The 109701-nt window shown below is 41.0% G+C and overlaps 2 protein-coding genes and 2 pseudogenes across 12 annotated transcripts in view; 2 read left to right on the forward strand and 2 right to left on the reverse strand.

Annotated features, from left to right (window-relative positions):
* The window catches only part of SDC1 (syndecan 1), a 21671-nt gene extending 17906 nt beyond the window's left edge, over positions 1-3765 (reverse strand). The window contains exon 1 of the mRNA XM_079792716.1: positions 3420-3765. Within this exon, the coding sequence (XP_079648842.1) occupies positions 3420-3485 (66 nt within the window). The 5' untranslated portion in view covers positions 3486-3765. The remainder of the gene's footprint in view (positions 1-3419) is intronic.
* Positions 3766-15364: 11599 nt separating this feature from the next.
* Positions 15365-87524, reverse strand: PUM2 (pumilio RNA binding family member 2; the record flags this gene model as incomplete). Of its 9 annotated transcripts, none has more annotated exons than XM_079792484.1 (21): positions 15365-18946; positions 21334-21526; positions 22084-22205; positions 22455-22580; positions 23253-23390; positions 24901-25035; positions 27648-27777; positions 29873-30140; positions 41628-41864; positions 45882-46172; positions 46287-46430; positions 50311-50440; positions 52022-52164; positions 54832-54957; positions 56230-56323; positions 56568-56838; positions 60134-60303; positions 60874-61061; positions 64573-64681; positions 71165-71233; positions 87383-87524. In XM_079792484.1, 20 exons carry the CDS (start codon positions 71213-71215, stop codon positions 18815-18817), a joined length of 3198 nt encoding a protein of 1065 aa, XP_079648610.1. In that variant the 3' UTR covers positions 15365-18814. The 9 variants fall into 9 exon arrangements, with proteins under 9 accessions (XP_079648610.1, XP_079648611.1, XP_079648609.1 ...); XM_079792485.1 differs by lacking the exon at positions 87383-87524 and adding an exon at positions 86909-87049; XM_079792486.1 differs by having other exon boundaries at positions 15366-18946; positions 24907-25035.
* On the forward strand, positions 46438-50304 carry LOC307112104 (charged multivesicular body protein 2b-like; annotated as a pseudogene). Its single transcript has one exon. The product of its transcript is annotated as a charged multivesicular body protein 2b-like (transcript).
* Positions 80687-85720, forward strand: LOC307111582 (bublin coiled-coil protein-like; annotated as a pseudogene). Its single transcript has 2 exons — positions 80687-80702; positions 82755-85720. The product of its transcript is annotated as a bublin coiled-coil protein-like (transcript).
* Positions 87525-109701: the final 22177 nt, after the last annotated feature.

Below are 109701 nucleotides of genomic sequence, written 5' to 3' on the forward strand. Positions count from 1 at the left end.
ACTTAAACACACCCATGTCGCTTTCGGCTGCTCCCAGACAGAGATGGAAGAGTTGGGGGACAAAATGTGGCAACCTGGGGGCACCCGGGCACAGGGGCCAAGCACTCTTCTTCGGAGCTCCATGAGCCCAGGAGACGTAAGATCACCTGACCCAGTGGCAGCAGTGAGGACCCTAGCATCCAGAGGGTCCATGATGGTTAGCGTTCTTCGGTTAGCAAAGGAAGGGAAGTAAATAGTCCAGGAAGCCCTGCTCAGAGAAAGAACACTTTTGAAGGTCCCATGGCTTCTTAGCTCCCTGAGAAAGCCCTGAATACTTCAGTCCCAAGGGATTTCAGAACCCCAGATTCTGCTGCAAGAGAAAAGGATTCCTCTCTGAAAGACTCCAAAATCCAAGCTTCTCACTAATTCTTTCCAGACCCCTCTCCCCTCCCACCCCCTCCCCGCCGATCTGGGTTAATGAGGTTTTATTGGAACCCACCATGAGCCACAGGTAGAGACTTACACCGGCTCCACCCTCGCCCCGGAGCCGAAGCCAGGGGTGACATCACCTCTGGAAGGCTGCGCGCCTGGCAGAAGCAGCGAGCACCGCCCCCACCCCACCCACTCGGCCCGGCCGCGGGGAAGTGTCTCTACTAGCCCCCATAATTAAGGCAAAAAGGAATTCTATGCCTTTCAAGAAAGAGAAGAGGGGACGCGAGAAAAAACAGCAAATAACCATTCGAGAACAAGCCATTTTCCTTGCGTGGCAGAAACAAAAGACCACAGAAACCTTTAGAGACAAACCTGTTCCCTTCTCCCGGGAGTGGCTCGGAGCAGCCTCCCCTCGCCCATTCAAAGGCAGCACACCCTGCCTCACCAGGCCCCAGGGGAGAGCTGACCTGCTTCCCACTGGGACCCAAGTGAACCCCGAGACACAGATCTATCTGTGTGACCTATGTATGAACATCGTCTCCCCTGTTGGGCAAACCCCGCCGCCTCTTTTCTCTCAGGAAACGGGGAGAGGTGAGCTCTGCGAAGGCGTTGGATGGCACCTTAGACACCCCCTTTTACCCAAACCTGGAGAGGAAGCGGGCAGGGCTGGGCAAGAGAACACAAACTAAACTTTAGTTAAAAGAGAGAGAGAGAAAGACCTGAGCTCCAAGCCACAGCCTTCCCTCAAAGCTTAGGGCTTTCAGTCTCAGGTCTCAGCTCCACCACCGCCACCAGGAAGCCCTCCCACCACCTCAGCTCTAAGGAGCCTCCCTCCCTCCCTCCGTTCCCCCTTGAGACTCAACTAGCCCCTGGGCCCTGTGTCTCCGTAATGTGTCCAAGTTTCTAGGCAAGAAAAAAAAAATAAATGCCCCACACTGCAGCCTCTTGCCCCTTCCCCACACACGAGAACTCTGAGCCCCGTGGTCCCCAGAGACTCTCAAATCCCATCTGCTTCCCTGTGAACGGTCACTCTGGGATCCAAGCGGGGATCTGCAGCCATCACATCTGCATTGACACGCCAGCCTCGCCCAAGGTAGTCAAAGCCACCACGGCCTCCGCCCCCCCCCCCCCCCCCATTCTGGCTGGAGAAAGGTGGAGAACCCCCATCTCAGCATCCCTGCGGAGGCCCCACCTCGGGCCTGGAGACAGTGGAGCAGCCAGGTAAGGCCAGGTGGGCCCGGGAGGGAAGCCCAGCACCCCACTCTCTTCTCCAGAATGGCCACTGCGATTCAGGAGGAAAGCTGAGGCCCACAGAGGCCGGCCAAGGAGAAGACAGACGTCAAATTCTTAAACCTGAAAGCCGGGGCAGCACTGAAGACCCTGCGCAGAAATCCTATCTGTCGCCATGGCTCCCCAAATAGGGTACCCCCCACCACCACCCCCCACGCACACACACAGCCCATCAGTAAGACAAGAGGCACCAGGGACCTTCGCCTGGAGTTCCAAATGCTCCCAAGCACCACAGTCACCTGGGAAGCAGGAGGGCACCTCCCCTGGACCAGGCCCTGGAACATGCCCCAAGCCCTCCCTAACTGGGGGCTGTGACTCTCGGGGCCGGGCCTTACAGAGGGCAGCGTGGCCGGGACGAGTCCAGATCCCACGTTCCAAGTGAAGGGCCCACCCCCGCCGAGGCTCCTTCCCAGCCCACGTGCCTCCCTGTGCCCAGCCGGGAAGTCGAGCCCTCCAGATGTGGTGGCGAGAGGCGGCCACTTCCGGAAGGGGGAGCGCCCCTCGCTCCGCACCTCCCCGCCCTCCGCAGCCCGGAGGGAGGGAGGGCCGGCCCGGCGCCCCCGGTGTGGGCTGGGGGCGGCCGCGGGCAGAGGCAACCGGCGCTGACACCTGGCGGCGGCCGGGGTCCCAGCCCCGGGCAGGGCCGGCGCTGCGGGGCGGTTCCCAGGAAAGGGTTTCAGGGGCCGAGAACAAAGCGCCCCCGATTGGGGAAGGCGGGCTAGCGGCCGGCGGCCAGGGCGGGAGACCCCTTTCGGGGGACCCTCGGGATCCTCTTTGTCGGCCAGGCTCCTCTCTCGGGGAGACCCAGCCCTCGTCAATGGTGGATGCCGGAGTCCTACCCGAAGGCCTCCCCAGCCTCGGGCTCCACATCCGTCCCTCTTTCCCCCAGCTCCACGGGGCGGGCCGAGGGACCCGCCTTCCCTCCCAGCGCGCGGCCCCAGCACAAAGCCGGGCCGGGGGAGGGGAAGGGCCGGGCCGGGTCCCCGCGCTCCGAAGCCGTGCGCCACCCCGCCGTCCCCAGCGCGGGCGCGCGCCCCTCGCGGGCGGCACAACTTCGGCCCAGAAGTTGGTCCCCGCGGCTCCCCAGCGCTTCGGGGCCAACTTCCCGGCACCTCCGCGGCCGGCTCGGCCCGGCTCCCCGCCGACGGCCGACGGCAAGCGGCCCGCAGCCCGGCCCCCGCTCCCGGGCCGACGCGCCCGCCTGCTCCCGCGGGGCTCCGCTGCGCCCGAACTTGCCTCCGCCCAAGGGGCCGGCGCCCGGTCTCGGCGGGTCCGGTTTGAATTAGGGTCTGCGGGAGGGGCGCGTGGCCGCGGTCCCTGCCTCCTCCCGGGTCACCGGTGGGCTGCCCGGCCACCGCGGCGCCTGGGGTGACGGGTTGGGAGCCGGTGACCCCGGGTGCCGCCGCAGGCTGGCGGGCTCCGGCGCCTGTTTTACATAATTGAGCGGGGGGGACGCGGGGGAGCCGGGGGGCCGGTGCAGGCTGCGTTCCGCGGGGCGCTCCAGCCCCGAACCCGGAGCGGCGGAACCCACCCGGCGCCCACCGACGGCGGAGGCGACTGGGGCGGGAGCCCGGGTTTCGGGGTTCACCGTCGCCGGGCTAGCGCGGGAAGAAGCTAAGTCCAAGGTTCCCCTCCCCCTCCACGTGCCGCCGCCGGCATCGGCGGGTCTGCCAGCCCGGCTTCCCGCCGCCCCCCAGCCCGGCCGCGGCCGCACTCACCGGGAGGACCGGCTGCAGGCGCAGCGCCAGCGCGCACAGCGAGAGCCAGAGCGCCGCGCGCCTCATGCTGCCCGGGCCGGCGGGGGCGCGGCGGGCTGCGCGGGTCGGGGCGGCGCGGGCGGCGCGGGGCTCGGGCCGGCTCCGCCGAGTGCGCGGCGCTCGGCTCCCTCGGGCGATGCCCCGCGTGCGGCTGTCCGGGGCGAGGCGTGCGGGGCCGCCGGCTGCAGTCCGCTCTCTCGGCTCGGATTCCTCCCGACTCAGCTCGGCTCGCGCCCGCCCCTCTCCCGCCGAGCTCCGCCTTAGAATAAACCCACAGGCCCGGAGCCGCTGCAAAAAACTAGACCCCCACCCCCAGCTCGCCAGGTCTCCGGGCCGGCCCCAGTCCCCACCCCCGGACCCCGCCCCCTGAGCCACCCAGCCCGGCCCCTTGGACCGCCCCACCCCGGAGCCGGGCCCCGCCCCCGCCCGCACCGCTGGGGTAGAGCCTCGCCGGGCTCCCGAGCCGTGGGCCTTGCGGGCAGGGGTTCCTGCGTCTCAGCTCCGCTGCTCTCGGGTGGTGGGGACCCGAGCTCACCCCCTTCCGCCCCGGCCCAGGGCACTGGGGGCGCCGTCCGGGAGGGGGCGGGAGGGAGCTAGTTGGTCCGCGACTGCGGGCGCCGGTCTGCAGCGCCCTCTGGGCGGACACGGAGCGCCCTCCAGGTGTGCTGGGCCCCCAGGTCCCTGAGGGAGCACTTCGGGCCGCTGTGCTGGATCCCGAGTGAGGGGGCCTTCAACCGAGGGGTCCCTCCCGCCCTTCTCCGACCGCAGGTGGGCTCCCCGCGCCCTCCCTCCCCAGCGCAGGTTCCCCCAGGTGCTTGCGTTCTGCCTGCACTTAACACGTTGGAAGCTCAGGAGGGGTAGTGAGAAAAGGAAAAAAAATAAGGAGTTTTCAGATCTTCCTATGGAAGACAGTGCCCTCTCTCGTGATCCTCGGAGCTAAAAGGAAAATAAACGGCTTGGTGTCCAGGGGATCGCCTCTGGCCTGCTGCAGAGGCACCTGTGGAGCTCCGGGTCTTCGTGGTTCCCTGAGCTGGGCCTCAGTGTCTCCATCACCCATCCGGCACCTCCGTGCAGAAGGCCATGGAAGGCCTGCGGGCGGAGGGCAAAGGGCCTGGAGAGAAGCGGCAGAGCCGCCCGGCCCTGCCTGCAATCTGTAAGGAGGGGAAGTGGTGCCAAATGACAGGAGGAGAAATGGTGCCAAATGACCTCCGGACCCGAACCTGGAGGCCACAGACGGTATCTTCCCCACCCAGCCCTCCAGGCAGCCTCTGCAGCCCGGACGGGGAACCACGGGCTCCTGAGGCTTCTTGGCCGCTCAGGCAGTCTCTCTCCAGTGTTTCTCTTTACGGAGTAAACATTCCTGGGTTATGCGGTTGGGGACAACTGGCCGGAGTCCCTGGATTCTCCCCACCCTCCCAGCAGCTTCCTGCATCCCCCTCTCAAGCCAAGCTCCTTCATCTGAGCACTAACAGCCAGGCCCCCCAAACAGCACTCCGCCCTGTTTTGCCCCTGCTCCTGAAAACCTGTTGGGCCTCAGGCAGCTCTCCCTTTTGGGGTCTCAGCTTCCCCTCTGTGTCCATGGGGGATGATAGATCCTCATCAGGGTTCTTGGGACCTGATGAGAGTCCCGGGTGCCTCCGTCTCTCAGGTCATCCGGCATCAGGGCGGCAGCAGGCTGGGCCCCTCCGCAGCTCAGGGAGTCCTGCTGGGTGAGAAAGTCCTATTGACAGAAAGCTCTGAGTGTCCCCAGGGGCCGGCTCCACAGTCTGGTTAGCTCTCTTGTCTTTTTAACCCAATGTGGAGGAAATATTGGTCAGTTTGGAATCTGGTCTTTCTCGACTGCACAAAATAAACAAAACTGGAGTCGGGAGGGTGTGATGGCGTTTTTTTGTATTGTAGAAATGACCAGTTTATTGTTTCTTTCAGAATAGATTTGCCCCAGATCCATGTGTATTCCTTTGGGCCAATTAGGAAGAGGCGGGGCCCCAAGGGTGACACATATACAGAGACGGGAAGCAGAGGGTCAGGGCTCGCCTGGACCCAGCTGACCCCTGGCCTGCTGTGATCATCCAACACATCGCGCGGAAGCCACGCGCCCCCCGCCGCCCTCCGCGCGGGCAGCACAACACTGTCTTTAAGTCCTACGTGTAGTGTGCACAGACTACATGGATGTACTATGAAAGGACATTTTCCTAGGGGAGGAAAACGGGATGGGGGCAGCGAGGAGAGCATTTAAGTTTATTATGTATTCCTAAATGCTTATGAGAACATATACCTTATCTAATGTTTTAAATTGGAAGTTATTTTCTGAATCAGTGAAGATGTTTTCAACCTCAAGTAACAGCTCCCATTCAAACTGTTTGAGTAATAGGGCAGTTATTGCGCCCGGCCAGTGTGGCTCAGTGGTTGAGCATTGACCCATTAAACCAGGAGGTCATGGTTTGATTCCCAGTCAGGGCATATGCCCCGGTTGAGGGCTCCATCCCCAGTGGGGGGCATGCAGTGATCAGTGATTCTCTCTCATCAGTGTTTCTGTGTCTGTATCCCTCTCCCTTCCTCTAAAATCAATAAAAACACGTTGTTAAAAATAGGACAATCATTGCATGTACCTGTCCCTGCATTATCCACTATACAACCCAAACCTCCACCGCACTGGAACAGAAGGCCCTGCCACCCTTCAGCTCTGCCCCCCCCGTGTTGCTCCATCCTCAGAGTGGTGGCAAGATGGGGCATTGTTTCCAGGCATCGCAGCTAACAGAGTCATGTCCACAAACAAGGCCACCTTCTCCTAGTGTTTTCCTTAGGAATAAGGAAATAGTCCCCTGAAGGTCACCCCCATACACACACACACACTCACACACACACACACACACACACACACACACACCACACTTCTTTTCCCACCTCACTGGCCTGAAGTGGGTCCCATGCCTTCATGAAGCCATCGCTAGGAAGCAGATCTTCAGTACCAGTGTGGGTGTAGATTAACCTTCTTGGATATGGGGAAGCCACTGCCACGGCCATTCAGTACTTGGACTTCTTAAAGAGTATGAGATGCATGTGAGGGCATTCTGCTTCAAGATGATACAAAACACACAAAAAATGGAATTATCACATGACCTAGCAATTCCACTTCTGGGCATACACCCCAAAGAATTAAAAGCAGGGACTGAACAGGTATTTGCACACCCGTGCTTATAGCAGCACTATTCACAATAGCCCGAAAGGTGGAAGCAATCCAAAAGTCCACTGACGAATGGATAAACAAAATGTGGTAAATACACACAATGGGGTATTATTCAGTCCTCAAAGGAAGGACATCCTGTCACACGCTACAGCCCCTGTGAACCTGGAAGACTTGAAGCTAAGTGAAATAAGCCAGTCACCAAAGGACCAATACTTGATGATTCCACGTATATAGAGCAGTCAAGTTCAGAGGCAGGAAACAGAAAGGTGGCTGCCAGGGATTGGAAGAAGGTGGAGGGGGCGGGGCACGAGGCATTCTTTTTTTTAATGGATATGGAGTTTTATTTTGGGAAGACAAAGAAAGTTCTGGAGATGGATGGTGGTGGTTTTTGCACAACAATATGAATGTACTTAATGCCACTGAACTGTACACTTAAATGGTTAAAATGGTAAATTTTATGCTATGTATAATTTACAAAAAATGCAAAAAAACAACAACCCTCAATTGCTAAAAAGTAAAATAATGAACACCTGTGCAACTACCACCCAGTTCATCAATTCTTAACATGATGCCTTTTTCTTTTCTTTCTTTATGAAATGAAACATTACAGATTCAACTGAGTTTCCTCAGTTCGTGTTTTGAGGTGTGTCCATGTTGACACATGTGGCTCTGGGTCATTTATCTTAATTGCTGTATTATAATTCATTGCATGCACATGCCGTGCTTTATGAATCCCTGGACATTTGCCTGTTTCCAGCTTTTCAAAGCTACACGCAACGCTCCAGCCAATGCCGAACCTTTGTCCTGGGTGCGCGTGAGCCTTTCTCCAGAAGCAGCCGGAGCTCTGGGGTTTCAGGAATAAATAGCGGCACCTTTCTTAGGCGCTGCTCAAGTGCAGTGGTCGGCAAACTCATTAGTCAACAGAGCCAAATACCAACAGCACAACGATTGAAATTTCTTTGGAGAGCCAAATTTTTTAAACTTAAACTTCTCCTAACGCCACTTCTTCAAAATAGACTCGCCCAGGCCGTGGTATTTTGTGGAAGAGCCACACTCAAGGGGCCAAAGAGCCGCAGGTGGCTCGCGAGCCGCAGTTTGCCGACCACGGCTCTAGCGATTTCTCTAAACACACTGCTTTCCAAAGGGCTTCTAGCAATCTGCACCCCCAGCAAGAGTTGTGAGAGCTCCCGTTTCTCTCCATCCTCCGTAGGACTTGGCATTTATTGGGCCTTTTCTGTGTGCCTGCCTGACGCAGGTAACGTGATACCTCATTGTCCCTGGGTTTTGAATGGCCCTCCCTTTATGAAACATTTTGCTGGACGGAGCCTTTTGTTGCTGACTGCTCGCCCGGGCACTCCTGGCGGCTTCCCACATCTGTTTTCCTCCCTTTTCCAATAAAAGCACTGCCGAATGTCAGCTGGCCGCAGGGCCACTGGAAATACAGACTACCTTCCCGCCTCTCTTACAGCTCCATGCAGCCACGTGATCAGGGTTGAGCGCAGCAGGGGTGTGTGTCTGTACCTTCGGGGAAGTGTCAGAGGAAGGAGGCACGCCTGTCTCCGTGCCTTCTCTCTTTCCTCCTGGCCGCAATGCAGATGTGATGGCTGTAGCTGGAGCAGTCATCGTGGACCCTGAGGCGAACTTGGGGACAGAGGCCATGCATGACAGAGGAACAGGCTAGAAGGAGCGAGGGTCCCTGGCCCAGGAAGCGCTACGCCAGCCCTGGGCTGCCCACCCAGACATGCACACGATGGAGAAATAGACCTCTGCTTTGCTTCCCTGGCGTCCTGGATTTTCTATCCCTTGCCAGCGAACCTAACCCTAACAATACACTCTCAATCCCGCCTTCTGCACGTGACCGACAGGGTGCCGGGAGGAGAGAGGTCTTTGCAGATGCCATCAGTAAAGGCCTGTAGGCCCTGGCCGCGTAGCTCCGTGGGTTGGAGCATCGTCCCGATACACCAAGGTGGCGGGTTCTATCTCTGATCAGGGCACATGCAAGAATCAAACAACGAATGCATAAGTAAGTGGAACAACAAGCCGATGTTTCTCTCTCTTACCCTTCCTCGCTCTCTCTCAAATCAATTTTAAAAATTTAAATAAATTAGCCCTAACTGGTTTGGCTCAGTGGATAGAGCGTCGGCCTGAGGACTGAAGGGTCCCAGGTTCGATTCCGGTCAAGGGCATGCACCCTAGTTGCCGGCACATCCCCAGTAGGGGGCGTGCGGAGGCAGCTGATCGATGTTTCTCTCTCATCGATATTTCTAACTCTCTATCCCTCTCCCTTCCTCTCTGTAAAAAAATCAATAAAATGTATTTTAAATTTTTAAAAATAAATTAATAAACACCCAGGGGACCCAGCCAGTTTCCCAGTCCTGGACTGCCTGTTAAATTCTGGATTTGACTCAAGACACCTAACAACCTCTGTACCCAAAAGCAGTGGAGACAAGAGGGCCTTGTTTGAGGAAGGAGGTGTTTTCAGAGTCTCCTCGGGGCCACTGTCTCGGGGTGAAGGCTCCATGGCCCCGACCTCCGTGGGGCTCTCTGGAAGCCCCTGTCCCACCCTACTGTGGGTGAGCTGGTGTCCACTGTGAGACGTGGAGAACTAAGGACTGTGGGACGTTTGTTGCTTTTTAAGCAACTAACATGTTTGTTCTTACGGATGTTAACTGCTCTGCTTTCTCTTGCACGCGCGGGTGGCTCTGAAACCACAGGTGAAGGGGTTCTTTTGCGTGGACTTGACAGCCTGTTCCTCACTTCCCGTCCTCACCCGCTGCTTCGCCCCCCCAACCCTCTCCCCCTGCCCCCTGCCACCCTGCCCTCCTTCACTGTGTCCATTTCTCATGAATAGTTTCCCACGCCTTCTCAGTTGCCTCTAATATTTGCTAGAATGTCAGCAGGGGAGAGGAAGAAGGAATAGATCACTGGAATTTACTAGTACACGTCCAAAGGGGAAAATTCACCTCCCCAAAGTGGTCCTGTTGGGAGACTGATGCTGCCCATCCCATCAGCTCAGGATAGCTGCCTCCTCCTCCTCCTCCCCCTCCCCCCTCCCCCTCCTCCCCCTTCTCCTTCTCTCCTTCCTTCTCCTCCTCCTCCTCCTCCTCCTTCTCCTTCTCCTTCCCCTCCTCCCCCCTCCCCCTTCCCCTCCCCCACCCTCCTCCTCCTTCTTCTTTTTGAGGCGGGTGGAGCATATTGCTTGGGTAAATGTGTCCAGAGCCACAGTGACGCCCAGCTCCAGGAAGCAACACCCCCAGGCCTTCCAGGTGAATGGGATTCCTGGAATTGTGCTCTCGGAGTGCGAGTGCGCATCTGCTGGCACCCAGCCTGAACGGGGGCCCTGGAAGGGGCCCTGCAGCAGCCTGACAGCTACCGGAGGACCTGCTGGGCCCAGCCCGGATGCTGGAGATCCACAAATGAGAACATAAGATTCTCAAGTCCGAGGAGGTCGCTCTCTTTGGAGAGAGACATATAAACAGTCATTATAACACAAAGAAGTGCCTGTCACACCAGCCTGTATTCCCGGCAGCCGAAGAGATTCAGAATACAAAGAAAACCTTCCAGAAGATTCCAGGGAGAGGGAGAAGCCATCAGAACTTGTGCTCAGATGAAGGAAGAGGACCTGGGCCGTGGATCAGTTTCCCGTGGCTGCTGAAACAAGTTACTGACTACAAATTTGGTAGCTTAACATGTGGATGAAAAGGGGCCACATACTAAACCTGACAAGCTCACAGGAGGCCTGCGTGGTGGCCTTACAAACTCAGAGACCAAAAGCACCCACATAGCACCGTCTGCACATTCAAATTCCTAACTAAAGGCAGGTCACGACTGGTAGTCACATCCTGGGCTTGTAGCTTCCTTGACAAAGGTCAGTCTTTCCCTTAAGTATGTCTGTCTACTGTCTTTTTGCATCTAAGATAACATGCCTTTGACATGTTAGAGCACCCCTCAGGGCACACCCACACACAGAGCAGGAGACCACACAATCCCTCATTGTTACCGTATTCCCCCCAATACCATCTCCACGTGCTGCAAATGGCAGTTATTAACCCTCCGCACTCACCAATATGAAAGTGCGTCTCTCCGTTTTACTTTTTAGCCAGTCCTAGAGATTTCCCCGCGTTGCCTTCTCCCACCCCCTTAATCTACCACCGATTAATGCCATGTAACCCTTCTTACGTCTCCTCGTTGGACTCTTAACATATAAAATAAGCTGCAAAACTGCCATTTCCAGGAGCATTTTCTCAATCCTGGCAGTTTTCAGCTTGGCTCACATTAACTCAGGAAAATTCTCTACAGGTTTGGACGTTTCTTACAGCAACAAAAATAACATGGTTTTATTCCCTTACTGCCTGGAAGCCTGAAATCCCAAATCAGTTTTACTGGGTCGAAACCAATGTATCAGCCGGCCTGCACTCCCTCCAGAGGCTCTCAAGGAGAATCTGTTCCTTACCTCTCCCACCTTCCGGTGGCTGCCAGCATGCCTTGGCTTGTGGTGGCATCACACGTACCTTAAGCGCCAACATCTTCAATCTCTTTCTGCTTCGTCTTCACATCGCCTTCTCTTCTCTGTGATAAAAACTCCCTCTTATGCTCTAAACGGTTTATCTCAGTGGATAGAGCATCGGCCTGCGGACTGAAGGGTCCCAGGTTTGATTCCGGTCAAGGGCATGTACCTTGGTTGCAGGCACATTCCCAGTAGGAGGTGTGCAGGAGGCAGCTGATCAATGTTTCTCTGTCATGTTTCTCTCTCATCGATGTTTCTAACTCTCTATCCCTCTCCCTTCCTCTCTGTAAAAAATCAATAAAATAAAATTAAAAAAAAACCTCCCTCTTATAAGGATACAGATGATTGCATTTAGAACCCACGTGGATAATCCAGGATAACCTCCCCATCTAAAGATGCTTAACTGAATCACATCTGCAAATCTGCAAAGACCCCTCTCCCTCCACTTTTATTTATTTATTTTGCTATGGAAGGTAACATACACAAGTCCCAGGCATTGGGACATGGCTATTTTGGGAAGCATTATTTAGCCAACCACCAGCAGATAGAGTAGGGCGAGGTCATGCCAGGTGGGAAACCCAGCGAAGAACGGGTAAGGAAGCAAGAATGTTCAGAATGTCCAGGAACCTGAGGGAGTGTGAGTGGCCTGGACAGGCCAGAGCACAGGCCCTTAGGCTAGAGCGGGGTCACATGGAGACAGCCTGTGTCGCTTTGCGTGCCACCGGTGGGCGGGCCTAGGCCAGAGGAGTCACTGAGCTTTCAGAGCTGAGGGACTCGATGACAAGTGGCACGTGTTAGGGCGGAAGACTGCAGGTGGGCACATAGGCAGGCAGCAGAGAGAAAGGACCAAGCCTGCCTCGAGGGGTGGCAGTGACGATGGGGAAGGGGCAGGAATGAAGATGATGGAAGAGGCAGAATGCGATAAGGCTCGGGGATGGATGAGGGAGGGGAAGTGTGAGATTTTGAAAACCAGTGGTAGTTGTCTTTCCATCTGGTTGATGTTAACAGAGAGGCCAAATGCAGGGTGCAGTGGCTGCGAGGACGTAGACAGCGCTGGGCGCTGAAGTCTTTCGTTAGCTCCCCCTGTGGCTCCTGACTCAGTTCTGGGTCATCTCCAGAGCAACCTTTGTTGGAGGCTTGGACCGGAAGCTCCCCTGAAGGTAGGTGTGCCAGTGCCAGCCACACCCTCCCAGGTGTCATCTGGCTGATTCACCCTGAGCCACTTCCTAGGGTGGGGTGGGGCTTGCCACAAACCCCCACTCCCCCCTTTCCTGGTCCTCCTGCCCTGACCTGGTGTTTGAGAAGCTTCGGGCTGGCTGTGACTCAGCCCCCTGCTGGGAAGAAGTGCTGATTCCTTGCTCTTAGGGCAGGAAAGCTGCAGGCCAGTTCTTTCTCACCCACTTACCCTCGCAGCTAGCAATCGTGGGCACTTTCCTCTTGCAAATTCTTAGTGGCTAATTTAGCTGTGTGACCTTGAGCAAGTAACTTAACCTCTCTGTGCTTTAATTTGTTCCTCTATGAATTGGAGAAATGCTAAGTGCCTACCTCAGATAGTTGTTGTGAGGATTAAATAAGCACCGTGAAGGGCTCGTACGGTACCTGGCACACAGGAAAGTGCTGCCTGAACATTCGTGATGTTGAAGATGTGTCCGTGGGGCTGGGAGAGGCAGACACACGTGGGTTTGAACCTTAGTTTTACAATCCTCTCCCCACACAACCTGGGGAAAGTCCCTGAAACATTCTGAATGCAGATTAAGTGAAATAATGCACGTTACCTGGCATCAGACCAGGGAAATAGAAATAATTCTTAGAGAAGTTAGGCAATCTCAAGCCCCCAGGGGAGACTTTGGAGTGGGTTCCGAAGGGATTGCTGAGCTTACAGTAGCCAGGCTATAGAAGGCATGATGCTATGTAGGAGCAGGTACCTGTGTGTGGGACACACACACACACACACACACACACACACACACACACACACAGATGAGCTTTACCTCCAGCCTCAGGATACCTATGCAAACTCACTCCTCAGCTGATTCCATCCCTGCATTCCATCACGGAGACTATTGGGCAGAGGCTGCACACGGGTAGCCCCCAGCTCTGCATTTGGCCTGTAGACGTTTGCTCTCACTGTGCTTAAAGGGAGACTTTTGCCGGGCCATGCGGGCTCAGTGGTTGAAGGTCAACCCATGTACCAAAAGGTCCCCGGTTCGATTCCCAGTCAGGGCACATTGCTCGGGTTTCTGGGCTTGATCCCCAGCAGAGAGCATGCAGCAGGCAGCCAATTGTGTTGATGCATCGATGCTTCTCTCTCTCCCTCTCCCTTCCTCTCTCTCTCAAACCAGTAACATTTCTTTTTTTAAAAGGAGATTTCCATAAGGGAATTGCACATAATCCAGCTTTCTAAATTTCCCCACTTGGCTCTCACTATGGCTCAAGGCAGACACCCACCAGGGATCCACGGCGGTTCTTTAATCAGCAAAACCCTGATTTGTTGGCAGATCTCTCTTTCCTAAAGCACAACCACACAACCAAGGGCTCTCACTGCTCAGCGGAAATAACGCAGGGGCTGGCTGTGAGGAATGGCGGAAACCAAGCGATGTCCTGACCCAGTCTGACTTCCACAACATTGCAGCAGCTGCTGGGTCTCTATGCTCTTCCAGTGGCGCAGGTGTGTGTGTGTGTGTGTGTGTGTATCTCCACCACGCAGCTTTTGATTTGTCATCTCCATTCTAGCAGCCGTATACCTCTGAGCAGAGCTACTATTACTTATATTAGAACAACAAAGCACACATTAAAATGCTGTAAAATTAATCATATCTTCAATAGTTTTCCTACTGAGTCAGTGATTTTTCTGCAACTTTAATCAAGAGCTTGTTTGCAGAAACATAAAAGCACTCCAAACCAAATGTTTTGAGGCGGTTATGTAGGCAAATTTAAAAAAAAACACTTTTTGTTAACTCACTACGGCCGGAGTCAGAGTCCTCACTGGCCCTGTGTGTCACGCACTCTCATTTAACCCTCACAATTTTAGGAGGTGGGTATCATTTCCCTTTCCTACACCACCAGGAAACCAAGGCTTAAGAGATAAACTGTTTGCCTAATGATGTAAAAGCGAAAGGGTTTGGAACCCGGGCATTCTAATTCCAGAGTCCAAACTGATGCATTACACCCTGATGTCCAACAAAATTTCAACTAATGTTAGTCTAGCAAATTCCTCAATTACCAAGTAGAATACAGGGCAACTTCATTTGGCTTAAGATACTGGTAAATAACTAGGAAAAATTTTTCTATTACTGTAACGTAAAAGTGAGAAATTGTCTACAGAACTTGGAGGTAGTAAAGTTCAACAAAAATTTTAAGCTTGTATGATCTACTAGAGGCTCGGTGCACAAAATTAATGCACTGGGGGAGGGGTATGTTCCCTCAGCCCGGCCTGCGCCCTCTCGCAGTCTGGGAACCCTTGGGGGATGTCCGGGGAGCGGGCCTAAGCCATCAGTTGGACATCCTTAGCGTTGCTGCGGAGGCGGGAGAGGCTCCCGCCACCGCCGCTGTGCTTGCCAGCCGTGAACTTGGCTTCTGGCTGAGCAGCGCTCCACGTGGGAGCGCACTGACCACCAGGGGGCAGCTCCTGCGTTAAGCGTCTGTCCCCTGGTGGTCAGTGCATGTCATAGCGATGTCAATTTGCATATTAGCCTTTTATTATATAGGACTAGAGGCCTGATGCATGAAATTCGTGCAAGAGTAGGCCTCGCTTGCCCTGGCTGCCAGCACTGGTCTCCCTCTGGCACCCGGGACCCGGGCTTCCCTCGCAGCCCCGGCTTTGTCCAGAAGGACGTCCAGTCTAATTAGCATATTATGCTTTTATTATAGTGTAGCTGTTAGGTTCTTAGCATCAAGTATCCCCTCAGATCCAATGTTCTGTGGGCAGTCAGGATATTATTCCTCCTTTACAGGTAACTTCAAGGCCTAGAGGGTTGTTTGCCCACATTCCTCAGGGCCCAACTTAGGCCTGCCTCCCTCCTTGGGAGCACCGGATGCCACAGAACTCCATTCCTTCTCACCTGTTTTCACAGACGAATTTACTGAAAGTCAGGGCACCAGCTCCCCCTCAGATATGTTAGTCGGGTCCTCCTAAGTTAGGTAAGTACGGTAGACAGTGAATACTGCTCCTTAGGGGTTTCTCTGCCCTCCCCCTAAACCTTTCTGAGAAACCAGTCATGAGGGCAAGAATACCACGCTTAGGTTACTAAGCGAGAGTGGGAGGATGTTATTATTGACTTCCTTTAGAGAATCTTAATTTCATCACTACAAAGTGGGGTGGGTCAACAATTTCAGAAGGGTTGATTTCAGCTCAGAATAAGAGCCAAATCAAGGTAACATGAAAACTGAGGATAAACAATGCGTACAATGAAAATTCCCTTTTAGTTTTATGTAATCTCCATTTTGGATGCTATCAAATTATGTGTAGTTTTTATAGCTATAGCAGGGACATGAAATGGGAAATAGTATTAGCATTAGTTGTGAATTAGGTTCTAGGTATCTTTATATATTCTCAATTCTTAAGATCAATGAGGATTTAGAACTAGTACTAGGGTAAAGCACTGAACTTTGATGAGTTTACAGACCCAAAGTGTATAAACACTCTATGTAACTGGACAGAAATCCTGAAATTGATCAAAATCCTGATTGATACCATCAGAGGATCAGTGGCTCCTGACTGGTGGCCATGCAATAAAAATATTTTTTGTTTTCCTTAAGTCAGAGCAAACTTGAACGGGCAATCTGAATTAAACTGAGGTACGAAGGGGTATTTATCTAGAGAAAAACACAAGACCAGATTTATTTCATACAATGTTATTCACACATTTTTCATTTTCTAATTTATACATAATATACAAAGAAGTGAAGATAACATTATTTCATATGAACCAATAAGAGCCAGGACTTAAGACAAACTGGTCCAGAAACAATCCATGTTGAAAGGAGACACTCCAGAGTAAAGCCTAAGAGGCTCTGCCCAGTTAAGTTCCTTTATTGTGAAATGCCATTTTCAGATTTTATCCAAACTCCATGCCAACTTTTATTAAAAGTGAAATCACAGGTGGGTACCCAAAATGGCAGACCGTAACATGTCTACAATGACACATCTTTTTCTAGAATAGGCCTCGAAGTACTGGGACGATTAGGTTGTCAAGACACAGGGGACCATCAGGACCCCAGAAGAGGGCTGCTTCCCAGTGTGCTCTTCTCTAGGACTTGCCCAATTTGCAGAGGTAACTGCCTGTGCCAACAGAGGCTACGGATAAAGGGAAATCAGGAATTCAACTGTGCAAATCCAAGAAAGTCACTACCAATCTTCAACAAGGACAACTTGGATCCTAAAACCATGAGCTGATTGATACTGGGAACAAAAATTGGACGTGGGGCCAACACACTAAGGCTGGCAACACCAAGGCGGGAAGGTGGGAGAGCAGCTTCGCAGGGGAAGCACTGCCACTGTGACTGGGACATGATGAACCAGGGTGACTCTGAGAAGTGACAGTGACAAGTGGTTGGATTTAATGGCCTCAGCATGGAATGTTGGGTTAAAAAAACCAGAGCAACTCAAATAAAATATGAAAAAGTATGCCTGGCACCCCAAACCTCATGCCATTATTTTTGGGTTCATGATATGAGCAGCTAAGTGATAAAAACCTTTATATTCAATATTGTGCTCAGAAGATTGCTTTTCTTCTGCAGACTTCCTAGTAAAAATCCCTTACATGTTCAATCTAGAGAGATAGCATGGTTCATTAGTTTTCAGCACTAAACATAAGTGGGTCAACATAAATGTTTTATACAAAATACTGACTTCAACAAAATACAAAGCACTTTCTTTATCTTTCAGAAACTGAATATACAAAGCAAGTTTTTTTCCAAAATATTTTCATAGGCAAAGGATTAAAAACGATTTTAATTATACACATATGGTCACAATTTTGCCTTAAAAAGATTGTTGGGAAATGTACATAAGGCCGCTTGTAAATGTACATCATGTTACTGTTATGTCTTATGTCCAGAGAAAAAAATGTTATCATACAGATTTGCTCTTACTTGGGAATAGGCTATCCAAAAATACAGTACTCTTCTGTACAAAGAAAAAAGTCACATCACATTTAATAAGATGGAAAAAGCATTGGCCTCCATGTTAACCAAATATCTCAGTCCAATACTTTCTATTATGCACAATACCCTGACTTCTTGAAAGGGATCCAAATCCTAGCATGTCCATATTAACTATTGTTATAAAACAAAATGTTTCTCATAATAAAAAGAAAGTTGGTTCATACTTCTGAAATCATATAAAGATAAAAAATTTTTAAAAAATCACTCTTGATTTGGAGAAATAAATTTACATTATACAACACTATATGCCAGGTCAAAGAGGGCAGGGACATAAATGTACACTAAAATGCAAATGTTTCCCAAAGAGATAAAACAAATTCCATTTACAGCATGATGGTTTACAAATGTACACCTGTACAACCAAGGAAAGCATTACTACTAAATTAGCAAGGCTTTTATAATAAACACTGAAACAAGATTTGCTTTTCCAAATTGTAACTTACCATCTATTACTACACACACAATGCATATATTTATAGGAAGCAAAAAAGGCTATCTGAATATGTAATCATGCTTAAATGTTGAGCTATCAAATTCACTTTTCAGTGGCCCCTCTTCACCTCTATCTGGTTCCTACTTTCTGAAATCTACTATGAAAAAGCAAAATAAAGCTCAACACTTCCTCAACATGTCCTTGTAATTCTATAAGCAAAACAATATACAAATTTCCACTCTTTTTCATTGCAAACCAAACCGAAAAGTTAAAATGGGACTTAACTTTCTGTTTAGTGCACTTAACTGGATGGAAGTGTCACCATGATTTTTTTTTCTATCTCTTACAACAATTACATATGTTAAGTATATACAATACTTCTGTACATTGCCAGAGACATTTTAGGGCAGTATTTGATTAAAACCACATCCACTGTAAATAATGTTAAGTTCTTTTCATCTCAAATCATTTAATTCTTATCTTACTTGCTGAATTTTATTTGCATGATTGATTGTGAATTACCAAAATACAACTTAACTTTTTAAAAATATGAATAATATTTATGTAGTTGATTGTTAATCTGTTATAAAAGGCTTCACACAAAGGACAAAAAAAAAAAAAGACTATATTTCTATATACATCTCTATAAACCTGTTGTGCTATGGGGTCCATAGACCTACCAGACTGCAAGCCAGTTTATTAAAAGAATACTGTACTTTTTCCTTTAAAAACTATTTTTGTGGCTTTACAAGGTAAAAATTTACAAAATATGTGACAGCTTTTTTTGATACAGTTACATCATATACAGGCATTCTGTGCTTTGCCAGCAATCCAATCTGATAGGTCTCCACTAAGGGCGAAATATCATTTATAATTCACCACTCCCACCCCCCAAATATACACAAGAACCTTAAAAAATTTACAAATGGATGAATAAAGTCAATAAATAGTTTTGCTTTAAAAAAAATTTTGAAGATTCATAGTTGAGTTGTGTTTTGATAATTCACAAAAGAAACGTTCTTTTCACGTGGTTATGGTTACATTATCTTCTTTCTCTTTTTCGTTTATAGCATTCCATTTGGTGGTCCTCCAATAGGCCCTAGATCTGGGCTATTTTTCAAATAGTATTTTTCCAACTTGGCCAGTATATGTTTCCCGTATGTGTATTTGCGCAAAGTAGTAATGTGAGGTCGAATCTGAAAAACAAATACTCTGCTTAGGATATGTTCTTTTAGTTTCTGATTTCTTAAAAAAGTGCCCCATATCCGAGTAATTTAGAATAATTGGGATTTTCAAAGAATAGCAGAGGGGCTCCAAGCACAGCAGGAGAGTATCTCTAGTGAACTACCACAGTCTATGAAGGCAGAATCTTATAACTTGAGACAGCTGGACAAAAATTCAATACAAAATAAAGCAGAAAACATAAACGTGGTCAGATTTGTGATGGCTAATACATTTAAGATGTCCAATATCTTACTAATAGGTTTGAAAATATAAATGAAAGAAATCATAACATTATCTTCCCATTTAGATCGGCAAGAACTTTATAAATAATTGGTAGTTATGAGATAATGTAAAACAGGTACCCTTTTCATATACTGACTAAATAGATGTGCAAACTGAGAGCAACTTGGCAGTACCTATTAAAATGTAAAATGTTTACAAAGCTTTACCTGCAATTCCACTCTAAATATTTTCCTTACAAAAACATTTATGCAAAGACATTCATATAAAGCACTGCTGATTACAGTTAAAATATTAGAAATTGCCCGGATAGCTTTGACCTATGAACCAGGTCTCCGTTCAATTCCCAGTCAAGGCACATGCCCAGGTTTTGGGCTCGTACAATAGGGGGCATGAAGGAGGCAGCCGATCAATGATTTTCTTTCATCATTGATATTTCTCTCTCTCTCTCTCTCTCTCTCTCTCTCTCTCTCTCTGAAACCAATAAAAAATACATTTATAAAACGGTAGAAAATTAATACATCAGCTGAAAAATTTTAAAAATCAGAAGGCCAAAAATACTTTTATGATCATACAAGATCATTTTCTCTTTAATATAAGGAGGAATCCAAAGAGATTATGTATGTTGTTCCATTTTTTAAATGACTAAATTTAGAAAAAGATCAAGAGTTTTTAAGTATTATTTCCTCCAGTGTTCTTTTTAATAGATTTTTCTATGGAACTTAATGATGTCTTTACAAAATTATTAGATTCTAGGAAGATAGAGAGAAAAAACAACCTGATTTAAAACAATTAAACAAACATAAACTCTGTCTCTGGAAATTATGTTATTGAGAAAATCTAATTAGATTTTAAAAGTTGATGTAAAATGGCAAATCAAGTATGCCGAAATAAGATGGGGAAGGGAAGAACAATGCTGAAGGTAGCTAAATAGATAAGAAATGAATTTGATTTTATTGAGCACATCACCTTAAGAATTTAATAAAGGGTACACCATACTAACCTAAAATCAGGGTATCATTTCATTCCACTACCCCACTAGTTATAACATATATTAGTGGCCCGGTGCACGAAACTCGTGCACAGGGGGGTGGGGGTGGGGTTTTTTCCCCTCAGCGCAGCCTGCACCCTCTCCAATTGGACATCCCTCTTGCAATCTAGGACCACTGGTTCCTAACCGCTCACCTGCCTGCCTGCCTGATCGTCCCTAACTGCCTCTGCCTGCCGGCCTGATCGCCCCTAACTGCACTCCCCTGCCGGCCTGATCTCGCCCCCAACTGCCCTCCCCTGCCAGTCTGATCTTGCCCCCAACTGCTCTCCTCTGCTGGCCTGATCGTCCCTAACTGCCTCTGCCTGCCTGATCTCGCCCCCAACTGCCCTGCCTCAGCCCCCACCACCATGGCTTTGTCCGGAAGGAATTCCGACGTCTGGAAGATGGCCTGTCGACCCGGTCTAATTAGCATATTACCCTTTTAGTATAGATTATATAGGATAGGATTGCTTAATGGGGGGAGGGGGGAAAAGGCCTTTTTCAACAGGAGATGTTCTTGGCAGACAAAAATACGTAATCCCTATATCTGGACTGAGAGCCAGCCATATGCACTATACTGCCAAAATGGTCATTAAAAAATTGAACCGCTTTCTTACACTGTACACCAAACAGTTGTTGTCCTTAAAACCCCTCCTCAGCCCCCACCTTAGATTCTGCCTTTGCAGTTCACCCAGATTTGGTTCTGATTGGTCGGTTTCTATGCCAGTCAGAGTCTCCGGGCCTATCTCTAGGCCTGATCAGAGAGGCAGGGCTGATCACGGAGGCCCGGAGATAAAGAGAGGCGCAGCTGCTGGTCAGGCCGGGAGAGAGAGAGGCAAGGGCTGATTAACAGCTGCCACGGAGGCTACGAATCAGACACTGCTTCTCTCTCCAGGCCTCTTCTCTGGGCCTGATCTGCAGCCTCCTCGGACTGCAGGACTGACTTCTGGTCCGTTGAGGCTTCAGTCGTTATGGACTCTGGGTTTTTATAGATTAGGATAAGGAAATTTAAAACCTAGGGAAATTAGATGCATAGCCTAAAGCCACACAAATTGAATCAACTGTTTTCAATGCTATTAAATGTATTACCTTGTGCATGATTATCTTTCTCTGAGCAGGTTCAGCCATATCAATCATCTTCTGAATCACATAATTGGCATACTGGTCCTTCATCATGGTGTATAAGGCACTGTGAGGACCGTCATTCTGGCAGCAAACTTCATCAATCAGTAAAGCTCTCTCAGCACGGGAGGCATGAGTAACACACTTTTCTACTACATTGCTGAAAATTAAAGCACATACACAAAAAACTATATTGTTACTCTTTTCTTTTAGCAAAATTTCCTTGACTTTTGAAGAATTTGCTCAATACACTGGAAGACAGAAGAATCAAGATGGGAATCTTTTATAATTCTCTTACAATTACTTTTAAAACAGATAGATATCATAGAAGGACACATATTGGACTTCCACAAGTTTAATTATGGGCCTCTTAAAATCATAATTAAATTGTAATTAATATTATAATTTTAAAATGGGGAAATAGGTTATTAATAAGGTTTGAGACTTTCACAAACATGCACTAAATAAATTTGCATTTACTCAGAGGTCTTGGGGACATAATTTTCTAAGTACAGATTTCAAATATAGGATATGTGGGCAAACTAATTTGTCATGTAGATTCTTTAAGAATAAAAGCAATGTTCTGCATGTGCTTTTTGACTCTACTAAAGAAAAGATTATATTTCAATGTTACATTCTATATGCATTTCTGTGCTTACTAATAAAAGCCAAAGAGTTGAAAGAACAGATCCTTAGAATTAGAAAATAATGCAATACCTGGCAAATTTGTGTTGACTCAGGGCTAAGACCTTTCCTCTGATTTCGGAAACAATTTTGCTCTTGTCTTCAGGTCGACCATGTTCCAGTACATGCTGAATAACGTAATTGCCATACTGATCCTAAGTAAAGACATTTAAAAATTATTTTAAGTCATTCCTTAAGAATAATGATTATTCTTTAAAAAGATATTAACCATTTTTCTAAAAAAAAAAAAAAAACACCCCCAAAACAGTTGTATGTAGTCAGAATATACTAGCTTTTGTCTGTGTGTCTACAGTGTATTAATTTAAGAAAATTATTATATCTTAAAAAAAATAAATAACCATTTAAATATATATATAAACATTTCATATTATGAGGGAGCTTACCTGGACCAACTGCTCTGTGTGTTGGTGGAGTTCTTCTAAGATAGGCAAGGTTTGTTCTGCAGTGCAGTGTTCTAGGATGCGCTGGATTACTCTGCATCCATAAGGATGAGTTGAAAGTACAAACACCTTAAAAAAAATGGGAAGAATTAAAATTTCCATTCTCTGACACGCTGAATTAATTTAAATAAAATGGTGGGGAATTCACATTTAATACATCATCAAATTTGTTGATATTTCCCCATTATAATACATATTTAATTTAAAAATTATGTGATTTTCAAATTGCATTAATCCATGGGGTGCTCAATTTAAGTGTTAACAGATATTTTGATTAAAAGGAATCTAAACAGAAGATGAAAAACATGTAAAAATGAGAAGAAATGTATTGTGGGGTGAGGACAGTGCACACTGTAATTAGAAACTATTAATTACAATGTATTTGTTACTAATTAACATTTGTCTTTTATTATATAGTTTTAAGTTTTCCTAACTCTTCTCCCAAGAAATTTGTAAAAAAATTGGTGTACAATCCTAACAGAGGTTATCTTATCTTCTTAAAGTAATGTAATTAAACTCATTTCTATTTCTCAGCTTCAAAAAAACGAAGGTATTGACAGAGGCAGAAATTAGGTAACAGAGGCAGAAATTAGTGTACATTCACTATTTTGTCTCCTATTTTTTATATGCAAGTACTGGGTATTATCTTGTGACTTATGAAAGATGTATTAACACTCAAAATCTAAAATAATGCCCCACTAACTAGGCTAACTAGGTAGAAGCCAAAAAAAAAAATCTTACTTGTCCTTTGAAAGCATCAATGATGAATTGTAGTGACTGTGGCTGAACACATTCAATACATTTTTGTACAACATGGTTCCCATTCTGATCTTTCACACATTTGAGTACATGACCATCTAGCTCCTTTACCATTTCACTCTGCAGAAGAGAAGATGACGTTTAAATAACTGCCTCATCAAACATAACAGGATTACAAATATTGAAATGAGAACAAAAGTATAATCAAAATTTTGTTTGCAATTTTTTTTCATATCCAAGTTTAACCCTCCCCAACAATGTATAATTTGCAGAAGCCAATTAAGGTGAAAATTACTAAAAAATTTTGCAAGATTATAGTTTGAATTATACCAGCTGAAATATAACCTAGTGATGAACTGGCCATATTTAAACTACTATCTTCACTGTGTACATCTTCTATTCATCTTTCTCAGCTGACAACTAAAGAACTCATTCAGAACTTTTTCCTCTGCTTAGCACTTCTCTTCCCCAAAATAATTATTTTAAATGACTGCATGAGTCCAGCAGCATGGCTCAGTGATTGTCATGGCTCAATTCCTCGTTAGGGTACATGCCCAGGTTGCGGGCTTGATCCCCAGTAGGGGATGTGCAGATGATTCTCACTGTTGATGTTTTGATCTCTCCCTCCCTCTCCTTTCCTCTCTGAAATCAATTAAAAATAAAAAATAAAAAAAATTAAATAAATATATATATATTTAAATATATTTTATTGATTTTTATAGAGAGGAAGGGAGGAATAGAGTTAGAAACATCGATGAGAGAGAAACATCGATCAGCTGCCTCCTGCACACCCCCTACTGGGGATGTGCCTGCAACCAAGGTACATACATGCCCATGATCGGAATCAAACCCGGGACCCTTCAGTCCACAGGCCGACCGACGCTCTATCCACTGAGCCAAACCGGTTAGGGCAATAAAAATATATTAAAAAAAAAAAAAAAAGAATCCAAAAACACTACCATTATTCATTAACTGGTTCATGTAAAACTTACTCCCAAGAGCTTTATATTTTTAAATATTAAAGAAACTTAAAATAACTTTAAAGTATCTATACCAGTTTGAGACTGCAGAGAAGGTCTAAGGTACTACATCATCAAATTTGTTGATATTTCCCCATTGTAACATATATTCAATTAAAAAATTATTTCCATCAGTTATAAAAAAAAATCCTAGTATGCGATTTTCAAATTGCATTAATCCTTTTACTTAAAATATTTAGACTTTTCCATCCAAGAACATGGTATATTTACCATTTAATTTATACATATTTTCTTTTAAAGAATTCTAAATCTTGTTAATTATAAATCTTGTTAATTCTTAGGTTACTTTTCCTGTTGAGTGAGATTTATAAAAACTTCATTTTTATGATATAAGTATAAATATAATCCAAATAAACATTGGAAATAGTAAAATGTATTCCCAATATGACAGAAAATCAAATAAGCAAGTGATGAGCCAAACTAGCTAGGGCTGCTGTATAACTTTTAATTAATAACTTACTGTTTAATACAGTTTAAAAATCTTTTAGTTTAACTGGAAACATGTAATATTTCACTCCAAGATTATTTTAAGATAAAAAAAGAAAGTAATTTAAAAACTGAAAAAATACAAAAATTTTGTCTTAACTTACAATTACCTGCTGGTCAGATGAAATAGACTCTAATGCTTTCTGAATAACACGGCAGCCATACATCTGCAAGGCCAAGGGTAGAACATGACCACGAATACGAGTAGCCAGGGCTAATTTTTGATCCAAACTCCCAAACTGACAGAGAGGAAAATAATATTATTAAAAAGTGACCATAATACTACTTTGCTAATCTTAAATAACCCACTGTTTGTAGCCTACTGAATCGACTTTTAAAATATCACATTTGGGTATTATGAAGGGAGGAGGCATTTAGGTAAAGTTAACAGACAGACCCAGAGATGCTTGAAATGATAAGTGTATTACTTTCTTTGGGGTCAAAAATTTGTTAACATACACCTTCACTTTTCATTTCAAACCAACAGACCCCATCCTATCTAATAAAAGAGTAATACGCAAATTGACCACCACTCCAAACAAACAAGATGGCCGCCCCCATGTGGTCAAAGATGGCCGCCACAAGATGGCCTGCAGGGGAGGGCAGTTGGGGGTGACTAGGCCAGCAGAGGAGGGCAGTTGGGAGAGACCAGGCCAGCAGAGGAAGGCAGTTGGGGGGGACCAGGCCTGCAGGGGAGGACAGTTGGGGGGAACCCAGGCCTGAAGAGGAGGGCACTTGGGGGAGGGAGACCAGCCCTGCAGGGGAGGACAGTTGGTGAGGACCAGGCCTGCAGGGGAGGGCAGTTGGGGGGGACCAGGCCTACAGGGGAGGACAGTTGGGGGGACCAGGCCTGCAGGAGAGGGCAGTTGGGGGTGACGAGGCCTGCAGGGGAGGACAGTTAGGGGTGACCAGGCTGGCAGGAGAGGGCAGTTAGGGGTGACCAGGCCGGCAGGAGGGGGCAGTTAGGGCAATCAGGCCGGCAGGGGAGCAGTTAGGCGTAGATCAAGCTGGCAGAGGAGTGGTTAGGGGGTAATCAGGCTGGCAGGCAGAAGCAGTAAGGGGCAATCAGGCAGGCGAGTGGTTGGGAGCCAGCAATCCTGGATTGTGAGAGGGATGTCCGACTGCCCGTTTAGGCCCAATCCTAGTAGGATCGGGCCTAAGTGGGCAGTCGGACATCCCTCAAGGGGTCCCAAATTGGAGAGGGTGCAGGCTGGGTTGAGGGACAGACCCCCGCCCCCGGTGCACGAATTTCGTGCACCGGGACTCTAGTCTTTAATAATGAATCTGAGCCATACATTCAGACTAGTTAATTCTCAACTATATTCTGACATAAACTACAACACAAGATGTTTAATTATAAACTAATAATCAGGTAAATTATAAACTAGAGGCCTGGTGTACGAATTTGTGCATGGGTGGGATCTGGCTGGCCTGCCCCGATAGATCAGATTGGGCTGGGCCAGCCGGGAGGAGGGGGCACAGGTGGTTGGCGGGCTGGCCCTGTCCCCGATCAGGGTGGGGGCCTGATCAGGGGCAGGGCCGGCCCGGGGAAGGGGCCTCAGGTGGTTGGCCAGCCAGCCCCGCCCCGGTTTGAACTCCGGGTCGAACTTCCAGTTGAGGGGACAATTTGCCTATTAGCCTTTTATTATATAGGAAGGATAATATCTAACAAATCCAAGTAAAGACTATCCTATTATTTACTGCTTCATCTAAGACTTACTCCCAATGCTTTGTATTTTCAGATATTAATCAGGATTAATATTAACCTTCCATTTTAAGGTAGGCCCATACATTTATCTGTTGGACATTTGGGTTGTTTCCACCTTCTGGCTATTCTGCATAATATTGTAATGAACACTTCTTTGGGTATATACAGTGTGGGGCAAAAGTAGGTTTACAGTTGTTCATATGGAAAATACAATAATTAATAATACAAGAAAAACTGTTTTGCCTACTCACAGCTATAAACTTTGCCCCATCCTGTATATATCTAGGAGCAAAATTGCTGGGTTGTATAGCAATGTTATGTTTAGTTTTTGAGGAGAAATGCCAAACTTTTCCACAGCAGCTGAAACATTTTACATTTCCACCAATAATGAATGTGTAAGGATTACAACTTCTTCACAGCTCCACCAACATCTGTTGTTTTCCATTTTTAAAATTACAGTCATCCTAATAAATGTAAAGTGAAATTTCACTGTGGTTTTAAATTGTTTCCCTAATAACTAAAGATGTTGAGCTTTATACTTATTGGCATTTGTATATCATCTATAAAAAAATGTCTATTCAAGTCCTTTGTTCACTTTTTGAGTTGTCTTTTTTGAACTTTAGTTGTTCTTTAAATAGTGTGGATATAAAATATTTATTTTATATGATTTGCAAATATTTCCACCCAAGCTCATATATTTTTATGTAAAAATGACTTTTACCCAACTTCCTGAGCTTTTCTAAGTATTGAGCATATACTTAGATCAGTGGTTCTCAACCTTTCTAATGCCGCGACCCTTTAATACAGTTCCTAGGTTGTGGTGACCCCCAACCATAAAATTATTTTCGTTGCTACTTCATAACTGTAATTTTGCTACTGTTAATGATTCGTAATGTAAATATCTGTGTTTTCCTATGGCTCTACAGCAGCGGTTCTCAACCTGTGGGTCGCGACCATCGGAAAACACAGATATTTACATTACGAATCATTAACAGTAGCAAAATTACAGTTATGAAGTAGCAACGAAAATAATTTTATGGTTGGGGGTCACCACAACCTAGGAACTGTATTAAAGGGTCGTGGCATTAGAAAGGTTGAGAACCACTGACTTAGATAGTTATACAAACATGTATGGATGCTTACCTCAAAAAACTTTTGTATAACATAGTTGCCAAAAACATCTGTCATTAATTGATATGCTGCTTGTAAAATTTCATTAAAAACCATCTGTCGCTCAGCTGGAGTAGCTCTCTCTAGTTTTTGCTGTATGAACCTACATGAAAAAAAAATTTAAATGCATGACAGTACACTGAAAACAAGATCCTGCAAAATTCATATGACTTGAGTACTTACACCCCTAATCCACACCAACACAATTATTTTCAGAAACAGTACTAACACATTTTCTACAGTAGACAGCCAAGGTAAGACAAAAAGATAAAAGTTATGAAGCATTTCTTTTACAACACCTTTAATTTAAAATTACTAGACAGGCAAAAATAAGAATGTAAAGATATTTAAGTTAGTTCCGGTTGTATTATAATAAAAAAGAAAATCACAAACATTTTACTGGTTATTCATGTATTTTCAGATATATATACAATAGTACTATCTTTTTAGAACAGAACAAAAGAACCCTTGGAAATAAAGCTCATCAAACGCAACTGAATTCCTTATAAGCTAGTCCTTGTGAATGATACAAGGTTTATTTGCTACTCTTAAGGAACTTGCAACTAGAGAGGGAGATAAAATTTATATACAGCTATTTAAATCTAGGCATCCTCAAACTACGGCCCGCGAGCCACATGCATTGTTTTTTTACTTCAAAAACGACCTCAAGACTAGCTGGTTTGGCTCAGTGGATAGAGCGCCAGCCTGCGGATTGAAGGGTCCTGGGTTCAGTTCTGGTCAAGGGCATGTACCTCAGTTGCAGGCTCCTCCCTGGCTGGGCCCTGGTCACAACTACCTCAAGCATTACAGTATATACATTTAATGTACAAAGGCACTGCCCTGGCAACTGTGGCTTAGTTGGTTGGAGCATTGTCCTGTACACTAAAAGGTTAGGGTTTGATTCTGAGTCAGGGCACACACCCATGATGCAGGTTCGATCCTCAGTTGGGGAGTGTGAGGGAGACAACTGATCAATGTTCCACTCTCACATTGATGTTCCACCCCACCCCCTGCCTTCCTCTATCTCTAAAATCAATTTTAAAAAAGCATGTCTTTGGGAGAAGATTAAAAAATAAAATGTACAAAGGCACCAAATATTTCTATAACAAAAGTGAATGTTGCAATTTAAGCTAAGTAACATTGAATATCTATAATAATTTGCTAATTAGACCGGACGTCCTTCCAGACGAAGCCGGGGCTGCGAGGGAAGCCCGTGTCCCGGGTGCCAGAGGGAAGCCGGTGCCTGCAGCCAGGGGAAGGAAGGCCTACTCTTGCACGAATTTCGTGCATCGGGCCTTTAGTAAATCTATAAAGGAACACAAAAGCATTTAACTGGTTTTGAACTTTTTTAAAAAAAAGATAATATATACATCAGGGATGCTTCAAGTCCACAAATGAAATAAAAAAATTTTCTTTAATATATTTTAATGATTTCAGAGAGAAAGGGAGAGGGAGAGAGAGAAACATCAATGATGAGAGAGAATCAATGATCAGCTGCCTCCTGCACGCCCCACACTGGGGATCACGGCTGCAAACTAGGCACATGCCCCGACCTGGAATCAAACTGTGACCTCCTAGTTCATAGGTCAAAGCTTAAATATTGAGCCATGCCGGCTGGGCGGAATTCAAAGTATTTTCAGAAAAATTTAAAGATGTTAAATGATTTAGTCAATGTAATAAAAATAATCCAATAAAAAGGCACTACTATATTTAAGTATTAAAAATTCTCATAAAAGAAAATTGGAAACTTAAAAATCTAAACCTGTATTTTTATTATTTATCCTAATATAAAAGACAAAATATAATCCATAGTAGGTATTTATTTTTTAAAAACTTTCAACTTTTATGCAAATCAAATGATTCTAGTCAAGAAAAATTTAGGCTTTTACAAGGTAGCAATTTCCAAGACAAAAATGCTGTGGCTCTGGCTGGTGTGGCTCAGTTGGTTGGAACGTCAATCCATATACCAGAAGGTTGTGGGTTCAATTCCCAGTCACATCACATACTTGGGTTGTAGGTTCGATTGTCAGTCAGGGAGTGTGCAGGGGCAACTGATCTCTCTCTCCCTCCCTCCCCCACCCCCCTTCCGCCCCCCCCCACTTTCCCTCTCATTCTAAAATAAATAAAAATATATCCAACAAGAGGATTAAAAAATTTTTTAAATGTAGTGGAAAGTATCAAAAATCATAATCACTTACCTAGAACCATGCTGGTCTTGAGAAAACTCAACTATGTGTCCAATCAAGTCTCTAAGTTGCAGGTTTGGGAAGCGGTTATTTCTGAAATCTTCCAATAATCTACTTCGGCCTGAAGGCATAATATCAGACCTATTGTACCGAAGCCTCGGAGGAGGAAAGAGCTGGCTGCTGGAGCTGAACAGACTGGAAGTGCTGGAAGCACTTCGATACTTTGCTTCTGCTCCGGGGGCTGCAGAGATATAGCGACCACTACCATTTGTCAGTCCTCCTACAACAAAGCAGCTGTGGTTAGCAAATAGTTTTGACAAAGTCATTCCTCAAATAAAAGTTACTTAAACTAAAAATTCAGTCAGTAGAGAAATTTTTCACCACACTAATTCCTATATGTTTTAACAAAGAAATAAAAATGGGAGGAAAATCTCACACACTTACTTAATGTGTGTGGCTATGAGATGGGGAAAAAAGAGACTAGAAAACACGAGGAAAAACTGTATTTGTTCTTGGCAGTTCAGTTTACAGCATAATTGTAACATCTATTATCATACACAAAACCTGCATTTGTTCTTGGAAGCATGGTTTAAAACGTAATGATAACAACTAATGTCACACATACTAGTATCAATAACAGAATACTGAAACTACCAATAAAACTTTCAGTTACATCAACAAGCAAGTTACAAATAATTAGCCAACTCAGGTTTGAAGCCACTGAAAACGAGTTTGACTAAAATTTATTTGGAGTATTAAAGGAACACTGAAGGCTAATCTAATCTGTATTTTTGGACTATATATAAAAGTGCATTAAGAAGTGTATACTTCTGTGTAAAAAAAATAATTTCTTAGTTAACACATTGATTAGTTTTTGTAAGTTAAAAAAACCACCACAATATTAGACAATAAATTCAAATGACACACTATTTTAAAATATTCTGTTTAAAAATACTCTCCATAAGTACTATTTTATAGACAAGAAATCACAGTAATACATAACATTTATTATTCCTAGAGCTCTAATACTGATCTTTAAGACAATGAATAAAAATCCTCTTTAACTTACATACCATTCTAAATAAGAATAAATGGCAGTCAATAGAAACAAAAATAAATATAAGCAGGAAATTATCCTTAATACATATAACCATTTAAAAGTACTTGACAGTGTCCTTTTAAAAAAGAAAATGTATAGAAAATTGCTAAATGCAGGTTCAGTAGTTCAGATTAACAAAAATCCACCATCAGCTTTATGCTATTGTATACCAACTATATGTAGAACAGTGCTGTATATACCACCAGGCCACAGGGTAAAGATGATGCCAAGGACACACTGTCGGTGCAAAGTTATAGAGAGGCCTAGGCCAAAAAAAGTTAAAAGGACAAGGAGCAGTAAAAATGTTATAATCCTGGAGTGAACTGCTTTACTTTCAGTCCCCAGCTTTATTCTTCTTCATTGAATTTCCCTTCATCCCTATTTACTCGAACCCTCAGCCCCCTCTCCAACATTAGTGCCATAAAATTACATCCACTCCCATGCTGGAATCCTGGTGTCTAACACATGTCTGTTAAGTATACAATAAATATTCATGAGTGTTTTATGTAATATCAACTGCCTAAGGGCCAGTTCTATTTCTTTCTTTAAAAGTGTGTAACTTAACAAGTCATTTTATACACCAAAACCACTAACATCAAATTCTCATGTTCATTCCAGTTATATCTAAAAAGTGAAAGGATTCATTGTCTTAATACTTGTCTCAATTTCCTATTAACTCTTCTGGTCCACTATTATTATTTCTATTTCTATAGTTCCATTAACTGTTCACAACAGTAACTGATCATTAGCCCATTCAAGTCTCTTAACAATTCTTTAACCTTTCTGCAGGATAGGGGTGCTATGATTAGCATTCCAATCTGTTTTTACAATTATATTTTCCCACTCAAAGGGCCTCTTTGATGGTGTCAATTACACTAAAACCTACAGCATCCTGCTAGAGTACATCCTCTATATTCTTCTTTTTAATTTATATTTTTATTAATTTCAGAGAGGAAGGAAGGATAGAAACATCAATGATGAGAGAAGCACTGATTGGCTGCCTTCTGCACACGCCCTACTGGGCACTGAGCTGCAACCGGGCATGTGCTCTTGACTGGAATCGAACCCGGGATCCTTCAGTCCACAGGCCGATGCTCTATCCACTGAGCCAAACCTACTAGGGCCATCCTCTATTCTTTAGTCTGGTTTTCACATCATTATTCCAAACCTATTTCTTACACAAATTTCCTAGTACTGCCCTAATTGTTCACTGCCCCCCCTTTATGACTATCTCTGTATTGTTGCTTATTATTACCTCAAACATAAAGACTCTTTTTCTCTTATCCTTAATACACTAAAAATTTTCAACACCAGTTCAATATACATACTTACTCCAGAAATTACCATGTCAGGTTTATTTGGTATCTTCCAAGTAGTCCTAGGAACATGCAACAGAATTTCTCCCATGTGTAGATATTCTTTAGTTATATTCTATCAGCAACTAACACCACACTCCTCATGCTCTCTGACAACTTAAAATGTCTAATGCTGTTAAACTGCCTTGATTTTAAAAAAATCTCGGAATTTCGCCTGGCCAGTGTGACTCAGTGGTTGAATGCCGACAGATGAACTAGGACAGTGGTCGGCAAACTCACTAGTCAACAGAGCCAAATATCAACAGTACAACGATTGAACTTTCTTTTGAGAGCCAAATTTTTTTAAACTTGAACTTCTCCTAACGCCACTTCTTCAAAATAGACTCGCCCAGGCCATGGTATTTTGTGGAAGAGCCACATTCAAGGGGCCAAAGAGCCGCATGTGGCTTGTGAGCCGCAGTTTGCCGACCGCGGAACTAGGAGATCACAGTTTGATTCCTGATGAGGGCATATGCCTGGGTTGTGGGCTTACCAGTAGGGGGTGTGCAGGAGGCAGCTGATGGATGATTCTCATCATTGAGATATCTCTCTCCCTTCCTCTCTGAAATCAATACAAATATATTAAAAAAAATTTTTTTTTAAATCTTGAAATTTCACTTCTAGAAGACTAATTAGTATTTTCACTTATAAAACTAAAAAATTACACTCAGGGCAGGATACCTTCTTTTCCTTACAAATTAAGAAGCATTTAAAACCTAATTTATAGACCTGGCCACTGTGGCTCAGTTGGTTGAGTATTCTCATGCACTGAAAGGTAACCAGATCGATTCCTGGTCAAGGCACATAACCAGGCTGTGGGTTTGATCTCCGGTCAGGGTGTGTGCGGGAGGCAACTGATCAATGTTTCTCTCTCTCTCTCAAATCAATAAAAACTATTTAAAACCCAATTTATAACATACATTAAACATTTTAAATTTGGTTTTTAAAACATTGAAAACACATCATCCAAAATCTATTTGGTTATTGAGGGATATTCTACAAAACTACCGGTCTATAATCTTCAAAAATGTTGAGGTCATTTGATAGTATTACTACATTATTGTTAATTTCCTCAACCCCCTTTGATAATTGTGGCTATATTTAAAAAAATGTACTTATTTTCAAGAAACATACACGGATGTATTTGTGAGTAAGGGACATTATGTCTGCAACTTCCTTTCACAAATGTAAGGAAAAAAACTGGGTGTGAGGGGAAAGGGAGATGCAGAGAGGAAGAAAAAAAAATGATGAAGTAGCCCTAGCTGGTTTGGCTCAGTGGATAGAGGGTCGGCCTGCGGACTGTAGGGTCCCAGGTTTGATTTCAGTGAAGAGCACATGCCCGGGTTGTGGGCTCATCCCCAGTAGGGGGGCATGCAGGAGGCAGCCAATCAATGATTCTCTCTCATCATTGATGTTTCTCTCTCTCTCTCCCCCTTCCTCTCTGAAATCAATAAAATATATATATATAAAAAAGATAAAGTAAATGTGGGAAAATAACATTTAGAGTATCTAGGTGAAGAATATGCTGGATTTTTTTGGTGTTGTTACAACTTTCCCATAAGCCTGAAATTATTCCAAAATTTGTTAAAAACAATCAGACAAACAGGTCATCTATATTCAAATCACTGCTACTGATAGTGTAAAGGCATAATAGTCCATTCAATTCATCACTGACATCCCCCTATCATTTACCACTTTTTAACCACTATCTAAATAAGAGTGTAGAGGACATGAAGATCTGTATTATAATTTCACAAATGAAGTCACTATGGTTCAAATGATGTGACTTACAGCTAGTCAGCCAGGACTCTTAGACCAGAGCTTATCACACAAGTGTGCTGCTCCTTATATGCTATTTACATAGTTATCTTTCAAGTTCATTCATGAAACCAAAGGAAGGCAAACACCTTATAATTATTCTAGTACAAATTATGACTTTATACGTTTTCATTTAATTCCCTTGAAAAGTATTGTTTTAGAATCCTTCCCTAGTAAATATCAGGATTCAAAAAAGATTTCAATACTGGGAAAATCACAGGGGAGAAAAACAATACAACAACTAAAACCACTTGACCACTCTTACTACTTTTCATTATTTTCCACCTCCTTAGGATATAGAATAATAGCTCCTCAACCTATCAGACCTGTGTGTTCTTTCAAAAATACAGTTTTCTCAATCTTATTTAAGACCTACTGAATTACCCTCAGTAAATAATATTAAAGAAACAACAACAATGTATCTGAAGGTTATTCTGATAGAAGGATATTCTGATAGAAGAGCTTCGCAGATAACTAAAATCAAGGTTATTTATAGCAGGTTGTCAGCTACTTAAACAAAAAATCATAACCCAAGTCAATTCTGGGTTCTGAAGAGTACAACTATATACAGGCTACTAGGCAGAGTCCGTTTCAGAAGGCAAACTTCTGGAAAGGTCAAGAAATGTTAACATGATAATGGAAGATGACTAGTTACTTGGAGTAGGCAAAGAATCAATGGTATAGAGTGGAATGGGTAACTGAAAAAAAGCAGAAAAAAGACAATTTTATGGCATTAATTTTAGTTACCTCTAGCTCCTTAACAGATCCACTTAGAATTTTTAGTTTAATATTTTTTCTATGATCAGTTTTCAAAATAAGTATATGAAACATTCAGCCATGGATAATCTGATTTATTAGTACATTTATCTGCATGCTGCTAGACTTTAATGAAGGAAAAAAGACTTCACAGCAGTGCTTTTCAATATGCACCTAAATCACTTTGGGATATTGATTACACATTTCTAAAAGGACAAAACTGGTCAGACCTTTGTTTTGAGTCCTGGCATCTCATTTTAAATAGGTTTTATGTGTTCAACATAATTGGTTTCTTTACAAAGCCCACTTAATATTCAAAATTGATACTTTTGTTAGACCCCGAGAGTCCATGGCATGTAGTTTTTTGCTGAGAAACAAAAAAGCAACTATCTCATCTGTGAGCCTAATTCAACCTAAATATCTACCTATTAATATGATCTTGTTTTCCTCTTATACACAGTAACTGTTTTTTAAAAAGGCAGCTACTATTTATTGAGCACTTTGTTGGACACCGAGATAGTAAACTGCACAAAACGCTACACTGTGCTGAACTGTGTTCCCCTGAAAGTTTGTCTTTTGTTTTAAGCCACTTGACTGAGGTAATTTGCCATAGCAGCCCTAGGGAACTAATACAGATTTTGGTACAAAGAGTAGGTTGCTACTAATAATTAGACCGAGAGTTTTTCCTTTTTACCATTATGTCTGCAATGACAAGCAGAGTTCAGGTCAAGAGAAAGCAAGTAGGTAGGAAGAAAAAAAATACATTAGGGAAATGATGGGGACACGATCAAAGGCTCATATGAACATGCAAAGGTTATGAGTTAATTATGAGTTAAAAGGGCGCTACTGGAAATTTCAGTGGGATAATCCTTTTTTGTTATGAAAAGTTTAGCATCTGGCTGCTAAATGTTAATAGAACCTTTATTATCAATAGAATCCCCACAACCTTTGTGACAGGCAAAAACTGTTGTCACACCTTGGTAACCATACTGGGTATTTTAAACAAGCACTCCAAGTGATTCTGATGCTGAACCCACTGAATCTGATCAAGTATTTTCTAGTCCTAACCCTGTGATTATCTTAACTGAATTAACTGGTGAAAACATTCTCGCACTGAAGCACAAAATCACATTTAATGTATTAGATAATGAGTAAAATTAATCATTGTGAACCCAAATTAGAACTAAGATCAGTAATTTTGTGTACAGAAATGAAACAAAGTAGTCCCTCCATATAAGTAATACTTTTGGATTTTCTTCTCAACATGTTTCATACTCATCAACAAGTAAATGACTTTTAGACACACCAAAAGATTGAAGCAGTGCTTGCATTTACACCACCATGAGAACCTGTAAGTAATATTCTGTTGAGGCTGGATATGCTGTTCTGTGGCCTGTCCTTGAGTCACTTGCATGATTAAACATTCTTACTTCATAAAGTAGGTAATATGTTTGGACTTTAAATGTCTAGACAAGAACTTTACTATAAATCTCAAGAGTAAACTAAAGTGAGAAAGGTATCTAGAAGTCTAGTAATCTTATACACAATTTAAAAACATAACCATGCCACTTTGAGATAAACAGTCTGAGAGGCTGATTAGAATATTGTTATTTATACATTTTGCAAAGTTGTTCAGTTCATTATAGGATAACAGAAAAAGCAAGGAAAGTAACAGGAATCAGAATTGTGTTCTAGCTTCAGTTCTGTCATTTACTGTCTCTTGGGCTCATGTGACCTATAATTTTATCATCTTTACTACTGGGCATATCACTCAGCCAGTCTATGTTAATAATTAGGATGAAATGAAATGATGAGCATGAAGATACTTTAGAAAACTATCAAGTGCTATTCAGTTATAGAGAACTTAATACTTAATGATAATAGTACTTCTAATGAAAGCTTGAAAAAAATCAGTTTTCTGCTTTAAGGACTATATATGAAACTCAGAAAAACCGCACACAAGTTTTGCAATCAATTTGAACATACTTGTTTTAATTCTTAGACATTTCATTCTAGAGAAGTTGACTATCCTGCCAAATGTCAGCAGTTTTAACACATGTAACTACTATTAATAGGAAAAATGATCTTAAAAGTTAATATTATCCTGTGTACACACTTAATAAAAATTTTGCTGTGATTAAGAGAGAAGATAGGTTATAAAATTTTCTAATCCTTAGCAAGCTAAAGTACTATGTGATTACTAAATACATGATGTTAATGAATCTTCAGAACCAATAGCCACCTTTCAATAACAAATTTCACTAAATACAAAGCTTGGGTTACATGTTTTAGTGTACTTTTCTTATAAAAAAACACACACACAAGCCCTAGAGCATAGGCCTGCGGACTGAAAGGTCCCAGGTTCTATTCCAGCCAAGGGCACATGCCTGGGTTGCGGGCTCAATCCCCAGTAGGGGACGTGCAGGAGGCAGCCGATCAATGATTCTCTCTCATCATTGATGTTTCTATCTCCCCCTCTCCCTTCCTCTCTGAAATCAATAAAAATATATTTAAAAAACCAAAAACAAACAAAAACAACAAGCCAGTTCAAAAATGAAAAGGCACAAGGGAAAATACCCATTTAGTTTGTCATGCCCTAAATTAAATACATATACAGAATACTGCTTTTACCCAAGAATTTCTGTATCAATCTAGTTACTATGAGCATAAAAAGATCGAAGTAAATAAGAAACCACTAACATATTTTAAAAGTTTATTGAAAGAAGGAAAGAGAGGAAACACAAGGAATAAACTAGTCAACTAGCTCTAGGTAGAAGAATAAAATAATAGTGGAAATCTTGAATGTTCTATCACAGGTAGTGAAGTATCTTGAAATAAGATGCTGACTTCTATCAGAGAGAATGACTGTAAGTAACAACTGCAGGTAGAAGACTTTTGCCTATCACTACAGATCAATACATGAGAAAATAATTCATGTATTATTCAACACTGAACCTGATGCCCAGAATCTGACACTGACTACTCTTTGCATTTCAAAATAAAAATCATTGAAGTTCTCTTTCCTTGTTCTTTTCACATGTTTCTGTGATCCACCAGTAATTTAAATGCTGCTTGTAGAGCTGAAGTCAACAGGCGAGACAATCTGAAGGAGCTTCAAAATGGCCCCAAAATGGTAAAACTTTGGGATTAAAAAAAAAGGACATAAAATTGATGTCTCAGACTGCAATAGACAGAAACATAACAACTAGCATAAAAATCCATCAATTTACAGGTACAATGATGACTGAAAAAACAGTCACCTTTAGATGTTGCTAGGACATCAACTCATTCTCAAAGTTAGAAAATCAAGGGGGGAAAATCAAGCATTGTCCTAACTCATATATGAACTATATATTTCATGGTAACCTCACAATTGATGAGGAAAGGTTCTTCTTATAGAAAAGTTCCAGCTAATAAATGCAGAAGGAGCCACAGAATTAAGAGTATCACCATTTTACAACTGCTGCAGAAATATTTAGGTAATGATCAAATGGACAACCTCACAATAAAGACACCAGACATGTGTCTCCTGATAAGAGTACAGAACCATATCCTGCCCAAGATGATAAACCAACAAACCAATAATCAGACCAAACCCCTAGGCTTAATTCCATTATACAGGAAATACAGATAAACAATGTTAATAAAGAGGAATATGTTAAACACTATCATTGCTTATTGCTATAAGCAAAGTCAAGAATATGGGAAAGTCAACAGGAACAAAGTTTCTTTAACAAATACATGGAAAGAAAAAGACAAAGGGGAAATGGTTCCTATAAAAAGACGTATCAAACAAATTTAATGTATGGACCTTATTTGGATCCTGATTCAACAATACAATTGGAAAAAGACATTTAAGTAATGACATTTAAGAAATTAAGAGTAATGAGAAATTACTAATTTTAAAAGGTATAATAATGACATTATGGTTATAATTGTTTTTAAAAAAGGAGTCGCTCTTTGAAATTTCATACAAGAAAATGGAGGAGCCTGGCTGGCATGGCTCAGTGGTTGAGCGTTGACCTATGAACCAGGAGGCTGGAATTAGATTCCCAGTTGGGGCACAAGCCCTGGTTGTGGGCTCGATCCCCATTGGGGGCTTGCAGGAGGCAGCCAATCAATGATTATCTCTTATCATTGATGTTTCTGTCTCTCCCTCTCCCTTCTTCTCAGAAATAAATCAAAATATGTATTAAAATGAAACATCTATCTTGGGAAGCCAGAAGCACTAAATGTTGCCATTAGGCTTTTTCTGTGAATTAAGTAACTAGCATGAGCAAAGGGGGAGCTGGTAAGAAAAAAAAAAAGTTAACATGTTTTATCCAATACTTTAAAAATGTAGCTATCAAGGTCTATCATTAAGTATGATTGTGTGTCTTAAAATCTCAATAACTTGGAACTAATTCCAAACAATTCTAATGAAACTGAGAACTTTATCTCATGATATTATACTCCTAATGTGTGAGCTCAGTAAAATTATTTTTAAAACGAATATGCAAATTCATTTCCACAGGAATTTTATAAATAATCACAGCTCTGATAACTTGATTTATAAAGAAATCCACTTAAAGGACATACAATTTAAAATAGTTTTTAGACCAGAGAGCATGTGAGTCTTGCATCGTGATTGAATCACAGGAAAGCAAAGGATCAACTATTTCCATGAACACTAAACCAAGAGCAAATTTATGAAATTATTTTCAATCCAGCAGAGTCTATTTCTTGTTAACAATACTGTCTGTCATACTACAATTAAAGCCAGAGGAAACTGGAAAGTATAAAAGAAAGTAATCTACAGGTAATTCCAATCAGAGGTATCCTGAAGTATCAGATTTCAAGGTGAAATAGTTTAACTAAGGGTACAAAGTATCAGGATAATGTAGAACTGCTGGCCCAAGTTATGATTTCTCATACTTGACTAGAATTCCTTCCTTAAGCATCTATATGGCTAGATTTTTACATTCTAAAATAAACACACCTAGATTGCTCCTTAATCATAGAGACATCTGAAAAGTAATTTACAACCCAATTTCTAAGCAACCTGTGTAGAACAATTAATGCTATTTATACAGGCTCTAAAGCACAACATAAGCAATAACAGTTGACAGGAATCTGACCTGAAACTTACCTATGAAAAAAATGACAGGACATGACATAATTTTAACAAATAAAACATAAAACTACTATGAAAGATCTAGTCTTAGTTATGTTCCAAATTTGTGTGTCCATTTCAAAGTTTCAAAGGCATGTTTTATAGAAAGGTGGAGGAAGTAGGTCTGAACAGAAATAATAGAAATCAGGAACTGAGAAGCTCCTGTGACTAAGAAATGATAAATGAAGGAAGGTGTTAAAATAAAAACTGATACATTTACATAAATAGTGCTGCAAAGCAGATCATAGGACCCCACCTGAATAAATTCATTATTTGTGTACATATATTCAATATCCCCCGTAGAGCAAAGGTCCAGAATTTGGGGTAGAGGACCAGTTTTTTAAAAAAAATCTGGCCCGACCAGGGTGGCTCAGTGGTTGAGCGTTGACCCATGAATTAAGAGGTCACTTATCTGACTGCCAGTCAGGGCAAATGCCCAGATTGTGGGCTCAATCCCTGGTAGGGGGCGTGCAGGAGGCAGTTGATCAATGTTTCTCTCTAATGAATATTTCTATCTCTATCCCTCTCCCTTCCCCTTTTTCTAAAATCAATAAAAACATTTTTTTATTTTAAAAATATTTTGCAATGACATAATTCTAAATGATGATTACTACAAAAGATATCTTTGTTACATGGCACTTACTGTACTAATGAGCTTTAGGAAAAAAATATCTATACTCCTATGATGAGGGGGAGAGGTCAAACATGTCTGCTTATAAGAACAACATCACTTTTTCAATTGGAAGTAGATTTAAGTCTTTCCAAGTACATAAAAATCAGCAATAGAACCTCTCACTTTCAGTTGAGGTAATTAGGATTACAAAAATCCAAATTCTAATTTTAATGAAATGCTTTTTAGAGGAGACAGGGATTCATATAAAGCCTCAGATATCCAAAAACCCTTCCAAATATACTGTTAACTACTTGGGCAAATACTTCCCAGAAAGGGAAAAAGGTAACCACTAATTCAATAATCTTAGGGTGGGGGCAATTTTAATACACAGATATAAACAAAGTTCTAAATGCTCCAACTTCAAGGGTACAATAAGCTTAAACCATTTTTTTTCTTATACAACATATTTAAAAGAGAAATATATGGACCAAACCCTTAAGTTTACCTCACAAATTCATATACCCTTTGGGTAAATGGCCAGGCATTCAAAGGCCAAAGCAAAAACCATTGTACTAAACTAAATTATTTAAAGTTAAATAACTATGTGACTAATTGCTTTTCTTCTTGTGTACAAAAACGATAGTGAAAATTGTCTTTCACTATCATGTACAAATAGTTGACTTTTCAGATGATCTAAAACACGTACAAATCAAAAGCACAGACAAGAAAAAACACACCACTGTATTTCATAAAAGAAACAAGATACCATAGGGGTCTTTACCTTACTGTACATTAGACCCTCATTTTAAATTTTCATGATAATAGAATTTTTTCAAAAGGCTAATGTCTAAAAGCAAAAGCAATTTGGCATGTTTTATCCAACATTAAATATTTTACACATATTATAAACACACACACACACAAACACACATGTATACATACAAATAAAAAGGGTTTTGGTTGTTTTTTTTTACCTAAATGCAAACTGGATGAGGATCCATGTGATGAAAGTGATGGCGGTGGCGTAAGTGAATGTCCTGGAGTTTGGCTTGGCAGAGGCATGCCTATTGGACTTGGAGAGGAGGAAAATCCCAGACTATTGTAAAATGGTTGCCCTATGGGTGCTAGGCTGCTACTAGATCTTTTGTACAAGTCAGAGCTAGTAGATAGAGACTCTCTCCTTGTGGCACTACTACTTGCAGAACTGCCAACTGAAGAAGAAATAAAAAAAACCCTAATTACATACAGTGTTAACTGAATAAAACCTATCCCCAACTCTTGCTGGGAAATAACAGAAGTGATCACAATAATTATTTTTAGAAACATTATAGAGAAGATAATTACTGTGATAACTATATATACTAACTTATTAATCATAAAAGGGTATAAATGCACCCCAATAAAGTAAGCAAATATTTAACATAGCAGTCATATGTTCATTATTTCACACATATTTACCACTGACACATATGATTACTGTGCTTTAATACCCTGGTATGATTTATAAACCCTGGAATTGTAAGTAGTCTGCTTTATGATATGCTAGAGAGTCAATTCCAATAAGGTTAAATTTTGTTAGTGTCCTAATCTCTGGAGCCAGTTCTCAGACTTCAACTCAATGCCAAGAAAAGACTATACTAATAAACAAAATATTAACATATTTCCCTCACCATTCACATTTAATTTGGTTTCTACCTTGTGTTCAAACCATAGTACTTTAAGTCCATATTGGCCCGAATATTAGTCAGCTGTGAAACATAGATGGCAGCTTATTCCCCACTACACATGCTCCTTATCCTTCAACAACTAAATTACAAAATATATATGAAAAAACTAAACTTTTAGAAAATAGCTCTCACTACTGTTATCACACCAAAAACATGCTTTCACTTACCCCTCAGGATCTTCCATTGCTAAGATTTTATTACTGGCCCTGTTAACCCCTTACTCAAGTAAAGACTGATCGGCCTATTTTTTCTTAGGTAATATATAATTATTTTAAATTACATCCCTTATTGTCCTACATACTGAATTCTTCTTACTTAATCCCAAATTCAACTATTAACCTCTACTTCCTTTTGTGCTCCACAAAAATCATAAAATAGTAGAATCACATCATCATATAGCTGTGCGTGCAATGAATAGAAAGCAAGATTTGACCGTTAACATTTATCTGGATAATCAAATTCTTTACCAAGTGTTTGAAAGGGTTGTTCAAAACTCCAATTCTTGTCTCACTTGGTATAAATATTTTCAAGTATACTTCCACTTATTTCTAAGCACTGTCCTTTTAAACCAAGTGCCTTTTTCATCTAAGGAAATTTCACATTACTTTTCTTAACCTGTCACGTTTTTTAAGAACATGCTCTATATTCGGACCAATATGGTAATTTGCTTCAAGAGAATGTTCAAGTTTATATTTGGAGTTGGTTTTCTAACCTCAAGTCAATTATAAGCAGATCATAAGGGTATAGATTAAAAAGAAAAATTAAGCAGAGTACATGATGGGTACACCAAGTTAAGCTTATAATTCAGACATAGAGAAACTTTAATTACGTTGGTTCTTGTCAAATTCAAAATTCTATAAAGAAAAAAACCAGGCTCCCACGGCTATATTAGGCAAAATATTATAACAATATTCATTCAACCTTTTATACCTGCCAGTGCAGTTTCTGAAAAACTGATGTGTTTTATTGAAAATTTTACATCTTAAGATATCATTATAACAGGGAAATATCAGGTAACTATATGCATTTTAATAGCAAAAAAATGAAATGTAAATGCTAATGTAGTAAATAGCTCTTTTGAGTTGGTTTTGTCAAAATTGTCAATGAATGCTACATTAACTATGCTAATTTAAAAGGACACTGTCAAAGTGATTTTTGTAAGACATGGCTACATTTTAAAGTCCTATTTATTTCAGTAACAATTTAACTGACAAAGACAATAGCTCTCTAATGAGAACAGTAGCACTATCTTTCTCCTGGCAAGTAATTAAATGAACCGTAATTTTGACACATGCAATATTTTTCTTCAAAAAGGAAAAGCCAAACCAAACATTTAAATGTAATTCAGAAATAACTTTAAACATATACAAACTAGCTCCTTTTTACTATATGCTTAAATTATCTGCAAGTGTAATATGAAACAAAGTCTATCTAAAATATCTAAGAAGCTAGACAATGGAGTCACTAATCATTAATCAACTGTGTATATAAAATGTTAAATTACAAACTTTCAATTGTAACAGCACTTTCTAAATAATGGGTATCAAAAGGATGATTTAATCACCGTATTACAATGGTTAAGCTTCTTGGCCAACTGTTTTATAAATTAGGGTATTTAACAGTTGTGCATTAATAATTTCATCATATAAGAGAATGACTGTGTATGTTATTGTGTGCATAAATGTGCACATACCGCAATATATTTTAGATTTTATATAGGCATGGAACTGCCATAATGTGAAATGGCAATGATAGATTTGTAAACATACATATCGTAGCACTTGAATGAATTTTCACAAAATGTCTAAGAAGAGGGAGATGGTATAAGACTATTACTAGTACTTGGGGTGGCAGTTGTTAAAACCCTCTGAAGCAAGATGAAACAGAGGTACCACAGACTGAAGATCAGAACTGAGTAAGCAATGTTTATAAGGAGGCATAAAGAAGGTAAGTTTTGGGGAAAGAGGCATCTGTAGGGGATATTTGTGGGAAACAAAATGTTCAGGCCAACCATTTCCTGAATGCAGGGGAAAGCTCTTTAAAACTAAGAGACAAATGGGCATTTGGAAGAATTACGTTAAGGGGCCCTACAAATCTATACCAGACTACCAGTGACATATTTTATTAGAAAAGGGTACACAAGGTTTATCAAAGCTCTTCTCTATTTTCCTTGGGTTACTTAGGGTTTATAATTTGTAGTTTAGGAACTAGTTATTTCAACAAATTTTGTGTGTTTTTTTAAAGTTATATTCTCCTTGATTTTCTTTGGCACATTTAGGATTATTTGGGGAAAATGCTTGTCAATTGTGTTAGAAGCAAAAAATTAGTCCTAACAGAGTCCTTGGGCTGGAGATAAGAATACTAAACTCCAAAAGGGATGAAAAAAAGAAAAGAAAGAAAAAGTAGAAAAATTAAATTAAAAGATTGAACGGTCTCCATGTTCACTAGGTTTTCCCTCAGAAGTTATCGTGCCCATTCTTTAGGCAATTTTGTTAGGCAAGGGTAGTCCCTATTGTATTTCATTATAACAAAAAAAGCATTTTGCACCTAAAAGTTTATAGCTGCTATTCAAGACCATTCCCCTTATAAATATTTAAAAAATTTAGAAGACCCTTCCCTAGAAACCTGAAAAGCCTATTAATAATGGCTGACACGTTAGTTTTGCCATTTTTCACACCAGAAAAGGATAAAACTTAATGAGTGGGAAAATAGACGAGAAGCAGTTTTAATGATTCTAAGATGTAAGAGAAATGAGGGTAAGCAGCTTTCCCCCTAATGCTTCCTGAATACACTGGAAACGTTAGAGAATGATTAATACAAGGTGTTGTCAACAGTGGGCCTCTTCTCACTTCACTCAGTTACAACATCAGTTTGTATGGATAAATTATTTATTTTGTGAAGTTATTTAACATTTGAATCTCTCAAGTATTACATATAAAATTAGGCCCTGGGAAAAACACCCTTTCAAACCAACTTTTAGTGATAAAAAGACTATTTAATCTAAAATAAAGGTAAGCACACTGGTAAGTTTCTTAGGGACTTCTGTTTAGAACATTTCATTATATTTTATTTTTATATATTATATGAAATAAAGAAAATCTTAAGAATCAGTAGCATTTAATAAGAATAAATAATCTGATAAGTACACAAAGACACCAGAAATTTAAGATGGCAAAAGTATTTACTTCCACAAGCATTATGTACAGAATAAGGAAGAGCTAGCAACTAGCATAAAATACAGCTCCAAACAAACCTACTAAAACAAAAATTACAATTTTTAAAGCCAGGGAAAATATGTTATATTTGAGAAAAGGATGGAATGCTTGAAATGAGTTAAATATTCATAGATGTTTACAGATTTGCAGGAAGTAGTTTGTCTTCTACAAAAACCAATAAACCAGTATTTTAATCCTGTCCTTTCTACACTACAAGCTATTTATTATTGCTTATTTTAACATTAAAAACATACATATACCGCTTATCATCTTAAAAGAAACTTACCTGATGAACCAAATCCACTCAGGGCAGAGCCTATAGCAGCACCCAAAGAACTACTGCTCCCAAAGCCAAGAGATGTACTTCCAGGTTGGCCAGGTCCGTGGGAAAATAAAGAACTGCTCTGGGAGCTATTAGTCAAAGACGTGCTCCCGTAAAATGAATTAGACTGTAGATTAGTGCTTGGCTGCTGTTGCTGCTGCTGCTGCTGTGGTGGCTGAGTGCCAATTGGCCGAAATAGACCATTTGTGCTGCCTGTAAGACTATTTGCAGTTCCTCCAGCTGCTGCTGCCGCTGCTGCAAAGTAAATTGCAGATACTTCTTAAAATACTCAGAAAAAATGTTCTAATTTAAAAATATCTCAAACAACATCAGAAAAATATTATTCCTGAAAACGCTAGTTACACTTACCAGCTTGTGCTGCTGCTGAACTAATTAAAACAGGTGTTGGAGCCATTAATCTCACTGGAGCTCCAAGGCCAGTTCTCGCTCCGGGGCCAACCACTAAGGCACCAGTCTGATCATAATAGGCAGTTGGAGCTAGTACTTGATAGCCTAAACAATATTAAAGTAAATGCTTAATGAAAACATTTATTGTAGAAAACATGCGTATTTATTTTCCCCCGAATATGTTTGTATCAAGCAAAAAACATAGCTATTGTATACTTATTTATATAAAACCCTTAGTTACTATATGAAAAACATATTTGAGAAGGTATTACTCAATGTGTGAAAATGTAGTAGAGCATAGGTTAAGTTTTAAACATTTGCACACCATAACCGTCTATAGACGCAAGCGGCGGACCTTTTTAAATTAAATTCAAAATATTATGGCAGGTAACTGGTTAACAAAGATGTCTTTCACTTGTGGATCACAAAGTGATAAAGTATTTTCCTTTATAAAAAATTATCAAGTGCTGATAATAAAAAATATTCCTATTTAGTCATTTCTGAGAGGAGGATGGATAAAAAGACTAAGAAAATGAGGTATAACACGATATAGAAATGTTTATTACACATTAGTTAAGTTCTAAACCAAGTGCCTCAATAACAGCATTCCCTTAGATTTTCATTTGTAAGCATCTCTTTAAAAACTTAAATCATGATATAAACAGATACCTTAAAATCATAAGGTAACAATCTATTTGTAAAGGTTCTCAAGCTAAAATTTGAATAAAAATCATGCAGGCATTAGTTTTTTTCATAGCCCTGAACACAAGGCAGGTGACAATTTGCATTATTCCAAACTATAGGAGAGTGAAGTTTACCTCTTAGCAGTCTTTCTCAGTGGGGATTCCTCATCTGAACCACAGAACAGAAAATAACTATTTTGCCAATTCTCCCAAGGATGATACATAACAAGTATCACTGTAGATGCACAGGAGAGAAGTTAACTACAAAGAGTGGATACTTTACGTCAATAGGGCTTAGTTTACTCCCAGAATTCAAGAGAAAGGCTGCCTTATACAGTAACAGGGACTCAAGCTCAATAGTGACAACCACTTGAAAAAAGGTACTGCCAACCTCCAATACTTTTAAGTTTAAACACTAAGACAACCACTTTCACGTGTCAAGGTTGTTTTTAATTAAATAAAGTAATTTTGACTGTTTTACAATTACAGTTTTATTATAATAAATATAAATTAGGACTAGTCAAAGGAAGAGATGCAAAGGGCAAAATCTAGGAGGGAACGCAGAGCTTCCAAGCACTTTCCTCATGAACTCCTCATGAAATGATAAATTTGAGAAGATTATTAGATATCCAACAGGAGAGTTCCAATAGGATATACAACTCTAAAGTTTAGGAAAGTTAAAAATCTGGGTGTTGTCAACATAAAGATAATATTTAAAGCTATAAGACAAGATGAAATCAAGAAAATAAAAAAGGGGTCTATGGATTGAGGGTACTTCACATTAAGAGGCTGGAGAGAGGAGAAACCAGGAAAGAGACTGAGAAGGAATAGCCAGTAAGGAAGAAAAAGAATTTAAACAATGTGGTTTCTTGAAGGCCAAATAAAAAAGAATCTCAATGAAGATTGAGTGGTCAACAATGTCAAATGCTGCTAAAAGCCATGAGTTGAGAACTGAGCAATGGAGTCAGCAACCTGGAAGTCACCTGATAAGGGACAAAAGCCAAACTGCCAAGTTCAGTAAAGAATGAAACTGAAGACCCACAAACAAGTACAGACAATGCTTTCGAGGAATTTTGCTGTAAAAAAGGGGGTGTTGAGAGTAACTTTTTTCTTAACCAGAAAATGTACTTTACCAGCAGAACCTGAGAACTTATTGTGAAATAAAACACAAAAAGTCAAAAAAGTACAGTGTTAATGATTGTAACACAAAACAGTACAACCACTATCCAAGTCAGGAAATAGAAACTGCCCAGGAACCCACCTCTCCTATGTCCTTGGCTCAACCACAGTCTTCTGTTTCCCTTAAAAGAGTTACACACTATCTTACTATTTATAACAATCTCTTGGCTTAGATTATTTAAAAGTTTTTATGTATAATTCATCCAAGTGGTTGTATACAGATCTTCCTAGTTTCCATTTCCATTATTATATAGCCCCTCACTGGATGGACACCAAAATGCATTTATTCAGTCATCACTTACACTGTTCCCAGTCTGGGGCTACTATCAACAGTGCTGCCATAAACATTTCTGTACATGTATCCTGAAGCATATGTGTACATATTTCTCCAACATATAGTAGTTGACACCCTGTCATAGAGTATGTACATTATTTTCAACTTTGGTAAATAATGCCAAGCCACTTCCAAAGTGGTTGTGCAATTTTACACTGTTACCACCTTGGAATTAAGAGTTCCCACTACTCCATGATTTTAATAATACTTCACGTTGTCAGGCTTTTTAAATGTGGCCAATCTGGGTGACTTCACAGATACCACCTTCTGTGGGTTCTACCTAGAGACCCTGCCTTCTCTTATCCATGGACTTCACTATCCTGAACTCTCCCAGGGTCTGTCCTTTCCCAGTCATGTGCCAGACTTGGCACAGACTCTGACCATGGCAGCCCTCTTCAAGTAGAAACCGTGGATGATGTAATAAAGGAAAAGAATTGAGAGTTATGAGAGGGTTATAAACAGAGATGAAGTAGCATTAGAGAAAAAAGAAAAACAGGTGAAATCAGAAATTAAGAAAATGGCCAAAATTGGTAATAAAGAAGCTTTCAGTTTTAGCCAAAAAGCCTGCACAACTATGGAAACAGAAAACACGAACTTTTGCCGTTAAAAGTATAAAAGTCATTTCTACAGCCACACAAACAAAAGTGATAAAATTCCCAGATGAAGATGGCTGCGCAATGTCTGCTATAGCAAAGACAACGTAGGCAGTTGACAAGATGAATCCACAAAAGACATTACAAACAATCAGAATTTCCAGTAGGAAAACATGGAAATGACTGAAGAAATGATTGATGACACATCTGAGGACATCTTTGATGGCCCTGATGATGAAGAAAGTCAAGATACTATGAATCAAGTTCTTGATGAAATTGGAATTGAAATTTCTAGAAATATGGCCAAAGCTGTCAGTTGCCTGAAGCTGACCATCTTACTCTACTTCAAAGGCTATAATATCGAATGAAGAAATTAAACAACACAAAGCTTTAGGAATGGATTAATTAAAAAAAGCCGTAACATTTTATTTATAATTATTTAGTTATAATTATAAACCAGGCATATTGCCAATTTCTTTTACAAAACACATTTATTTTGCAAAAACTAAGACCATGAGTGAACAGGTGTTTCCTAACCAACTGGTTTTATTTCTCGAAGGACTGCCCTAAGAATTCTGGGTTACTTTCAGCTGGAAAGATGCTACAGTTTATGCCATAGAGAAAAAATGGCCCTGGCTGCATAGAGTTGTCCCGATACACCAAGGTTCTGGGTTCAATCCCTGGTCAGGGCACATACAAGAATCAATCAATGGATGTATAAATAAGTAGAAAAACAAATCAATGTTTCTCCCCCCTCCCCCTCTTTCTCTATAATCAAGTGTGTGTGTGTGTGTGTGTGTGTGTGTGTGAGAGAGAGAGAGAGAGAGAGAGAGAGAGAGAGAGGGGGGGGGGGTAGGGAGAGAGAGATGGGGGGGGGGGCGCGGGGAGGGCTATGTTGAAAATTCTAATACATATTTTCCATCCCTGTCATTAAGTCTCATAAATAGTATTAATTTCAACTCTTGGCATCTGAATTGTAAATAATTTATTGCAAGGTAGGCAAGATTTTTCTTGATTTTTCACTCTTCAGTGTGACAGTCTACATTTAATATTTTAAATTTATTCAAATAGCCGGTTGCAGGTTCGATCTCTGCTGGGGTTATAGAGGAGGCATCCAATAGATATTTTTCTCTCACTCTAAAAATCAATTCCAAAATATTATCTATTAAAATTTCTACAATTAACCAACTATATACCTGGCATGCCAGTAGCAAGACCCTGACCAAAAGCCAAAGTTGGATTTGTTGCTGCAAGTGATTCTGCTTGTTGCCCTTGCTGGCCCTGATTGGGAGTAAGAGGGCGCTGACCTGTTCCAGCACGCAGAACCTACAAAGGACAAATGATTTCCTTAAAAACGAAATCATAAAGTAACAGATACATAAATTTATCTTGGACAATTTTGTATATATCACAAATAGCCTTTGAATATTCTTTGAACATATTTATATGCAATGAAGTGTTGATTTAGCATGAAATACAAAATACTTAACATCAAAAACACAATCCCTGACTCTTGACAACTAGAACAATCTATTTATTAAGCAACATGGAGGTTCTAGGTCTTTCAGAAAAATTATTTCTAGTATTTATGCTCTGACAAAATCTTAGATGAAGACAAGAAGTTTAATTTATGTTTTATTAGTCTTTAAGGCTGAACACTGAAACACAGGAAGCTTAAGGAAATAAAATATTATTAATTTAGTCTGTTACGAGACTGTAGTTGAGTGAAAACTTCTAATTGAACCAAGTTTTTAGAATTCAGAAGCTGCTTTTTAGGGTAAAACCTTGGGGTGAACAAAAGAACACAAGATTACATCAAAACAAAGCGAAAACTCTTAGGGCTGGTCAAATTTTACTACTTTGCAATATGTAGTTGTTTTAGTGATTAAACACAAGCACAATACACATTAGTTTCATAAAGATAAATATTTAAGTAATTCAGGATAAGGGGGATCCATTCATTGTAAGACCATCCTATAAGTAAGCCTCACACATGGGTGCATTATTCAGGTAGTTTGCCTAAAGAAGAAAAAAACTTAGATTGAAAAATAATTTTTATATGATGTTTTTGTATCTATAAGGACTGAGCCAAAAAACAGCTTCGACAGAACATCAATATATAGTATTAAACTATATTAAAGAAAATTTAGAATAAAAATTTAACTGGCAAGTAAATAACACTATACTTGTCATTAAACTGTTTCGTTGCTATAAATATGTTGAATTTGACAACCAGATATCTGGAATTTATCAACAGTTTTACATTTACCAAAATAGTTCTAGGAAAGTGCTTGAAATTAAAAAAAAATCTTTGTGATAAACATTTTGTTTGAAGAAGGTAAATCTAACCTTTAGTGAAAATATTTCATCTTTTCGTGCTTAAAAATATGAAGTACCCAGTAATCTTCTTTTTCTGGTCAGAACTATATTAAGTTAATACTTAAAATAGTAAGTTAAATATCCAGAAGAAAACTGAAAAAAATTGAAGTGACAATTACTTTGATAGGAACATTATTAGCACACTTTAGGAACTGAAAAGAAAATTTAATATTGCTAGAGGTTTCAACAGAAATGTAAAACTGAAATACAAGCAAATCTTTAAATTCATAGACTACGGATTAGAAAAAAATCATGTAATCGAGACTTGTGCACTAACTACACAGGTATGGACAAAAGTAGGTTTACAGTTGTTTGTATGGAAAAAGACATGCAGGTTATGATTATTAAAATAGCTTTGTAACTAAAAAGAACGTCACAATGGCGCAGTAAACCTACTTCTGGCAATCAGGTATATGCATCGCACATATTGAAGAAAATAAAAGAGAAAAGACACACATCTTGAACACAAAGAGCTCATACAATTTCAGAGCCGTTTCAGATATTAACAGAATGAAGGCAGGCCTATACCTGTTGCTGTCCAGGCTGAGCTTGAGATGCGGCTTGCTGATTTGCTGTGTTGTTTGCCGCAGCTGCAGCTTGTTGCTGAAATAAATTGGCTGGATACACCCCCCATGGAACACCATAATACTGAGGTGGAACCACTGCTGGACCTAAACCCCACATCCCCGACACACACACAAAAAGAAAAAAAAGGGGGGGGGGGGAAGTCACTATATTTTATAGATAAATGAGGTCAGTCACCACTAGATCAAAAAAGTTGACAGCATATAAACCTGTGTCCACTTACACCTACTATACCCTTTTATTTTTGCTTATTCTATTAGGGAGAAAGTCTCATTGAAACATTAATTATTAAGAGACAGAGTGAATATTCAAGAGCAACAGCAATGGCCTTAATGGAGAAATGTGAAGCTAAACTTAAGAGGACCAATGAATTAACAGGACAGTTAACTATCCAACATTCACTGAATGCCAGTTTATGGGTTTGATACTGACAAACAAGTTAATTAGAAAACGTTATTCACCAAAGAATTATAAGACCCTCTATCCTCAATTCATTACTTCCCTTAAAAATATTTTCTGACTATTGAAAAGAATTATGAAAATAAACTAGACACTCATCTTCTGATTTGCAATCTATAATATAAAACTAAGGAACATTCTGGTACCAATCTTGCCACAACTATACTTGAATAGCAAACCTTGAATTTTAAAGTATTTTTCATATTTAAAGTAGACTTAGTCACAATTCTCACAAGGCAACTGAAAATCACACAAAAACATCAGTGTTTATGTGGTTAGGAAAATGGGACTAGTGAGTCAAGGCAAGAAAAAACTAGTTAATATGAGCATAGAGGAACACAAATATAAGAAAGCAAACTAAGAAAAATAGAATTCTTACTCTTTTACTTAATTCAAGACAATGTTTGATCCCTAGAAAGTAAACAGCATCATGTACAATAAGCCCATCATTAAACTAATAAACAAGGTGTCATGATTCCTAAGAAACATGTCCTAATATTTCACTGAAATGGAATTTAGTATATCTAATTGGTAGATTTTTAAGAGTCAGACAACTACCAAGAACCTCTCTGTTCAAAACAGTACTCAGAAGCCATTAACAGCTACTAATAGCTTGTGGCTATTTAATAATTAAAAGTTGGATAGCCTAAATTGAGATGTGTTGTTAAGTATAAACATACACGGATTCTGAAGAGCTGGCTTGAAAAAAAGGGGAAAATATCTATTAATAATTTAAAAAACATTGATTATATATTGAAATTATTTTAGATATGTTGGACTAAATCAAACATATCATTGAAATTCATTTCATCTTTTTTTTTACTTCTATAAAGTGGCTACAAGAAAAATTTTAATTACATTATCTGGCTCACATTATATTTCTGCTGGATAGCACTGGTCTTAGAAAGCCAAAGTCCAGAATGCCTAGCATGCACATCTCAAAACTAATGACCTCTTAAAGTTGCTTCTTTCAGTTCCATAGATTAATGATTTCTGTATGAATGATATACCAGCACTTTACACACTAACATCCAGTTAAATGGCACCAAAAAAACTCACATGCTTATGGAATCATATGCAGCTACAGACCAAAAACTACTAAATGTGACAAATTAGTTTCAGTCAGCAAACTAAGATATTAAACAATATGAAATTAACTTTTTTTTTTTTTACTTCTTAAACTCCTGGAGAAAAAAAAAAAGGGCCCCAAACTCCTCGGCAAAGATTGTTCTCATTCCAGTGAACACACTTTTGTGGATGACATCACCCTGTGCCTTCCTTGGTAACCAACATAAACCATGCCGAAGACAAACTCATTTCTGTCTTTGTAATCAAGTCAACCTAAAACACGCCCCCCCCACCCCTGCCAAAAACTCCTATATATCAGCAAATTACTTTGCTGAGTGAGAGTGTGCCTGACAAGCACACAACTCTTCCTTACTTAAATGAGCAATAAATACAGCTTCAGTTTCTAAAAATATTCCTCCCCAGCTTTATTGTGATATAATTGACATGTAACACTATATAGTTTTGGTGTCTATTTCAGTTGAGTGGTGGTTTCAAGGTTTGACAGTTTTTAAGAAGTTCTTTCTAACTCCAGCCCATCTTTTGTCCCTCAGCTTACTTGCAAATTTCAGTATTGCTAAACAAACTTTACTTTTACATACTCATAACTCAAGAATGCAGAAGCACTTTAACATATACTTTCCCTGACCTGGGTATTTACAACACTAACCCATTTCATTTTTTGAAAAGTAACTTTATTTTACATTGTCTCTGGATCATGAATGTGTTTGGTCACAAGAATGAAGATTTGTTTGGCAATGTAAGATTTCTGAAACTAAAAAACTAAAAGGTAAACCAATTACGTATAGGAGGAAAGTTATCAGGCTTATGTTTCTTCTGTAGCATTACAGTTAAAAAATAAATTCTGGCTCTAGCCGGCTTGGCTCAGTGGATAGAGCATTGACCTGCGGACTGAAGGGTTGCGGGTTCAATTCCAGTCAAAGGCACATGCCTGGCTTGTGGGCTCAATCCCCAGTGGGGTGTGTGCAGGAGGAGGCAGCCGATCAAACTCATCATAGATATTTCTATCTCCCTCTTCCTTCCTCTCTGAAATCAATAGAAATATATTAAAAAATAAAATAAAATAAAAAATTCTGGAAACTTCAGCTCATTCTGTATAAATGTTTCAGTTGTTCCTAGGAACTTCAAATTGCCCAAACAGACCAAAATAAAGCTTATACCAAGATTAAAACTAAATCCATAATAAGCAACAAGGATGAACAAGTTACCTGCTAATGTTGCTGCTGCAGCCAATCCTGCTGCGGTATATGGATCAGTCCCTGCAGGAGCAGCACTAATAATATATGGATTTGGCACAAATGCAGCTGGAGCAAGGCCTGCTGAGAATACACCAGCTGTATTTAAAAGGGGGAGAAATAATGAATGAAAATGTAAAGTATGATTTTCGTCATTAGGTAAAAACATTTCTACTCTGAATTTGGGATGGAGGCGAATGTACTTAACAGTTTAAATTCTTGGGCATTTAACAATATATTAAAAGGTTCTTCACTTCTGAAATAGAGATTCTGATGGTCAAAGTTTTCACTTTTCCAACCAGGAAATAAATCAAAGTTAGCCAAAATCAGATAGGGATAAAAATGGTTACATGTGATAAAATGACATAAAACTATACATGCACATTTATTATGTCATATTCCTGGTTTTGGTACTATACTATAATTATGTAAAGTACAGCTGGGGAACCTTTAAAAAACCCAACACAGATAACACATACTTGAACTCTAGTAGCAACAAATGTGTCATTTTAATAATTCACATTAAAGACTAAAGGTTGGCATGGCTCAGTGGTTGAGTGCTGACCTATGAACCAAGGTCACAGTTCCTAACATGAAGGTCAGGGCATATGCCCGGGTTGTGAGCTCAGTCCCCAGTGTGGGGCGTGCAGGAGGTAACCAATCAATAATTCTCTCTCATCACTGATGTTTCTCTGTTTCTCTCTCTCTCTCCTTTCCTCTCTGGGAAAAAAAAAAAAAAGACTAAAGGTCCAAAACCTTAATGAAGGAATAAAATATTTTTAAATTTTTTCTTAGGATTTCTATTTTTAGACCACTTTAAAAAGAAACATTCTGTCCTCGCTGGTTTGGCTAAGTGGATAGAGCGTTGGCCTGTGAACTGAAAGGTCCCGGGTTCGACTCCAGTCAAGGGTATATGCCCAAGTTGTAGACTTGATCCCCAGTGTGGGGTGTGCAGGAAGCAGCCAATCAATGATTCTCTCTCATCATTGATGTTTCTCTCTCTCCCTCTTCTTTCCTCTCTGAAATCAATAAAAAATATTTTTACAAAAAATAAAAATTCTGACTTGATAATGGATACAAATAATTTCACTGGAATTTCCAAATGTTTGACTCAACTGCACATTGTGAAATAAAATTATTTGCTGACATCTTTCACTGAATTAGATTTTTATATAACCAAGGATACACACAATAATTAGAAACAGTTCTTCCCTAGTAAATCTTTACTCCTGCCATGTAATCTATTACTCTTTGATGATCTCAATGAGATGTTTAAAACAGTAATGAAATAACACTCAGTAAAAGGAAAAACATCCAAATGCTTTAACATAGGATTGAGTCTAATCAAAATGGTAACTTATAAAAACTCACCTATATGTGGCTGCTGAGCTGCGGCTAATGCATATTGCTGCTGTTGAGCTGCAGTTAACTGCTGAACTGTTAATGCATTAGTCCTTTGAAAGAGCTATTAGGGGAAATATTTAATACAAAAATTAGTCTCAAAGCATTACATTTCTATTTAGAAAACTGTGAATAGAATGTTTTACACACTTAGTTAAAAAAACTTTCTCAACTACAAAAACATTTATTCAATAAAACATGAAGTGTTCAATAGCACCCCTATTATTCATGTTAACGCCTCATAGCACTTCAGGCTACACACCAGTACATAGTTAAGAAGAACCTCTTTAAAGGAGGGGCATGCTTACCTGCTGCTGGGAATTGTAGTCAAAAAGGCCTACAGTAGCTCCTGAAGAGTCCATTGGTACCTGATTACCAGGATAGTCAAACTGTAAAGAATCCAGACCAACTTGTTCCATGGCATCCAGATTCTGAGTTTCAGGATTTGAAAATTCTTCAACAAGTGGTTTATTAGTTGTAGAATTAGGAAGAGGGCCCAATCCTTCTGGGGAATTAGTATTGGGGCCCAGGCGCTCAACTACTTCAGTTGGAGAGGCTTGACGACTTCCAGGAGTACGACTATACGAGAAAACGGAAAGGCATTATGAGTAAAAGTAACAAGTAACTCAAAAATTGAAATGGGAAAGCAGGAAAATCATAAAAAACACATGGTTGTAAAGTAGAGAGGGCAAATTAGGCATCCCAGGTCAATAACCATTTCACTTTAAAATATTATTTGTCTGTCTAAACTAAATTCTTCTTTAGAACTGACATGGTTTTATCTTTAAAAATTATTCATGAATGTTCTTTCCAATTCAAATAGCATAAAGATGTAACTCAATTTTATAGATAAGAAAACTGGACAATACCACAACTTAGGCTTAGATTACCTAAAATATTTTTCTCAAATCATAGACAAAATGAATAGTAGGTATAAAGAGCTGACTGTAAATGGCAAATATGGGAAAGCTCAAAACCAAAACTCCTACTATACTCCTGTCTACCAGCAGCACAGAATTTTGTTGTAATATTCTGCTATATATTTCAGAAAAAAACTGGCTAAAGGGATCATTATCGTCTTCAATACTTAAGGGTGTAAATGTAGAATACAGCAGAAAAAGGCAGTTGAACTAAGACCAATGGCGGACTCCTGACTCTGAATATGATTTTAAACAAATCATTTCATCTTCCAGGCCTCAGTTTCTTTACTGAAGAAACTAAAGATGACCTGTGGTTCCAACTTAGAGAAACAAACCAAAAACTATTTGTAAACCTCTCCCCCTCTACCCTATGACAGCTCCCCAATTTGGCATAATCTTTTTAATTCCAAATTACTCCAGTTTAAGTCATCAGAAAGAAATGCAAATGTATAACACTGATCAAAACTGTTTTTCTACTGACTAGCCTCCTTAACTTTCCCAAAGAAATTAACATTGGACTAAATTTTAAGCAATGATTCTTTTTATAAAATTAACATCTCTCATCGTCTAAACTTTCTTTTTACTTCTAGACATAATGAATCCTCATTTATAGTCTGTTTTTTTTTTCTACAGCAATATTTTTTTAAATTTATCTTTATTGTTGAAAGTATTACAGATTTCCCCTTTCTTTCCCCACTGACCCCTTCTACTCCCCAGCAGTTCCCTCCTGGCCCCTCACCACACTATTGTATGTGTCCATGGGTTATGCATATATGCATATAAGTTCTTTGGTTAATCCCTAACCCCCACCTTCCCTCTGAAATACTTTAAATAAGAACCTTTCCCCGTACATGAAATAAGTTTGTTTTGAGGAACAATGAATTCATAGTATGTTCATATATAAGTGCTTAAATGGCAATAATTATTTTACCTGGCTTTCAATGCCAGTTTTTACACCTATGTAACTGCCCCCAACTATCAGGTACTTTACATTGGGATAAATTTGCTAACACATACAGAACATTTTACAAAGCAATTACTGAATTATAAGAATGATTTCCCAGATATTTAGGTGAACTTACATTTTATTTAAAGATCAACCATTGTCATATAATATTAGAAGAAATTTCAAACTCCTTTCCCCTTTAAGCATACCTAACTTTTCATGTGACTATTCCAAAGGTTTATTTATCATTCAGAATATATGGAGGAGGGGAGTGAGACTGAAAGGATGTTCTTTAAAATCAGCCAATTAAAAAAATAAAAGGACAGTCTGCTATAGTTTTTTCACTCGTTTCAGTTCTATTCCGATAATGTATATACTGATGATTTATCAGTTAATGTACATATTAATGATATGCAGCACAGTCACCATATGGCTACAGCTATTAGTTTAAAATGTTTTTACACTGTCAAGTACAATACTGTGTCAAAAAATAATTCCTAAACAATTTAAATACATACTCCAAACTCAACAAAATAAAATGCTAATAAATGTAAAGTTCATATTAATATGGAAAAGTATAACCTCTTATACAAAACAATGCTAATTTAGCAAAAAGTGCAGGATACAACAGAAAAAAAGGTCATGTGCTATCAGTGGTGCTCTTTTCTTGCTATAGTTAATGGTGTATTAACACTTCAATTATAAATGTATACTCTGAGGGGTTTATAATCAATTCAGTTTTAAATGCATGCCCTTGACCAAAATTTAGATTAAACAACAGAAGAGCAAAATCAGGATAAGGTTCTAAAACAAATTGACTAGCATTAAATTTATTTCTTATCAAAAGAGGTTTCCTGGTTTTGGATGCTTTTTTGCACTTAGGACAAATAAAATGACACTTTTAAAGAGCCCTTGTTTCTCTGCTTTTGATAACTAAGGCAATGAATGTAAAAGTATACTACCCACATGTACCTACACTCAGTTAACTGATGTTCCACGGTTCAGAAAATCTCAAAGAAATGGCTCATTTTCAGGGACAGGCCCCAAAGCATCTGATTATTGAAGTATAAAGTATAGGAAATCATTACAAAGAAACAACTTCCTAATATTTAGACAAAGGTGCACCACCTAATCTAAGACCAAAGATTAGAAGAAATATTTGTTTAATTGCCATAAAGAGATAACTAAAAAGCTACAACTTATAGAATTCTGAGCTGAAAGCTAACTTTTTGAAGCCTCTAATATGCTCCCCACTTCCCAATTTCAGGAATATTAAGTATTAGCACAAACATATATAAAAGTCACAGATACTAAGAGCTAATTATGTTTCCTTATTTTCAAGATTAAGAATTAAATTGGAGGTAGGAAACACAAAACAGGGATAAAAATAGGAAACTCCACAGAAAAGTGCTTAAGAGCAACCCCAAGCCCTAACCGGTTTGGCTCAGTAGATAGAGCGTCGGCCTGCAGACTAAAGAGTCCCAGGTTCGATTCCAGTCAAGGGCATGTACCTTGGTTGCAGGCACATCCCCAGTAGAGGGTGTGCAGGAGGCAGCTGATCGATGTTTCTCTCTCATCCATGTTTTTATCTCTCTATCCCTCTCCCTTTCTCTCTGTAAAAAATCAATGAAATATATTAAAAAAAAAAAAAAAGGAGCAACTCCAAGAAGTCTGCCAGGAAAATTCAGAGATTAAATTTGAAATCCACTAAACTTTAGCAGGGATGAAAAAGTTACCATTTAGAAAGGTAACAGTAGCTTCTAACATTAACGCCTTCAATGGAATGCACTAGTTGAGAGAATATTTTTAAGAATTGTTTTTAAAAAATTGCTCATAACCATTAACTAATATTTCTTATTTAAAAAATTAAATCTTCCTCCAGAGTAACACAAGGTACAAAGGGAAATAAAATAAACCAAAACTGGAAAAATGTCTACGTCAGTTACATCAACTAGTAGTAATAATCCCTAGAGATATGCTTTTTTTCTTGAGAAAGTTAAAATCTTACTGAAAATCTTTGCAATCGGCATCCATTCCATTTGGCAAACCTCTGCCATTTATTTTAGAATCATCATCATCTCCTTGTTTAAGATCTCTGTTTTGGTCCTCCTCAAATGGAGAAGCCTTGCCTTTTTGATCTCCTTTCTCAGGTCCATCTGTTTCAGCATCTCTAGTGCCCTGAGGAAAAAGAATCTGTTTGATTCTGAATATTTAATAGAACACACAAAAAAGGGCACCATAAGGTGACCTAAAACTACACTATGGTGCATGTAAACAATAAAAACATTGAATCTTACTTTAATTTTGTAGTCAACTAATTTATCCAAGGCCAGAAAACTGAGTACAAACCAGTGATTTATAACAGAAGGGCTAAGGCAACCTTAACTATAGCGGTGCTGGGTAAGCGGGAACACCACAAACGAGATTACAATTCTACTTAATGCAGAGATGATTTTGTTTACTTACTTTCAGATCAAGTACTACCACAAATAAGCAATTTTAATCTTGCAAATTATGTATTGTAATTAATATGGTTTGATTTTTATTACATGGTTAAGAATATAAATATCCCCAGGGGTTCTACTGTTTCATGTATTTTAAGAAGTGGCCAAGAGAAGAAGATGAGCACTAATAGCTAGCCACACAATTTCCTTTAGCTCTAGGAAGGGCCAGAAAAATGAACTGATTTAAAGATAACCAAATAACCACTGAGCAATTATTAAATATTTCTTTATTCAAAATACTTACAAAAGTTCCCTTCCTAAATCGAGAATCCAATTTATCAGCAGGAGAAGAACTTAGCACATATTCTACCATGCTCACACCAAGGCCTCCACTTTCTGATCGCGGAGACAGTATTGCATTTACTTCACTGTTTCCATGAAAACCCTGTCCAGATCTTCTCTGTACCATAATAGGCTGGGACAGTGAATGGTCTGTTTAAAAGAAAGAACACAATTTCATATTTGTACTTTTAAATTAACTGAATAAACTTATCCAAATTAATATACTAAAATAAGAAAAATCGGTATACTGTTTTATTTTTAATGTTATTACAATCTTTATGAAAAGCTCTTGATTCTGCTGAGACTTACTGGGCACATGTCTTAATCCAGATAAAAAGAGCCATTTGTTAAAAAACAGGTAAAAGCCTATGTGAAGTTTTATATGTTTTGTTTTGTTTTAAATCTATCAACCAAAAAAGGTCAATGGAGAAACAATCTATAGGCTCAGTTGCCTATAAACTTAAAAAATGAAGCTTCTTCAAATTGATGGTTGCCAGATGGGAGGGGGGCTGGGGAAATGGGTGGAAAAGGTACAGAGATTAAGATGTACAAATTACCAGTTAAAAAAAGTCATAGAGAATATAAAGTACAGCATAGGGAATATAATGAATAATAATATAATAAGTACATATGGTATCAGATGGGTACTAGGCTTATTGGAAAGATCATTTTGTAAGTTATATAAATGTCTAACTATGTTGTACCCCTAAAACTAATACTGTATGCCAACTGTAATTGAAAAAGAAGTTATTTTGGTGATTCATAACAATTCAAAAACAAAAACCTTTAGGGATAAATCCTAAATTGGCAGAGCACTTCTCAAGTTCACTGTTATGTACTGGACAGATGCAGAACACATGGCAACACTGCTATAAACACAAACTTAGTTGTTTGTGTTTATAGCACAAACTAGTAGTAACACAGAATTTTCTATTCTTGGTGTAAAAACTATGTATCGAAGATGTATAAAAAATATTAAAAAACAAAAAAACAAAAAAAAAACACATCCCCCCCTCCCCCCAAGAAACCTAAGTATCGCTTAAAGGGTATTTTTAAAAGTCCCTTTTAGTTTTAAAAGTTTTCCATTTGTTTTTGTTTAACAAAAAATTATCCATCGGGTACAAATACCCTTTCTAAATATTTCTGTGACAAAAGAAAAGGCAGTATTTAAGCTCTGAGAGCAAATGAAGACAAATATAATAAAACATTTGAGGCAATATTCATACAGATTTGCAAAAAAAAAAAAAAACAACAGGATTTTTAAAGGAACCAATAGGCTGTCAGCTACCTCTGGCATTTTTGTGAACATGTTCAATACTCAATATGAGGTCTAGTCCTTAAAGGGCTGAACTATCACAGAGGTACTCAGTCTTTATTTCATTAACTGTAATAATGTTTAAATGATTACTACTTTTGTTAAACCATATGAAAACATTTCTATTTTAATACTTTTATCCATGAGAGATTTAGCCATATTGTTTATTTGATCATTCACCCATTCATTTATCCAGTTTGAATACTGATTTACTGTCTGTTGTATGAAAGAACAAACAAGATAGTCCCTACCCTCAAAGATATTATAGGCTTAATAGAAGGCAATCATAACAGAGTGAAAGTGCTTCAATAAAAACAATCCAGAATATTATTAGAAGGGAACAAAAGGCTATCAATCTTTTCTAGTCTCAGAGTAAACCCCAATAGGAAGGACAAGAATTAAAGAATTAAAGTGGGGGGGGGGAGTGAAGTTGGGGGTGGAAAGAGCATTTCAGTTAAGAGAAACCAGCATGTTCAAAGATCTGGAAGTGCCAGAACAAAATGAAATTAACAATCACAAGTAGTTCAGTTCAGCTGAGAAGGAAATATGAGTCTCCTGCAGTCATAGAAATAATCTTTCTTAGAACAACAATTCCTTTAGAACAGGAATGTGTTATTTATATTTGTACATGCTTGGAATTCAATAAAGTTTGTTCAGTAAATACAATAACTCCATTTCTCATGTCTCCTACTAAAAACTAATATTCCTTTTCAAAATTTTATCCATACAACTAAAATAATCAGGAGAGTGGTATAAGGAATTACCTAAAATTATAAATTAGAAATATCAGGAACAAATGTTGTGCTCAAGGTGCTTTGCTTTGGAATGCTTTAAAAAATATCTGGTTCTGGTAAATAAAGTTATTAGTCATTCAACTCCCAAAACAAAAATCAAAGCATGTCTATCTACCAAGTTTTCAAGCACATGTGATTTCTAGCAAAGTAAGTGCCTTTTGGGGGGAAAAATGTATCCCGGTCCAAATAAATGAATAATTTAGATTAAGAGTCCAATCTAATATATGTTAAAATCCACGGGGGGGGGGGGGGAAGGGGGAGGATTCCTTGAGGCAAAAGATCATATCTCATTTATTGGTTTGAGAATACATTACCACTGGCTAGGGAAATGGGTGTAAAAGGTACAGATCAAGCACTACCATAAACTGGTAATGCTTACTGGTTAAACTCAAAGAAAATTCTCATTATTTTAAGAAAAATTTAGTCTAAATTAGTAGTTACCAAAGCTTTCAATCTTTTTCTTAAATATGTTTTTTAATTGATTTCAGAGAGATGAAGGGAGAGAAATATTCATTGGCTGCCTCCTGCACGACCCCTACTGGGGATCAAGCCCGCTGAACCAGGGCATGCGTGTGACCAGAAATAGAACTGGCAATCTTTTAGTGAATGGAAAGACGCTCAACCAATTGAGCCAAACTGGCCAAGGCTTTCATTCCTCTTTCCATTTTTAATGTAGAGTATTAACTGCCAGAGAATAGAGTGAGGAATTGGGGAGCTGGGAGAAAATGGTTAAGGGATGGGGAACCACAAACTGGTAGTCACAAAATGGTCCTGAGAATGTATAGTACAGCAGAGAGAATATAGTCATTAATGTAATAATTATGTACGGTGTCAGTTGGGAACTTGTAAAGTATATGACTGTCTAGCCACTATGGTGTGCACATAAAACTAAAATAAAAAAATTAAAAAAAGGTACAGCCAGCGTGGCTGTGGTTGAGCGTCAACCTATGAACCAGGAGGTCACAGTTTAATTTCTGATCGGGGCACATGCCAAGGTTGCGGGCTCAATCCCAAACAGGGGGCATGCAGGAGGCAGCCGATCAATGATTCTCTCTCATCATTGATGTTTCTATCTATCGCTCTCTCCCTCTCCCTTCCTCTCTAAAAGAAATAAAAATATATTTAAAAAATTCATTCTGCTCCCTTTCTGGGAATTCTATCTTACTAAGAAGTTTACTTTCTTTTTGGGTGTGGCTACTGTCTTATAAAGCTAGATTAAGCTGCAATTAGATAAATCTGTCACTGTCCTCTAATACAATTTAAAATTTCTATGGTTAATACAGTCTCTATTTTAATGAAAATTCAGAATTTTAATAATCAGTTTTCACTTCAAAGAAAAACTTAGTAAAATCTTATTGTGACAAGCACTTCTAGTCAATTAAGTGGATCATTAGATAAGGATCAATTTACACCTGATAATGTGCATTACAATGACTAATGAAATCTTCAACCAAGACATCACAAATTTTCTCCAACTATTGCCTGGGAGTAGGCAGGGTTTTAAAAAAATTCAAATAAATTAATAATTCTCACACATATACCAAAAACTTACGAGAAGTTCCCCATGCAGTCTCTCTCCATTCATCATCCCCAAGAAAAATGCCTTTTTGTCCATCTTTTGTTGAATCATCAGGTTCCCAAAACTTTTTGGTAGGCAAAAGCTATTTGGGGGGAGAAAAATATTACATTTAAATTTCATTCTAATTACAAATAACTAATATGTAGAGGAAAGCAAACTTACCACTAATATGTACAAGTTAGTTTCAATGAAAATTCAGAATGACCTATTACCATATTTGTCTCAATAAAAAAATAACTTCCTACTTATATTTGAGTACTGGCTCTAATAATTCTAGACCTAAACATTAAATCAAAGTCAACATCTGATTTCTCCTGATTTTTCAACATTTTTCAAAACACATATTGGTTGAATGTCATGTAATTTTCTTTATAAATTTATCAAAAAAATAAATTTCTAAGATATAGGTAATACAATAAAAACATCTACACAGTGATAAAACATTTGCTTTTACTTCCAAATACTGCCCTTAGTTCACCTCCTATCCTACAGCTTCCTTGATGGAAAACATTATTTTCATTCCTACTTCACTTAATCAATGAAAGTAGACTTCACAACTCTTCCTAGGTCCTGAATAAAATGAGGAAGCTATAGATAATGGAAGAGATACACAAAAAAGATAACCAAATACATCGGAGATAACAATTTCAGAGTCCTGTGCTCTATCTATCCTATATTGCAACATACACAGCATATAAAAGTTATATTGATAGAGTCATTCACTGATTACTCAAAATGTACATTTGGCCAATTCCTAACCATACTTCAATATTCATCTCAGGTCTTTCCTCTTCACGTTCCCTGACAGTCAGGAGGTGGACTGGAAATAGGTTTATTTGAAAAGAACAGACTGGTTTTCTGAGACATGCATTTAGCATTTTAAAGCATTTGAAAGACTATCATCTGTCTCAGGCCAATCTTTCAATGCTCAGAATTAAACATGTATATACTTATTCGTGTTTGCCTCCTTAAAGGTATGGAGACCTTATCTTCAGAGAGTTCAGAAACATAAAATTAACTATAATAAAATAAATAGTAAAACTTGAATTGGGTCTGAGAGATTGAATTGGGTCTGAGAGATAAAATTATGTGTGTTGGGGGTTCAAAGTGTACGTGGAAGGTGAGGAAGACAAAGTAAATCATAAACAAAGGAACAACTTGAGAAGATGCATAGAGTGTGGAATAGGGTGTGAGATAGAGGAACAGATGCAGGAAGGTCAAAGTTGATGCTGATAAAGATATCTAGGTCAGATTATGAGAAGCCTTAAAGACATACTAAAGAAACTGCATAGTATTACATTAAAGCCAAAGAGAATCAAGAGAGGTTGGCAAGAGTGACACTGTGTTTAGAAAACAACTCAAGTTGCACATTGTAAGAATAGGGATATTCTAGATTATAGGCAAGGAAGTCAGTTTAGGAGAATTACAACAGGGTGAAGATGACAAGAACTGAAATAGTATGTCAGAAAGTGAGAAAATAGAATGGATGTGAGAAGCATTTAGGATCATCAATAAAATATAAATGCAAATGAAGATGGGTTGATAAAAAAGATAAAACTTCAAAATTTGGTTAACAAGGTAAATGGTTGTACTACTGACCAAAACAGAAAAAAAAAAAAAAAAACCAACAAAAAAAAACCACAGAAGCTGCTTTGAAGAGAACGGGAAAAATTCAACTTGGGCATGTTCCTAATCTACAGATATATATCTTTTAATTTTTAATTTTAAAGGAAACTAACTTCTGCTATTAAAAAATTAAGTTTTTGCATGTTTGCATTTTCCTGTATTGCAAATAATATGCATTTAAATTTTAGATAATAATCTGCTCTAAAAAGGATCCCAATAAAATACAATCTCTGTTCTTTCAATTTTTAAAAATCTCATTACATAAGTTTCATGCAAATATGGAAACAAAAAACAAAGCTAGTAATATAATACTAAAACAGTGTACTTAATATATTTAAATTGAACACTTACTCATAGTAAAAACCCAAGTTAATCTCTTAAAAATACTGTATAAACAGGCCACTTCACGAAGAAAAATGACAAATGATCAGAGAACAAAGAAATGCTCTTATCCCATACTTCATGAAGAAAATGTTTCAATATCAAAAGAAGAAACCAAATGAAAAATTGAAAATAAAGTTATAACACCTTAATAGAAACATTTATCCCAGACATAGAAGTGGTTAAAACAAACTAATCTTCTGAGATATTAAAAATAACAGAATCTCTTTAGAAGACTATTTCTGGGTAAGGTTCAGTAGAGTACTTTTCAGCCATAGATCACTGCTTTAAAACGCAAACTGCGCAAGTAGGGGGGGGAGGGGGAATCTATGTCAAGCACTAATCTAGTGTGCCTACTTTTTGCCAAGCACTATGCTACGTATCTTTTCATTTTGCAAACATTTCTAAGTTATCATGCACAAGAAAAGAATTTAGTAGTTAATAATATTAATACTTCTAGCAAAGGCTGTTACCATCATTCCAGAAACAGCTTTCTGTGACAGTTTAGACACTGTCATACTTTTAGAGAAACTACTAGCTTGTGACCAAAGGTAAGTTAAAAGGACTAAATATACGGAAAGGCAACAATTCAGGATAGAACAGTTAAAAAAGAAAAGATTACATTGATACATTGGTTGAAACTGCAATAAAAATAGAGATTTGCCCCTGGAGACTCTTTTACTGTAGTAATACATTACAGAAAACAAGGGCTGAGAGATCTTGAAGATCTGTAAGATACATTATCCCATACCACTTCGTATTTCCATAATTCACAAAAGCTCTAAACCAAGGTCAGACAACTCAGTATTTCTTGTCAACCTGCTCATCTGTCCTTCCAACTCAGAAATGATTGAGTGGACATACAAATTCATCCCTCCATGGTCCTCCATTTTATCAGTTATTTTCTTCAAGAAGCATTTATAGCTTGCCCTCTCCATCCCCAAAGAAAGCAGTCAACACCCTAGTGTACTATCTCAAAATAAATACACTCCTGCTAGTCTATACTATGAGGGGCACTTAAAGGTCACCAAACTAACAAAATTAACATAATCCTAAGGATTTAAAGGCCACGTGTCTACATTGGGTTTTAAATTAAGGTGTTCACATAAGATCCAATTTGGGACAGTTTTGAGAAAAGAGGTGATTGTGTTATTAATAATTATGCCATGAAAACAGATATGTATCTGGACTGTCTTGGCAAATTAGAATGTAAGGTGACTATAACAGAAGTTCATACAAGGTAGGCATAACTAAGATGTTAATAACTAAGTATGCAGAGAACAAGAAAGACACAATGTAATTCCCTTGTAGGACTTTTCTGTTAGTAAAAGATATCAATACTTCTTAATTTTTTCAAATCATACTATTTCCCCAAATTTTCTCCATTTCTAATATCCCTTAATGTCACCAGTAAACATTATATGTTGTTACTTCCAATATGAAGCAGTATTGTAAATAGTCAAGGCACTCATAAGTTCAAATTGCCATTTAAGCACTATTAATAGTCTTGGGCCACAGAATTAACCATTTTGAGCTTCAGTTTCCTCATTGATAAAGTAAGAAGAATAATAAAGCTACTGTCAAAGAGTTTTTATGAGGCTAGAATGAAATAACATAGCTGCTTAGAATAGCATCTAGCACATAGTAGACACATTACTGAAAATATGAATCTTTTAATACAGGGTGAGGCAAAAGGAGGTTTACAGTTGCTAGTAAGAGAAACAGCTTATTCGTGTATTATTATTATATTATTTTCATATGAGTAACTGTAAACCTACTTTTGCCCCACCCTGTATATACATAGTAGATAGCAGCATTAAAAATTTAAACCCATCTGTTTAATTCTAAGGTACTGTTTTTACATTCAACTACCACAGAAGATGATTCTTTTTAAGCATAGTGTAATCCATCAATGTTTCTGAAAATTTCCAATAATAGGCCACCACTAGATATAATGAATAAAACAGTTTAAGATATTATCATGATATTTGGCCATATGTGGATATTTATTATAGTGGATAAAGTTTAAGATAGAATTAAGATAGAAATTTATGCAGACAAAATTATGCTCAGGTATTTAAAAACTATTTGAAATAGCTGGTTTCCATTTTATATACATATATAAAATAGGTATATGCCTCTGCAGTATAGTTTGAAAACACTACATGGATTAGCTTTGCTCTTTTTAAGTCATATGACATAACACAAATAGGTAGGTCTTTTGATGAAAATGTGCTATGAAAAAAAATGGAATGAGTTTATGAATGAATGAATACAAACCTGTTTCTATTTGTGAATGAACAACTAGAAGAGACTGCCCTTTTGATGATGGGCATGATGTACAAAAACCAATACATATGCAAATAGGTCTATATGTAATACAGTGCTTTGTACATTAGAGGTTTACAACTTAAGACATACTAAGGACAACTTTATTTTTTAAAGAAAAAGTCAAGAATAGGCCAATCCATTAAAAAAGGATGTCACGTTAAAAAAATAACAAGCAATTTTAGAAAACTCAAGAACCAGAAATTTAAGGCTGCTTTTATTTATTAAAATGAATGAATTCTGGGATAAAACAAAAACAAAAAACCTCACCTGTCAGGAAAGGAGGAGAAGACTGGTGAGAGAGAGACAGGCAAAGAAGGAAATCCCAGAAGGTTCCCTGCTGCCTGTGAGATGAGGAAAGATAGAAAGACTTGTGGGAGAGAGAACCCAGAGACAGAAACCTGGGTAGGTTTCTTAGCTATCTCTTGGAGGTAACAGAATTAGTTGGTAAACTGTTAAGAAAAACACTTAATTAGTGAGTAACAGCTTATTTAAAAATACATTTTTACTAGATGAAGGTCATAGAAGCACTGACCTGCTGCTATCCACCAAAAAAGCAGGAAGTCTAAACCTAGCCACTTTTACTCTGCATTTCTGACATTTCCATTAAGAAAACCTAGATTTAAGCTTAGATCATTTAACATACTATTCATCCCAGTTTCTCTCTTTCCAAAAACCTCAAATATCCCTCCTCCATCCCCAAGTAACTAAACTCTTTCAACTACTGGTTCTGATTATGACTTTTTTTTTTTTACAAACTGCAATGATATCTTTGGATTTACAAATATTATTTAGAAATGAAGAAAAAAAAAGAGCCAATCTGTAAATATATACACGATGTAGACTTGGGAAGTAAAGTGCTGGGAGGGGGGTATGTCTAAATAGAATTAAGGTAAGGTGTGACTTTACTTGCTCTTAAAAATCATTTAAGTTCAAGTTTGTCACAGACTAGACTGAAATATTATTCAACGCTGCTTTTAAGATATGTTTCTTTCTAAAGACCAAAGAAAACAAGCAGCAGGGAAAAAAACAAAAGCCCCTTTCAACTGTTTCTTTTTATTCACCCACAGGGTAAATAATGCCTAAGCAGACTCCACTGCACTGTAGTGAAACTGTAGTTCTAACTAAAAAATTATTCCCTTTTTCAAAAAAATTTTTTTAGGGCCCAGAATTTTACGTTATGCACTGAACTAACAAGTTTACTTTGGCAATACTCATGCTTAAGCACCTTAACTCACCCTTAAATCAGTCCTCTGAAAATGACAAACTCTTTGGAAAACGCTGTTCTGGAGAAGGGGAGGGTTAGCTAGCTGCAGAGTGCCCTCTTGTGGTCCAGAGGAGTGACTGGACTCTTTTTCTGCATCTGAAGAGCACAGCATTGGATGGAGTGAGTCTCAGGAAGGTCTCTAATCTACCAAAGTAAAATAATCTCCAGGAGCAAGCAATTAATTACACATCTTAGGTCTGTTCACGATTATTTTGTCTTATCAAAGTTCACGCTATGTTAGTACTATAGAACATGACAAAATAAAGATGTGACCACAGGGTTTTCATCAACAATTAAGATTTTTCTAAATACTCATTAGGTATATGGAAAACTAAGTATTTTTGATGCCTTAAATAATATAATGATGAGATTAAATGGGATTCCCCCCAAGTCATGGATTAACAGGACTGATAAAAAGCATTAAAAAATTTAGAATGCCCACTGTGTGCTAATCATTCGAAGCTATCAATCTACTAAGGACACTAATATAAAACAATAAACTAACCAGTAATATAATAAAGTATATATAAAGACCTATAAGAAGTCAGATGAGGAAGTATAATTCCACTGCAGACAGCAATAGGACAATAATAGATAAGCATCTTTTCCAACAGAGTCTTGTAGAGGATTAGAAGTTTTTTTAAGCAAACAGTGAACAAGGAGAGATTTTTGGAAGAGAGAATAGTGAACAATTTAGTATGGCTAAAGCAAACAGCATACATATATAAAACAGAAGGACAAGAATCAAGAAGGCTCTTTTCTGAGCAAAGTATTTATGATTCACTACAAATATAATTCATTATTTAACCAATCAACTGGACACAAATCTTACTAAAAAAAAAGCTGAAAAATCACAACTACATAACTGTATATTTTAAAAACCTGCACCATTAACCACTAATTTTAAGATTTACAGTTATAATCGAAGTGAAATGTACATTCTTAGCATTCATAAATATTTACCTCTCCCATTCCCCGAGATTCTAACGCAAGAGCTTGAAAATCATGATTCATTTCATCCACAAATCAAACCTGTTGAATAACAAAAACAGAATTAGTAGAAAGAAAATTTTAAATAGTGGACTGCATCAACTATTTTTATATTATATTAAAGTTACTACTGATGTTAGCGTGAGTTGAGATGGGCAAGAACAGATTTCTCTATGAAGAGACAGGTTTTTCTAAACAGAGCACATAACAGCAAGCTACATTAAAAACTGTGTGCCAGCCAGGCCAGTGTGGCTCAGTGGTTGAGTGTCAACCCATGAACCAAGAGATGGCTGTTTCAATTCCCGGTCAGGGCACATGCCCGGGTTGTAGGCTTGATCCCCAGTGTGGGGGGTGCAGGAGGCAGCTGATCAATGTTGATGTTTCTCTCTCCCCCTAAAATCAATAAAAACATATTTTAAAAAATTGTGTGGGAAAAGAAAACCTACTAGTTTCTTGAGCAAAAGAATAGAAGGAAAATGAAGAGTAGAGAGGAAGCGAGCTCAAGTACTAAAGTGTAGTTATCTTTTTTAAAATATTGCAGTTCCTATTATAAAATTATTTTGCATTACATCGTTCAGTTAAGGTTTTTCAAAATTCCTCAGCATTTCATTATTTGTAGATCTCAGTGCAATAAAAAAATTCCACTAAAATTACTTGATGATATAATTCAAAGCAACACATAAATTAATCAGCTGTAATTATAATGCTCATGTTTTCTTAAGAATAATTCCTTTCCATTCCCCTCAAATGCAAACTAAAACATGTATTTCTATCTTTTCCACTTCCAACAAACAGTTGAAATTGCTTTTTATCTTTCATATGACAATGAATATGTTCTTGAGTCAAAGGCCCTTGCCTCATAGTGTTAAATATTGCTGGAGAAAAGCACTTAAGCCTAAAACAAATTCATAGCCCTCAAAGTTTTGGGCCTTACAATATAATTCTGTTATTTTTTCCAGTCAGTTATATCTCTCTAAAATTCCATAGCATTTTTACTTTACAAAGCACTCCTTCCTTCCTGTAATCCTGCTCTCTGTTGCTACTTTGTCCCTTATAATTCTTCTTTTTTACTTTCTTATAAGTATCCAGTTGCTTCTTCACAGACTGTCACCTCAACTAATAAATGCTAGTGTTCCCTTAGTAGTCTATCCAAAGTACTCTTTTTTCTATCCTTTGTTCTGAGCATGTTCTGAGCAATCTCTTCCACTCTAATTGCTTTGAGAAATACATGTATATTCTGAGGACCCTCACCTCCATATTCATATTTCTAAACCAAATCTCTCTCCTCTTCAAAATTTCCAACTATCTTTGACTTCAATAAAAACACACTCTACACAAAAGAGAAAAAATCATAGACTAGAAGAAAGATATCCAAAAATCACATACCCAATACAGGATCTGTATCCAGAATATATGAAAAACTTTTTTAAAAATAAGAATAACCCAATTTAAAAATGGGCAAAAGATCTGAACAGATACTATATCAAAGATATGTGGTATTGCATGGTCTCACTCATATGTGGAATCTAATGAACAAAATAAACTGATGAACAAAATAGACCCAGAGACATAGAAGCATGGAAAAGACTGTCAAACCTCAAAGAGAAGGTGGGGGAGGGTGGGTGGGCGGCAAGAGATCAACCAAAGAATTTGTATGCATAACCCATGGACACAGACAATAGGGCAGTGAAGGTCTGGGGGGGGGGGGGGGGGGGGGAGGCGCTAGAAGAGGTCAATGGGGGGAAAAGGGGACATATGTAATACTTTCAACAATAAAGAATTATTAAATGAAAAATAAAATAAAATAAAGATTAAAAGAAGGTTCAGGGTTAAAATGATGACACATAAAGGACCCATGAAATGCACTGACTGTAATGTTTGTTAATCTCTATACTGTACTACTTGATATCACTGAAATAAAGATCCTCAGGATCTTTGTGGTACCAGAAGGGCATTAAAAATGTTTTTGGTGTCTTGTGGAAAAAAAGAAAAAGATATGTGGCAGCAAATAACTATTCTTCTCTCTTGACTTGTTAGGAAAGCTGGTTCACTAACAGTTTTCACACAACCAACATTTCATTCATCCATTAGTTCAGTAGGCCTTTACTGGGCATTTTCAATGTGTAAGATTTTTCTTTTTTAGAGAGAGAGAGAGAGGAAGGGAGAAGGGAGAAACAGATGTGAGAGGGAAACATCCATTGGCTGCCTCCTGTATGCCCCCTACTGGGAAAATTGAACCAGCAACCCTTCAGTGCACAGGACTACCCCCAACCAGCCAGGGAAATGTGGAAGATTTTGTAAAGAAAACACTGAGTTAAAATATGACTTGTTCTCAAAGAGTTTAAATTAGCCTGATATGTTTTCTGGTAATTGGAGGAGTAGCTCCTATCAAACCAAACCCTCCTAGAGATAACAATAAACTCTGGACAAAATAAACAAAAATAAAGCCATAATTTAAAATAAATAAATAAAACAACTGAAATTCCTATAAACAACCCAGTTTTAAAGGCTTGAAGATCCAAGGAACAGAGTTTGGAACAAAGAGAGCAGCTGGCAACTAAGAAGGGAAGTCTTAAAAAGAAGGCAACCAAATTCTGCTCAGATTTTTAGACCATCTCTGTACTCCATGTGTGGAATACATTCCAAGCAGCCCGATTAAGGTGAAAATAACTAAACAAAATATCTGCTGCTGATCACCACAGAAGTCACAGAGTTTCAATCCCATGAAAACAAAAACAATCAGAAGCCAATATTCTCCATAGAATTTAGAGCATTTTCAATGTAAACATGCCTAGAACACAAACCAAAATTATTAGACATGAAAAAAAGAACAAAAAACCCCAAAATTATTAGACATATGTAGATACTGAAAAACTCCATTAATAAATACCAACCCCAAGATGACCCAGGGGTTAGAATTAGCAAAGATCTTAAAGCAACTACTATAACTTTGTTCAGAGATAAGAGAAAAACACATGCTACTAATGAAAGAAAAAATACAAAATTTCAGCAAAGCAAAACTATAGAAAGAACCAAAAGGAAACCCTAAAACTGAAAATAAATTAATTAATTAATTTTAAATGTCACTGGATGCACTTAACAACAGATTGGAAAAAAAGGGCTGATGAATTTGAAGTCAAATCAATAGAGATTTCCAATCTGAAGAAAGAGAAAAAGAGGAGAGAATGAGGTGGAAAAATTATTTGAAGAAACAATAGCCACAAATTCCCCTTAATTTCATGAAAGCAAAATTTACAGATTCAAGACAACAGTGAACCCTAGGCAAGATAAATAGGAAAAACCCATACTCATGTACATCCTAATAAAAATGCTGAAAATCAAAGATAAAAATAAAATCCTAAAAACAGCTAGAGGAAAAAACAACATTACAGAAAAGGGGAAAATGATATAAATGACCACTGACTATGTACTAGGAACAATCAGGACCAGAATATAAAGGACCAGACTTTAAAGTGCTGAAAGAAAAAAAAATGCCAAACTACAATTTTATCTGGTGGAAATAACTTTCAAGAATAAAGGCCAAAACAAAGACATTTTTAAATAAAAAGAAAATTCATTACAACAGACTTCTACCTCAAGAAATGCTTTAAAAGAAATTCTTCAGGCTAAAGGGAAACATACCAGATGGAAATTCAGATGATCAGGAAGGAATAAAGAGCACCAAAAATGGAAGAATGTGCCTAAGTACAGAAGACTATTTTTTCCTCTTAATTTTTTAAAAATACATAAGCCCATTTAAAGCAAAAATTTCAATACTGTATTATGAATTTTATAACATTTGTAGAACTACTACTTTACATGTACATTCAATATCCATTATAATAAATATTTCTAGCCATACCGTCATGACACTGAGTTTTAAAGCAAAACCCAGTGTGAGATAAAAATATTTTTTTATCACACACATACACACACATATAAAATTTTATATATATGTATATATATATACATATATACACACACACACTTTGGATATTTATATATACCCCCCAATTATCAAGAAATCTTAGTCTGAATGTGTCCTATCATTTTATAACATACAATCTAAATTCTTTATCTTAATGACACACTAATGACTTAGTATAGTCTACTTTAAACATCTTTGATTTCTAAGTTTCTTTAAATTTCCCCAAATTTGGACAAAGTACATTCATTCTGTAAGTTCTTCATAGGATTTCATATTGCTCTTGATTCTATGTCCTTTATATTCTTTTTCTAAGATTTACAATTATGATCTCATTTTCTCTTGTCTTCTATCTATAGCCCTTATATTTTCTAGATCGCCTAATAGTGAATCATATGAAAGCTTCATGATAATACTAACATGTTATCAGAAATCACCTAATATTTACACAACTTTCTAATTTCTTTTTAAAAAATATATTTTATTGATTTTTTACAGGGAAGGGAGAGGGAGAGAGAGTTAGAAACATCGATGAGAGAGAAACATCAATCAGCTGCCTCCTGCACACCCCCTACTGGGGATGTGCCCGCAACCAAGGTACATGCCCTTGACTGGAATCAAACCTGGGACCCTTGAGTCCGCAGGTCGACACTCTATCCACTGAGCCAAACTGGTTAGGGCAACTTTTTAATTTCTTAAGAATGCTACAAATTTAGTCCTGGCCAAACCAGTGTGGCTCAGTTGGTTGAATATCATCCCATGCACCAAAATGTCAGGGTTTCAGCCGATATATGCTTCTCTCTCTGTCTCTCCCTCTCCCTTCCTCTCTAAAATCAATAAAAACGTATTTTTAAAAAATGCTGCAAATTTAAATCCTATCAGCTTGACAATGCATCCACATAATTCTGACTTCATCATTCAATTTATAAAATATATTAAACTGGAGGCCTGGTGCACGGATTCATGCACACTGAAAGGAAATTATTTAGAAGGAATATTTTAATATTGCTATCCGCCCTTTCTCTATAACAGAAGTGTCAACCAAATTCACGATCGACAATGACAGATCAAAACACACGTGTGCGATTGGCGCCAGCGAGAGCTTTACTATGTATCGCACATGCGCGAGTCAACTTAGCCTTTTATATATACAGAATAAACTTGCTTAATTAGACCTGCTTTCTGATGTAGTTAAACTTTTTCCAGCCCAGTGAAGCACCCCAACTTCTCTTTCAGGTAACTGTCAGCAACACAGCAATAAATATCAACATGAAACACATTATTATTGTAGATCACGCAGGGAGAACAAAGGGTAAAATATTTAACTGCAGTAGTGTTTGACTATATTCTGTGCAGTGAGAAAACCTGAAATCACTTTCAAGGTCCACCATTTCTTACTTCTTTTCAGTCGGGTCAAGTTTTTAAACTTTCTAAATCTCCATTTTCCGGCTAATGAAAAGAAAATAGGATTCTACCAAGTTTCCTATCTACCTAACTCAGACTTCTGTGAGGATCAAATGAGATGAGGCATGGGAAAATCTTTCATAGACATTTGGTTAAAGTGTAAAATGTTTCCACCTGGCTATAAAGCAAGTCGTGTTCCTGGGCTGAACAAACTCCAAGGAGGCTAGTTGCTAGGGAGAGGAAGCTGGGCATTACTATGTGACGCCATTACCTTGGCAGCATTCGCTGCAATTTGGTGGGCTGTTACTCCGGGGTGGTGGCGGGGCCTGTGTCTCACTTGGGGGAAGCCGAGTGTTGCTTTGTTGGCGCCAGGTCCGTGGTGCCGTTTATTTGTACACTAGAGGCCCGGTGCACGGATTCGTGCACCGGTGGGGTCCCTCGGCCTGGCCTGCGGGGATTGGGCCGAAACCGGCTCTCTGACATCCCCCGAGGGGTCCCGGATTGCGAGAGGGCACAGGCCAGGCCAAGGGACCCCATTGGTGCACAACTGGGGCTGGGAAGGGACTGTGAGAGGGCTCTAGGGAGTGTCCAGCCCATCTCGCCCAGTCCCAATTGGCCGGAACCCAGCAGCAAGCTAACCTACTGGTTGGAGCATCTGCCTTCTGGTGGCCAGTGCGCATCATGACAGCTCCTGTGTTGAGCATCTGCCCCCTGGTGGTCAATGCAGGTCACAGTGACCGGTCAGACAAACACTTAGCATTTTAGCCTTTTATATATATACTAGAGGCCCAGTGCATGATTGTATCATGCACCTGTAGGGTCCCCTATACGCTTACGCTTTCGCTTTCAATCGCAGGGGAGCTGGGTGCCTGTCCGCTGGTGCACCAGGCCTTTCAGAAGCCTCCGCCGAGCCGGAAGGCCTGGTGCCGGAGCAGACAGGCACCCAGCTCCCCCGCTTTTGATGGTTCGCGGCGGGACGTGAGCTCACTGCCCCAGAGGCCCCTTCTGTTCCGCAGCACAGCCATGGCGCAGACGCTGAGCTCGCACCGCCGCTGGCGATGCGAGCTCAGCGTCCCGCTGGCCCAATCGGCTACCCCGGCCACCCCGAGTCCCGCCCCCTGCGCCTCCCGCTGGCCTAATCGTGGGCGTAGCGGAGTGATGGTAATTTACATATTACCATTTTATTAGGTAGGATATAGATGATATTAACCCCCAATGTGGTAGAGCAGAAATAGTATTTGATTTAGATTCAGAATATAGGAGTTCACAGTTTGACTTTTACAAGTGACTAATCCCTAAATCTTAACTTACTTATCTGTTGTGAAGATCAAAGAAGCAATGTATTCAAAAGTTCTTTGTGTTGCCCCACTGGTGTGGCTCAGTGGTTGAGCATCATGACCCATGAACCAAGAGGTCATTGGCTTGATTCCCCAGTCAGGGCACAAGCCTGAGTTGGGGGCCCAATCCCCAGGGCCGTGCAGGAGCCAATCTCTCTCATCGATATTTCTATCTCTCTATCTCTCTCTCCATTCTCTCTCTTTCTCTAATATTGTATTTGAAAAAAATACGAATCATCATCAAGAGCATCATTACAGACTACTCTAGGAAGAACTGACACTGCCTTGGCCAGTGTGGCTTGGTTGGTTACGAGTCAACCCATGCATTGGAAGGTTGCTGGATCGATTCCGGGTCAGGGCACAAGTCTGGGTTATGGGCTGGATCCCCACTAGGGCTATGCAGGAGGGAACCAATTGATGTTTCGCTTTCTCTCTCTCTCCCCAAATCAATTTTTAAAATCTTAAAAACAAAAGAAAGAACTGATAACTTTTTGAGGCTCTTCGGGTGCTCAGTGTTTATCTTGTTAGTATTCCAGCCTCCTGCCTTGCTGTCAGGTTATGTATCACTTGACTTGAAAGTAACAGTACCACTTCTAACATTTCTAATTAGGTTACTTTTAATTTGCAGTAACCTGTAACCTCAGATATCCAAGTATGGTAGATTTTTAAGAGTAAACAGGCTCTAAGAAGGAAACTGCCTCTAACAAACACAAAAACACATTCTAAAATTACAATCCTTTAGGAAAGCAATTTGGCATCATATCTATATCAGTGCATCTATCTCTTGAACCAATCTCCCAACTTTGGGGATCAATCCTAAGAATAAAACCTAAATATAAAAAACCTTTATGCACAAAGATATTTGTAGTTGTGTTGCTTGCAATCCTGAAATTATTAACTACAAACTGTCCCACAATAGGTAATACAGCACCACTATAAAATGGAGTATCATGCAGCTTATAAAAATATTTGAGTTTATAATTTAGAAAATGCTTGTATAGTAATGTTAAAAAATACTGAAAGGAAATAAAATCCATAGTTCTTATGTGATCAGAGTACACCAATTCTTTCATCTATTTATCTGAATTTTATTGCCTTTCTACAATAAATCTGTGTAACTGATGAGAGAAGGAAGATTTTTATTAAGAAAAAAAAAACCACACAAAACTTAGTAGTAGACTTAAGAAATTTTCTCGCCCTGGCTAGGTAGCTCAGTTGGTTAGAGCAGTGGTCGGCAAACTCATTAGTCAACAGAGCCAAATATCAACAGTACAACAATTGAAATTTCTTTTGAGAGCCAAATTTTTTAAACTTAAACTTCTTCTAACGCCACTTCTTCAAAATAGACTCGCCCAGGTGGTGGTATTTTGTGGAAGAGCCACACTCAAGGGGCCAAAGAGCCACATGTGGCTCGCGAGCCGCAGTTTGCTGACCACGGGTTTAGTGTCATCCCAATACGCCAAGATAGCAGGTTCAATCCCCGGTCAGGGCACATACAAAAATCAACCAACGAATACATAAATAAATGGAGCAACAAAAATCAATGTCTCTGTCTCTCTGTCTCCCTCCCTCTCAAATTAATCAATAAATAAAGAAGCATAACAAAAAACTTTTCCCCAAGAGTAAAGCACTGAAACTTTACTGAAGCTCTTTTTTGCTTACTTTCAGGTTTTCATCTGTGGTTCAAATACATGAGGTCATAAGGTCAAGAACCTCTGGATAAATGTGATAGGTCTCTTACCACTATGGATCAATTCTTTCGTTTGCCCAGTGCAGAGATCAACAAACATTTTCTCTAAAGAGCTAGATAGCAAACATTTTAGGCTTTGTGGGTCTCTGCTGCAGCTTCTGAACTTTGCATTTTTAGCACAAAACAGCCATAAACAATATAGAAGTAAAAGAGTATAGATGTGTCCTAATGAAATATTATTTAGCAACAGTGAAATCTGAATTTCATATATATTTAATGTGTCACAAAATTATTCTTCTTTTGATCACCCCCCGCCCCCCCCCCCCCACACACACACATTTAAAAACCAGTCATAGATAGTAGGCCAAACAAAAATGGGTAGCGGGCCAGATCTGGCCTGTAGATCATAGTTTGCTGACCTCTCCTTCAATGCATTTACTCTCTTGACTGCTTCACACAAAAAAGTAGACAATCCACTCTCAAATATGAGGAAACCAAAAGTTAAGCATCAGGGCTTTGTTTTCAACTTTTTCAATTATTCTATCTATATGCATTTTTTAAAATAATGAAGATTTCAGATTCACATTTAACCAAAGGTGATTTTATTATTTTCTTTATGTGATCAAGTAGGTTACAGGGGAAAAACTTTAAAACACTTTAGGGTCGTGACTTTCTATCAGTGTGCTGCAAAAAAATTTAAAACACGCCCCTGACTATTAGTTATGGCACTGACTCCTTTTCGTTTTTCTTAGACTGGCAATAAAAAAGAAGAAAGAAAAAAAGACAACAGCCAACACAACAATCAATAGCCATCTAGTGTGAATGAATCAAAATTACACTGATTTTTTTGTCAGATTGGCAACAAATATATTTTCTGATGTGCCACAGAAGTTTAGTAATTAGCTTATGTGTGCCATGAGATGAAAAGGGTTGAAAATAATAGGTTTAGAGTGCTACCATTTATTTCAAGCAAAAGAAAGAGAATGGAGAACAAAGTGGGCAAAACAATGGGACAAAAAGAAAATAAACACTTTCAACTGTCCTGCAATAACCTCCATATTCCCATAATAAAGTTGAAGGGGCATGGTAACACATATACCATTAAATGGTACTCAAAATGCCAATCAGCTATGTCCCATATGGCTACAAATGTTGGTATCATCTTGACGGGGGTGGGGGTGGAGAATAAGAATTTGGACATAAATTTGACAACTTTAGATCTTAGGGAGGAAAAAGAACAATCTTTTCTTCTAATGAGCAACAGAATATCTAACAATCAGTTACATAATATTGAACTGACTATGTTTACTTACAGAAAATGTATCCAGGAGTATTTATATATAGTACACAGTACTGCTTAGGATGTAAAAGAAACTTCCCAATATTACTTCCTTTAATAAACAATTAGCATCGCTAATATAGAAGATACGTAATAGAAACTTTTCTAGGGCTAAGAACCTGTGTAATCTTGAGATAAATTTGAATCAAGGTTTTTGAGATTATGATTCTGCTTCCTAGCAAAAGAACAGTGTTCTACTAAATTCTAAAATCCAACATTACAGGCATACATCATTTTATTACAATTCCCTTTATTGCACTTCTCAGATGTGTTTTTACAATTTAAAGGCAAGACCCTTTATCAACAAAAAGATTACCACTTGCTTGTGATCCACGTTTTATTGTGGTGGTCTGGAACCAAACCCAAAATATCTCCAAGGTATGCCAGAAGCTAATTTTTCTGTAAGCAGCATTATTACTAGTAATTATGTGAGAAAAAATAAAGCACATCAAATAACTTGGTTAAGTTCTGTCAGTTTTTAGATGTACTAATGTATGTTCCAAAAGGTTTACAAATAGTGTGAAGAACCAAGAATATGCATAAGTACTGTACATTTATATCATTAAGAGTACTAATATTTCTCGGTCAGCATCTGATCCAATTCCTCATCATATACCTATAATAAAAAATAAGTTAGGAGAAAAACCCATTTAGAGCTACAATAAATGGTATTAAAGCACTTTCTACCATGATATAACACTAATCACATTTTCAAATTATAGTTTTATTTTAAAGCCATAGTAGAAATTAAACTCTGGTCAGAGGAGGTAGGGTAGGAACTGTGTCACAGCCACCTAAATGCTCAATGCTGAATGAAAAATTTTAAGGTATTTTATAAAATGAAAATTCAGATCATGAAATCAACTAACATCTGGGGAGTGACCATAAGTGTCTTCATATATATTAAATAAACAATGCTCATTTTAATAAAGCGACAATGAATAAGGTTATTCCTCAGACTTTTGTAATGCTGAAGACACCAACATAAAATGACTGAAAGCAACTTCCCATTGGCACTACTTCTCCAAATTAGTCCTCTAATACCTAAAGGCTGTTGCTACCTTGTCCATAAATTACTAAATAACACAAAAAAATTAATTCAAATAAATATAAGTGAGTACACACTGAGTAACTTATACTACTTATAAAATATTACTATTCTTGGATATTTATTAAAAACACTACAAGGAGGCCCTAGCTGGTTTGGCTCAGTGGATAGAGCGTCAGCCTACAGACTGAAGGATCCCAGGTTTGATTCCAGTCAAGGGCACATGCCTGGGTTGCAGGCTCCATCCCCAGTAGGGGGCGTGCAGGAGGCAGCCAATCAATTATTCTCTCTCATCATTGATGTTTCCATCTCTCTCCCTTCCTCTCTGAAATCAATATATTAAAAACAACAACAACACACCACTACAAGGAGTGTTTTTAATGAACATCATCATCGAGCAAACAAACAGGTGCTGACATTCTTAAGAAGTACCTTGTCTCTTCAGTGTATTAAATCACTTTTACAAATTTGCCAAGAAAATTAATGTTTAGCAGTGCTTTTTTCTTATCCATATGAGAAATGTAAACTTAAATCCAGATTTAAGTATTTAAAGATCACTAGCCTTTAAAGATTTAACATTAGCAATTTCTACTAATCACCATTACCAAGTAATTGAGTTGAATCAAACACTTTTCTAGTGATATTGGACAAGTCACTCAGCTAGTGGTGAGTCAAGATCCATACCAACATGTTTTGATATTTGCTACTTGTTTGTCCATGTACTTCATGGAGAAATTATGTATGCTTGTTTTACTTGCATAAAGAACAATATTACTGACTCAACTATAATGAAGATAAGTTTTATGACAAATTTGGCAAGAATGGGTTATCAAGCATCTCGTGGCCTCTACGGCGCCCAGGGCTGCAATACTAGGCCTCAATGGGGACCTGGGCATGCCGGTAAAGGCGGGTGAAGAAGGCAAGGATGACGGCTTTGGGGAAGCAGAATATGCTGCCATCAACTCAGATTGGACCAGATCAATTCCTATCTGGACCACCTGGTAGAAAACGACCACCTCCACACCCGCCTCCAGGAGCTGCTTGAGTCCAACCAGCAGACTCACCTGGAGCTCCAGCCCCAGTTAGGGGAGGCCATCAGCGATGCCAGCCCCTATGCTCCAGGAGTCCCCAACCAGGCCCCAACCCTGATTCTCTGGGCCAGACTCTAGCCTGGGCACTCACCATCTGACTTAAGATACCCTTTCAAGGGTTGGCCTACAAGTCCCTTGGTGGCTCTGCCTACTTGAGGTACTTCCCTCTGTGTGTCTGGGCCAACCCCACCCCCATCCAACTTCCCTCTGGGGGTCAGGTGTGGGCCTGCAACCCAGCCACCTTGCCTCCTCCCCAATTCCTGAGCACTCTCTACTTTGCCCAGGCCTTGAATGTCCTCAACAACAACAAAAAGTATTATCAATATACAGACTCCCAGAAACCAGAAATCTTCAGACTCTAGTTCAAATCTTCTAAGATTAGAAATTATATTATTCCAGCACCAGCATTGAGACATTAAATACAAATTTACCAAACACTTCTGTGCAAGAATGCTTTAGCTATTTGAGGATAATCTTATAGATAGTCTCAAGGAATCAAAATAGGATAAGTATGCATATACTTACATATATGCAAAATATAAGGCCAAGAGATTTTTTCCTTAAAACTCTTTCAAAGGAGAATCACCATATATTTGAGTCCGTACAACGTATCTTGGATTACAAGTCATTATCTCAATTTAAGAAAATATTGTTTAGGGAAGTTCCTTTATTTTAAAAAACAAAATACTGCTTTGAGAAGATCTACACACTAAACAACCTCAATCAATGCCAGTTTTTGATGCTTTTTAGATATCTGAAAGAAGCAGATCAAATAGATAGATGGTAATAAAGATGACACGCTTTATAAAATTGTTAGATAATACAAAGTGGCTCTAATGAGTCAAAGATACATGTGGAATGACAAAGATATATTTTAAAATGAGCCTCCCCAAAACAGTATTTCTAAATTAGCATTATTTTGTTATTTACTAATCCATTGTCCTAAAAGTGGAAGCAGACATTATATGTTTAATGATGCAATTTAATGTGAAACAGAACCACCACCTATAAAGAATTATTGTCTCAAAAACAAATAAACAAACAAAAAAACAAACACCCCACTAGCCCAGTCAGTGTGGCTCAGCAGTTGAGCATCGACCCAAGAACCAAGAGGTCACTGGTTTGATTCCTGGTCAGGGCACATGCCTAGTTGTGAGATTGATCCCCAGTAGGGGGTATGCAGGAGGCAGCTGATGTTACTCTCTAGCTCTCTCCCTTCCACTCTCTCTAAAAATCAATAAAAACATATTTTTAAAAACCCCACTAAACTTCAATCATATAATGAAGCTGCCAGATCTAAATAATACTGTTTTATCAGAAATAGGACAGAGATAGAACAAAATCAATATATGATACAAGAAATTTCCCAGTCCAGTATAAAAAAAAGGAGAGGCGTGGTGTGTGTGTGTGTGTGTGGGGGGGGGGGGGGGGCGCGCAGGGAGAGGATCACCTGGCTTCACTAACATATCTATGACATGAAAGAAATTTTAAAGGAAGAGCGGACTATTATAAATACAAAGAGGCTTAAATATCAAATATACTGTGTAAACCTAGTTTGAATCCTGATCTAACAAATCAACTGTAAAATACTTTTTTGGAGAAAATCAGGGAAATCTGAACACAGAATGGGTATTAGATGATATTAAGAAAGGTGACACATGTTTTAGGCAAGTCTTCCAATTTTTTATTTTTAGTTACAGAAAAAATCACCAAGGAAAAATATAATATTAACCTTATTCTCTAAACATACTGCTACCTGAAACTCTGAGAAGAAAAAACATTTATCTTGCATCAACCTATGTAATAATGCTATACAGTGTTTCATTGGAAAAGCTTAAATATATTTCCATAAATTCACCTTTTCCATTACAAAAGCAATATCTTTTTAAATGAAAAAATGTCTATATTGCTAAACATAAAAATCTAATGTCAGAAACAAATTTACCCAGTTATAAATACAATTTTTATTTCAATCACATCTGTCAATAAAATGGCCTCAAAATGTGAACGAATGCCAAAGCCATGAGATACAAACATTCAGACACTTAAAATATCCGTAAGTCTTAAGAAAATGAAAAAACACAGACAACTTTCCTATCTTAGAAACCCAGCAAGTGTAAAGGTCACTGAATAAGGAAGCATGTAGAACTTGAGTTCAGGAGACAGGAAGCAACCTCCACTTAAAATTATGAAGATCCTGTCAGTGTCTATAAAAAGGAGACAGTCTGGTCACTGAGAAGATTGGCTTTGGATTCATACTTGGCCCAAGTCTCTGTTCATAATTATAAATACGTCTGCCAGCTACGATAAGTACCTACACAGGAAGACAAATTATCTCTCACCATCTGAAAGATTTATAAACAAGTACGAGAGGTTTAAACATTAATATGTGTTAAGACTGCATTATTTGGTTTATGTACGTTTAATGCCTAAGAATAATTGACCTATTGAAGTGACAACCTTGTAAGTCCAATTTAAATATGGCAGTAATTTAGACTGTTTTTAAAAAGTTGAATCTTACTAAATATTGGGACATCTAAGAGAACTTTGGACTCAGACAAATTAAGTTTAAAAAACTATGTATTAAAATTAAAGTTTACTTTTTTAAAGATGTTGAAGTATGCTAACAGCAAATCGAACTCAAAATAGCTAGACTTGTGAAAGAAAATGGACCTTTAAAAGCAAAAACTAAACAGCTTAAACTCTCTAGCTCTCTCCCTTCCACTCTCTCTAAAAATCAATAAAAACATATTTTTAAAAACCCCACTAAACTTCAATCATATAATGAAGCTGCCAGATCTAAATAATACTGTTTTATCAGAAATAGGACAGAGATAGAACAAAATCAATATATGATACAAGAAATTTCCCAGTCCAGAATAAAAAAAAGGAGAGGCGTGGTGTGTGTGTGTGTGTGGGGGGGGGGGGGGATTCTATATATCAGGATTCTGATATATAACTTGAATCTTTTAAATTAGAGAAAACCTCTTCTGGTACAAAAACTGCCCTCAAGGACACCAAAAGTGTCTAAATAACTTAATTTTACCAAAACTTGGAATTTTAAAGACATTCTTGCGATAAGGAAAATGCCAACAAATATTTATGATGACTGTGCAGATGAAACAAGTAATTTTTTTTAAAAAAGCAGGATATTAAACGACCAAAAACAGAAGCTTAGCCAATTAAAAATATGTATCTTTTATCTCAACAGGATCCCTACGCAGAATTCCCTAAATCATCCTCAACTACGCCGGGGTCACATGGTGTGGCCATCTATTAGACATGAACCTCAGCAGTAAACAGGCTTTTGAAACAGTAAACAAGCTCTTAAAATCCTTAGGTAACTCCCTTCCTTACAACTCTTGATAGACAATACCTTCGCAGGGATTACATTTCTCTTAAGCGTTTAAAAGCATTTTTCTAATAAAGCTTTCCCTAAAAACCTTGACCAGCTTTAAGTTAAAAAAAAAAAATCAATCTCACAAAATACAAAGTCCGGATTTTAATTGACACGATTGTCTTATTACACCCATTATGCCCGCAATACTGCCCCCCTCCAGACAAAAATAAAAAAAAATGTTTAAATACGTGTTATGAAAGTTAAGAAAAGTGCGTTTTCCCTAGCTATGGTCTCAGAAGGAGCACTAACTTTTACAAACGTGTCTGGGCATAAAAAAACCTTAAACCAGGGGTTTGCCCTATGCAGATGGGAAACTCCTGATCCAATGTAGCAAGCCTCGCATCTTTTCTTTGGCTTTCCTGTGCACATCCTCGAGGATCAAAATCTGTTCCAATAACAAAAAAAAAACAAAACCCAACATGCTCACTAAATGGCACCACCTCCCAAGTCGAACCCAAGTCGCTGTTTCTTTCATACCCACACCTGTCTGCCGCAGGCTTTTTTTCGGGGACACCCTCGGGTGCCCACACTGGTTCGCAGACCCACTCCTTCCTCTTCGCCCACTCCCAGCACGCACGCTTCTCGGGATCCACCCGGCCTCTCCCCGCTTCCCGAACCCCACGGCTGGGCGGGCGGGCGGACCGACAGACAGCTCCGTCTCTAACCTGAGAGCAGGGGGGGCCCCCAGCGCCGCGAGGCTACGGCGTGGGGGAGGGAAGGGAGCGGGAAAGCGGAGAGCCCCCAGCGCACACCCCCTTCCGGCACCCCCCCCCCCCGCCCGCCCGCCCCTGCATTGTGCGAGCGGGCCCAGGCCGCAGCCGTCCCGGGCGCCCGCAGGCCGCGTCCATCCGCCCCCCGGCGGGCTGCTCCCAGTCGAGGCCGCCACACAAAGCCCCGAGGCGCGGCCCCCGCGGCGCCGGAGCGCGGAGAGAGGGAGCAAAAGCGCGACTGACTTACGGGGCTGCTGCGGCCGCGCTGCCTCAGCCGGGGACACCGACCGTTGGGCACACGGCGGCGTCGCTCGTAGACGTCCTCCCCTCCTCCGCCTTCGGTGGCGGCAAGATCTTCTTTCTCCACCTACCTCCCTCCCCCCCACCCCACCTCCTCCTTCTCCTCCCCCTCCTCCTCCTCCGAACCACCGAGGTACCGAGGGTGAGACACAGAGACTCACAACAACATGGCTGCCGCCGCCGCCTCCCCTCCCCTCCCCCCGCCCACCGGGCGCGCGCGCAAGGCACTCCGGGAGAAAGAGGAGGCGGGCGCTCGCCTCCCCGCGGCGTCCGACGCTTCTCCCGCGCTCCCGCCGGGAGCTCTGCGCGTGCGCACGCCCCCTGCGCTCGCACGTTTCGGCCGCCCCGCCGGCGTGCGCTCCCCGCCCTCACCTTGCGGGCTCGCGGCGGGTTCTGGGCTCGGCGGCGGCGCCGGGCTGTAATTGTGTGCCGGGAGTGGGCGGCGCGGGCGCGGTGTTTCCGAACGCTGCGTTCGGCTGTCTTCCCGCGTGGGGGCCTCGACTTCCGAATTCGCTTCCCCTCCGCTTCCTCCCCGGGAGCTCGTTCTCCTCCAACTGCGGTGTACTTACGGCTCGCACGCCTCTTCCGGGGTGCTGGCACCCACAGGAGCCGGACAGTCATCCAGGCCTTTAGGTTTCACCCGAATCCTTTCCCCGCATCAAGATTATGGAGGCACCTTTTTTTTTTTTTTTAAATTTCAGAGAGAGGGAGAGAGAAATACAAATGATGAGAGAGAATCATTGATCGGCTGCCTCCTGCACAACCCCTGTTGGGGATTGAGCTTGCAACCCAGGCATGTGCCCTGACCTCCTGGTTCTTAAGTCCATGCTCAGCCACCAAGCCACACTGGCTAGGCATCTAGGAAGTCCTCGTTTTTATTTTACAAATCATACAGCTCGTTTTATTTATGAAGTATTATCTCTATTTGAGAAAAGACTATTTTTGCTACCATAATTCTTAGCACCTTTAAAATCAAAACATGCATGATAAATATCCAAACGAGGGACATGGTATGCAACATTTCCCAAACAAATTGGACTCTAGAAACATTTCTTCATGGAAAATCTCTTAGAGGTTTTGTGCTCTGCAGAACACAGATGAAAGCCCAACCCTTTAGTGATCTGACTCCACCTATCTCTAGCTCCTGATTCCCTATGCACAGTGAGCATTCCCTATGCACTTTCTTGCCTCTGAGCCTTCACATATGCTTTGCAATCTGGCCTTGCTCATTAAGCACCTTCTCCTTATAATTGGCTTCTCTTGTAGATTTACCTACAAGTTAAGGATGCACTCCTCTGCTACCATAAATATTAGATCGTTAAGGTGAACATTGTAATGGATGCCTCACAGCCATCCTAATCACTTGGGAGCTTGTGAGACATGGAGAATCTTGGCCCAACTACAGACCTACTGATTCAGAATTTGCATTTTAACAAGATTCCTGGGTCATTCCTCTACATGATAAAAAGTTTAAGGAGCATGGGTAAACCAACCACAGTCGTTTTATTTGGCTTGATAGGAAGTGGCTTTGTAATGGGTGTATCATCTGTTTTGAGACACAAAGAGGTGCCAACTCAGAGCATCTATATATATATAAAAGGCTAATATGCAAAGTGTCCCCTCAGGAGTTCGACCAGGAATTCAATCGCTCACAATGGCATGTGCTGACCACCAGGGGGCAGCGTGGAATGAAGGAAGGCCCTGGTCGGCAGCTGGGGAAGGAAGATGGAGGCTGGCAGCCAGAAGGCCCCAATCAGCCCTTATTGCCAGCCAGGCCTAGGGACCCTACCCATGCACAAATTTCATGCACTGGGCCTCTAGTCTGGGATAAAAAGCCAGTCTCTCCTGGATGTAAACAAGAAAGCATGTTGCCCCAATTCCTGCTGATAGGCCTCCTGTGACCATTCTCTCCTTCTTCTTTAGTAACAGGTCCTGTGGGCTGGAAGAGGCATAGGTTGGAATGAGTGTCCTGACTTTCCCGCATCATGCATTGTATCTTAGCACATTGCAGACCAGTAGTTTTATTGCTAGCTTTACCCAGTGGCCAGATAAGGTTTTATTGAACGAGTACAAAAAACTTTATACATAAATGTTAAAGGCATGCTTTAAAATTAAATACCCATTGCATTTTGAAGTTATTTATTACATGTTCTTACAAGCTAATATCTTTTTAAAGAATTCTCATGATTGGCCACAAGTCTTAGAATAGAAAACACAAGAGTTCTCATGATCCGTCCACAATGTGTTAGGAATGTGTCTACATGGCCTGTTGAGACAAGTAGTTTTCAACCAGAGTTGCATATCAGAATCACCTGGGGAACACTTAAACTAGATCAACTCCCAGGGCCCACCCCAGAGATGGGTGTAAACTGAGGCCTGGATATTGATATTTTCAGAAAGCTCGTCAGTTGTTTGTAATATGTAGCCCTTGAGAACACCAGTTTAGGCAGACTGCATCTTAGAGCAGAATGCCATTTTAATATTCCCTGTGCAAATGCCCATTTTCCACTGGGACTGCTTATGAGACTTCTTATAAACTTATTTTCTTTTTTAAAAAAATCTGTTTTTATTGATTTCAGAAAGGAAGGGGGGAGGAGAGAGAGAGAGAGAGAGAGAGAGAGAGAGAGAGAGAAGAGAGAGAGAAACATCAATGATGAGAAAGAATCATTGATGGGCTGTCTCCTGCACACCCTGTACTGGGGATTGAGCCCAAAACCCAGGCATGACCGGGAATTGAACCATAACCTCTTGGTTCATAGGTTGATGCTCAACCACAGAGTCACACTGGCTGGGCAATAAACTTTTATAACTAAGTTCAAATCATTCCAATTTTGATACCACTGAAATACTAATGTCCCCATTTGGTGAACATCATTATTTCCTGCATAGATACAGGTAGAAGATAGAGAGCTACATAGACAAGAGTGACGGGAACAGGAATAGGCTCAATCTGTCCATGCTGTTTTAAAAATACAGTGTTGAGTTTGGCCTTTAATAAAATAACTGAAGCAAATGCTCAGATGCATGTTTCTTCATTGCAAGAGAGATTGATTAATAAAAGGTTCCTCAAGGTTAAACAAAATTATAGAAATCCTTAATAGGACAGAGTAATTTTATCTAACGATATGCTTCAATATTGGTAAGTATTGAGTTTCTTTTTTCTTATGGAAAAGCCTAAAAAGTATGAGAGATTAGCACACTTTTACTTCCTTCTGCCTCTTCCCCGTACTTCCTACTTTTGCTTATATTATATTACTTTTTACTTTGTCAGGGTTTATAACATTTACATTCTATTTTTAGCCATCACTTACCTATTGATTTTTTTCATAATTTCAGTATTCTGTCTTTTGTGTGATGTGTTCCTCCCCCTGGCCCCTCCCTCCCCCCAGGCTGTTTGTTTAATGGAAAGGCCACTTTTTCTTCTTGCTACTCAAGGTTAACACAAACAAACCTGGCACATTTCTTTTTAAGTCAAATCTTTTTGCCCAGCCAGTGTGACTCAAAGATTGAGCATCAACCTATGAACCAGGAGGTCATGGCTTGATTCCCTGTCAGGACACATGCTGAGTTGTGGGCTTGATCCCCAGTAGGGGGCGTGCAGGAGGGAGCCAACCAATGATTCTCTCTCATCATTGAAATTTTAATTTCTCTCTTTCCCTTCTCTGAAATAAAAAATATATATATTTTAAATCTTTTTGACAGCTTTCTCACTCATCTGGGACCAGTGTGTCTTTCCTTCAGAGCTATAGTTTGAGTATTGCATATAGTTGTTTTTTTAAAATATATTTTTATTGATTTCAGCGAGAAAGGGAGAGGGAGAGAGAGATAGAAACATCAATGATGAGAGAGTATCATTGATTGGCTGCCTCCTGCACGTCTCCTACTGGGGATTGAGCTGCAACCCGAGCATGTGCCCTTGACTGGAATCGAACCCAGGACCTTCCAGTCTGCAGTCCAACGCTCTACCCACTGAGCCAAACCAGCTAGGGCTGGCATATAGTTTTAAGCCACTTTTCTGTAGCCTGAGAAAAACGTGGTAGGGGAGGCAAAGACTTTAGCACTAAGTTCAATTCTGACTGGAGGGCCTAGATTCTCTTCACTCAGTAGACATTCTCCTGAACATTCTTTGCCAACACCCAAGCCACCCAGTCAAGGAGCTATTCTGGCTATTCTGTTCCCATGGACTTCATCTTATTCTGTCAACTGAGTGTCCTGGAAGATGGCAAATCTTGGTGACGTCTGTTCCGCTGTCTGGCTTGTCCTGACGTGGCAGCCTGGTCTGTCAGAACCCTGTCTCAGTGCTAAAGCAAAGCAAGCCCCCTGCCCCCCTCCAGGTCTGAGCCCAGTTTCTTAAGGAAGTGTATGTGTGTGGAGGCTTGGTTTATATCCGTTTCCCATGGCCAAGATTATGAGGAAATTTTTCTTAGATGTCCTTACTCTGGAGACTTTGCATAACACAGAATAATCCCTTGCTCTCCAAGTGAAACGTCCAGTTTCACGTAGAGCATTTCTCCAAAGCTTTTCTTTCCAATCTCAAACTCTCCACGACTTCCTTCTGTCGTTCTGATGGGAGTATTCTCAAGAGCAGCATGGCTTGTGCAGGCTTGAATTTCGCTCCCTCCAGCCTTTGCAAAATACAGACCTTGACTGTCTATTGTTCTCCTGTGACAGTCCATAAAGCGACGGTGATCTGGACGGTGGCATGTTTTGGGTTCTGGGAAGAGTTGTTCTAGCTGGGATAAGCCATGGTGGCTGTGGGTTTGTTTGCTTGTATTCTCTGAATGCTTGTGTGTGAGGCCAGGGCTGTTGTCATCGTAAACGTTTCATTGACCCCTGGAGGAGAGGCTAACTGAATATTCGAGGGCGAGCCAGAGGCATTTCCCTGAATATGAACATACCTAGATTAGGTGGGGTTCTCCCGGCTTGTTTCGGTTTCTCAGGGGGGAAATCCTGGGTATTCCTCCAATTTGGGGCTGCTGGAGAGTAGGGCTTTTCTTGGCTCACAATAAGGAAGTTTAGGTCCTAGACACAGGGAGACCTATGACTGTCCAATGTCTCTAAGGCAAGGGCAACTCTGGACCAGGAGGCTGATCCTTCTCAGACATGCCACACTTCAATAATTCCCAGAGGATGACTTGCATACCATTGGGGTGACTCTGAGGCTGTGAGAAGGTGAGTCACGGAGTCAAATTATGATCATAAATTCAAAAATAAATCACCATCCGTCCATGGTGTCAAGGAAAATCGACTGGAATCCTGTACTTTATAGACTGCCAGGAAAGTATATTATGCTTTCTAATTTTGTCATTAAACTAGAGATATATTCCCTCAGGAATACACAATATCATAGAAAATTTCCCAGTAGTGCAGCAGGCTCTCTGTGTTATTGTGATTTATAATGTGGACAAAAAAGGGGTGCTTTAATAAATCTAACCAAAAGTTAACCTCACAGGGTGATCTGGTCATAAATGCCTACCTGGGCAGGTCATGGTAGGTAGTCATGCCCCAGGCATATAACTTCTTTATTAAAAGGTTTAAGCAAGCTGTGTCCATTGTTCTTGTGCATCTAGGTAAACACACCTTGGAAATGCCCACCTCCCTGTAATCTTTCATACAGTTGCTCACTCCTTAGTTCCAAAGGTATAACATAAGCTGCAGAATTGTCATTTTCCAGCATTTAAGATCTTGCTTCCCAGTATTGTCATCAGTTTGGCTCAAATAAATTCTTATAAAAATTCTCTACAGGTCTGGAGGTTTCCTACATTGACAATAATAAGAAATATATGTTTGGTGTTTATTGCCATTTCTGGAAGAGAGATCCCCAAACCCTTGGAATTTCCTTAGTGGAAGAGAAATGAAGATGTCTTTTGTTTATAACAAATCCTTTTTTAATCACACTGAGTTTATGTTAATATGGTGACTTTTGGAAAGCCCTTTAGGATAGGGGCTGGTTGCCTGAGGAGCCAGGCAGGTATTGAGAGAGTTTGGAACTTTCAGCCCCATCTCCCACCTCTGGAGAGCAGTTGGAGGTTGAATTAATCACTCATTGCCAGTGATTCAATCAACCATGCCTATATAGTAGGCCTCTAAAAACTCTAAACAATAGAGTGCTGAGAGCTTTCTAGATCGGTGAAGGTGGGGCTGCTGGGAGAGGGACACATCTGGAGAGATCAGGGAAACGCCTCCACACCCCTCCCCCGATTCCTTGCCCTAAGCCTCACCTCCATCTGGCTATTCTGAGTTGTATCCTTTCATTTTACTTTAATTTTTTCAAATTATAGGTGAGCCCTGGCTGAGTAGCTCAGGTGGTTAGAGCATTGTTCTGATACACCAAGGTTGTGGGCTCCACCCCCCATCAAGGCACATAAAAGAATCAACCAATGAATACATAAATAAGTGGAACAACAAACCGATGTTTCTCAAATCGATGTTTCTCTCTCTGCTTTTCTCTCTCTCTCTCTCTCTCTCTCTCTCTCTCTCTCTCTCTCTCCCCCCCCCCCCCGCCCCCCTCTGTTGAGTTAACCAAATTTGCGATTATGTCAATAGCCTTTCCCAATGAATAAGGAAGTTGGATCTCATTCTGTGGGTTAGTTCGCTTTAAAAATTCTATGATTCTCTCTTTTTAATATATATTTTTTATTTTTATTGACTTCGGAGAGGAAGGGAGAGGGAGAGAGAGGTAGAAGCATCAATGATGAGAGAGAATCATGGATCCGCTGCCTCTTGCCCATTCCCTACTGGGGACTGAGCCTGCAATCCGGGCATGTGCCCTGACTAGGAATCGAACCTTGATCTCCTGGTTCATAGGTCGACGCTCAACCAACTGAACCACACTGGCTGGATTCCTCTCTCTCTTACGAATCAATAAAATAATAAAAAATTAAGGGGTAGTAGAAGTGAGCCAGCGGGGCTTCATGGCTCAGAGGCAAAAGAGTCCTTGGAGCTTAGGAGAGAGAAAAGCAAAGGTAATAGCGGGGGTAGGGGGGTGTGTGGTGAGGGGCGGAGAGAGAAAGAGAAAGCAATACTCAGGGGCTCGCTCCCAGAGAGCTCTTTGCTGGTTTATTGTCTTGTCTTCCCGCCCTAGAATGGAAGCTCCTCGGAGGCAGGGATTTGTTGTGTTTGCTGCTATAGCCCAGCTCCCACCACAGTGCCGGACCTGGGGAAAGCACGTAAGAAATATGTGTGGAACGAGTGGATGAACTAACTCCTCATGGGAAGGTGGCTGCTCATACTTGCCTAAGTATTTCTGGGAAAAGCTTGACGAGGGGTTTCCTCCAGACCCTCCAAGGAGACACGGGGAGGGAGGGAGGGCGCTGCCTGGCTCTGCTCTGTCCTCACCAGAGTGGGCAGCTGCCCCCAGGGAAGTAAGATGAGCTGTGGGGGAGATGTTTATGTTTCTGGAAGGGCAGGCCTCAGGAAGCGGAGTCATCCAAACCAGTCCAGCGAGAGTGAGGGCAGGATTCTGCCCAGACTCGTAAAAATGAGGGAATCCCAGGGGCCTCCCGAGCCTTGCTGTCCGTTCCAGTGAGACTAGCAAAATGGACACGGTGGCAGCCCATAGAGCAGCAGTGTTCTTTTTTTTTAAACACAATGCTGATTTATTTATTTTAAAATGCTATTTTTATTGATTTTAGAGAGAGGAAGAGAGAGAGAGAGAGAGAGAGAGAGAGAGAGAGAGAGAGAAAGCATTGATCAGTTGCCTCCTGTATGCACCCTGACTGAGGATCGAACCCACAACCTGGGTATGTGCCCTAACTGGGAATCGAACCCTCAACCTTTCGGTGCACGGGATGCAGCTCTAACCAACTGAGCCACACCCGCCAGGTGTGTGGCTGAAGGACAGGGACGGAGATAGTGAGGGCAATGGGTCACTGTCCCAGCACACGAAGGACATAGAAGCTGTACCGAACCCTGCTTTGCCATGAAACCAGCGGCTACGGGGAAGCAGGCCTTACTTTCAGAGTCACCCATTGACTCAGAAAGTATTTTTTAATTCGGATATGAGCCAAGCATGGTTTTAGGCCTTTGAGGGCTGTTCCCAGAGCTGGAGGTTCCTGCGATATGGACCATGGGGCCACAGGGCGGGGCCCAGGCTGGCTCAGGAGAGTACCCAGACTCCCTCCAGGTCAGCTCCTCCTTTTTTCTCCACGGGGGAGGCCGCTGAGGATGGCCAGCCTGCCCTCCACCTGCAGCAGAGATCAGCATGACCTGCGTCCCCGAGGCTGCAAGGAGAGGCACTGGGCAGCTTCTGGAGGTTCCCATCACCGCTGCTCACCAGGGGACCCCTCAGCCCCTCCTCCTAACTGCTGCCAGCTCCCCAGGGGAGGAGGGGATGTCTCCACCACCGCTGCCCAGTTGCTCTGCAACCAGAGCTCCACCTGCTGATGGACTGGCTCCCTTCGCCACCCTGGAGCTGCCGCAGGCACTGGCTCCGGGGCTTGCTGGGGGCAAGGAAGACCGCTGTGTCCAGCGGGGAAGCAGAAGATGGAAGGAGATGTTTCTTCAGGGCAGGGTATTTGGGCCAGGCGACCTCCCGTAGAGTTGGGAGGGGGACAAATGATGAGCCAGTTGGGTCCGGAGTTTAGAAGGTAGCTCAGGCACTGAGCCCAGGGCCAGGCTGACACCGGCAAGGGGAGATCTTCAGCGTCTGCAGCGTGACAACCCGGAGGTCTTACAGGTTCTCCCTCATTCCCCTGGAGACACAGCAGCCACAGGCTCAGCTCAGACTTTCCAAAGGACTGTGGGAGCAGCAGGACTTCTGGGAGGACTGTCTTGTCTCTGGCAGCTGGAGGGGGTGAAATCGCCTGTAAACTCTTGGGAGCAAATCCGAAACAGCTCGGTGAGGCTAAGAACACCCAAAGGCTGATGTGATCTGGTTTCCATCATTTGGCGCTCCCTGCCTGGTCCATGCCACGCACCCTGAGTTTTGGTTATGACCAGCCAGGGGGGCTGTGGCTGGCCTCACAGGTAGAACGCAGGGGAGGAGAGATGTATCTTATGGGTTTGTAGACTTCGCTGTATCTTTTCCTCTTTTTTTAAAATGTATTTTATTGATTTTTTACAGAGAGGAAGGGAGTGGGATAGAGAGTTAGAAACATCGATGAGAGAGAAACATCGATCAGCCGCCTCCTGCACACCTCCTACTGGGGATGTGCCCGCAACCAAGGTACATGCCCTTGACCGGAATCGAACCTGGGACCCTTGAGTCCACAGGCTGACGCTCTATCCACTGAGCCAAACTGGTGAGGGCTCTTTTCCTCTTTTCTAAAAAATATGTTTTTATTGATTTCAGAGAGGAAGGGAGAGACATCAATGATGACAGAGAATCATTGGTCAGCTGCCTCCTGCATGCGCCCTACTGGGGATGGAGCCCGCAACCCGGGTATGTGCCCTGACCAGGAACGGAACTGTGACCTCCTGGTTCATGTGTCTACGCTCACCCACTGAGCCACACCGGCCAGGCTCCGTTTCTCTCTAAGAAAACTCTGAGCTCTGAGTGTAACCCGTGGCCATCAGAGCATATTTGTACATGGAACTTGTGAGAGAATCTAAAAATTAGATTAAACATTTTTATTTATTTATTTATTTTTATTTTAAAAATATATTTTATTTATTTTTTTACAGAGAGAAAGGGAGAGGGATAGAGAGTTAGAAACATCGATGAGAGAGAAACATTGATCAGCCGCCTCCTGCACACCCCCTACTGGGGATGTGCCCGCAACCAGGGTACATGCCCTTGACCGGAATCGAACCCGGGACCCTTCAGTCCGCAGGCCGACGCTCTATCCACTGAGCCACACCGGTTAGGGCAGATTAAACATTTTTAAATGAGGCCTGGGAATTGTGGCGAGACAAGCAGGGTTGCTCCAGGTGGTCAAGTATTTCACAAAACGAGGGACATGTCTGCCTGGGGGCCAGCACCTCGGCACCTCAGTCAGCAGCCTTGGAGGGTGCTGTTGGGACACGAGGGGTGCACGGGATGAGGCGGAGTCAGGCATTTCCTGCAGGACCGCGAGCAGGGGACCCGCAGGGTGACGATGGCTGGCGCTCACCATCTGGTTTGTGAGCACACACAGGGCGCTTCCTGAGCAGGCCCCCTGCTACCGGAGGGATGTTTGCCGGGCCCTGGAGCCCAGAGAAGGCAGGTGGGAGCAAGAGCAGGAAGTCTGACTTGGTGAATTTGCCTGTTGGAGCTGCCCCACCAGGCAGAAGCCCTCCTCACCATCAGGCTTTAACCCATGCCAGGCTGCCCCCCAGCACGGACACTCCCCTCACCCACTTGGGCTGAGACACCTGGGTCAGCCAGCTGTTTCCCACGTGACCCCTCCTGACCCAGTTAGGTTCCAGCATCCCAGGACAGGTTCCTCTTCCTTGGTAAGTTCTGGCGGCTACCAAGGAGCATCGACTGGGGAGGTATAAACCACAGAAGAGCGGAAGGCTGAGATTGGGGTGCCAGCATGATGGGTTCTGCTGAAAACCCTCTCCCAGGTCTCAGACTGTGGCCTCCTCGCCGTGTCCTCACGTGGTGGAAAGAGAGCCAGGGAGCTCTCTGAGGTCCCTTTTATAAGGACACGAATCCCATTCTTGAAGCCTTCACTTTCATTACATAACCTTTCCCAAAAGCCCCATATCCTATATCCATCACATGGGGGGGGGGGGGTTAGGATTTCAACACAAGAATTTGGGGGGTGGGGGTGCAAACATTAAATCCATTACACTCTTTTTTTTAATAATTTTAAAAAATATTTCTTGTTGGCTTCAGAGAGGAAGAGAGAGAGATAGAAATATCAATGATGAGAGAGAATCATTGAGCGGCTGCCTCCTGCACGCCCCCCACTGAGGAGGATAGAGCCTGCAACCTGGGCATGTGCCCTTGGCCGGAATCGAACCTGAGACCCTTCAGTCCGCAGACCGACACTCTATCCACTGAGCCAAACCGGTGAGGGCCCATTACACTCTTCTACCCAGATGTCCTCCTTACTCTGTTCAGGCTCCAACACAACTATTTGGGGGACTATGGCAAGCCCTGTCCCTCATTCCCTACATGCATGCCTATTTTGCTTGGTGCCATCAACTGACTTTTGGACTGAATTGATTAGAAGGGGAAGGGGGAAAACATAGGGGAAGAGAGGTTATCTTGAACATCTCACCAGTCTTGGCAGTGCCCCACTTGGTGGCATTTTCTCCCTGTGCGCAGTTTTTCAAGTTGCCTTTTATTTGGGGAACCTTGCTTGCACTGTTTGTCCGGTTCCCTTGTCTTGCTTTTCTCCTTTGGAGATTCCTCTTAAGTGCCTGTTGCCTCTCTGCTGTCTGTCCTCCCCACCCATTGCTGTCTTCATGAGACATCCAAAAGCGGCGTTCTGTTTTACTTTCTACACCGGTTCCATTTCTGCGCTCAAGCTCCTTCCAATGCCTGTTCATTCCACTACTACGCACACCCAGTGTGAGGGGGTTCCACACTGAGCAAACCTCCAACTTTCAGAGGGCACCCCCACTGGGTGTCCGGCCATTTAGCGAACTGTGTGGAGTTAGCGCAGACCCCACGGGCTAAGAGTTTAGTCCCACGAAACTGCCCACTTTTCAGATGCCTATCACCATCCCAGGGTGTTATCTGAACTTCTGACCAACCAGCTATCAATTGGGGGTTCCCATGGCCCCACCCTCATGTTTGGTAATTTGCCAGAAGAGCTCACAGAATGCAGGGAAACACTTATCCAGGGAAACTAAACCAGGGAAACACTTATCACTGGTTTAGGATAAAGCCGTGGTCGGCAAACTGCGGCTCGCGAGCCACACGCGGCTCTTTGGCCTCTTGAGTGTGGCTCTTCCACAAAATACCACGGCCTGGGCGAGTCTATTTTGAAGAAGTGGCGTTAGAAGACGTTTAAGTTTAAAAAATTTGGCTCTCCAAAGAAATTTCAATCGTTGTACTGTTGATATTTGGCTCTGTTGACTAATGAGTTTGCCGACCACTGGGATAAACAGGAAGGGATACAGATGAGCAGCCAGATGAAGATGTGCAAAGTGCAAGGTCTGGAAGGGTCCCCGGGGCAGGAGTTTCTGTCCCCATAGAGTTGGGGTGCCTCACCCTGCACCAATCCAGAAGTTCCCTGAAGCCCATCCTTGAGGAACTTTTATGGAGGCTTGATCACAGAGGCATAATGGATTATTAGTTCAATCTTTATTCCCTATTCCTTCCCTGGAGGAGAAGGGTTGGGGCTAAAAGTTCTAAGCTTCTAATCATGTTAGTCTTTCTGGTGATGGCCCCCCTCCCACCCCACCCCCAACCCCTCCTGTCCAGGAGCCCTCCAAGCATTAAGACAAGCGATACTCTTATCCCCCAGGAAGTTCCAAGGGATTTAGTTCTGCATAAGAGGCTCTTATCACCCCATCCCTCAAGAAATTCCAAGCGTTTTAGGAGCTCTGTGTCAGGAATGGTCCAAGACCAAACATCAGGATGAAAGGTGTTCCCAGCACCTCCATCACTCAGGGGATTATAAGGGTTTTAGGAGCTCTGTGTCAGGAACTGGGGTCAAAGAGCAAATAGTAGCAAAAACTGCGGGCAGAGACGAATATACATGTTTCTTATTATTTTACATCTACCATTCTCCTTTTACCCTTGCAGTAGTCTTAGGTAGTTGACAATTCTTTAACGTTTTCCTGTTAATAAAATTGCTGTGTGGTTTATGTCACCTGATTGGACTCGGACAGATACATATGGCTTCTGGGTTTTGTGATATAACACATTTTCCCCCATATTTTCTTGTAGGATGTTGTTTTTTACATTTAAATCCTTGATTCCTTTGTTAATCATCTTGGTAAAAGGCAAGAAATATGGATATATCTTACTATTTTTTTTTCCAAGATAGCTACCTAGATGTCTCAATACCATTTATTGAAGACTCCATCTTCCCTCCATTGATTTGAAAGGGCACCTTTATTTTTAACTATATTTCTATCTACATGTGTGTCTGTTTCTGGATTTTTAATTTTGTTCCATTGGCTATTCAATTGGGGGTTCCCATATTTGATAATTTGCCAGTATTATACTTTTAATTCTTAAAAATATTAATTTATTTATTTTAGAGAGAGGAAGGGAGAGAGAGAGAAACATCAATTTGTTGTTGCACTTACTCATGTACTCATTGGTTGATTCTTGTAGGCACTGAGGATCGAACCCACAACCTCGGTATAATCTTGGTGCATCAGGATGCTCTAACCAACTGAGCTACTCAACTGGCCAGAGAACTTTTAATTATTTTAGCTTTATAATATATTTTCATATTCTATAAGGCTAATCTTCCCTCACATTCTTTTATTTTAGAATTTTCTTGGCCATTCATTAGTAGGGCCTTTGGAGCTTAGGAGAAAGGCGAAGGTAATGCACCTGTGGGGCAGGGGGGAGAGAGGGGAGGGAAATGCGTGGGCGTGAGAAGGAGAGCATGCTAGCTGGCCATTCTTATTTGTTTGATTGTTTCCATAAGAACTTTAGAATCAGTGTGTCTAACTAATTAATGAAAAATTAATTAAAATTTAATTAATCTCCTAACCTAGATCATGGTTTGAGTTTCCATTAGTTCTAGGGTTCTTTTCCTGTCTCCATCAAGAAGTTTAAAAACGTTTAAAACGAATCTTGTTCATTACAGTTTAATTTGCATTCCTATAATTATTCTTAAGGTAGAGCATCTTCTTATGTTTTAATTAGCCATTCATTCCCTTCCATCCCCACTTATTTTGTTAATAGCCTGTTTATAACTTATTGCCAATGTTTTACTTGGGCTATTTTTTTATTCATTTATAAATGTTGACTTGTACATAGTATATAATCCGGATACTGTTGTCAGTTACATACATTGGAAATATCTTCTTCCAGTCTGTGGCTTGTTCTTCATTGGCATCATTTGATTTTTTAAAAATCTTTTTAATTTTAAAAAAATATATATTTTATTGATTGTTTTACAGAGAGTAAGGGAGAGGGATAGAGCGTTAGAAACATTGATGAGAGAGAAACATCAATCAGCTGCCTCCTGCACACCCCCTACTGGAGATGTGTCCGCAACCAAGGTACATGCCCTTGACCGGAATCAAACCTGGAACCCTTCAGTCCACAGGCCAATGCTCTAGCCACTGAGCCAAACCAGTCAGGATCATTTGATTTTTGAAAGTTTAATTTTAAAGTATAATAATATCTTTTATGGTTAAAGCTCTTTGGGTCCTGTTTTAAAAAGAAATGCTTTCCTACCTTAAGGTCAGGAAAATATTTTCCTATGCTTTTTTTGTGTTAACAAAGAACCGATAATTCATTTGAAATTAATGTACCTTATAATTCCTGTTTAGCAGGACACCAATTGTATCTGGCAGCATTCTTAGTAAGCACAATAATGAACTGATTTATGCAGAAAAGAAATTTACTAATATGTATTAAGTAATAACAACATCAATTTCTGGTGCCAGGTAGCGAGTCACCATGAGGTTCAACCCCATTCGTGACCTTGGATCGCAAGGAGCTGCAGCAGAAGTACAAGGTCCACTCCATGCCCCTCCGCAAGGACAATGAGGGTCAGACGGATCAAGGACACTCCAAAGGTCAGCAAAGCGGCAGGTCAAGCAGGTGTACAGAAAGACATGTGTCATCTACATGGACCGGTGCAGTGTGAGAAGGCTAAGGGCACACCTGTGCATGTGGGCATTCACCCCAGCAAGGTGGCTATCACCAGGCTAAAGCTGGACAAAGATCGGGAAAAAATTCTGGAACGCAAAGCTCCATCTCCACAAGTTGGAAAAGAGGCAGGCAAATATAAGGAAGAACTTATTTACGAAAACACAGAAATAAATATAACCTGTTATGCAACTGCGGCTTAGCTGTAGATTTTTAGCCTGGTGTGTATTCCTTTGAAACTTTTCAAGATGTCCCTGGAATATTTTGTTTTGTTCCTGTTCTGTTATTGATAAAATCTGTAAACCTACTGTTGCTATTTTGATTAAATGTATGAATAGAAGTTGGAAATGTTCCTTACAAAAGCAAAGCAAAGCAAGCAAACCAACAAAGCGTAATAACAACAGTTAAGCATCACTGTCGAGCATCATTTGAAATTCTTTTCCTATATGAAACTCATGTAATCTTAAATCCTGGGGCCCTGGCGGTGTAGCTCAGTTCATTACAGAGCCGTCCCAATGCGCCAAGGTTGCAGGTTCGATTCCTGGTCAGAGCACGTACAAGAATCAATCAATGAATGCATAAGTAAGTGGAACAATGAATGGATGTTTCTCCTTACTCTCTCTCTCTCTTTCTAAAAAAGAAAAAGGAAGAAATCCTGGACTCAGCAGAATGTAGTGACTGAATATAATCCTTGGTTGCTTCCCTTTGGTGACTATGCTAACGTATCAAGTAGCTTTTACTGTGTAACAAATTACCTTAACATGCATGGCTTACCATGGTAACCATTTATTAGTTAATGATTCTGTGGGTCACCATTTTGGGCTGGGTCAGTTCCTCTGGTCTTGGCTGGGCTCAGTCAAGCTTCTGTGGCCTTCTCTAGTTTTGGAGGCTTTCTCCCCACCCCCAACCCCCCACCCCAACACACACTCACATTTCTGGATTTCTGGCTGTTGGCAGGGGCAAACAGGGCCATTGGTTATATGTCTCTCACTATCCGGCTCGTTCCCATGGTTGATGTCAGGGTTTCAAGTGGAGCAAGCGAGGGCAAGCTTCAGTGTGCAATTACTTTTTAAGTCTCTCTGCTTGCTTCAAGATTGCTATTATCACATAAAGTGACGTGACGCCTAACTCTGGGTTAGTTCGAAAGAGGTCAATGGCATGAGAGCTTGAGACATGATAAATTTCCAGGAATTTTGCTTGATATCAGTCACAGGGAAACATTTACACATAGAAATTGGCAAACAATACAAACAAAGGCTTTTCCCCCTCTCCCCCCCCCCCCCCCCCCCCCCCCCCCGCCGCCAGAGAACCAGTTTACTACTACTATGTCCCTAGGCCTATCTGAGGACATGGGTACACAGAGAGCAATCATTGCCGCTATTTTTGAAACCATCCTAGAGAATGTGGTCTTTTTGTATATCGGGGAGTCACAGTTTTCAAGCATAACCATTACTGGAGTGGTGTGGTGTGTATACAAAGATAGCTGTGTATGTGTGGAGAAGTCAAGGGTTCACACTGCAGCGGTCATTTACGTCTTGTTCAGCATCCTTTAGTCTTTTGCGGTCAGACCCTGCTTGAACCCAGCTAAGCCACGCTCAGTGACAGAGTGATTTATCCGAAGGACAAACCCACAAACCGAGCTAATCCAGTCAGCATTATTCCCCAGGGTTTTTTTCCAACTGAAGTTGGGGGAAGAAAGTCCCTCTTACAAATTGTGATCACAGGAACCAAGAGCTGCCCGTGGTAATAATTACACGTTTGTGGGGGGCAGTCAGCCCAAGAGAGAACAGCTAACAGATCTGCATGAACGAGAGGCAGGAACAGAGAGAGCTGACGGAGACAGAGAGGAAAAGTCAAACCCGCTCCATCCCTTCTTGCCATTTGGTCGTGTCTAATGCCATATACTCAGTCTGAAGCAGGGTGAATTCATGTCTGCCACTTACACCCAAAGCGTTTTGGGCAAATACACAAACACGCGTATCTTGTTGCAGGGGTGGAGAAATTAGGACAAGGACGGATCAGCATTGCTGTGCAAAGACAGGATCTGGGTCAGGGCGTCGAGTTCATCCCTGGGGGGTACATTAAACAAAGGCCTTGGTAATATCATATGTAGCGCTCCTCTGAGATTTGTAATTCTCCCCCTTCCGCCCGCCCCATGTCAGTCCAAGGTATGGTTGTGGATAATAGAAATGACTCCAGACAACTGGAGCGGAAAGAGGCGGACGACAGGGAATGCGGTGATGACACCGCTGGGGGGAGGGCAGGAGGCTGAGCTTCCAGGAATGACGGCCCTGCCCGGAAATCATTATCCCCTTGTGCTCCGTCTCTTGGTAACCACAAAGCTAGCGCCCACCATTGAGATTTCTGCTTCTGCGACCACAGGAAAAAACAAAACAAAACAGAAACCAAATACCCCCCTGACCGTGCCCGCTAGCAGAAACGCCAGCCGCCACAGAAGCACGTCTCACTTCCCAGGCTCACTCCTAACAGGCAACAACAGTTAGCATCTTCATCTGCGTCCTTCCAGGAAATTTCCGCACGTACACAGACATGCATGCTTGTGTGTGTAGGCATACGTATTTGTATAAAACAAATAGAAGCGCACTGAATGTTGGTCTGGTTGCTAATTGATTTAAAGGACCTCTATTTAGATGACTTTTCTTTCTTTCTGTTGTTTGGAGGGGGATGGGTGATACCTTTTCTAAATGAGAATGAAAGAATATGACTAGGTTTGTTTGTTTGTTTCTTTCTTTCTTTCTTTCTTCCTTCCTTTCTTTTTTTTTATTAATCACTGGGTTTCTTAAACAAACACTTTGATCCCTAATTTTAACACGGAATCCGAGTCCTTGGGAATGAATCTAAAATACTTCGGAACAACATTAATAATTAAATAAGAGGCACATAGCTCTTGGAAAATCACTTTAAAATAAAGTGTTCTTTTGAGAGGAAACGTTAGATTTGTATATACACATCTTTTCCTCTTAAAAGCCAAAGTCTTTATACTTTGTGAAGGTGAAAGTGTATACTTACTAATTTTTCTTTCTCTCTACTCATTCATTTTTAAAAGGGCAGAATTTTATAGTTCTGTCTGAATTCTATCTCAAAATTTACAGAGAGCCAAGAGCAAATACGCCGTCCTTTTAAAAACACGGCCGAAAGGGAAAAATAAAAACAAATTTAAAAAAACGCCTCTAAATGCTAAAGGCTGAAAAACAAGCAAACACAAAACGATAATGACAACAAAAATCCCCAAAACTAAAAAACCTCCACAAAAACAAAAAGTATAAAAAGAAAGAAAAAATTCTGAATCTAAGAGTAAATAGCGTTTACGGGCTTGATTGCACATAAGGGGTAATCAGCTCAATGCGTCACCTCGTCAGTGCCACTGAATCAGACTCCGTGGAGTCCAGCGATGGGAGACAAAGATGAGGGAAAAGAACAATGGAAGCCACTTGGCAGAGACGGGCACCCGGCCTCGGCCTCGCTCTCCCTTCTCACTGGCACAGGCCTGTCCCCCAGGCCCCGGGGGGTGGAGTGAGGGACAGAGGAGGCGGGACCAGCCTGAGTCACTGCCTTTGTGTGGGGACCCTGCTGAGGAGCCCCATCTCTGGGTGAGAGTCATTGATCCTGGTTCACTCAGCACTGTTCATCATCACAGCCCAGGGCGTGGCCTCTGGAGTGTGGGCCTCAAACTGGGGGAGATTCCAGCCCGTCTCTATGGGCAACCAGTTCGTTCTAAAGGCAGCATCACCCAGCTTCATGCTCCAACACTGGGCCGTGCCCCTGGCTGGCCTGTTCTGGGAGTATGGTGGGGGCTGACTGGGAGGCTCAGGGAGGAGGGGTGGGGTCAAGCGAGGGCCATTTGGCTCAGAGAATGGGGGGCCCTGAGTGAGCCCTGGGGCTTGAGGGCACTGCAGCCTGGGAGAGGAGCTGGTGCTCCGGAAGGTGAATCTGGCTCCTGGTGCTGAGGGAACCGTGGGTGAGAGCGGCTCACCAGGGACCTGGGGGGGGGGGGGGGGGCAGCAGCAGGTCTGAGGGGCGCGGATGGGTCTGAGGCCACAGCAAGGCCGGGCTGGCCTGCTTCCTGGTTGTGGGTGAGGAGGCCAAGTCAGCCATGGCTCAGAGTCCGAGCCCAGGTGACCAGGGCTTGCAGATGGCCTTTCCTGGAAAGGGAGCTCTGAGACAGTGACATTCCAAAGGTTAATGAGGCAGCTCTCTTGGGATCCCTGGGGGATAGAAGGGAAGGACGCAGGATTGGGAATGCGGAGAAGTTGAGCCACAAGGCAGCCCCACGGGAAAGCTCAGCGACCCCACAGGGATGGCCCGGCAGGGCTGTGCCAGCTTGGGTAACGGGGCTGGCCTTCGTGTTCCCACACCGATCGATCGGTCTCCGCAGGGAAACCCCCTGGGAAAGGAGGTGGCCCTGTAACTGAGGGAATCCCAGAGGCATGCCGACAGCCGGGCCTTCCTGCCAGCAGCACGCCCGGCAGCGGAGGGGATAAACCCATCATTTCTGAGGGGACCTTGGAGGCCCGTCACAGTGTCCACCAGAGCAAGGAAACACGGCAGGGCTCATGGGAGGAGTGGGTTCGGGGAAGGCGATGAGTTCTGTCTGGACTCTCTGAGTTTGAGGTGTCTAAGGGATAGGCAGGTGGGTGTCCACTGGACAGTGGGTGTATAGGTCTGAAGCTCTGGAGGAAGGTCAAGGTCAGAAATACAGAATTAGCAAAAACATTAAAGAAGAGTGGAAGTCAGAGGAATCGATGGGGCGGTTGGCGTCAGAGAGATGGAATCTGAGCTGATTCGCTGGCAGCTGGTCCTCAGAGGGTCCTCAAAAGCGGAGGCATCTGGATAAGATCAGCAAGAAGCAGGGGAATTCCCAACTCGATTGCAGCTCTCTGAGATGAGTGAGAGCCCTGATCGCACACAACCTGATGGAACTCTGAGTGGCTGATGTGCAAATCCAGTGGAAATATGGACTGCATGCTGAGGATTAGCACGGCCCGGGGATGGGGATGCTCACAGGGGAGGCGTCTCCCTCTATCTCCCACATCCTCCCTCCTCCACCCCCTTCTCCCAGTCCTTTGCTCCGAGGCCTTTCAGCCCCTCTTCCCTTTTCTCTGTCTTTCCCTTCTCTGTCCAGTTCTCTCTCCTTCCCTCCCTCTGCCCATTAGAGGGCAGTAGCTCACAGTCCAGGATCCACTCTGAGCCTTTGCCTGTGCTCTGCCCTCGTGTGTGTGTGTGTGTGTGTGTGTGTGTGTGTGTGTGTGATGGTGGTGGTGGTGGTGGTGATGGGGGGGGGGCGGTGTTTGAGGGGGACAAACACCAAGAATACCTCAGGCCCTTGGGGCTCCTCACCCAAGAGTCAGGCCAGTACTTGCAGGGCTCTTGTGTGGTGGGAAAGGCATGCTCAGTAGAGAGGGCAGGGACTGCGTCTTCTTTGCCTGCTTTGAAGCACAGAGACAGAGTGGCCAGCTGTATCTGCCTTGAATACAGGGACAGATGGGCCAGGACCTACTCAACATCTCTGAATGGGCAGTTCCTTCCCTCTGCTTGTTCATGGGGTGGTAGGTCTACAGAGCCACAAGCAATTGGGGCTGGATCTTATTCCCACCATTTGTGTCCCAGGGTTTTCTTAAAAGGATTTTTCCTGGAAATAACAGGTTTCAATGTTGCCAGAGTGTCAAAGGCCCAGTGCTGGTCTCCAGGTTGCTCCAGTCTACCTCGCCTGGAAGCCCCACCTAGGCCTGGCCGCCTGGGTGTGAGTCCCCAGGCACTCCTGAAAGGCTCCTCGTGACTGACCACAAGCCAGTCACATGGTCAGGCCAAGAAAGACTAAGTTTTTCCAAGTCAAGGGGGAAAAAATGAAATAACCTGGTTGGGGAGGGGGCATGCTGGGTTGAAACGCCTACAACAGCAGGTTGGGGACCGGAGTGCTTGCCTGGAGTCAGGTCCCAGCTGAAACCCCTGCCTTCTCTCCCCACCTCTCCCCCAAACATAGGCGCATAGGCCAGCATCAGAGCTTCGATCACTTAAGGGGCGGCCTCGGCTCCTCTGGGCTCAGAGGGCAGCCCTGGCCAAGGGGAGGTCTGAGGAGCCAGGCCTAGGAGTGCTGGGATTTCAGAACCCTCAGACAGGTCACGTCAGCTACCCCTGTGCCTGTGGTGGCAGTACAGGGATGTCACATGAGGTGGCTCTGCCTTGGAGGCCCCTTCCTCACAGGCAGGTGGGATCCTAGAGCTGAAGGCTGCACTGTGTCGGATTCTGGAAGGGCTTCTGGAGTTGCTAACTGAAGCCCATAGAACCTCAGAGTCTCCAGGTCTCCCCACCCAGGAAAACCCTGCGGTGAGCCCTTCCCCACTCCACCTTCACTTGTCCCCTTCTTCCTTCCAATGCCTGCTGCTCCCAGCTCCTCAACCTGGCATTTAGGGTCCTCCTCGTTAGACACACTGCTTGGCGAGATGAATCATTAAAAAAAATCTTTATGCCCTGGCCAGATACGCCAAGGTTGCTGATTCGATCCCCAGTCAGGGCACATAAGAATCAGCCAATGAATGCAGAAATAAGTAGAACAAAAAAAATCAGTGTTTCCTTCTCTCTCTCTCTCTCTCTCTCTCTCTCTCTCCCTCCCTCCCTCCCTCCCTCCCTCCCTTCTTTTCTCTCTAAAATCAACAAATAGATTTTTTAAAAAGTATTTATAGTGGGGGTGTTTGGGAAGGGAACGGGGGGAGAGGGTTGATGACAAATATGTGATACCTTAATCAATAAAGTAATTAAAAAAAGTATTTATAAAACCCCACAATCCTTATGTTCTCATAATGTTCCTCGGGTCACAGGTATCTCCACATCTGTGTGGTGAAGAATTAAACCTGGCCCACAGAGAGGTCTGGCCCTTGCCCTCAGCTTCTGAGAAGTAATCTCTACGTCCGTGGAATGTCATGCTTGATCCCAGGATCTGTGTTTGCCTGGGAGCCTTGGACCTGCCTGAGAATAATAATGTAATTTTGGATGGCAACCGTGGATCATGGAACACCAGCTCGACCTCCCGATGGAAACTGAGGTTAGCCACATGAGCAGTCAACCATGTCTATGTGATGGGACTTCACATAGGTTGAGAACCCACAGGTTGAGAACCACTAGCAGGGTCGCCTAAGACCATCGGAAAACACAGATATTTACATTACGATTCATTAACAGTAGCAAAATTACAGTTATGAAGTAGCAACAAAAATAATTTTATGGTTGGGGGTCACCACAACATGAGGAACTGTATTAAAGAGTCGCGGCATTAGAAAGGTTGAGAACCACTGCCTTAGAGCAACCTGACCTGGTGGGTATTGTAATTGACAGATGTGTAGAGTGACGTTCAGAGACCTTGTCCCAGGCCACACAACTATGAAGGACTAGAGCTGGGATTTGAATGCAGGCATCCACTCCAGACCCTGTACTCTTGCGCACCTGCCCCTTTCTGCTAGCGGAACAAGCTTTGCCCTGCACTATTCGGACCCTCTTTTTCCACCATCTCAGTTCTTCGGAGTAGGGCTGGTGCAACTTTCATTGGAAACTTGGGGAAACGGGGACTTTAGTGCTTGTCTGATGAAAGAGGT

Source organism: Cnephaeus nilssonii (genome assembly GCF_951640355.1).
Source record: "Cnephaeus nilssonii genome assembly, chromosome: 15".
Taxonomy (NCBI): domain Eukaryota; kingdom Metazoa; phylum Chordata; class Mammalia; order Chiroptera; family Vespertilionidae; genus Cnephaeus; species Cnephaeus nilssonii.